The following is a 138,009-nucleotide window of genomic DNA, read 5'->3' as shown; positions in this document are numbered from 1 at the left end:
AGGATCCCCTTCTTTGCTTAGTACTGGCTTGTCATCCGAGTTCTTGGATACTCATACAGCTACTTCTCTTTTCTCGAGAGGCTGTTCAATTTCATAGTAGGCTGGGTCTATCTTTTCCTCAGTTATGCATGCTTCTACGACCTTGTATTTCTCGTCTGGCCATTTTGCAGTTCCTGTCAATCTTATTTTTCATACGTCTGTATTCTCTCTTGCTTGCTTCATTTGCTGCATTCTTATACTTTCTTCTTTCGTCAGTTACGTTCATTACCTCGTATATACTCCAAAAATTTCTTCTAACCCACGTATTTCCGCATAATTAATTCTCTGCGACCTTCAGTAGTTCGTCTCTGTAGATTTACCATTTACCTCCACCTGTATTCCTTTCCCCTGATGCAGTCGAGCGTTGCTTAATGCTCCCTTTGAAACTTTTATTCATTGCCTCCAGTCAGTGTTTGCGTACTATATTTTCTTCTCTTCCTTTTAATAAGATCAACTTCCAGTCCCCCTTAACGATATGAATAATTTCTTTTATCTCATTGCAAGTTTTTTCAACCTCTCCATCATTTGCGGGGCTAGTCGTCATATAACCTTGTACTATTCTGATGGGTGTTGTTTTAGTGTCCATCTTCACTGTGATAAAGCATTCGCTATGTTGTTCATAGAAGCTTATCCACACTCGTATTTTCTTACTCATTTTTAGAGCTTCTTCTGGATTACCTGGATTGTGTATTTATACCCCTGTACTAGTATGAACACAAGTATTACTTCACTAATTCTTACAACATCAAACTTCTACCTGTCCATTTCCCTTTCTAAATCTTTCTAGCCACACTACCACTGTCTGTGTGTCCCTGGCCCGGTAGCTCAACATGTTCGGTCAAATGGTTAGCTGCCCTCTGTAATAAAAAACTGTCTTAATGAGTCAACGACGAACTTGAACAAGCCTCATGGGACATCCGCCCCGAACACAAGTATTACTTCACTAATTCTTACAACATCAAACTTCTACCTGTCCATTTCCCTTTCTAAATCTTTCTAGCCACACTACCACTGTCTGTGTGTCCCTGGCCCGGTAGCTCAACATGTTCGGTCAAATGGTTAGCTGCCCTCTGTAATAAAAAACTGTCTTAATGAGTCAACGACGAACTTGAACAAGCCTCATGGGACATCCGCCCCGAACAAATACAGCGACCAATAACGAAAAAAATAAGATCAATAAAAAACGAGGGGTAGCGTCTATGAATAGCAATCAAAACGTCCTCGGTCCCGGGTTCTAAACCCGCCGCTGCTTTAATTTCGATTAATAATCACCACTTGCGGTGGAAAACATTCAGCATAAGAAGTCACCCCCATTCAGTCCATGGCGTTGTCAAACGGGGCGGAGGAGCAGACAGAGGTTCGGGGCACTCTCTTGTCCTTGGGGTGGGAAACTGGCGCTAAAGCCGGAATTTCAACGTCATAAAGATGCAGAAGGCAATGGAAACCACTGCATTAAAGACACATAACGTGTATCCACACGACATGTGACCTGTAACTGAAAACGCGTCATGATGATCTCTCCATTGGCAAAAGATTCCGTAGTAGTCCCCCAATCGGATCTCCGGGAGTTGACTTCCAAGGGGGAGACGACCACGAGAAAAAGCTTGAATAACCAGCGAAAGGACAGCGTTCTACGAGTCGCGGAGTGGAATGTAACGGGTTTGAAGGTGGCAGAGAAGCTAGAAAATCTGGAAAGGGAATTTCAAAGGCTCGATCTAGATATAGTATGGGCCAGTGAAGTGAAATGGAAAGAAGAAAAGGATTTCTGGTCAGATGAGTATAGGACGATATCGACGTCACCAGAAAATGGTGTTATGGGAGTAGGATTCGTTATGAATAGGAAGGTAGGGCAGAGGGTGTGTTACTGTGAACAGGGTTGTTCTTATTAGAATTGACAGCAAACCAACACCGACAACGATACTTCAGGTACACTATGTGATCTTCTGGGCAGCTCCCAGTTTAAAATCTTCCTGGGCCACCTACACTATGTGATCAAAAGTTACGAATACTTGGCTGGAGGTATCGATGTCGGTCGGTGAGGCCCACATCCCAAAGGTGTTCTATAGGATTCACGTCAGGACTGTGCAGGCCAGCTCGTTACAGGGATGTTATTGTCGTGTAATCAGTCTGCCGCAGGCCGAGCATTCGGGACAGATGGTCGATCGTGTTGAAAGATGCAATCAACATCCTCGAACTTATCTTCAACAGCAAGAAGGTGCTTAAAGCATCAATGTAGGCCTGTGCTGTGGTAGTGCCACGCCAAACAACAAGGGTTGCAAGCCCTCTCCATGAAAAACACGACCACACTATAACACCGCCGATTCCGAATTTTATTGTTGGCACTACACACGCTGGCAGATGACGTTTACCAGGCATGCGCAATACCCACACTCTGCCATCGGATCGTCACACTGTGCGCCGTCATTCGTCACTCCACACAATGTTTTTCCACTGTTCAATCGTTCAATGTTTACGCTCCTCGCACCAAGCGAGGCGTCGTTTGGTGTTTACGGGTGTGATGTGTGGCTTATCAGCAGCCGCTCGACCATGAAATTCAAGTTTTAACACCTCCCACCTAATTTTCATAGTTCTTGCAGTGATCCTGATGCAGTTTGGAATTCCTCTGTGATGGTCTGGATAGATAGATGTCTGCCTATTACACATTACGACCGTCTTCAACTGTCGGCGGTCTCTGTCAGTCAACAGACGAGGTCAGCCTGTACGCTTTTGTGCTGCACGTGTCCCTTCACGTTTCCACTTCACCATCACATCGGAGACAGTGGACCTAGGGATGTTTAGGAGTGCGGAAATATCGCGTACAGACGTTTGACCCAAGTGAAACCCAATCACCAGACTACATTCGAAGTCCGTGAGTTCCGCAGAGCGCCCAATTCTGCTCTCTCACTATGTATAATGACTACTGAGGTCGCTGATATGGATTACCTGGCAGTAGGTGGCAACACAATGCACCTAATACGAAAAACTTTTATTTTTGGGGTGTCTGGATACTTTTGATCACATAGTGTGTATATGCCGACGATACAAGCTGGAGATGAAGAATTAGAGAAAGTATATTACGATATTGAAAGGGTAATACAGTACGTAATCGGAGAAGAAATGTCATGGGGGACTGGAATACAGTTGTAGAGGAAGGGGTAGAAGAAAAGGTTACAGGAGAATATGGGCTTGGGGCAAGGAGTGAGAGAGGAGAAAGACTAGTTGAGTTCTGTAATAAATTTCAGCTAGTAATAGCGAATATTCTGTTCAAGAATCATTAAGAGGAGGTATACTTGGAAAAGATCAAACGACACGGGAAGATTTCAGTTAGATTACATGATGGTCAGACGGAGATTCCAAAATCAGATACTGGATTTTAAGGCTTATCCATGAGCAGATACAGACTCAGATTACAATGTCGTAGTGATGAAGGGTAGGCTAAAGTTTAAGAGATAAATCGGGAAGAATCAATATGCAAGGAATTGGGATACCGAAATACTAAGGAATAGCGAGATACGCTTGAAGTATTGTAAGGCTATAGATACAGCAATAAGGAACAGCTCAGCAGGTAGTACAGTTGAAGAGGAATGGACATCTCTAAAAAGGACAGTCACAGAAGTTGGAAAGAAAAACATAGGTACAAGGAAGGTAACTGCGAAGAAGCCATGGGTAACAGAAGAAGTACTTCAGCTGATCGATGAAAGAAGGAAGTACAAAAATGTTCTGAGATATTCAGGAATACAAAAATACAAGTGGCTTAGGAATAAAATAAATAGGAAGAGCAGGGAAGGTAATACAAAAAGGGTGCATGAAAAATGCGAAGAAATAGAAAAAGAAATGATAGTCGGTGAAATTAAAAAAAGCAACAGTGGGAACATTATGAGGGCAAAGGGAATTATGCTGTTAAATGCACAGGAGAGAGCTGCTAGGTGGAAAGATTACATTGAAGGCCTCTGTGAGGAGGAAGATTTGTCTGATGTGATAGAAGAAGAAACAGGAGTCGGTTTAGAAGAGATAGGGGATCTAGTATTAGAATCAGAATTTAAGAGAGCTTTGGAGGACTTGCAATCAAATAAGGCAGAAGGGATGGACAGCATTCCATCAGACTTTCTAAAATCTTCAGGAGAAGTGGCGCAAAAGGACTATTAACATCGATGAATAAAATGTATGTGTCCGGCGACGTATCATCTGACTTTCGGAAATATATCATCCATACAATTTCGAAGACTGCAGGAGCTGACAAGTGGGAGAATTATCGCACAATCTGCTTAACATCTCATGGATCCAAGTTACTGAGAAGAATAACATACAGAAGAATATATAAGAAAATTGAGGAAGTGGATGACGATTAGAGTGGCTTTAGAAAAGGTAAAGGCACCAGAGAGGCACTTCTGACGTTGTGGTTGATCCTGGAAGCAAACTAAAGAAAAATCAAGACACGTTCATAGGATTTGTAGACCTGGAAAAAGCGTTCGACTATGTAAAATGGTGCAAGATGTTAGAAATTTTCAAAATACGGGTAAGCTATTTTAATTATAAGAAGAAATTTTTCAGACTGTATGTCTGGAGCACAGTATTGTATGGTAGTGAAACATGGACCGTGGGAAAACGGGACCAGAAGAGAATCGAAGCATGTGAGACATGGCGTTATACCCAGCAAATAATTGAGGACGTACGTTCCAAGTGTCACTCTGAGGTGAAGAGGTTGGCACAGGAAAGGAAATAGTGGCACACCTCATCAAACTGGTCAGAAGGTTGATGACTCAACAAATAAATAAATAAAACTTTAATATTTAAAATATTTTAAACATAGCTGCAGAACAGCAACGGTTTCACTTAATAAAATTATAAGCAGCCGACCAGTTGCAATGGATTAAGAAATTCTTTACCTAGGTTTCGACAAATATAAATTTGTCTTCTTCAGAAGGTAACCTAAGGGCAATGAACATCATAGCTTACATTAGAAAAGTATGAAACTTGTAAACCAAGAATAAATTTTAAGACAAATTAGAGAACTGTTGCATTACAGAAGTATGAGAACGACGGCTGGTACTTACAAATTTTCCATTAGTAAGGACTAATGTACCATCGCCGTTTTTACAATTGTCGGCATAGATCCATGTGTAAAATGCGTAAAAAATAAAATATAGCCCTAGAATTAGGGTTTGTCACGTTAATATAAAATAGCTCATGGACCTTGCAGAGCTTACAACCGACTGAGTGTAATCGGCGAGCGTAGTTACGCTGAAAACAGGGCAGGTGGCGCTCGTGCCGAGAACTATGTGCCAATTGGCGTACAAAGGCGACGCGTAAATTATCAGTATTAATAACGTCCTTAGGAAAAGTAACAGTAAAAAAAGGAAGGAAATTAACACTCCCGTTATAACAGTATGGTACAAATAATGTAGTTATACATCAAAAAAGGCAGGTGGCGCTTACGCCGAGAAATTTACGCCCAGTGGCATATACAGCCAAAATATATAAAAAATTACATTACTACATTAATGAAGTCCACAAACGGTATGAATGTCAGAAATTTAAAATTGACAATAATGGCGCTTGTCAAGAAAGAATTTCGAACACTGGTACACGATCCTGTTAATACACATTCACAGGAAAAACAAAATTTTTAGAGCCAGGCAAAATCACATAAGGGCCGATGTAATAGCAAACATACATCGTGACAAAACCACCATTACATAACGAGTAGTGAGCTTAAAGCACTGAAGCTTCCTGAGCAAATAAAACACTAAGGTTACCAGCATTAATGTTATACCGTCAACAGTACGGGTTTAAAGCCTTTTATTAAATAAAAGCCGGACGGAGTGGCCGCGCGTTCTAGGCGCTACAATCTGGAACAGAGCGACCGCTACGGTCGCAGGTTCGTATCCTGCCTCGGGCATGGATGTGTGTGATGTCCTTAGGTTAGTTAGGTTTAATTAGTTCTAAGTTCTAGGCGACCGATGACCTCGCATAGTGATCAGAGCCATTTCAACCATTAAATAAAAGTCTAACTACCCGATTGATCGATGTAACATTCCACGCTCCGACCCGTTTTTCCTGATGACGACGTCCTTCTGAGCAGTTCTCGTCCAGAGATCTGAATGGTGGACTGTGTAACCTCCCAAGAGTATGCTATTCATTTAACACCCAGGTACTTAGTTGAATTGACAGCCTTGAGAATTGTACTATTTATCGAGTAATCGAATTCCAACGGATTTCTTTTGGAACTCATGTGGATCATCTCACACTTTTCGTTATTTAGCGTCAACTGCCACCTGACACACCATACAGCAATCTTTTCTAAATCGCTTTGCAACTGATACTGGTCTTCGGATGACCTTACTAGACGGTAAATTACAGCATCATCTGCAAACAGTCTAAGAGAACTGCTCAGATTGTCACCCAGGTCATTTATATAGATCAGGAACAGTAGAGGTCCCAGGACGCTTCCCTGGGGAACATTTTTCCAGGCAAGTGACTTATCATTCCACCCCATCCCGGGTCTGCTCCTTCTTGCCTCGTACATTCTCACCCGTGTCGTTTCTCGCTACTTACTGCGATGTGCACAGTATACAAATCTTGTATTTGGGCTCCAGGGAAGCCGGAATTGGCTCCTACAGACTGTGATAGTTCTATATAGAAATCTTACAGTCTTGGTCCCTCTGCCACCCCCTGTCTGCAGCTCGTTGTCTAGTGGCTAGCGTTGCTGCCTCTGGGTCAGGAGGTCCCGGATTCGATTCCCGGCCGGCTGGTGGATTTTATCCTCCCGGGGACTGGGTGTTTGTGTTGTCCTCATCATCATTCTGGTAGTGTCAAGAAATGGAAAGCTTGGAACTTGTACGGGCGCTGATGCCAACATCATCTTCATCACGTATGTCGCCCCTCTCAGGTTGGCGCCCCAAGCAGCGGCTTGTGTTGACTGTGCCTTAAGCTGGCCGGTCCCTTAGGAAAAATAACGACTGTAGTTTACCCCAGCATTCAGCCGCTCAAAGTACTGTGGGCTAATGATACAAAGATCAGATCGCTGTGTCCTCCACACTGTTGCCCCTGCAACGGCTGAAAAGCATTCTGCCCCTCTGCCTCTCTGGCTCTGTATCGCCGAGGCGCGCAAGTCATAAGCTTCGACGAGGTCGTTGCTCATGGGTGTCTTTTTTTCTTGTTAAAAGAGGTTAATCATACCCTAGTGTCCAGAAAGTAAGTGCAATCAAGAAATCAGTACGTATTTCCTCAACAGAATGTCGGGAGGGAACAGGTAAATATAAAGACTCCTGGGATACGACAGAGTGAAAAGGTAGAATTATAAGGATATCTGAGAATCCGAACACACACGAACTGAGCAACTTGATGTAGTGACTGAAACTGTGGCATTGCCTTAGGTAGCAACGGAACTGAAATAACTGTTGGGTTACCTAGATTTGGGTTTTCTGTGGTTTCTCTAAATCGCTTACATGGACGCGGCCTGCTTGTTACCCCTTCCCCCCCCCCCATCCCCATTGGACTGGCAAGTATCCAGGCAGGCTGAAGGACACGTCTTGCAGTAGGTAGGTTACTCAGCTGCAAGATTCTATCAAGAACAAGTTTGGTCTACGCCTATTCACTGGCGGCTACATATGGGGGGTTCGCCGGCATTGCCACACGCGCCGCCACCGCCAGTCAGCTCGCACGCTATTCGTTTGTTTCGTCAGTCGACTCGACAGTCGAGTTATCGAGCAGTTGTACTTTCCTATGTAGCACGCGCATCCGCGTTGTATTTTATACGTTTCTGTGTGGCACATAGATAGCTAACACATACCTAAGAGAAAAGTCGCGTCCATGCTTATGATCTCGATACGTCATTCTGTCTGGCATATGTTCGAGAAAAATTTCTATATTCTACTATTTTCTTGCACAGTGAACCATCGACATGTAGCGTTACAAATACAGACTATTAGCCGAATAGGAAGCTAGTTTACATTCAGAAGCATCAACGCCCTTAATGATCGTGACTCTGTTATGCGAGCATTGTCTGTTTGCCTTAGGTCTGACTATCCTACTTTGCACACGCTGTACAAAATATTTGCTAGTCTGCCTGCATCTATTTCTACAGCAGAAAGAAGTTTTTCAACTCTGCGGCGTACAAAGGCATGGCTGAGGTCGACAATGAAGGAGGATCGACTTAATGGCTTAGCTCTGTTGAACACTCACCCTGAAATTGATTGTCCTATTGACGATGTAATTAACCAATTTGCCAGGAGGACTAGGCGTATAGAATTCACAATTTAAGGAAGAGAACCAGAATTGTAACTTTTTTATATCATAAGATGGCATTGTCTTGTATATGTGTATAATCAGTTTAAATAAAACTTTCTTAAACTTTGCATGTGACTTGATTATTTTTTATTACGGTAAAAGTAAAGGTAGTTCAAGATATCTTTAGTGGCCCCTCCTTAAAGTTTTTTTTTGTATCCGGCACTGCGCCTACTTCGATACTCTCGACTCTTGTGAAGCGCATGACGAAGGGTACTTTCCATTGTTCCATTGTTTAGGCCTTCTTCCTGGCCGACCGTAGTGGATGTGCGGTTCTAGGCGCTTCAGTCCGGAACCGCGCTGCTGCGACTGTGGCAGGTTCGAATCCTGCCTCGGGCATGGATGTGTGTGATGTCCTTAGGTTAGTTAGGTTTAAGTAGTTCTAAGTCTAGGGGACTGATGACCTCAGATGTTAAGTCCCACAATGCTTAGAGCCATTTGAACCATTTTGAACCTTCTTCCTGCAATTAACGTAAATCTTTTTGCACATTGTTTATTGATTCTTGGACAACATTTTACGATTTTTTAAAGAAAATCAGTCACCATTAAGCCACCCATCGGAGGGGTTAAATTTGCCGTGCCCAAATTGAGGAGTGTCCATCACAGAAGTCCTCTAGTCTGCAAATCTTACCTGATATCAAAAAACTAATAGTTTTCTTAATCTATAGAATACTGCGCACGGAATAATATAACAGTTTTTTGAAATCTGAAAAAAAGATAAAATGGCTGATCTTTGAAACGAAGATGTAGATTTATCGTCTGTTTTTGTCACATCACCTACTTAGACTTGTTACGGAACGGTGGTGTACAGCGACGGTGTACCTACAATGGTACACCGTCGCTGGACACCACCGTTCCGTATGAAGTCTAAGTAGGAAGGGTAGAAATGCAGCAATCGTCGCAATCTCATTGTTTTTTTATCGTTCTTGCGTATCCAGATTTCAGCTCTGCACAGTCGTATGGTGACAAGAACGGCTGGGTGTTTGCTGGATTGTAACTCACTCGAATCCGCTGAAGATGTCTATTTATAGCTGAAACCTGTATATGCAAGAATAATAAAAAAGCATTGGGATTATGACTGATTGCTGTGTTCCTATCTTCCATTTTTGTCACGTTCTTTCAGACGTGCCCAAGAGTATTTGAAGCATACTTCAGAAATATATTTTTATTACTGTGCCCGCAATCCATTCCGTCAGCTTCAGATACACTGAAATACCTTCCTTTTTATCAAAACGTCAGAACGGGTGTTCATTTCCTAGTGCTGTGAGGTCTGAAACAAAATTTGAAATGGAAGTTATAATAAGTAGAACAGAGATAACAACACGACATGTAGATCAACATCCACGAAATCTTCCACTGATGATTCCCTGCAAACAATAAAGGCGAAATGCGCTTTTCACAAAAACTTTGTTTCATTCAGTTGTAATCTGAAGGTCCCAAAATCAAAATTATGAAAATACCGTAGTGTTACTTTCGTTTATGGACCCTCTCGTACGAAACACACTCCCCTAACAATGCCTACGCTTTTCGAGTCTCCTTTTAACACTTACGTTCGTTTCACAGCCGCACTGGACTAACCATTGCTACGTCGCGTTTCCACATTAATTGAGTAGGTTATCACTGATCGCGGAAGTCTTTGCATTCACGTTCTACTATTAATGTGTTTCTCTACGACAATTACTGATTCTCAGTTACGACACTGTATCCGCCATAAATCTCTTAATTAATCCAAGTGTCTTTCCATAATTTAGCTGAATTTGTGTAATATTTTTCTTCTACCAACCAACGGAACTCTTTCAGCTATTAATTCCAGTGTCTACCAAATTCTTCCTTTACTAATCTAGACGCGACTGCGTGAGGCCGATCCGAGCGGGAGTCTAACACCGACTTCTCTTCATCCATCAACAAAACGGCGCGTGACCACTAGCGCTGTAGCATTGTCGTCACAGAACAGAAAGACAATACTCTTTCACACAAAACGCGCGCTGTGCTTCGAAGGTTCTAGAAGACAGTGATAAGTAAGGAATACAATATCGATACCTTCCAACCCAAGGATAATAGCACTCGGTACAAAATTACGTTCGAAGGTAATGGTACGACAGTTTCGGTAAGCAGATACCGATACCATACAAATAAACTCAAATGGTTCAAATGCGTCTAAGCACTTTAGGACTTAACATCTGAGATCATCAGTCCCCTAGACTTAAAACTACTTAAACCTAATTAACCTAAGGATATCAACACATCCATTCCTGAGGCAGGATTCGAAACTGGCATCCATAGCAGCAGCGCGGTTCCGGACTGAAGCGCCCAGAGCCGCTCGGCCACAGCGGCCGGCAAATAAACTCTGTTCACACGGTTCACAGTCTGGAACATCCTTTCACCTGTAGCGAAAGAATTTTCATTTTTCCATAGCCAGAACTTTTAAGTCTGTGCGATCCGACTGACGTTTGCGGGCACACATTTCTCTGAAATACTCGAAAGTCACAGCAACTACTGACTGGGCCTTGGGAAATAGTACGTTTTAATTTGATTGTTACTTTGTTAAGCATATATTCACATCAACATAACTTGTAGATAACTGTTCTACACACACTGTCATTACTGAAGACATAGACAGAAGTTTATTTCTTAAAAGGAACACCAAATTGTGGATGCATTCCTGAAGACGTTGGAGTAAGCTCCTCATTACGTTCTCAACTATTTGTTGAGAAATGACTTCTGTCTCTTCGGGGATTGCGGTTTTCAACTCATCTGAACATTTAATAATAATTAAATGATCATGAATGATTTCAGGTTCGAATCCTGCCTCGGGCATGGATGTGTGTGATGTCCTTAGGTTAGTTAGGTTTAAGTAGTTCTAAGTTCTAGGGGCCTGATGACCTCAGATGTTAAGTCCCATAGTGCTCAGAGCCATTTGAAACATTTGAACTTACCACGTATCACCATAATTATTTCTACTATTAATGTCCACCCCTGGTAACTGAGTGGTCAGCGCGACAGACTGTCAATCCTAAGGGCCCGGGTTCGATTCCCGGTTGGGTAAGAGAATTTCTCCGCTCAGGGACTGGGTGTTGTGTTGTCCTAATCATCATCATTTCATCCCCATCGACGCGCAAGTCGCCGAAGTGGCGTCAAATCGAAAGACTTGCACCAGGCGAGCGGTCTACCCGACGGGAGGCCCTCGTCACACTCCATCATCATCATCATCTACTATTAATAATAACAATGAGCTGTTATTACCATAAATAAAACTACACCTACTACCAAACCCACGTCTATCGTTAGTCTAACATCAGTTCTTGTCTGGTACATTCCACAATGCTACATAGTACATCGTTCTATAGGCATGGCGCTCCAGTTCCTTGAACGCTGTGGTGGATATTGTGGTTGCATCTGCCTCTTCCACTGGTTATTAGTTCCCTGTTTGTGGGGGACGATTCCCCTTTCGAGAGAGCATCGTTGTTGCCGGCAAGGAGCGCAGCTACACGCCGCCCTAGCCACTACGGTTCTGGTTCCTTGGCTGGCGAGAAACGGCCCGTGGCTTCCTCCTCTCTGGTACTGGTACGATGGCTGTAAATGGAGCGTTACCACGTCTTCTGCTGCAACTGTTAACCCCAGCTGCCTTCATTGTGCTACTTCCCGATCTCCTGTCGCATCCTCTCGTAGTGAGGTAGACGTGCGTTGATTGATAAGATAATGCGCTATCCTATCTTTTCTTGAAATAACGTCGGCAGTGTGGTCGGAGATCTGCCACACTGTCTCGCAGCTTAGTAGTTCCTGGGCATCGAGTCTTCCTTGCTGATTCAGTTGGTTGGTTGGTTGATTTGGGGGAGGGAACCCAACAGCGAGGCCATCGGTCCCATCGTGTTACGGAAGGATGGGGAAGGAAATCAGCCGTGCCCTTTCAAAGGAACCATCCCAGTATTTGCCTGAAGCGATTTAGGGAAATAACGGAAAACCTAAATTAGGATGACTGGGCGCGGGTTTGAACCGTCGTCCTCTTGAATGCGAGTCCAGTTTGCTAAGCACTGCGCCACATCGCTCGGTGGTGATTCAGTTGCTACGACACTTTCAGGGCGTCTGTCTTCCACCAATTCGATGGCAGTAGTCAGCGTGGGGCCTATGACCAGTCAAGAAGTGTGTCAGGTCTCTTGAGGAATTCAGGTGCTTCATTTCCAGTTTCTGTTTTATATCTGGTAGGAAACTACTGGTTCACCTCGCTGTTCGGGCATCGTCCTACCGTTTCTACCATAGATGGAGGCTCTGATAGTGAATTTGCTGCTTGATGGTGGCCCGTATTCATATTAAATTCAGCACATCATGAAACTGATTGTAATGCGCCAAATCGACTTCAGCCCATCAAAAGCGTATTACTTGTTTGCTCCGCCTCAACTTATTATCGATTTTTATGGGCTTGAAAAATGAAGAGATTAATTCGTTCGTATAGTTTTCTCAAATTTTTAGGTAAAGATGTTGTAGATACACTTGATGGTCGAAGAAACCTGTGTCCTCACAAATCAGCGAGCTTGCAACGCCCAGCCGATTGCTGAATCGAAGCGTGTGGTAAAGTTATGACAACTACGATGCAGTTGGCCATTACGAACGTTTGCCGGCGACTGAAAGGAAGAAACACTTATTGTTAAAGAGAGAATTAGCGTGATATGTTTGTTCGCAGAGATTGGTTCTTGGGTTGTCCTTTGAAAATTTCAGTAATTGTATTCGATTAGTGTGCAAGTATCGTTCGAGTAGTGAACCTCGAGAGAGGTTGTCTCTAGAGTGTGAGGAGATCGGCTCGCACGTTCGACACATGAACTGGTCTGCAACGAGGATGGAATTCAAATGTGTTCAGTGCAGTTCTAAGTCGTTTAGAAAGGTATTTTGAGAAGATTATGGGCTTATGTAGGAAATGATTATTTAGATGATTTTTGGTAGAGTGTAGATTGGTTCAAATGGCTCTGACCACTATGCGACTTAACTGCTGAGGTCATCAGTCGCGTAGAACTTAGAACTACCTAAACCTAACCTAACCTAAGGACATCACACACATCCATGCCCGAGGCAGGATTCGAACCTGCGACCGTAGCGGTCGCTCGGTTCCAGACTGTAGAACCGCACAGCCACTCCGGCCGGCGTAGAGTGTAGACTCACCAGGTCTAGGAAAAGCTCCGATTCATTGAAGTATGAGATTAGTTTCTCCTAGTTGTGATTAATCATACATTATGCTGTTTAATGGCTACACGCGATGGTAGGCGAACCGTATTTCAATATTTTTGTGAGATTTTCCGTTGGACGGTGTATGTGAAAAGACGTGTTCACGCGAAGTCGTTCAGTTGTTTTGTAGTTGAGGATTATAGCACGCACTAAGGGATAGTAGCGTTGCATTGTATTATTGTGTTTTTGTTATTTTATTATTTTTTTTTATTTGGCCTTTGAGTGTGTATTCAATTTAGCCATCGGCAACACATAGTGAAATGTACACATAATTGTATAAACAAATACTGAAATGCATATTTACAAGAATAACAAGCTTAACTGTTACAGTTTTGTACATAGTGTTTCAAAAATTGAATTGAATTGGAAAATAATTAAAAGTGTCTTGGCTTACAGTTCACACCAATTCTTAAATATCTTCATCAGCAAGACATATTTATAATTTACGTACACCATTAAAACCTACAGATTGTAACCAGTACTCTTGATGAAGTTAACTATCACTTTATGTAGACGAACGTCTTTAGTACACAAAAGAGAAGTAGCTGATTGAGGAAAATGGTAGCCCATACTCAGCAGTGTCTTGTATAAGTGGACGTAAGCACTAGGAGTAGTGACTTAGCGATATTTGGGTTAGGACTTATTGCGTAACTTCGGCGTGAGGAAAATTCAGGAAATCTCGTTGGAGCTAAATGTGTAGTCTATATTAAAGAGAATGATCGTATTACGCAATAGTTATTTATTGAGAAACAATCGGAAGTTTGTTGAGAATGTGATAGTTTTTCCCTTTGGCCCTAAACGCCAAATAAGAATCAAATTCAAATCTTAGTGGGTCGCGGAAGTCAACGCCTGAAATGGTTGACTTTTGTGTGATTATTTGAAGTTCTGATAGCCGAAAAGTAGCAGTTTCTTTTTGTTTCTTTTTTTATTACGTTTCCGCTTAGTGGGGTTTTGCATCGATAACCAGCACTCGGAAAATAAAACGCTGACTTGTACCTGTAGTGGGTTTAATTTCAGGAAATAAAGAAAACATTTTTAAACTGACAAAGTCAGTACCTGGCTTTTCTTTTAGGCCCAAACTATTTCAAAAATAAAAAAAGAAATCAAGGGCTTATTCGAAAGCAGACTAGTATCTGGATATATCTTTTCGGCATAAAGGCAAAGGCCAATATAGCAAAAGACTGGAATACTGGTAAAAGCAAAGTTCAAAGAAATTAAAGAAAGGGAGAAAAGGAATAGCATTTTTGAGTGAGCGACTTGTAGCGGAAAGAAAGATAATTAATGTTTAGACAGTGAAAAGTGATTAATTATAAATAAAAAGTTAGTCCATTTAATTCTGAACGACTGAGCTTAAAGAAATAGTTTATGATAATAAAATTTCCATAAAGGATATTGTTGCAGCGAGGCGCTACTTATAGAGGTTATCGTTGATTGACAACGAGACATAAACAGATATAAAATTATATTTTTGCCCTTCGATCGTTTTCTCCAATATAGGTTGCCGTTATTGGCAAAGTAAATACTTAATTAGTACTCCCCGTAGACTCTCGCATTTAGTACTTTTCATTTGATTGATACTCGATTTGCTATTAATTTATCTTTCGAACCTGATAGTCAGATGCATTGGTGTAATTAATATCCAGATAGCTATCACTGACTCCATTATACCACGAAAAGTACAATTGTGGCCGTGGGAACAGCAGACCGACCAGTGAAGTTCATCGTTTGTTCTTTGGACGAGTAGCTGATTTCTATTGGTTTGATGTTTTTTTTAGTTGTACTTCCGACGTTATCCAAGTAAAATAAATGTCTCTAAGTATATGTGGGCAACCTTCTGATCTATAGTCAACTCGTTCCGGATGTCCCCTACATATTACGAGGATAATCCCAAAAGTAAGGTCTCCTATTTTTTTTATACGTACAGAACTCTGTTGGTGTGGCAGTTGTCACAAGTTATGAAGAGTGCTTCACGCGCTGTGTGTAAACATGCGCACGCCGCGCTGAGGTGCTGAGTCTTGGTTTGGCAGCCGTTGAGAATGGAGCTCCTGTTGGATGTTACCGCCAAGTGCGAATTGCGCGCAGTTATTCGGTTTTTGTACGCAAAGGGCACTGTGCCGATTGAAATCCATCGCCAATTGACGGAAGTGTATGGTGAGTCGTGCACGGATGTCAAAAATGTTCGTAAGTTGTGTAGAGAGTTTGCAGCTGGTCGGACCGAAATTCACCACGGATGAAGGAGCGGGAGACCGTCAGTTTCTAAGGAGACAGTGTTGAAGGTTGAGGAAAGCATGCGTGAAGATCGGCGGATCACCTTGGATGATCTCTGCAGGTTGGTTCCTGAGGTTTCTCGAACCACCGCTCACAGAAGTTTAACGGAAACATTGAACTATCAGAAGGTGTGCGCAAGATAGGTGCCACGCATGCTGACTGAGGACCACATGCGGCAACGAGTTGATGCTTCCCGCGCATTTCTTTACCGCCTTGTAGCAGAACAGGACAACTTTCTGGACTCACTTGTCACAGGTGACGAAACCTGGGCATCCACTTTACACCTGAGACCAAGCAACAATCACGCCAGTGGCGGCATCCTTCTTCGGCAAAGCCGCGGATATTCAAACAAACACAGTCTGCCGGTAAAGTCATGACAACCGTTTTTTGGGATCGGAAAGGGTTATTGTTGATCAGCGTTATACCCACTGGGACCACAATTAACGCTGACAGGTAGTGTGAGACTCTGAAACAACTCATACGGGCAATTCAGAACCGGAGAAGAGGAATGGTGAGCAAGAGCATACAGATTCTCCATGACAACGCTCGCGCACACATCGCTCGGCAAACCGTTGCTCTCCTGCTCAGTGGAACATAATCACCACCGACCCTATAGTCCTGACTTGGCACCCAGTGACTATCACCTGTTCCATAAGTTAAAAGATCATTTGGCCGGAAAGCGATTCAGCTTCGTCGACGAGGTGAAAGAAGAGGTTCGTAACTTTCTGAACAGCATGGCGGCAGGCTGGTATGACATGGGCATACATAAACTACCACAGAGTCTACAAAAATGCTTCGACAGAAATGGTGGTTATGTCGAAAAATAGCTTAATGTTCAAGCTGTAATCTGATGTAAACCATTGTAGAAATAGACAGGCCTATGAACTTATCAAAAATGTGAGACCTTACTTTTGGGATTACCCTCGTACAACAGACCGGGGTCGACAATTCGAGTCTAGTCTGTTCAATGAACTGGCTAGATTGTGTGGATTCCAGCGTCACCGCACGGCCAGTTATTAACCGGCAAGCAACGGGGTAGCGGAAAGGTGGCACAGAACACTGAAGGCCGCCCTCATGTGTCACCGACAGAGGCGCTACCAATAGTTCTTGTAGGTCTACGGACTGCATATCAGGCGGATATAGGCGCACTTGTGGCGGAGATGGTTTACGGAGAACCATTGAGAATTCCTGCAGACTATCTCACAACAGCACCACTACAACCACAAATGAAGCTACCACTGCTGGTACACCGCATTCGTCACCATGTGGCAAGGCTGAGAGGGCCACTGGCATCCCGGCATGGTGAAGACACAGTCTTCGTGCACAAAACGTTGGTAGACTGATCGCACGTCGTGTTGCCCTCATATGCTGTACGGGCTCCCCAACAATCTCCTTATACTGGACCGTACCAAGTAGAATTTCCGTAGAAATGTTGGAACACGTGAGGCAATACTGACCCTACGACTTATCTTAGAAGAAAGATTAAGGAAAGGCAAACCTACGATTCTAGCATTTGTAGACTTAGAGAAAGCTTTTGACAATGTTGACTGGAATACTCTCTTTCAAATTCTAAAGGTGGCAGGGGCAAAATACAGGGAGCGAAAGCTATTTACAATTTGTACAGAAACCAGATGGCAGTTATAAGAGTCGAGGGACATCAGAGGGAAGCAGGGAGTGAGGCAGGGTTGTAGCCTCTCCCTGTTGCTATCCAATCTACATATTGAGCAAGCAGTAAAGGAAACGAAATAAAAGTTCGGAGTAGGTATTAAAATCCATGGAGAAGAAATAAAAACTTTAAGGTTCGCCGATGACATTGTAATTCTGTCAGAGACAGCAACGGACTTGGAAGGGCAGTGGAACGGAATGGACAGTGTCTTGAAAGGAGGGTATAAGATGAACATCAACAAAAGCAAAACGAGGATAATGGAATGTAGTCGAATTAAGTCGGGTTATGCTGCGGGAATTAGATTAGGAAACGAGGCACTTAAAGTAGTAAGGGAGTTTTGCTATTTGGGGAGCAAAATAACTGATGATGGTCGAAGTTGAGAGGATATAAAATGTAGACTGGCAATGGCAACGAAAGCGTTTCTGAAGATGAGAAATTTATTAACATTCACTATTGATTTGTCAGGAAGTCGTTTCTGAAAGTATTTGTATGGAGTGTAGCCATGTATGAAATTGAAACATGGAAGATAAATAGTTTAGACAAGAAGAGAATAGCTACAGAAGAATGCTGAAGATTAGATGGGTAGATCACATAACTAATGAGGAGGTATTGAATAGAATTGGGGAGAAGAGGAGTTTGTAGCACAACTTGACTAGAAGAAGGGATCGGTTGGTAGGACATGTTGTTGTAACCGCAGAAAAGCCAAGTCTAAATGCAGTTGTTCTCAGACGATACACCAGAAATCATACGGGGAGATAGAGTTAACAGGGGACGCCAGGCGTGTCAGAGGGGTCACAAAAGATAACGACGCAGCCAGATAGCCGAGGCGGCGGTCCAAGCGGCCAGGCAGCTGCGCGTGATAAGCAAGGAAGCAGACTCAGCTATTAAGATAAAAAGGGCGCTCTGGGCAGGTCCCTTAATAAGCAATAACTTACAGTATCAACACTCTTGGCTAGAGGGAGAAGTCTGGGAGCGGAGAGAGAAAGAAAGAGGGCCCTAGGTGGGGACCGCACTACGTCATGAGGAGCCAATGAAGGGCTCAGGACGCAGTGCGTGACCATATAGGGAGAGGCCCCTCTACCCCTCCACCCAGCTTCTGAAGAAAAGTACTGAAGTTAATACTAAAACAATCCCTAATAAGGAAAAGTTGCACTCGACGCTACGTCATGCCAAGCGCTGGCGGGGTCGAAGGGGAAGAGCTAACAAAACTCGGAGGCACGCCGCTCCGGGGACCTCTCTCTCTCGGGTTTAGGCAGCGACGGTAGTCAGCGTGAGTAGCAGCCGACTTGGGCTGAGGGCGGGCTGCAGGCAGACAGTTGGAGATAGTCGCCGATGAGCGTTTAGGCAGCGACCGCGGGACTCTGACGTAGGGTGCTAGTGTGGGCAGCAAAGTGCTGGAAAGTTCTATCAGGCAGCCAGAACGGTGGAAGTCAGTCACCGTCTCTGTAATGGGCTTGGCTATTCTGTAGGTACAATCACTACGCAGTTAGGGTGATCTGTATTCTTTATGAATAAATTAGAACTTTTATAACGTCCATACGAGTTTACTTCTACCAACATCCTAGCCTTGTACCTTCACACCAGGGAATTTAACATCTTAGCCAGATCAAAAGTCTCCCTCTCAATTAGGTCAACCGGCTAATTCCCGTTTACGAACCGTGTCGCTCAATCCCTCGCAAAACCCACGCTTGGGACGCGACAATGTTCTGAGGCATCGAGGGATCACCAATTTAGTACTGGAGGACAGCGTGGAGGGTAAAAATCGTAGAGGGAGTCCAGGAGATGAATACATTAAGCAGATTCAGAAGGATGTAGGCTGCAGTAGGTACTGGGATATGAAGAAGCTTGCACAGGATAGAGTAGCATGGAGAGCTGCATCAAACCAGTCTCAGAACTGAAGACCACAACAACAACAACCAAGTACTGTGACGTAATGTCCATACAAGAGACATATCGCAAAATGGAAAAACTGTCAGCGTGTCCATTGAAAGAGTGAAAGCAGCAAGAACCTTACCATCGCCGAAGCATGAAAGCACTCCTCCAGATCATAATGATCGAGCCTACATCCACTCGAACTGAAGAGACAATGCCAAGATGCCAGAGGTATAGAACAACCAGACACACCTGCGCTCGCACCGACACGTCAACCGGTCGTCCGTACAAAAGCTGTACGACAAGTCAAATCCAAGTACCCGTACATAGCGATGTCGTAGCGAGTGGTAGTGCAATTCATAGAGTGAGAAGCTGGACATAAAATCTTACTACGTGACGTCGTTGTATTTGTACATGCGATTATTTTAAGTCACACAGATTACATCGTTGAGTCTCGGCAATATCTTGTCAGGACAACTAATTGCAATATTACGAGAGTGAGCTACATTGGCCGACGTTGCTTTTCACCTACGTATAAGAGCTTGTTCATACAGTGTACCTCCTACGATTGAAACATAGTACAAGAATGCCGTTATTGGTACCTAAGGGTGGCGCAGTTCATGATCTTTCTTCAGCCAGCTCGTCGCCGATTTGTTACGTACTTGGAGATCGAGTGGCCATATTCCAAGTACTATTACTTGTAATGCCTCACCTGACACAGATCCTAAATCTCCCGTAAATCACCGGCCTCTGTGGCCGTGCGGTTCTAGGTGCTTCAGTCTGGAACCGCGCGACAGCTACGGTCGCAGGTTCGTTCCTGCCTCGGGCATGGATGTGTGTGATGTCCTTAGGTTAGTTAAGTTTAAGTAGTTCTAAGTTCTAGGGGACTGATGACCTCAGAAGTCAAGTCCCATAGTGCTCAGAGCCATTTGAACCATCCCGTCAATCGAGGAAGTATTCCATGCTGTATTTTGTTAACTATCCATGCAGCAAAAGTTTGTGCATCCAAGTATTCACACAGTATCCCAGTTTGTTCGTCCAAGTACCCGCACAGTATCCCATGATCACAGATAATATAACGTTATGATACGTTCTTATTGTTCGCATTGGTGGCTTATAATCGCAAAGGGCGAGAGTGATAATTTTGCCCATCATGTTCCTGGCTCTCTCACTCATCCACACGGACACTGTGACAACTTGTGGAGGACCACGAACTGTCTCGTACTGCTGCCGGGAAACTAAAGACGACAGTTATAACTAAAGACTATGCAGCTTCTCCTTGTGTAACAGAAATAAAATAACAATTGCAACTTCAAAAGGCGAACTTAAAAGAAACCCCAGTAACAAGCTAAATAACACATTTTTGCCATGTAGAAGAGTGACAAGATATCAAGGCTTACACATTGACGAGAAAATGAAATTCACTAAACATATCAGACTTCCAGCCAACAAAGCAATGAAAATACTGCATAAATTAGCAAGACTAAATACTGAAAAATACAGGCTACCCATAAAGACAAAATGTACAGTCATGGACAAAACGAGCGAGACCCTTCGCCTTTTCGTAATGCTGATCCGCACAGCTTTTAAGTCTGCTACACAGCATAACAGGCAAGGCGACGAAGTGCTACCAACATACTATGCACACGCGTGAAATTGAAAAACTATCAGAAATTTGTCAGACTGTTTTCAATCGTGTGTAAGACTATATCAGTGCTGATTAGTGTCTTAACCACAACACCTAAATACAAGATATAAATGAAAGAAGAAATGCTAATTAGTATGAACTGTACTAATAAAAATGAATTTCAGCTTATCGAGATAACATAACTGTTTTAGGAAGACAAAGTATCCCAGATCGTTACGAATTAACAAAATATTATGCGCATTCGGCCGCGAAATGGTCTGTGTCAACGTTCAGACCAGTCATACTGGATTACCGTTGCTGACCTACCATGAACGTGTGCAAATTTAGCAATAGGTGAAGATTCATAACTGAATTCAGTTAAAAATCATTCAGTGCCACACTTAAGTCAATTCAGTTATTGACAGAAGCGGAAAAAGTAGGCAGTAACAACTATGAAATTCTACAAGGGTTTCATGTCGACATCCACGGGGCACCGGAACAGAATAAAGGTAGCAATAAAACGTATTGGGGGTGCGAGAATTTCTTAAATTCCTTTACTGATAGTCTATCTGCCTCCATCGAGATTAGAACCTAAAACAAACCAAATGCAGTAGCAAACACCTTTCATTACGCTAGCAGACAACACAGGCAAACAGCCCTCTATTATTACTCCAGACATGAATAAACCGGCAATTTCGCAATGAAAATGGCAAAATTATCTGCAGTTTCTGTTGCACAGAGCTTTCTGGATTCAAAAACATGAATTGTCTACCTTTATGTCACCGCTTATGTGATAATCATTCGGGATGTTGTAAGAGGTCCATAATTAAAGAATTTGTTGCTAGCGCAATCGAGCTGATGTAATTTCGATGTATTGCTCACGCGCTGCCTGCGATATGTAAGCTAGAAGAGAATCTGAGACCAAAGAGCAGTATTGACTACAGTAAAAACTGCGTAGCAGTAGGAGTAAGTTGTTGCTACCGAGCAGTGTGTTCTGGTGTATCGTATTGGCTGGGCCGGTCGTGTGCAGCGATGGCGGAGCCTGAGCGTTGTAGGATAAGGTAAAAGCAGCCTCGCGCATATATACTATTGTTACATCAAGTCCCATGTAAATGTTAAAAAAAAATCTGTTAATAATAATCTTTCTCATAAAAAGTAACTTTTGACATTTATCTCAATTTAAAGAATTCACTAGTTTCTCCAATCCTTGACAATCCCGATTATTGAAAAGCAAAGTCAGTTCTTTCCTTTTATATAAGACAAAACTATGGGCCAGCATTGCACTTAGCTGCGCCAGGAAAATTTCTTATAGGAGCAGATATATACGCGTTATCCGGCGATCTAATTAAGGTAAGATTTTTCAGTTTATTCAGAATGATGTATCAGGGCCATGACGCAGAATTGCTGACGTCCAAAATTTACCAGGTTAATTTGACTGTCAATTATTGAAAGCTTATAGGTTTGTCACATTGTATTATATTTTCACTGTTGGGTAGTTACGCTAAATGAGAGTATTATTCATATTATTTTATTTTCTGTGGGGAGATTACAATGTTTATCGAAATAAGAAAAAACTGTTATTAGCAAGTAAATTTAGTAGGATAATTCTGCACCACCCCAAGAAATAAACGGCGACGTAGCTGCCAAACGTATTCTACAGTGTTTCGAATTCTCCATTAGACGAGCCACAGCCACAAAACGTTCATTAGCCGAAGTGTTCCTGAAGGTAGATAGCAATGGGAATGCTCGCACATGAAAACGCGGTGGCATTAATAGTGGGATTTGAATTATCACATGTATAGGCAAATAGATTTTATTTGCATTCTTGTAAACGTGATTTGGATCGAAAGCGTAGCTACGATTAATATGCTGATGTATCGAGTACAACTGTAGCATTTCAAACAAAGAGTAAGGGAAATTATTATGCGGCCCTTACCTTCAGTAACTGTGCTAGCTATTTTCGTTCTTAGGATTTCGTCACTTAAATCGGTAAAAATGGAACCCTGCTACTCTCACTTTCTTGACCGTCCGTCTACCGAACCCTTAAAACCCGTTTACCTCGAGTACGGGTGGATATAATAAGCGGAAATGTATCGCACTTCCAAAAACAAACCAAATGCACTAGCAAACACCTTTCATTACGCTAGCAGACAACACAGGCAAACAGCCCTCTATTATTATGCCAGACATGAATAAACCGGCAATTTCGCAATGAAAATGGCAAAATTATCTGCAGTTTCTGTTGCACAGAGCTTTCTGGACTCGAAAACATGAATTGTGGTGTAAAAAAGTACAATCTAAAGATGAGCTCTAAATGCAATCTAAAGATACGGCCGTTTATGTAAAGAAAATTTACGCGAAAGGTCAAAAAATGACTCTAAGAAGTATGCCACCAAACTGCTTAGTCATCACTCCCCTAGACCTAGAACTGCTTCAACCTACCGAAGCTAACACACATCCATGCCCGGGGAAGGAGTAATCCGTCAAACTACAGACCTATATCATTAACGTCGGTTTGCAATAGGGTTTTGGAGCATATACTTCATTCAAACATTATGAATCACCTCGAAGGGAACGATCTATTGATACGTAATCAGCATGTTTTCAGAAAACATCGTTCTTGTGCAACGCAGCTAGCTCCTTATTCGCACGAAGTAATGGCCGCTATCGACAGGGGATCTCAAGTTGATTCCGTATTTCTAGATTTCCGGAAAGCTTTTGACACCGTTCCTCACAAGCGACTTCTAATCAAGCTGAGGGCCTATGGGGTATCGTCTCAGTTGTGCGACTGGATTCGTGATTTCCTGTCAGGAAGGTCGCAGTTCGTAGTAATAGACGGCAAATCATCGAGTAAAACTGAAGTGATATCAGGTGTTCCCCAGGGGAGCGTCCTGGAACCTCTGCTGTTCCTGATCTATATAAATGACCTGGGTGACAATCTGAGCAGGTCTCTTAGGTTGTTCGCAGATTATGCTGTAATTTGCCGTCTAGTAAGGTCACCCGAAGATCAGTATCAGTTGCAAAGCGATTTAGGAAAGATTTCTGTATGGTGTGACAGGTGGCAGTTGACGCTAAATATCGAAAAGTGTGAGGTGATCCACATGAGTTCCAAAAGAAACCCGTTGGAATTCGATTACTCGATAAATAGTACAATTCTCAAGGCTACCAATTCAACTAAGTACCTGGATGTTAAAATTACGAACAACTTCAGTTTAAAGGCCACATAGATAATATTGTGGGGAAGGTGAGCCAAAGGTTGCGTTTCATTGGCAGGACACTTAGAAGATGCAACAAGTCCACTAAAGAGACAGCTTACACTACACTCGTTCGCCCTCTGTTAAAATATTGCTGCGCGGTGTGGGATACTTACCAGGTGGGACTGACGAAGGACATCGAAAGGGTGCAAAAAAGGGCAGCTCGTTTTGTATTATCACGTTATAGGGGAGAGAGTGTGGCAGATGTGATACGCGAGTTGGGATGGAAGTCATTAAAGCAATGACGTTTATCGTCGCGGCGAGATCTGTTTACGAAATTTCAGTCACCAACTTTCTGTTCCGAATGCGAAAATATTTTGTTGAGACCAACCTACATAGGTAGGAATGATCATCAAAATAAAATAAGAGAAATCAGAGCTCGAACAGAAAGGTTTAGGTGTTCGTTTTTCCCGCGCTCTGTTCGGGAGTGGAATGGTAGCGAGATAGTATGATTGTGGTTCGATGAACCCTCTGCCAAGCACTTAAATGTGAATTGCAGAGTAATCATGTAGATGTAGATGTAGACGGCGCAAGCAGCCCCGCGGTCCATGATATGACGTTGTTGAACGCACGGCTAACCCGCGCCGGCAAGCTGTTAATATCATCTGGTGTTACTAAAAAGCTACTCACTTCTGGTGAATTATTTTCTGTGCAGTTCATTTAAGAAAGAGTATCTAAAATATATTTGACGTTACGGGAGGGGAAGGACGCCTAATTCATTTCCCCTTGTCTTTATTCATGATGTTTGATTCGCAATCTGAGCATACGTACTATCCATAACCACACTTTAGATCCAAGTCATAGTCACAGATATGCGAATACGACACATTGGCTTATACTTGAGGTATTTCGTTTTTCGCGAAGTGGTGGCAGACGATGCTGTGGCGTCTTCGAAGCGCGAGTTTCTCCAGAGCTAGCTATCTCAGCAAATCAGCTGAGCGAACTGGCATAGTATGTTGGTAGCACTTCGTCGCCTTGCCTGTTGTGGTGTGTAGCAGACTTTAAAGCTGTGCGGATCAGCATAACAAAAAGGCGAGGGGTCTCGTTTGTTTTGTCCACGACTGTACATACCGTACCGCACTATTTGAATCCATAGTACTGTTTGCAGATAGTGCCTGGGCTTGCGACACATAAAATCATTGTGTGACGTGGCCAAAGAAGTGTTCTGCTCAGGATGTCGGGTGTCTTCTGTTCGACATCGGCGGAGTCACTATGCATCGTGATGGGAGCGCGCCCCTTTGGCATCATCATCCGTCAAACAACAGCAGCGTCCTGGTTGATGAAAGGCAGGCATAACGAGACGTTTCAAATTATAGCAGAGGAGATCACAGAAAGGCGCCAACTAAACCGCTGGCGAAATGATGCCTGACAGAGAGAATCGGATTGGGCAGAAAAAAGTTATTGCCTCTAAACCTTTTTCCCAAACATCAAGGAACGAATGAGGCTAAAAGACATAGATCCCGCAGATGGCATGGTCCATTTCCTCATGGGCCATGGTCCATACCCAAGATACCTCCATCGGTTTGGTCTGAGCCGAACATCTATATGCACTTGTGGAGAATTAAGAACTCTGAACATGTCAATTTATACTGAGACAGCCAGACGATCTGAATGACAGAGCCAATAACGTGTCACATACCTTAAACGGATTATATAAACAAGAACAATCACATATACAAATATGAATAACCATACAAACACAGGAATGGTGCACTGAATGACAGCCGATAATGTGTCACATACCTTACACGGATTATACAAACAAGAACAATCACATACACAAATATGGACAAACAGTCAAACATAGGAATGGGTACTTTGAATGATACAGACACAAACACAGAGACAAACTCAGATGTTCAAACAGAGAGAAAGAGTGAGGTTAATATACAGGCCTACATCTAAGATGAGACCAAATAAGAAACAGAAATGAATCAACTGACATAAAATATATTAACGTATGTAGAAACGTCTTGAGTAATAAATAGGTGCAATTTACGTGATATAATAGTTTATTTAAGCTTAGGTAAAGTAACATCTGTAATGAAAATGATGCAGGTTATAAAGTTTTACCTTATAGACAACACAAACACCATGCACAAAAGAAGTACAAATAAGAAAGTCTAGGGTGCACAAATAAGGTACTAATTACGCCCTGTGCAAAGCACATATAGTCTGTAACAAATGTAATATAAGAGCAATATAAATACACGTCTTTAGACATAAATTTTTCGAATGAATATCAAAAACATATTTTGTACGCTACTTCGAATGTGAGAGGCTTGATGATTTGCCGAGCCCTCAAACTCGAGGTACTTAGGTAGTGGGATCTCAAACACGGATTTTTGTACTTTCCAACTAATTTTTATTTCTTCTTCTAAATGTCAGAATCATGTTATTTTACTTTTTCCGATTTTGTAATATGTTACAAAGTGATTTTTATTTAAATTTATTTAATGGTATGGCTAGGGCCCCCCGTTGGGCAGGTCGTTCGCCGGGTGCCGGTCTTTCATTTTGACGCCACTTTGGCAACCTGCAGTGGATGAGGATGATAGGATGATGATGATAATGACAGCACAACACCCAGTCCCTGGGCGGAGAAAATTCCCCGACACAGCCGGGAATCGAACCCGGGCCTAGAGGATTGACAATCTGTCAAGCTGACCATTGAGCTACTGGGGCGGACAGAAAGTAATAATATGTCATAACTCTGTTCTATCATCCTAAATTCCTATCCTCGATTTACAAATCGTTGATTTTAACATTTTAATGTCTTAACTACTTTTATGTCCAAGTATTCAAAGCTGCAATATTATTAATTGATACTAAAAATAAGAAAAGTTTCACTTTCAGTCATAAACAATTTCATATTGTGAAAATATGACCTGCCATAGAATGTAGGTGGCAGGTTATTTGTAATTGGCAGGATATAAAATTTAAGAAAAGAATAAAAAAATGTGAAACAATGTCACCAAAGTGACCATTCTTACAGCTTCTGTTGGTGGGGCAGCAGAGAGAGAGAATCAGCCAGTTGTGTGCCCAGTGGAAATACTTAACAATGGAGTAGCACCATTTCGTCTTTTGAGACGAGTTTTTGTTATTGGTCCAGCATCGCAATGGATTTATCCGCATGTAGAGGTTCCAAGAAGACTGAATGTTGCCAGTTTGACTTCGTCATTGTCACATGGGCACTGCACCTGGCAGGATGGTAAAGGGTGCCATTGGGTACACAATTTAGTCACTTCTGGTTCGCATAGCCACTAATCTGGACAGCCGATGTAACATTTCTGACGTGCTTAGGCTGGTGTCTGTGTGCTCTATCTTTAGGGTGAGTGTGATGTTATCTTTCAACAAGACAACACAAGACCGCTTGCTGCCTGCATTGTCCTGACCTACCTCGATACAGACAGTGTTCATCTGCTGCTGTGGACAGCATGTTCCTCACATCTTACACCCATATGCCAAGAGAGTGGAACACCACTAACCGCCAGGAACAAAGATAAATGAACTCTGGTACAGAGTTGAAGCAGCTTGGAATTATATACCCATATTTCTCATCCAAGCCCAGTTTGACTTGATACTTAACCGGATTAGAGTCGTTGTTACCTCTGTGCACTAAATTTCGCAATCTACATGCCCCCCCCCCCCCCCCAAAATCACCTACGAATTCCATCGTGTATCTTTCTATTACACTGCCTTCACACAGTTAGTAAAATTTCGTTATTTACTATCCTTGCTGATGTTTTAATTTCAATAACCAAGAGCGAATCTACAAGGAGGCTCGGGGTAAGCAGTACATTTTCAATTGGCCACCCCACTAACACGTAGATGTGCTCTCGCCATCTACCATATCTAATTGGACCCACATAGTATGCCATTCAGTTCAGTACGGAAAAATGGTACATCCAAAGATGGGAGTGCAATACCAAAGTCTACAACTCTCCTTGATACCACAGAAGTTAGTGAAGTCTCGCTGCAGTCTGCACCGACGAATCGCTGGTGCTGGTGGAGCTATATCGTCGCCCCCACTTTCACAGTGCCACTCTACAGCTGAGAAGAGAAACGCTCTGTCCCAGTTCGTGACTTTCGATCAAGCAGACGAAGTCAACTAGTTACGGCTCACGTCTTACTCATGTCTTAGCTAAGGTTGTACTTCTTAACATTGAGAACTTTGTACTTAGAGTAAATGTGTACAACAAGTGACGCTTTAAGATTCAAAGACAGTTATAAATATTTGTCACGTTCCTGTGGCTAAAGATTGTATAAAGTTAGGTACAACTTTTTATCATTCTGGCAGTAAAATGAACTAATATTTCTCACAATGATGGAAAAAGTCGCAAAACCAAAAAGTAACTAATGTAGAGTAATGAAATTTCGGGAATACTCTTGTCTAGGTAACATATTTAAGTGACTAACATTTCAAGATTACAGGTTAATGTAAGCTCAAGATAAGGTATTGCAAATGTGAAATGCTGGCACATTAACAACCCAGTGTAACTACCAGAATGTTGAGTACAAGCATACAAAAGTGCATGCATTGTGTTGTACAGGTGCCAGATGGTAGTTTGTGGTATAGAGTTCCATGCCTTTCGCACTTGGTTGGTCAATACAGGGACGGTTAATGCTGTTTGTGGGTGATGCTGAAGTTAACGTCCGATGTCGTCCCATGTGAGCTCGACTGGAGACAGATCTGATGATCGAGCAGCCAACACAAGATATCGACAGTCTGTAGAGCATGTTGGGTTACAACAGCGGTATGTGGTCAAATGTTATCCTGTTGGAAAACACGTCCTGGAATGCTGTTCATGAATGGCAGTACAACAGGTCATATCACCAGATTGATGAACAAGTTTCCAGTTGGGGTACCCGGAATGACCACGAGAGTGCACCTGCTCTCATACAAAATGGCACCCAAGACCACAACTCCACATGTACGTCCAGTGTGTCTAGCATGCAGACAGGCCGGTTGCCGGCCCTCAACTGACCTCCTTCTAGCACACGGCCATCATGGCACCTAGGCAGAACCAGCTTTCATCAGAAAACATAATAGATCTTATAATCACTCTTTTAATTGAGAACAATATTATCGGGCTTTTTCTCATATATGGGAGAGGTGATCGATAATATCGGAAATAATCAATAGCACTGAAAAAGTTTTGGTTAAAATCATTGATATTTAATCTCTCACTAGAATAACGCGCGCAACAAAGTAGCGCCTCAGGAAAATCAAAGAGGGTTAAATGCGGTTACTTTTGCTTCTAAATTCTACTATGTAAACCATGTGCAGGTATTGTTAGTTCTCTTGTCTTGTTTTCTGCACTCTGAGTAAGTCTACGTAACTTCGGCGTGCGATATAGCTGGCATTTCCGTGTGATACGCTACGGAAGGGATCAGGGCGCTTCTGTTAAGCTGCAAGAAAAGTGACTACAGTTAATTTATACAGGGCAGACTTATGTTGAAACTTATCCTCTGCAGACCCAGGGCCAAGTTTAATTAAAATTTTTGGGAAGGCCAGTAATTTTTTGTGTATTTGGTTGCATAGGCACTGGATTCTTGTTTTGCAATTTAGAAAATTTTCATTTTTTGGAAATTGATGGTACACATTTATGTCCCTCGTGTTTCAATCATAGACATATTTCTTAAATTTTCTTATGGGAACCTACTGTATTTCAAGGTAAAATTAATTACAGTATGTTGTATTTGTACAACCGCATATTTTATTTCAAATAAGGAATTTTACAATACATGTTTCACAGCTTTTCATTACTTTACAAAATACAAGAAGATGCCCTTCTTGATCATACCTTCCTTCACAAACTGGTAAACTTACAACTTTCCTGTATTTTGGTATTGGTGTAACCTGTTCCTCATTTGTGGAACTTTCATCATCAATGGCACTATGTGTTGCCAGTGACTGCTTGCTGGTATTGCATGGTTTCTGAGATTTTATAAGTGATTTGGCTAGATGTAGTCGAAAAGCAATCAAAGGCATCTGATCCTTTTTATTCAAATCTGCACTCGCACAAGCTCTTCTGTACATCAATCAACTGTTCACAACCACCACATCAGCAAAATGGTTAAATACACTTACTGGCCATTTTTTTGTTCGTATAAAACTTCTGCAATAAGCCAGCAGCCTGTCACACAAATCTATAACTCCCATCATTTGATTGTATGCTTATACTACAGCTGGGTGGGGGACGTCAATCTTCTGGCCATCTTTTTTGGAACATCTTTTACATGTGCCCACAGGATTGCTGCCAGTGCAAGAGGAAAGTAATGTCACACATTTATTGTCTTTTCATTTGACAACACATAGTTTGTCATCTTCCCTTACAATCTCATTCCATTCACCTCTTTTTAGACACTTATCATCGCGCACTTTTAAAGCAACTGAACCAATTCTATTCCTCACAACTGTTCCTGTCAGGAAAATGTTCTTCTCCAACAACATTTCTGCACATCTAACACTTGTAAAGAATCTATCTGTGTAACTTGCATGAGAGCCATCTTGATGGACAGTTACTGACAATAGTTTGACAACAGCTCCTCCCAAACCCAGGGTCTTTAGATCATCTTCTGGTACAGTACCCTTCCCAACATAAATACAGAAATCCAGGAGCAGTCAGTCATTAGAAGCAAGAACAAATTTTTTTAAACCCATTGGATTAGGCTTAGAAGGAACATACTGAGTGAAACCAGACCTCCCAGAAAATGCAATCATTTGTCCATCAATACTCAAATGTGAATTTCTGGGCAATGTTAAGCATTGTTTTCTCACTGCATCAACAAGTGGCTGAATTTTCCACAACTTATTATTAGGATCCCGAGCACCTAGGTTATCAACAAAATGCAGATTACTTGTACGTTTGTAATATCTATCCCTGGAGATAGCCTCAGTAATGAGAGGAAAGCGGAGAAGCCTTGACCAATACATTTTTGCTTGTGGTATCTTAAGAGCCCCATGATAATTTCAATCCCAACATAACGCAAACTTCCTGACGCTTTTGTTTTCAAACTAAGTGAACTAGTCTGAACAAATTTCAGGTTTGTCTGATCCGCCACAAGCTGCCAAAATTCAGCTGGAAAGTATTCCATGAAAGATTCCAGTACTCCTTTAGGTCCACTAGAATCACTTTCCCGTTTGTTCTCGAGAGATGGGCCCATCTCAGGCATGCTGAAATGGAAATGAACAAATTATGGGTTGGCACCAAACCAACACTTTTAAAAAAATGGTGTGATACACTAATATTTTTGTTGTAAATAAAGAAACAAACAAAAATACTGTTCTTCAAAATGAATAGCGATGCTAACCAAGCAGCTCTCCACCTTAAACGCCCTTACGGATTTTTTAACACCACCATTCGTTCCATCTTCAATGTTTTGAGACTGAATTTCGCCGTTAGCATCACATGCAGAGTCAGAAATCGTAGGCTGTTGATTCATTTCAGAAAGTAAGTCATCCTCAGAGTCAGAATATGAACATTCTGCATCACTTTCATTCAGCATGCGTGATATCACTTCATCAGTTAGCACATGAGCTAAAAAAAAAATATGTTATGAAGTAGAGATCTATCCTAAAAGTACACACCAAGAACTAAGGTACACAGAGGTGTACCATGAAAACATCGTCATTTACGGCACAGGAAGACTGAAATAACACACATCTGCTGCATTTCAGATAATCCTCCAGTCTTTCAACTCTTCACGTATCACTCACTACACCGGCCGGCCGTGGTGGTCTCGTGGTTCTAGGCGTGCAGTCCGGAACCGTGCGACTGCTACGGTCGCAGGTTCGAATACTGCCTCGGGCATGGATGTGTGTGATGTCCTTAGGTTAGTTAGGTTTAAGTAGTACTAAATTCTAGAGGACTAATGATCACAGCAGTTGAGTCCCATAGTGCTCAGAGCCATCTGAATCATCACTCACTACAACGAAGATAAACACATATAGCTGTATGTATTATTTACTTACTGTCATTGCGACGCTGTCGGGCCGCCATCTTCTTTCACAACAAACTTCTGATGCGTGTAACTCACGAAGTACTGCTACAAGTGCGCTCCAAGCGGCGTCATTTGAAAGCACAAAGGTGCACAACATTGACGTCGAAGTCTCAGAACACAAAATACGCAACAGACAGCCGCATAAGCTTACGAACAAAGGTGCACGTATGTGCACTTATAGACTGAAGAGGTTATACTGAGGTCTAGGCAAATCTTGGCTGTAAGGTCACGGACTAAGAATATCTGAGGAATTGTGTTCGCGAGAGATAGTAGCGCTCGGTATTAAACTCTTTTTACATGCCGAATAACCGATAATAGGATCTGTGGACTATACGAAGGGACGGTAAACTGAATATAAGAACGGAATTGGGCACTTAGCTTTGTGAAAGTAAAAAACATACGAAGTCTGAATGACTGTATCGAAGTATAATAATGAACCATTGTCCTTACTATGAAGTCTTTGAGTGACGAACTATAAAAATCACGGACATTTTAGTTGCTGTAATTTCAGAGAGTAATTGAAGGATCAACCCTCGTTTTCTCTATAAACAATCATATTTTCAGTTGCATTTTTCACTAAATGTTATCACTTGAATCAGAGTATTGTATTCAAATTTTGTGGGAGTTTCAAAGTACATACACTGAGTCTACTAATAAAATAAAAACACAATGCAAAGTATATTATTTTGGAGAAACTACAAAAAATTATACAAAAATTAAACTGTCTACTGGTTTCGCAAACCGGTGAATGAAATGCAAAGATTTTAGTAATGTACACTAAAAGCTAATTAGAATGTTTATCATTATCGTTATAGCCTAAAGGGCATTCCAACTCCCCTCAAATCAAGATGACAGGATCAAGATAAGACTGTGCTGCGTCTGCATACGATTACCTGCTTCAAGCGTGACACTGTTAGCCCAAGAACAGACCTGTAACGTGATTTTCAAAACTGGCATTGCCTAAAACACATCATACCGAACAAAATGTGTTATATTGAACAACTTCTTCTAATGTGTGCATGTAAACGTAAATTTGCTGACAAACAGGAACAGCAAAAAGCTTTTTTAAAAAATAATTAGATATATCACTTTCTTACCGCTGAAATTCATTTATCTTTTACGGTTTACGTCGTCTTGAAATAAACAACACAGCACATTCTGTCATGTGTGGATACGAGACTGTCGCCAATACTACACAATTCGCGTAGCGGGCAACAAAGCTGGGCTGTGAACTTCACCATGGCAGATAAATTCTGTTACGCTACACAGTAAAGTCATCGAATCATTTATTTGTCTCACGTAAATGCTCCTGCACGCAACAAGCCTTCATGCTTTTTACTGCTTCAACTCTGAATTAAAGAAGTTCCAATTCGCTCCCACCCCGCTTTACCCGATGAAACCCTGGTTTGTGGGATGTTTCTCTCGTTCGTTTCGTAAGTGAAAACCCTATTCAGTTTTTCCCTTTGGAGAACTCCTTTTTGCCATTCCAAGCTTGCTAACAGCTGGCAGGAAAGAATCGAATTCATTACGATACCAATTAGTAAGACAAGTCAGCAGTTTCCATTTGGACAGCCAATGAAAAACGCAAATAACAGGAATGACTATGAAACAACAGCACATACATGATTGGAGCCCTTTTGCAGTATATGCTGCGTATCATCTATTAAAACAATTTCACTGCGAGTGTAAATGATGTGTTAAACATCGTCAAACAATTTTTTGAGATTTTGAATAACATTGTTAAGTTCGTAACGTGTTATATGAAAGTATGTCTCACTGAATTTGGCGACTGTTGGTCACTTATTCGGACATAAGCCAAATTTTACAGTTTTTGCCCGTATCTCAACGACAATACGCTAACGCATTTACGGAACATTTTATGTCTGAAAAGCTGCTACGTGGCACTAATTTAAGGACGATAAAGAAACAGCTAGTTTGCACATCTTTGACTACATCAAACAAACAAACACGAACAAGCGAGCCATATCAACAAAAGTTATTTGAGTAAAGAACCTCTCTGTTCATTTCCTGAGATGTTCGTTTAGTTAAAAACGCCGAACGCTTAGCTGTGAAGTAAAATGTTTGTGATTCAAGGTGTGACTTAAGAAGGGAGCAGAAATTTCGCTATGTGTTTGGTAGATTCCTGCTGCTGTGGCCTTCTTTCCCTGCACATGGGGACTTTGTTGATCGGCTGGGCTTATCTGGTAAGCACGCAACAATGAAGTATTTTTAAAAATTACCAAGTGTATTTCGCACGCATACGCGATAATAAACAGTGTCAGTATTTAACTTTGTGAAAGTGATTGAGTACAAGCACATAATAATTTAAGACTGTGAAGTGGCATTTGTAAACTCTTAATGTCTTTTCGATGTATCATCAAGAACTCCAGTTTCAAAAATAAGTCGTGTTCGTTCATGCAAAATTTACTGGTACCATTTCTCGAGATATTTTGTTCACATTATATCGATAATTTATAAGTATATGTGATGTAAAGGTAATCGCAGAGGGAACATTTCTTTGACGCACGTTTTGGATTTATTTCTGGGTAATGGATCAGAATAATGTCTTGATGAACTAAAACGTACTGTCTTTTTTGACTGGTTCATAATTAGTATTGAAGTACTTATCGATTTATCCACCCCGTTATGATAAAGGTTATAAGGCACTCTGTCTAGCCAACCATTCTTAATGTTTTATCATTACATTTCTTATGACACTGATAGTATGGACTCAAACACTCAGAGCTTGCTATAAAAGAAATAGTGAAGACAGTAATAACCGCAGCCGACGAAGGTGTACAGTTTATATTTTCTTTAAGAAGAGTAGAATAATAGATATACTTTACAGGCAGGTGCATGTAGACTAAGTTGGCAACCATCGGTGTGAGGGAAAAGGGAGAGAAAGAGGAACGTGGGAAGGAACGCAAAATAAGCAAGAATTCGACGAAACTGATTGATGAACTAAATGAGAAACAAGCGAAACTGGAATAAGCCGCGAGTGTCTGCTTCGCCACATGTCAGATAGAAATGGCTATATATGTTAGTTTTTTAGAGAAAAATTATGAAGACGGCAGAAGGAAATGTTTTAGATATTTCTCAAATGAAAAGATCGTATGGCATTTATCGGCCGGTATATCCCCTTAGCGGCTCGGCCGCCCTATTGCAAGTCTTTTTAGTTGACGACACTTCGGTGATTTCTCAAATGAAACTAGTTGAAACATACTGAAATGCGTTGAAGACAGATTATCTTCTGAGGTGGACAGCTGCAGTGAAGAAGGAGTTTGCGAATGTTTTCCCCTTACAGTCTGATACAGCTACAATATTAGACGGCTGAAGCCTTATGTTGCGATTACGATAAGATGCAGGTACTTGATCTGCGATATGAGGTATTGAAGGCGTGTGCACACTGAGAAGCAGGTAATGTAGCTAGTGCGCAGTGGCCTATGGAAAATAGGAGGGTCCATCAAAAATTCGTTCTAGAAATTTCGTAGGTGGTTTTTCCGGAGATAACCGCAATTTTTCTTCAAGTATCTGAATTCAGATATTATATGCAATACACACACACACACACACACACACACACACGCACGCACACACACACACACACACACACACGCACGCGCGCGGCAGTTTTGCCTTCAGTTTACTTCGTAAGCAGATAACAATCGAGTGGTATCCTACACTTAACTGAATCTAATTCTACAACTGACAATATGTTTACGTTTTTCGCCGTATCGACAGTCATTGTCATTCCGTTTATCTAGATATCGCCACTGGTTTCCTGTTTTTCATTTGCTGGACATGTAACTTTATCAGAAGCCATGGTGAGATGGCAGTCTGTGCAACGGAGAAAAATCCTATAGAATTCTGGTCATCTACAACAACATATACACTTCTCAAGCCACAATACAGTACGTGGTGAAGGGTACTTCGTCCCAGTGAAAAGCAGATTTGTGTGCTACTTCATTCGGGTATTGAGTGAGGAAAGAATTACAGTCTACAAGGTACCTTAACATCTGTTATCTCGCTCTTGTAGTCACTATGCAAGACATACTGTGGTGGCAGTTGAATGACGGTACAGTCTTCCTCGGATACTGGTAGTATACTTTTACCCACTAGGGTTTCGAGAAAACTATGTCGCCTTTCTTCTAAATATACCCATTTAAGTTCGTTGATATTTTCTGTGACACTTTGTTAGAGACTGTAGCGATTATATCAGCTCGTGTCTGAATTCGTTGTGTCTGCTCCCATGCCTACTTGATAGGGAACCCAAACACTGGAACAGTATGCTAGAATTTGGCACAGTAGCGTCGTTCATGCCTTTTATTTTTATATATGTAATGCGCATTCCCAGAACCCTTCAAACAAATCCAAGTAGTCCATTCGCCTCCTATACTACTGCTGCTACTTTCATATCAGCTCTTCATGTTACTTCATGTTATTTCTACATATTAATATTTAGCCAAACTATGCCCGTAGGATAAAAGGTAATGCGGTCGATCTGTTCGGAGGAAGCTTTCCAAATAGATAGCCTCAGTCACATCATTCTGGCACACAAAAATTCCAGATAAGTCAAGGCAAGAAGGCTTATCCAAGAAACTTAGGAAACAAGACGTCCTGTTCTCCAGGATCTGTTTTGTTGCTTGGAAAGAATGACAGAGTTTACACAGTTTTACCTTCCTATTTGCCTCAGGCAAACGTTGTTTTGTAGACTAACACTTGATCTGAAGCTATTCATATCAGCCCATGCAAAACTGAGTGCACAGGACTTCCACTGATTGTCATTGTCAACGCAAAACCATGTTTCAACACATGTCTGTGTTATTGTAACCTATTAATATTGCATTCAACCAGTATTGTAATTTACGTTTACCATATCAGTTACTGTTAAAGAAGCTAAGCTGACTGTATAGCTTTACTGACTGAAGCCAGTAATTAAAGAAATGTATCAAACAGAGGAAAATCCGGTATGGAATGTAACAATATAATGAAAAGGATAGTTGCTACTCACCATATAATGTGCTGAGTCGCAGAATGGCACAACAGAAAGACTGTCAGCATTTGCCCAACAAGGCCTTTGTCAAAATTGGATAAAACACACACACACTCACTCTCAGCTGGAGTCAGACTGCGGGCAGTAGAGGATTTTGGGAAGGGATAAGGGGTGGGAGTGAGGAGGAGGGACATGGAGGGGGAGGGATGGCAGCTAGGTGCAGTCAGGAGGTTAGATGGAGGGCAGAGGAGAGAAGGGAGGTAGCTATCCCTGACTGCAGCTAGCTGCCCTACGCTCCACCTTGTCCTTGCATGCTTCCAGCAGCACTTTACCATCCCCCGCCTCTACCCTACTATCCCTCCCAACTACTTACCCGCACCTAGTTGCCTCTCCCATAATGCTCTGCTGCTTGCAGTCTGGCTCCAGCAGTCAGGGACTGTCTGTGTGTGTGTGTGTGTGTGTGTGTGTGTGTGATGCACAAACCTGTGTGCTATATAAGATGTAAGCTACACCTACTGAGTTTGCAAACGGTCGCAGGTTCGAATCCTGCCTCGGGCAGAGATGTGTGTGATGTCTTTAGGTTAGTTAGGCTTAAGTAGTTATAAGTTCTAGGGGACTGATGGCCTCAGAAGTTAAGTCCTGTAGTGCCCAGAGCCATTTGAACCATTTTGCAAACGATCATATTAACAGCTGCTGTCGGTCTGACTGATAATTTGGTAAATACACCTTCAAATTCAATAGTTTGTTACTAGATGGAGTAGCATATAAAAGAATCAGTCAAAACAGAACAAGATTGGCCACACACTGTCAAAGGAAATCTCATAAAATAAAGAAGGGGTTGAAAATGTAGCGTAGTGTGTATGTGTATGAAACCTTATGGGATTTAACTGCTAAGGTCATCAGTCCCTAAGCTTACACACTACTTAACCTAAATTATCCTAAGAACAAACACACACACACCTATGCCAGAGGGAGGACTCGAACCTCCGCCGGGACCAGCCGCAGAGTCTATGACTGCAGCGCCTGAGACCGCTCGGCTAATCCCGCGTGGCGTAACGTAGTGGATGTCACTTGCTACAATACTGACAATGTCAAGTAAAGAATATCTCTAACATGGAAATTATGTATTAATCCTGTGTTTATCTCTTCAGCAGTACTACCAAAAAAAAAATCTTTTCCTTCTTCCATGTTTTTGTGAAGTAGTGAAGATTTGGGAAGTTCTTGTAATTATGTTTCCCTCTCCTCTCTATTCTCTTAAATACTGAGCAACTGGAATATCTATCACTTTCTATAGATCTCTCAAGCATAGTTTTTAATGAGAGTTTTGCTTTTTTGTTTTCCTCTTCCGACAAAAACTTTATCTACACCTGTGTTACGCATAGACTGTGGTGCTACAACAATACAAATGCTGGAACAGTGCAGGTCGGCTGACGACCATCAACTGTAGCGCCCCCTCTGCTCCCCCCCCTCCCCCCCCCCCCTGAATCTTCGGAACAAGTGGCGGAATCAGCCACAGCTCACAGCGCACAGCGACAATGCGTTTTTGCGCCGGTGCAACATTATTTTGGGTAAGCCATACTGCGGCAGGGCCATACTTCAGTGGTGAGATGAAGTTACATATTGTTGTCCACAGAAATAGTTTGGAAGGACCAGCAACATAGATGGAATCTCCTCCCAAATTAATGAGCCACCGCGCCTAAGCAGATCTAACCCAGTCGATGCTTCCCTATCTGTCTCAGCATGAGGCGCCGCGCCTTGCGGTATGATGCACAACTAGTCCCATGGATTATTTTGCACAATAGATTGTAATGGTGTGGAACGAGACATTTTACATTCACATCACAAATTAATTTGTACATGTGGTTACATTCTGAGCATTTCTAAGTGGTTTTTTTTTTTTTTTTTTTTTTTTTTTTTTTTTTTTTTTTTTTTTGTCAGATACGAGTCACTAATTCATACGACCCCATTTTGACACATAACAGTAATACAAATTCTTTTTTTTTTAATACAGATTTGGGTTAGTAATTCTTACCAACCACCTTTATCAAATTACAGTAATAGAGATCCTTCTACGGAACAGAAGAAGTGTCAAAGAGAAACTTTCTGAATTTGTTTCAAAATTTTACTTCGCCATCTGTCATACTTTTATATTATGCGGTACACTGGCATGTCCACAATCTGTTGCGTAAAATGCCTGTGTAACACTTGTGAATAGCAGCCTTATGGACAAAAGTGGTCGTGGTGATAGATAAACGTACACAGCTGGAGCTGTGAATTGTACAAAGTATTAGTAACAGTTGTGAATATTCTGTGTCCAGTATGTATGAAATACTGGATTAAACAAAATAGAAAATCAGATTAAGTTTCTATGTCTACAAACATGATTTTTGAAGTGTCTCTGCTCGACTATTCTTGTTGCGAGACTAAAAAAAGTCGCAAGCGTGTCAATGTATGCTTCTCCATTTGCGGAGCTCCATTAGGGATATTGTATAATCTTTTGCATGAGAGGCTTACAGTCTCAAAACCTTCCTCAATATGACGGTCTTATATCTCAATAACAAATTTCTTATGTACCGTTTCTTCAAAAGGCCAAATATCAACGCCAGTTCCCATCAGATCGGTAAACTTAAGCACTACCGGGTTGGGCTAGCTCTTGGATGGGTGACCGTCTGGTCTGCCGAGTACTGTTGGCAAGCGAAATGCACTCAGCCCTTGTGGAACCAATTGAGGAGCTACTTGACTGAGAAGTAGCGGTTACAGTCACGAAAACTGACAACGACCGGGAGAATGGTGTTCTGCAACATACCCCCACCATATCTGCATCCAGTGACGCTTATATTCTGAGGATGGCACGGCGGTCAGTCGGTACCATTGGGCCTTCACGGCCTTTTCCGATTGAGTATTTCTTCAAAAGAGATGTGGATTATGTAATAAAATTCGCTAATCTGAAGTGTACGTGCAACTATGTTTAAATTATGATATTTATTGTATTTATTTAAAAAAATCTATCACGACGTTCTGCTTATCAATTTAAAATATTTTATCACGTATGATGTTCTGCTTATCAGTATGTAAGAAGCATGTAACACCTGTCACTCAAGACAGATGCTGATGTTGGCGCTCTTAGAAAGTTACAACAAATTTGCTACAAACACGAAGATCAAAAACTGCCAAATACACTCCTGGAAATGGAAAAAAGAACACATTGACACCGGTGTGTCAGACCCACCATACTTGCTCCGGACACTGCGAGAGGGCTGTACAAGCAATGATCACACGCACGGCACAGCGGACACACCAGGAACCGCGGTGTTGGCCGTCGAATGGCGCTAGCTGCGCAGCATTTGTGCACCGCCGCCGTCAGTGTCAGCCAGTTTGCCGTGGCATACGGAGCTCCATCGCAGTCTTTAACACTGGTAGCATGCCGCGACAGCGTGGACGTGAACCGTATGTGCAGTTGACGGACTTTGAGCGAGGGCGTATAGTGGGCATGCGGGAGGCCGGGTGGACGTACCGCCGAATTGCTCAACACGTGGGGCGTGAGGTCTCCACAGTACATCGATGTTGTCGCCATTGGTCGGCGGAAGGTGCACGTGCCTGTCGACCTGGGACCGGACCGCAGCGACGCACGGATGCACGCCAAGACCGTAGGATCCTACGCAGTGCAGTAGGGGACCGCACCGCCACTTCCCAGCAAATTAGGGACACTGTTGCTCCTGGGGTATCAGCGAGGACCATTCGCAACCGTCTCCATGAAGCTGGGCTACGGTCCCGCACATCGTTAGGCCGTCTTCCGCTCGCGCCCCAACATCGTGCAGCCCGCCTCCAGTGGCGTCGCGACAGGCGTGAATGGAGGGACGAATGGAGACGTGTCGTCGTCTTCAGCGATGAGAGTCGCTTCTGCCTTGGTGCCAATGATGGTCGTATGCGTGTTTGGCGCTGTGCAGGTGAGCTCCACAATCAGGACTGCATACGACCGAGGCACACAGGGCCAACACCCGGCATCATGGTGTGGGGAGCGATCTCCTACACTAGCCGTACACCTCTGAGATCGTCGAGGGGACACTGAATAGTGCACGGTACATCCAAACCGTCATCGAACCCATCGTTCTACCATTTCTAGTCCGGCAAGGGAACTTGCTGTTCCAACAGGACAATGCACGTCCGCATGTATCCCGTGCCACCCAACGTGCTCTAGAAGGTGTAAGTCAACTACCCTGGCCAACAAGATCTCCGGATCTGTCCCCCATTGAGCATGTTTGGGACTGGATGAAGCGTCGTCTCACGCGGTCTGCACTTCCAGCACGAACGCTGGTCCAACTGAGGCGCCAGGTGGAAATGGCATGGCAAGACGTTCCACAGGACTACATCCAGCATCTCTACGATCGTCTCCATGGGAGAATAGTAGCCTGCATTGCTGCGAAAGGTGGATATACACTGTACTAGTGCCGACATTGTGCATGCTCTGTTGCCTGTGTCTATGTGCCTGTGGTTCTGTCAGTGTGATCATGTGATGTATCTGACCCCAGGAATGTGTCAATAAAGTTTCCCCTTCCTGGGACAATGAATTCACGGTGTTCTTATTTCAATTTCCAGGAGTGTAGCTTAAAAAAGTTTCGCTAATTCGTAAAAATCTAGCAGATGTATCGTGTGACTCACGCGCTGCTTTGTAATTAACCTACAGAACTGATATATATCCTTATCTTCAGACAAGAAGATATGAAGATGAATTATGAGATATCAAATGCAATGCCTTATATATTGTTTTATTAAACGTGAAATTGCACATACTCTTACATGCAGATGTCCGATTGTGCTTTTGGTGTATTAGTTTACCATAAACGTGCTGCTATTCCTCTTGTAAGGTTTTTACATGCTTTGTTTTGCAGTCCTCATCCATCATCATATGTTTGACGGAGTTTACTAACCCATGGGTGCATCAGCTGTACTGCATCGATTATAACGTAGGTGAGTCCAATTTCTGCGTTTCGCTTTTAGATAGAGTTCTCTACTATGTGCTTTTAAACTGTGCATTTAGTGACATTTTGCTAGTGGATCTTCTTTCCAAAGCAAATTTTTAGATACCTGTAGCCTGCAGGCACCAAAACTTCTTTAAGACTGTGCCTCAGCACCGAATTACGATTTTGTTGCTTAGTTTGTAACATTTAAGACAATAGGTCATAATATGCACAGAAGTTGTATAAAGAAAACAAAAAATAATAATAAACCATTTTCTTATTGTGGTCTTCAGTCCAGAGATTGGCTTGATGCAGCTCTCCATGCTACTCTATCCTGTGCAAGCTTCTTCATCTCCAAGTAACTACTACAACCAACATCCTTCTGAATCTGCTTAGTGTATTCATCCCTCGGTCTCCCTCTACAATTTTTACCCTCCACGCTTCCCTCCAGTACTAAATTGGTGATCCCTTGATTCCTCAGAATGTGTCCTACCAACCGATCCCTTCTCTGAGTTAAGTTGTGCCCCAAGTTCCTTTTCTCCCCAATTCTATTCAGTACCTCCTCATTAGGTACGTCATCTACCCATCTAATCTTCAGCATTCTTCTGTAGCACCACATTTCGAGTGCTTCTTGTCTAAACTATTTATCGTTTCACTTCCAAACATGGCTACACTCCATACAAATACTTTCAGAAAAGACTTCCTGACTCTTAAATCTATACTCGATGTTAACAAATTTCTCTTCTTCAGAAACGCTTTCCTTGCCATTGCCAGTCTACATTTTATATCTTCTCTACTTCGACCATCATCAGTTATTTTGCTCCCCAAATAGCAAAAGTCCTTTACTACTTTAAGAGTCTCATTTCCTAATCTAATACCCTCAACATCATTCGATTTAATTCGACTACATTCCATTATCCTCGTTTTACTTTTGTTGATGTTCATCTTATATCCTCCTTTCAAGACACAGTCCATTCCATTCAACTGCTCTTCTAAGTCCTTTGCTGTCTCTGACAGAATTACAATGTCATCGTCGAACCTTAAAGTTTTTATTTGTTCCCCATGGATTTTAATTCCTACTCCAAATTTTTCTTTTGTTTCCTTTACTGCTTCTTTAATATACTGATTGAATAACATCGTGGATAGGTTGCAGCCCTGTCACATTCCCTTCCCAACCACCGCATCCCTTTCATGCCCATAAATCTTTATAAGTCTTGTTCCTCCTGCCACCGAACTTCACTAATTCGCACTATATCTAAGTTTAACCTTTCCATTTGCCTTTTTAAATTTTCTAACTTACTGCCCGATTAAGAGGTGTGACATTCCACGCTCTGATACGTAGAACGCCAGTTTTCTTTCTCCTGGTAACGACGTCCTCCTGAGTAGTCCTCTCCCAAAGATCTGAATGGGGGCGTATTTTACCTCCGGAATATTTTACCCAGGAGGGTACCATACAGTAAAGCTGCATGCCCTCGGGAAAAATTACGGCTGTACTTTCTCCTTGCTTTCAGCCGTCCACAGTACCAGCATGGCAAGGCCGTTTTGGTTAATGTTACAAGTCCAGATCAGTCAATAAACCATAAAAATATGAAATACCAGAATAAAAATAACACTGAAAAGTAATGACAAACACGATGTTTAACAATTTTTTTTCGATTTTTGATAATGAAAAGAGAAGGTATTTCACGTTAACCACCAGTAAGAACCATCCTAGCATGTCTGAAACTATTTGAAAAGAAAAGAGAGAGAAAGTGGAAAACTAAAACCAAGATGGCTGAACATGGGAAACAAGCTTACATCCTTTTTATACCGGCGGTGTTCTTACTTCCCTAAGCATATCTCTTCTTTAAAACTAATTAAAAAATCAAGCAAGGCAAATGTTCCCATACCTGATATTGTCTACTATATTACCTCCCCATGTCGCAGTTAGGCGCACATAAAATATTATTGCGCGGAATATGAGTTGAAAATATATTAACTGTGAAAAACTTTCTTCAAATTCTGTAAAAATTTATGAGTATGTATGCGGAGTGCTGACTTAATTTATTTATTTTTTGGTCACTGTGCCTTTTAAATTTTATGGAACTGATGGTTTTATGCACAGCTAGTTTGAGCCATACTTAACAAACAGAATGCAAAACGTTGTGCTACATAGTTCAGAAAATGTTGAAGAGTAGAAAATTTTAATGACTGTGGTGGAATCACAATGGGAGCTCAACAGGGTTCGATTTTGCAAGCACTCCTTTTCCTTATACTGTATACGAGCGTTCAAAAATTCGGTGCCCAAACTAACAGAATAATGACAGAGGCAGAAACTAACGTATTTTGTAGAGCAGCCACGTGTTGTAAGCGTATGATGTTGTAGTAATGTGTATGCAGGAGATTATTGTGTGTGACTAAGAACAAAATGGTGTTAAATGCTTTTTGTTGCTTTATCGTCATGATCACTATTCCATTAGAATAAGTGTTCAAAATGAACATCGTTCACTTCGATACAGAGCTGGTTTCGATGTAGCTGGGAGTGTGTATTCGCTGGAAAATGTGTGGTGTGTTATGTATTTGCGTGGCTGCTGCAAGAATTCTTCAACCAATTACGCCTCAAAAGTCAACGGGAGTAGACTACACCTCGACGTTCATGTAGCCTCATAGAAATAAGTGTAATGGCGTGAGGTCCGGGAATCTTGCAGTCGCATCGCACAGGTGCTTGTCCGCCGATCCACCGTTTGCCAAAAGTGCTATTTATTACTGGTCATACTAGTTCTGCAATGTGCGCTGGGGCCCCATCATGCTGAAACCACATCTTCCTACTGCCTTGTGCCACACAGTAAACAGTGTCTGTCCCACAGTTCGCTCTCAAAAATAGGTTGAAATGGCTATGAGCACTATGGGACTTAACATCTATGGTCATCAGTCCCCTAGAACTTAGAACTACGTAAACCTAACTAACCTAAGGACAACATACAACACCCAGCCATCACGAGGCAGAGAAAATCTCTGACCCCGCGGGAAGCGAGAACGCTACCGCACGACCACGAGATGCGGGCACAGTTCTCCTCATATTAACAGTTATTCCAGATATATAGACGGAAATACTTTTTTTTTACTACTACAACTAAATTCCACAGTCCCAGTAGCATACGGTGAACAGTAATTCTGATGGGCTGTGTGTACTTAGAAACCAATCAGTCTTGGACAGCTAGCGGCAGGTGACACTTAAAACTATTCTGTTCACATGACGCAAGCACGTTACAACACAGAAACTAATTACAGTACGAGTATGAAATATGCTAGCATTAATGTCAAGGACATACGGTAGAGAAATAATGCAGAATCAATTCAGTTCAAAATGGCTCTGAGCACTATGGGACTTAACTTCTAAGGTCATCAGTCCCCTAGCACTTAGAATTAATTAAACATAATTAACCTAAATACATCACAAACATCCATGCCCGAGGCAGGATTCGAACCTGCAAACGTAGCAATCAATTCAGTTGAAACACTTTTAATGTGCTGCTACGGTACATCGTACCATTACATACCGGTACCATTAATGCTACAAACGGGCACAATATGGTGCCCCTCAGTGTCCAGAAGTGTCTGAAAGCGCTGGATTGCATTTTGCACAGCAGAACAAAGCATGTCCGTAGTCATGCTGCCTACCTCTCTTGACATGCTGCGCTTCAGATCAGTACATGTGTGAATGTTCCCCTGGTACACCCTGTCTACATCTACGTCTACATCCATACTCCTCAAGCCACCTGACGGTGTGTGGCGGAGGGTACCCTGAGTACCTCTATCTGTTCTCCCTACTATTCCAGTCTCGTATTGTTCGCGGAAAGAAGGATTGTCGGTATGGTTCTGTGTGGGCTCTAATCTCTCTGATTTTATCCTCATGGTCTCTTCGCGAGATATACGTAGGAGGGAGCAATATACTGCTTGACTCTTCGGTGAAGGTATGTTCTCGAAACTTTAATAAAAGCCCGTACCGAGCTACTGAGCGTCTCTCCTGCAGAGTCTTCCACTGGAGTTTATCTATCATCTCCGTAACGCTTTCGCGATTACTAAATGATCCTGTAACGAAGCGCGCTGCTCTCCGTTGGATCTTCTCTATCTCTTGTATCAACCCTATCTGGTACGGATCCCACACTGCTGAGCAGTATTCAAGCAGTGGACGAACAAGCGTACTGTAACCCACTTCCTTTGTTTTCGGATTGCATTTCCTTAGGACTCTTCCAATGAATCTCAGTCTGGCATCTGCTTTACCGACGATCAACTTTATATGATAATTCCATTTTAAGTCACTCCTAATGCGTACTCCCAGATAATTTATGGAATTAACTGCTTCCAGTTGCTGACCTACTATTTTGTAGCTAAATGATAAGGGATCTATCTTTATATGTATTCGCAGCACATTACAGTTGTCTACATTGAGATTCAATTGCCATTCCCTGCACCATGCGTCAATTCGCTGCAGTCCTATGACACTCCCCTGCGGCACACCTGAAATCACTCTTACTTCGGAAGACTTCTCTCCATTGAGAATGACATGCTGCGTTCTGTTATCTAGGAGCTGCTCAATCCAATCACACAACTGGTCTGATAGTCCATATGCTCTTACTTTGTTCATTAAACGACTGTCGGAAACTGTATCGAACGCCTTGCGGAAGTCAAGAAACACGGCATCTGCCTGTGAACCTGTGTCTCTGGCCCTCTGAGTCTCGTGGACGAATAGCGCGAGCTGGGTTTCGCACGACCATCTTTTTCTAAACCCATGCTGATTCCTACAAAGTAGATTTCTAGTCTCCAGAAAAGTCATTATACTCGAACATAATACGTGTTCCAAAATTCTGCAACTGATCGACGTTAGAGATATAGATCTATAGTTCTGGACATCTGTTCGACGTCGCTTGTTGAAAACGTGGATGACCTGTGCCCTTTTCCAATCCTTTGGAACACTACGCTCTTCTAGAGACCTACGGTACACCGCTGCAAGAAGGGGGGCAAGTTCCTTCGCGTACTCTATGTAAAATCGAACTGGTATCCCGTCAGGACCAGCGGCCTTCCCTCTTTTGAGCGATTTTAATTGTTTCTCTGACCCTCTGTCGTCTATTTCGATATCTACCATTTTGTCAACTGTGCGACAATCTAGAGAAGGAAGTACAGTGCAGTCTTCCTCTGTGAAACAGCTTTGGAAGAAGACATTTAGTATTTCGGCCTTTAGTCTGTCATCCTCTGTTTCAGTACCATATTGGTCACAGAGTGTCTGGACATTTTGTTTTGATCCACCTACCGCTTTGACATAAGACCAAAATTTCTTAGGATTTTCGGCCAAGTCAGTACATAGAACTGTCCTTCAGGTAGTCCAACAACCAGAAATCACAGGGAGTGAGATCAGGTGATCGTGCCGGGCAAGCATTTGGAAACGATCGGCAGATAATTCGATCGTTTCCAAATGTCTTTTGGAGAAGCGGGTGAACTTCATGAGCAATGTGCAGTGGGGCCTCATCTTGCATGAAAACTGTTTTGTTCAATGCATCTCTCTCCTGTAGGGCTGTTATGACGTGGTGGCGAAGCATATCGCAGTAATGCTGGCCACTCACACTGCACGTCTTTGGTCCTTGGGTGCCAACCTGTTCAAAAAAGAATGGGCCACGGATGAATGTAGACATGAAGTCACACCATATGGTGACAAGTTCACCATTCAGAGGAACTTCATGGACAGTGACTGGAGGTCAAGATCCCCACACTTGGCAATTCCGTGTGTTAACCTCATCCGTAAGAGAAAAATGAGCTTTGTCTGTCCGTAGGATGGCGCAGAGTCAGCCCTCATCACCTTCAATCCTTGCGAGAAGGTGGAGAGTGAAGTCAACACGTCGTTGTGCATCCTGCGGTGCAAACTCCTGCACCTGGATCTTGTACAGGTGCCATTTGAGAATGGTTCGAAGCACTTTCCGTACAGTGGACCACGAACTGTTCTACTGTCGTTACACGGCACGCGCACTGCCTGACGATCGGGAATTGCGTGCAGCGTTGTCTGCCATAGCAACAGCGATTTCATTAACCACCTGTGGTGCAACCGGTCCTCGGACCCCTCCCAGAGCAACGCCCTAGATTCAGACTTCTTCATCATGCTCCGCACAGCAGGTGGAGACAGAGCCTTCCGTAATCCTTTCAGCCGGCGATATTCTCGAAGTGTAGCTACAGCATTACTTTTATTTTGATAATAGAGCTTCGCCAATAATGGCATCCTCCTTTTGCCTAAGCACATGATTTTACTCCATTCCGAAATCAGCCAAGTGCTCAACAAGAAAGTGAGCGTCATACGCGCTTAAATTGTGGAAGAAAATGGGTATGTACCTATAACTAGTACTTCAGATTGTACATATTGTGAGCTGTGCCATGGAACTTCCCCGTAAGATGACAGTGGACCCTATGAGGAGTTTCTGCTTTTCTCTCTAACGGCAGTCCACAAATTTGGAAATTTTTGGTAAGGTCGTATGGGGCCAAACTGCTGACGTCAACGGTCCCTAAGATTGCGCACTACTTAATCTAACTTAAACTAACTTATGCTAAGGACAAGACACACACCCATGCCTGGGGGAGTACTCGAACCTCCGACGGGAGGAGCAGTGCGGCAGCCCACAAATATGACAGTCAGACACGTTAGCGTATAAATTTTCATTCTCCTTCGATTTGGTCATGGGAACATTGTCACTGTAAAGTGTATTAACCTCCCATGAAAGTAAGTTTTTCGAACCCAGTGGTCAGGCAAACCGCAGAATTATCCCTGACATACGATTTTTAGTGGTTAAGGCTTGAATCATAGGATGACACAATTTGGTACACTGCTACATGTGGTACGTGTTTTGCTGTAAAGGTAGTATGTGTGGCTATAGGGTCACCTCTACAGCGTGTCACAGGAGAGTGGAGGCATTCAAAGTCGGCGTACACCACAAATGTGCATCACTCCTGATAGTGAGCATTTTCAAGCTTTTTGAATTTGTTTCCTCAGTAGGCATGATAACAAGTATTGGGTCCTTGGAACCGCAGTTTACTAGATGCTTTGCTAATGACTTGTTTGAGGAGGAGGCATTGAGGCACCTTACGCTAATATGCTCTTTGCCCTTATGTTTACTAATCTGGGAGGCGAGAAGACGGGGCATGTCTTTGATCCAAGCATAATGATAATTGCCTTTCTCCTTTTTTTTTCGTCGGAGAATAAAAGCATGTTTACTTGCATCTTACGCTCATTGGCAAATTTTGGGAAAGGGCGGTGGCCGACGACTATACCTGTATGCTGTTCTGCTCATCTGACTGCCTTTTTTCAGTCCATAAACATTAATCGATATTCCAGGATTTGGAGCCTCAGATTTAGGTATGCCCAGGATCTTCATAGGAAATTAGATACCATCAAATTTATAGCATTTACGAATGTCGAGGTATCTACCATATAAGGATGTGTGCTCTGGATTCTGTTTCATATTTCTTTTAAAACCAGGATTCACCAAGCAAAACAAGCCTGATTCTTTTCATTTTACACATTAATGCATGCTCTCTTATTAGCTATATCTTTAGGCAGCTCGATATAGCTGGACCCTCCATTTAGTGGATCATAGGCACGTATATGGATGCCCATGTCTAGTATTTGGCTGATTGCTTTAGCTGACAGCCTAACTTCCATCTCGGAAAACCAGGCCAGTGTAACACTAAAGGTGGACCCACGAAACCACTTGGTGATTGATATGCTCCATGTTATCAAGCCATTATCCCCCCAAAGATAATTAACACTTGTGTCTTCAAACTATGAGGCTTCTTTGGGAGGGGGGAGGGGGGGAGGAGAGTGTGACAGTTCGATGCACAGCATCGCACTGCGTTTACTGGCGGGATACCGTCAATTATTGACTACCTTGAGGAGCTACATTTTTATGACAGTAAAGCATGCTCTTAGAAATACAGTAGGGTCACGGTATTCTCCTGCTGAGTTCTCGATCCTTGTGAACGAGATTCACTTCTCAAAGACGCCTGCAAACGCCACGTATTCTAACTGAAATATGGTGTCACTGATCTGATGTCCTTCACAAAAGGACGGGAGAGAGAACTGTCGCTTTTCACATGATCTGTAATGGTGTCACTGATCTGATCTCCTTCACTGAAGGATTGGAGAGGGAACTGTAGCTAGTCAAGCTAGTCAGCCTCCATAGCTGAGTGGTGAGCATGGCAGAATGCCATGCAAGGGGCCAGGGTTCGATTCCTGGCAGGGTCAGAGATTTTCTCCGCTCGAGGACTGGGTGTTGTGTTGTCTTCATCATCATTTCATCCTCATCGGCACGCAAGTCGCTGAAGTGGCGTCAACTACAAAGATTTGCACCAGGCGACTGGTCTACTCAGCGGGAGGCCCTAGTCACACGATATTTCATTTCATCTCTATTATTAATAATACTACTGCTAACGGATAATGCTCTCCATCCTGTTGATGATGGAGTCCGTGAGGTATTGTGGGGTATGGTCCGTACCTTGCGAGATCGACGAGGACCAGAAGGTGGAGAGGAGGAGCCTGGCTGCTGCTGCTGCTGCCCTGATACACTTGGTGGGGGGAGGGTGGCCTATGTACTGAGGCATACCTCACCAGGCCTCGCTTCGGCAAAGCAGGCTTCACCACCCTGGTACCATCACCACGTCGTATTGCATGGGTGGTGGTGCTGGAGAGAAAGAATAACGAAAATTCAGTACTATGTTCTTGACATCGTCAGATGCTGCTGCTACAAGAAAAGTTAGAATACTGATAATTATTATTATTGTCTTCCAACAGAATGAGTACATGTATATAAATTACTTATTTCGCTCTGGTCCCATGACATCTTCCTCAGGTCATTCAACACAACTTCACACTGATGAAGGTCTCGCTCTGTCTCCTCCACCCACTGTAGTGTTTCATCCTCACCTGAATTGGAGAAGAACCATCTGCCCATCTCACTGATATCACCTACAACCATATATTATTTTTTAAATAATAAATGCATATACACGCAAGAAAAAGTAAGAGAAATTTTTTTTTAGAATATCCACATACAGGAGATCTGCGATGGCCCCTGCTTATTCTCAGCACATACGCCTCCCTGTTCGTCTCCATCTTCCAGGAAATGGTCTACAACAAAGAATACGCACCATATTACATATATGATGAAGTTTTTGTCAAACAGTAACATATTATGTATCACAGTAGTGCGAAGGACGAAAATGTACATACTACTTACGAAGTTCATACTTCTGCTATTGCTGGCTTTCAGCGGCCAGCTCACCAATTATATGTTGGTCATATACTGAAACAATAAGACGACGTGTATTCAATACTATGAAATTCTTGATAAAAAAGTTACAGTTATTTATATTGGTTTTCGAAAACATATACAACAGCAAAGACTGACTGACCACTGAATAACAGCAGAATATTATGTGTACAAAAAAAACGTATATACTACTTATGATGCGGTTGTTGTTGTTGCTGCTGCTGCTGCTGCTGCTGTTGATGCATCTCAGCATACATTTCATCCACAACTTGACGGATATATGCTGAAACAATATGACCAAATGTATTTAATACCACGAAATTCTTAGTGGAAGTGAAAGTTGCAGTTTTTGATGTGAATATCTGCTTATCACGTAATTCTCACTGCCTCGGGGATTTGCCATAAATGGCATTGCCACAGCTGCTATTACCATGCTTCATTTTTTCAAATAAAAACTAGTATCATGCACACAAGCAAGAAGGCGATCTGAGACACCGGCAAACTATGTCAGAATAAGGTTGGAGATGAAAGAGGTAGGGTTTATATAGACTCAAGCTCTGCCCATTAATTTGGCAGGTACCAAACATTCGGGGAGACCGTGGTCGAAATATCTGGACAGGTTGATTCATGCATGCACAAACAGAATGTAACCACTAGAGAGAGAGTGGAAGTGTTTTCCCACGTATCAGATATAGGAAGGATGCCGACTTTTGCTCTGGGGTCACTGGACTGTCCAGACGGCGATACATGAGGTGCTCTCTAGGTGGGTGAATAGTGAACTACTGCTCAGTATGTGTTTGGCTGCCTTTGCGTCCGTGCAGGTTACAGGCAACACGTGGAGGAGTGTGCTTGTGTTCTCATATGTCTCTGCATACAAAACTTCAGATATATGGCGAGTTTTATTGGAATTTAATTACTTGATTTGCTTGTGTCTGTCTGTACACATGGGAATAGATCATGTCACTCTTTGTCATGTGATCACCAGTCAGTAGCTCCCACCGATGTCGCTGGGGGGGGGGGGGGGAGCCTTGGGATCGGCCACTAGTTGTCTGTGAGTTTTGGCACAACACTTTGGACACTGGGAAGCAGATGTGTTGCCGCCATGGTCCCAGCAGAGTGTGGTAAGGTATTTTTTTTTTCTAGCGTCATGCATTTACTTGGAGCTGTTAGTGGGTGTGTGTTTTATAGAGTCTGTGGCATTCTTGTTAGGCTGCGGTTTATTCGCTATATGTTATTCCCACCACCAATCTGTAGCACTATAATCAGGGCAGAACATCATGTCTGATGTTTGTAGCACTGGAAAGCCAGTGTTTCCTCCCACCGCTTACCTGTTGGCACAGCCATGCAAAGGGTTGCTGTGACCAGACGCTTCTTTTGAGGATTAGCACGACCTCTGGTCTGTGCAGTGCACGAGCTGGCGCCGTGTGCATGGTAATACTGAGGCAGCTGGTGCGTGGGCGCCCAATGTACTGGTCGGCACATCTGCTCTGCGATCAGTGTGAAGAAGGGATTGAAAGATTTTGAACAGTGTAGTTAGTTTCAGTGAGTTATGTTGACATCGATTTTGTGACGGTATTCGTTACATGAGCAGAAAAAAAGCAATCTATTTAATTACTTCTTCTCAGTGTACTTTATAAGAGCTGCATCTTCCCAAATAGCAGAGAATGATGAGCTTTTTCCACCAAATAAAAGAGAGATCCAACCCCTGCAAATTGAATTTTATAAACAACTAATGTATCCTCTTCTATGTAATTGACTTTGATTTGAATTTCCTGTGATGAGATCCTTCTTCTCCTGCACAGACTGAGTCCTTTTCCTGCCAGTTACCATATGGGGGAGGGAAGTGTGAGTGGGGGATTTACCACAGGGGAGACGATAATTAATTGATTAATTTAATGAATTAGTATAAAAAATGTGCTTGTATCGGCGAGGGGGAAGTGAGATGGAGGGGGAGGGAGAGGGGGAGGGGCTTTGTTGCAAGGATGAACTATCCACAAGAGAAGAGGGAGGGGGGTCGTAAATCAATCAAGTATGCCCTTGAATGTATGCAACCTGGTATAACAAAATGCACTTATCCCTCCTTTGCCCCACTACTCTTCTGTCGATCTTGCCTGGTACATAGCTTATTACTCTGTAACTGATTAAAGTTTCTAATCAAAATATTAACATGTTAATTTCCAAAGCAGGTTAATCAAAGTATAAGGCCTATTACAACTTTAAAGTGATATACTTATGAAGATAACCACTTTAGAGCCTGCAGTGGTGTTTTTATGTGTTTATTTAGTGACCAGTTTTCACTGTGCAATACAGCAGGTCAAGCTGATGGAATAGAGTCAGAACATGACGAATTCAACGCACTGGATCCATTTCATCAAGGTCTTAGGCAGAGAGAAACCAGCCGTATAGGAAAACATTGCGTAGTTTCGTTGCCGGGATACCTTCTGAAAAAGACAAGTTGACCATGTGTCCTGAAATAGTGCCATCTACTTCACCTTATTATGGTATAATCGCCATGGAAAGTTAACTGTAGGTTAAGTTGCAAAAAACCGCTTCAACATGTTGAAAACTTTCAACACACTATTAAATTTATGAGAACACGGAATAGAAAGGAACGAAAACGAGACAAAGGGTTAGGTAGGAAAGCTTTACAAGCCGCCACTCTGAGAGAGGAGTACCTTGCCGAGTACTGGAGACAGGACGCACCCGCATTCTGTCTTCACTGACTGCCTTACCGAGCCCTCTACCTATAGCTGGAGGGAGCGCAGCGAATCTCTGGGAGTCTCTCTGTAGCAGCTAGAAACTTCACTAGTTATGAGTGACGATCTGTTCTAGTACTCGTTTTCCATGGCGACTGTGTGTGGGGCAGCGGGTGGAGATAATTGTTATAAAATGTTTTGTTTTTACCGGCCGATGCACCATATGTGGGGCATCGGGTGGAAATAATTGTTTTAAAATGTTTTGTTTTTCCCGGCTGATTAGCAACATATGTGGGGCGGCGGGTGGAATAATTGTAGAATATAATGTTCCTATTATTTATTTAATGCTGTTGTTGTTTGCCGCTCTCAACACTGGCTCTCTAAATACAATATTGGCAACCAGAAACTGATTAGCAAAACGTGAAGCATGTAATTATAATTCCTAGTGCCCGCTTCATCTGAGGAATACATTTATAGTTACAGCTTATAGCTCTGAGGAATTAGGGGATTGTCTGGGATTCATAACCAAAAACGATTCACTCTGAAAGGTTCACTATATTCTGAAAGTCACAGACCAAAAGGAATCCACACAATCCAACTACCAGAGCAGTTCAGAGTCTAATGCGCTGATGCAACTATAACTGTTCAAATTAAATGTTCAAGTGAATGCTCGCCATAATTTGATGATAATGTTCATCAAACGCCACGCTAAATAATGGTAGAATGTCTGTCCCGCGGCGGCACGTGAAAATACGACATACGCAAACTGAAGATAGATCAAAAAGTCATCCCAGAATTAACACTTCACTCGAAAATGATTTCATGGTTATGCGTATCTCGAGTAACTTATTACGGCATCCGAGGCTGTTTATTGCAATGATACCGACGCGACGCGACTCCCGGCACAGGTGGTGCGCTAATCAGCGTCTGGAGAGAACTGGGGCCTTTCTGTCTCGCGCAGTGACTTATATATAAAGCCGCGGTGCGGACGGCTAAGGGAACGCCTTATCAAATCCTCTCTCCCGACTAGCCGCTCGGCTAGTAATGCACCACTTTAAGTTATCGAATAAACCATTGCTTCCTTTGCTGATGGCCGATGAAGCTCTCAGTTTAAATGTGGAATCAGCACACAGGTAAGTAATCATAATAAAAGTCTGACGTGGCTCAGTCAAATATTTTGGGCGAGAGAATTAGTTTAATTACACTACACGCAGCAAACGAGCTCTGAACTTACTCTTTGGAGATACGCTATCGCTATAGTTTTTTAGTTATGCAGTTGAAACTTCTCACATCTTTATGATTATAGCGGATCTCCCTTCTACTTAAATTTAAACATCCTAGCTTTTTTTTTTCTCCTACTTAATCTTTCTTGCTTCCTTAATTTTTAAGACAAATACCAGAAAATCATGAATTTCAACTAAAATTTTAATTTGTGAGATCCAGAATACTGTTTCTACTAAATTATTATGCAAAAGGAATCTAAATATAAATTTTTAAGTTTCTAGCTCTTTTCTGTTGAGCCAATGATTTTTACAGAAAAACGTCCAAATTTCGAAAATGGTTTAAGTTATTGAACTGATATCCAACTCATATTGATTTTGTATTACTCCTGACGTGCTAGAAACGTTTCAGGTTATTTACTTGATTTTTAAAGTATTGCGCAACATTTATGACGTCAGAGCTAGTTACAGCGGACTGGGCTGGCACACAATGGAGAGACTGATGTGCATTTTATAGGGCGTGAGTAGGCTTCTTCCCTACATGTGCTTTTCTGAATGTATTTGACCAACAAATAGCAAGGACCAAGGGGCCAGAATTGCATAAGTGGAGGCTCTCTCACCAAGCTGCATTCCATATGTTTTGGATTTTTCAGTTCTGACGATGGAGCCGAAAGCTTTCTTTTCGATTATCTTTATAGCTGTTACTGAATTCAAGACATGCATTTACAAAATGACTACCATTCAGCTGTAAACAATAGCTGAACCCATATAAACATACACTACTGGCCATTAAAATTGCTACACCAGGAAGAAATGCAGTTGATAAACGGCTATTCATGGGACAAATATATTACATTAGAACTGACATGTAATCATATTTTCACGTAATTTGGGTGCATGGATCCTGAGAAATCAGTAGCCTGAACATCCACCTCTGGCCGTAATAACGGCCGTGATACGCCCGAGAATTGAGTCAAACAGAGTTTGGATGGCGTGTACAGGTACAGATGCCCATGCAGCTTCAACATGATACCACAGTTCATCAAGAGTGGTGACTGGCGTATTGTGACGAGCCAGTTACTCGGCCACCATTGACCAGACGTTTTCAGTTGGTGAGAGATCTGGAGAATGTGCTGGCCAGGGCAGCAGTCAAACATTTTCTGTATCCAAAAGGCCCGTACCGGACCTGCATTATCCTGCTGAAATGTAGGGTTTCGCAGGGATCGAATCAAGGGTAGAGCAACGGCTCGTAACACATCTGAAATGTAACGTCCACTGTTCAAAGTGCCGTCATTGCGAACAAGAGGTGACCGAGACGTGTAACCAATGGCACCCCATACCATCACGCCGGGTGATACGCCAGTATGGCGATGACGAATACACGCATCCAATATGCGTTCACCGCGATGTCGCCAAACACGGATGCGACCATCACGATGCTGTAAACAGAACCTGGATTCATACGAAAAAATGACGTTTTGCCATTCGTGCACCCAGGTTCGACATTGAGTATACCATCGCAGGCGCATCTGTCTGATGCAGAGTCAAGGATAACCACAGCCATGGCGTCCGAGCTGATAGTCCATGCGGCTGCAAACGTCGTCGAACTGTTCGTGCAGATGGGTGTTGTCTTTCAAACGTCCCCATCTGTTGACTCAGGGATCGAGACGTGGCTGCACGATCCGTTACAGCCGTGCGGATAAGATGCCTGTCATCTCGTCTGCTAGTGATACGAGGCCGTTGGGATCCAGCACGACGTTCCGTATTACCCGCCCGAACCCAGCGATTCCATATTCTGCTAACATTCATTGGATCTCGACCAACGGGAGCAGCAATGTCGCGATACGATAAACAGCAATCGCGATATGCTACAATCCGACTTTTATTAAAGTCGGAAACGTGATGGTACGCATTTCTCCTCCTTACACGAGGCATCACAACAACGTTTCACCAGGCAACGCCGGTGTATGTGTATGAGAAACCGGTTGTAAACTTTCCTCATGTCAGCACGTTGTAGGTGTCGCCACCGGCGCCAACCTTGTGAGAATGCTCTCAAAAGCTAATCATTTGCATATCACAGCATCTTCTTCCTGTCGGTGAAATTACGCCTCTGTAACACGTCAACTTGGTGGTGTAGCAATTTTAATGGCCAGTAGTGTATGGTTTCAATTCTACATGAGGCGGGCATGCCTTTCCTCATGAGTTCTGGATGGTTCAGCAGGCATCAGTTGCTAGGATGGCACCCGGTTGTGGGGCGGCGTATGGAAATTTGTATATTGAATAATAAATGTGGAATTATCTTTCCCGGCACATGCACCATATGTGGGGCGGCGGGAGGAAATATTATTAAAATGTTGAATGTCATGTAGAAAAGATGCATTTCCCGGCCGAGTACCAACATATGTGGCGCGGCGGGTGGAAATGATTGTTAATGAAATGTTCCTATGATTTATTTAATGCTGTTGTTTGCCGTTCTTAACACTGGCTCACTAACTACAATATTGGCAACCAGAAAGTGATTAGCAAAACGTGAAGCCTGTAATTAGAATTCCTAGTGCCCACTTCAACTGAGAAATACATTTATAGTTACAGCTTAGGCTCTGTGGAATCAGGAGATTGTCTGGGATTCATAATCAAAAACGATTCACTCTGAAAGGTTCACTATATTCTGAAAGTCACAGACCAAAAGGAATCCACACAATCCAACTACCAGAGCAGTTCAGAGTCTAATGCGCTGATGCAACTATAACTGTTCCTATTAAATGTTTAAGTGAATGCTCGCCATAATTTGATGGTAATGTTCATCAAACGCCACGCTAAATAATGGTAGAATGTCTGTCCCGCGGCGGCACGTGAAAATACGACATACGTAAACTGAATATAGATAATTAAAGTCGTCCACAAATTAACACTTCACTCTAAAATGATTTCATGGTTACGCGTATCTCGAGTAACTTATTACGGCGTCCGAGGCTGTTTATAGCAATGATACCGACGCAACGCGACTCCCGGCACAGATTGTGCGCTGATGAGCGTCTGGAGAGAACTGGGGCCTTTCTTTCTCGCACAGCGTTCTTATATATAAAGCCGCGGTGCGGACGGCTAAGGGAACGCTTGATTAAATTCGCTGTCCCGACTAGCCGCTGGGTTAGTAATGCACCACTTTAAGTTATTGGCCGGCCGAGGTGACCGAGCGGTTCTAGGCGCTACAGTCGCAGGTTCGAATCCTGCCTCGGGCATGGATGTGTGTGATGTCCTTAGGTTAGTTAGGTTTAAGTAGTTCTAAGTTCTAGGGGACTGATGAACTTCGAAGTTAAGTCCCATAGTGCTCAGAGCCATTTGACCCATTTTTTTAAGTTATTAAATAAATCATTGCTTCCTTTGCTTATGGCCGATGAAGCTCTCAATTTAAATGTGCAATCAGCACACAGGTTAGTAATCATAATAAAATTCTGACGTGGCTAAGTCCAATATTTTGGCCGAGAGAATTAATTTAATTACACTACACGCAGTAGGCGAGCTCTGAACTTGCCCTTTGGAAATACGCTGTCGCTATGGTTTTATAGTTATTCAGTTGAAACTTTTCATATCTTTATGATTGTAGCGTATCTCCCTTCTACTTAAATTTAAACATCCTAGGTTTATTTATTCACCTACTTAATCCATCTTGCTTCCTTACTTTTTAAGACAAAAACCAGAAAATCATGAATTTCAACTAAAATTTTAATTTGTGAGATCCAGGATACTGTTTCTACTAAATTATTATGCAAAAGGAATCTAAATATAAATTTTTAAGTTTCTAGCTCCTTTCTGTTGCGCCAATTATTTTTACAGAAAATCATCCAAATTTCGAAAATGGTTAATGTTATTGAACTGATATTCAACACATACTGATTTAATATTATTCCTGACATGTTAGAAACGTTTCAGGTTATTTACTTGATTTTTAAAGTATTGCGCAACATTTATGACGTCAGAGCTAGTTACAGCGGACTGGGCTGGCACACAATGGACAGACATGTAAATTTTATACGGCGTGAGTAGGCTGCTTCCCTACACGGTGATGCTTTATCAGGACTGTGTCCTGGCAATGAAGATGAAGCCAAGTCAGTTGTGACACAGCGTTTCCTGGTGGAGCGACACGCCAGACTGTGGCCCTGCTGCCCTTTGCTCCATGACGGCAGAGGCAGCTGTGTACAGGTCTCGATACACACCCATGGGTCAGGCAGCAGACGGTGGCTGGCGTAGTGATGCCGATTCCGTCCTCGGACTCAGTGTCAGTGGCAGCAGGCACGGACAACAGGCTGGTGGGCCTGTGGCACCGTGTCCCTCGAAGGACCCATTGTTGTCTCGAACCGGAGGATGCTGCTGGTGTTGCCCAGTCGTCTCGTGTTCCAGCAGTGCTCTGGCATCGTGGTGCGGCTGCTCGGCGATGAAATCAAACGACGTCCTGCCCTCAAATTCGGCCTCATTTTTGCTCCCTTACTATCTATTTCGTTCTCTAAAACCTGGTGTCTAGTCACATCGCCCATAACAAAGACTCTCTCGAGCGTGTTGGCAGCAGCCCTCTTACTGCATCATTCTTTGCTGTGCGAGGCATTTTACTGCTCTGCTCAGCAGTTATCACTTCGCAACCCACTTACACATATCAGTTATTGTGCCCTATATGTCGAGATAGCATGGCCGATGGCCAGTTCTGTTACCACAATTCTCCGTGGCAGCCTCCATGCTACTTTCAGTCACCTACAAAAAAGATTTAATAGTTTTACCTAAAATACTGTTTAGTGTGACTACATCATAAAATATTTGTACCTTATTTCGAGACGCATGAATGCCTTGCCACATCCAGCTGTGTAATGTAAGTTAAAAACTACAACTAGATCTTAAATCACCAGACTGTCATTGGTTAAATTTATATTTATATTTATTGGATAAGGGTCTGGGGCACTCATGCTGAATTCATACTACCTTCGTACGTGGAGAAATGGTAGTTATGTCGTAATTTACATATAAATAAAATAAAATATTTATAATTGTTTGTGCTTTTTGACGGTTCTGAAACTAACATGTTCTCATGATTTTTGACATCATCAGCCTTCATATGATGTATCGTATTTGTGTGTTTGGTTCATTTGTTATAAATTTTGTAATTTGTGATAATGAAGAACATCAGTTATTTTTAAATTGTTATGCTTAGAAACGAGCGGTTCTAGGCGCTACAGTTTGGAACCGCGCGACCGCTACGGCTGCAGGTTCGAATCCTGCGTCGGGAATGGATGTGTGTGATGTCCTCAGGTTAGTTAGGTTTAAGTAGTTCTAAGTTCTAGTGCACAGAGCCATTTGAAACAAAGTTAAACTTCCACCGACCTCGACTCATCGTCGTGCCTCATTTGGTGTATCTAGTTTTCACGTGGCTTGTCTGTAAGGTGAGTTATGTATTTGTCATAGAATATTACAATTTGTTAACTCCGCCTGCTTAGCTGAGTGGTACCTTGCAGCGGCCTGGGCTCGATTCCCGGTTTTCTCCACCTGTGGACTGGTTGTTGTGTCATTCTCATCATCATCATCACCGACAAGCAAGCTGGCCAATGTGGCATCACCTGAAATAAGACCTGCAACCCGGCGACCGAACTTTCCCGGATGGGGCTTCCCTGCCAACAATGTCACATATCCATTTCATTTACGATTTGCCATCTCTATTTCACTTTATTTGTGTCTCCTTCCTTCCACTCCCCTAACAGTTGACTAGAGTATACGTTAAAGGCAGAATTATGCTAATTCTGTCAGAGACTACCCCTTATCGGTACAATTATTAACTTAATGCGGAAACTTAGTGTTGATCATGGCGTATTTTGCTGTTTTGTATTATAATTCGCCATTTTAAGGCCACGGCGGTTTGAAGATTCGTCACAAACACGTCAATTACAATTGAATGTCATTTAACGACTCATCAACAATAGAAGCCATCAAGAGATACTATGATTCCTGACCAAAAAGCCGAAATTCCGAACTCTTCTGGATAACGTAGTGGATTAAGATAGGGACTGCAGATTCGAAGGAAGTAAATTTGCATCCCACTAAAAGCTAACTTTTCTTTTTCTTCTTACCGTGCTCAGCACATTCTGGGGCGTTCTTATGAATGTAATACAAGTATGTTTTGCTATATTCAGTGTTATTAACATTCCTGTCTGATTAGAAAACGAAGGATTGAATAAATATTTGGCTATTTATTTCCGAATATCTGGCAATTTTCGAGTGTGTAGTTAGGCAGAAACCTAAGACGACAGCTTAAATTGCTGTAAGTGGAACGGGCAACAATAAAATTTATATTGTTCCTTGTCACAAATATTCGACTGCTTATTTCCTAGTGTACACAAAGACCGTGAAGAAACATATACTTCATTTTACAACCAGTGGCACTTCCGGTTGGTATAATTCTGTCACAAACACCGTGTGCGGAACAAACGCGTTCAGGCTGGATCGGAAAAGTCCCAATCCGCTGCTCATGGGCACTGGCTGCCTGCATCTTCGCACCCTGTGCTGCCTCGGACCACATGCTCTACGTCAGCAGCCTGGTCGCTCATCGACGGCTACTGATCACATCCCTATGCGTCGCGGGACAGCTGCTCGTAATTGTTACAGATCTCCTTTGGCTAGTTTTAAACATTATGCTACGTGATCACTGCTACAGTCTTCAGCCAGTGCCTGGCTAGTCCTGAAGAGTAAGCTGAGAGAAAAGTCGATATGTAGCACAGTTAATTTTGCATTTCCCCCCCCAGCAGCTGACCTACTGAGCTATCAGAGCTCAACAAGCAGTCAGCACGTTACACTGTGTACCAATAGACCAGAAGACGACCGGCAAGCGTAGTGTAAGCAGTTTATCCAGTGGACTTGTTGCAGCCTTAATGGCCGAGCGGTTCTAGGCGTTTCAGTCTGGAACCGCGCGACCGCTACGGTCGCAGGTTCGAATCCTGCCTCGGACATGGATGTGTGTGGTGTCCTTAGGTTACATAGGTTTAAGTAGTTCTAAGTCCTAGGGGACTGATGACCTCAGCTGTTAAGTCCCATAGTGCTCAGAGCCATTGGAACCATTTTTGCAGCCTTAAGGGAGGTAGGACGTCAAACGGGCCGACTTGGAGCAGGAGAGGCATCACAGGACATTTTAATTTCCACTGTTTATACTTTTAAAAATAAATTCATAAAACTTTGTCAGCATGAGCAGGAAGGATTCCGAATTTACACTCGCAGCAGTGGAAGCTCGAAAACACAAAAAATAAATTTTTTTACATGTGAAAATTCATTATTTTTTTACTTACTAATGGCAGCATTTGTTGCTATAGGTACACTTTTCTTCATAAGTAAGAGATATTCTTCGATGAATTTTGCACAGCATACAAACCATACTGAAAGGTTTGTGAAACTCTAGAATTTTACAAATCTATTAAACACTGTGGTAAAAATCGAGGTAATCAACTAGAATATTTGTGTTTTTTTCTAAATATGAAGTTTAAAATATAACAGCTCATTCGTTTTTTCATAAATTAAATAAATTCTAGAGTTTGATACACCTGTAAGTATGGTTTGTATGCTGTGCAAAATTCATCGAAGAATCTCTCGAACTTATGAAGAAAAGTGTACCTATAGCAACAAATGCAGCCAGTAGTAAGTGAAAAAATGATGAAATTTCGCACGTAAAAAAATTTATTTTGTTATGGTTTCGAACTTCCAATGCAATGGGTGTGAATCATGAATCCTTCCTGGTGATTCTGACAAAGTTTTATGAATTTATTTGTAAAAGTATAGATACTGTAAATTAAAATGTCCTGAGATGCCTCTCCTGCTCCAAGTCGGCCCGTTTGACCTCCTACCCCACTTAAGTCTTTTACCAATAAAACACAGTCTTTAGTTTACCTTTCCTAAACCCTTTTTTTTATTGCCACTTAAGAAATCTCCCCCAAATCACTTGTACAGATGAAGAATAGTAAAAGGCCTATCATACTTCGTAAGGGAACGCCACATGTAGCTTTGGATTCACTAGATGCTTTCAAGGGGAGGTCCCCAGGTGGGGGATCGTCTTTTTAAAACCAAATGTACGATGACGTGGGTTAGGATCCCAACTCACACCCTGCAGCTGTTCGGTAGATCCTCATTTGCGAGTAACTGACGAAAAAAAAAAAAATCGGAGTTTTATGTGATACTCAATAACGTTTAGAGGCTAAGTCCGTGTTCTGGTTGAATGGAATAATGGATAGGATAATAGTTTCCCATGCGAGAAGTAATAAGTACGAATCTCATCTAGGTCAAAGTTTTTTTTATTTTTAAACCTTTACCGAAGTGACTTTGATCATTATTTTTATTTAGTTAATTTGTTTAAGTTTTATCTCTATTCCTCTGTCACATTATTTTAATCATCGCATTAAATTTCTTTCATTTGTTTAATTTTTCTTTATATCATTACTTTTCCAACCAGAATTTTTATGAATATGAATTTAATTATATTTATCTGTTAAGTTGTAAGACATTTCCAGGGGCAGATGTGGACTCTGACCACAATCTATTGGTTATGACCTGTAGATTAAAACTGAAGAAACTGCAAAAATGTGGGAAATTAAGGAGATGGGACCTGGATAAACTGAAAGAACCAGAGGTTGTACAGAGTTTCAAAGAGAGCATAAGGGAACAATTGACAGGAATAGGGGAAAGAAATACAGTAGAAGAAGAATGGATAGCTCTGAGGGATGTAGTAGTGAAGGCAGCAGAGGATAAAGTAGGTACAAAGACGAGGGCTGCTAGAAATCCTTGGGTAACAGAAGAAATATTGAATTTAATTGATGAAAGGAGAAAATATAAAAATGCAGTAAATGAAGCAGGCAAAAAGGAATACAAACGTCTCAAAAATGAGATCGACAGGAAGTGCAAAATGGCTAAACAGGGATGGCTAGAGGACAAATGTAAGGATGTAGAAGCTTATCTCACTAGGGGTAAGATAGATACTGCCTACAGGAAAATTAAAGAGACCTTTGGAGAGAAGAGAACCACGTGTATGAATATCAAGAGCTCAGATGGCAGCCCAGTTCTAAGCAAAGAAGGGAAGGCAGAAAGGTGGAAGGAGTATATAGAAGGTTTATACAAGGGCGATGTACTTGAGGACAATATTATGGAAATAGAAGAGGATGTAGATGAAGACGAAATGGGAGATACGATACTGCGTGAAGAGTTTGACAGAGCACTGAAAGACCTGAGTCGAAACAAGGCCCCCGGAGTAGACAACATTCCATTAGAACTACTGACGGCCTTGGGAGAGCCAGTCATGACAAAACTCTACCAGCTGGTGAGCAAGATGTATGAGACAGGCGAAATACCCTCAGACTTCAAGAAGAATATAATAATTCCAATCCCAAAGAAAGCAGGTGCTGACAGATGTGAAAATTACCGAACTATCAGTTTAATAAGCCACGGCTGCAAAATACTAACGCGAATTCTTTACAGACGAATGGAAAAACTGGTAGATGCAGACCTCGGGGAGGATCATTTTGGATTCCGTCGAAATGTTGGAACACGTGAGGCAATACTGACCTTACGACTTATCTTAGAAGAAAGATTAAGAAAAGGCAAACCTACGTTTCTAGCATTTGTAGACTTAGAGAAAGCTTTTGCCAATGTTGACTGGAATGCTCTCTTCCAAATTCTAAAGGTGGCAGGGGTAAAATACAGGGAGCGAAAGGCTATTTATAATTTGTACAGAAACCAGATGGCAGTAATAAGAGTCGAGGGGCATGAAAGGGAAGCAGTGGTTGGGAAAGGAGTGAGACATGGTTGTAGCCTCTCCCTGATGTTATTCAATCTGTATATTGAGCAAGCAGTAAAGGAAACAAAAGAAAAATTTGGAGTAGGTATTAAAATTCATGGAGACGAAGTAAAAACTTTGTGGTTCGCCGATGACATTGTAATTCTGTCAGAGACGGCAAAGGACTTGGAAGAGCAGTTGAACGGAATGGACAGTGTCTTGAAAGGAGGATATAAGATGAACATTAACAAAAGCAAAACGAGGATAATGGTATGTAGTCAAATTAAATCGGGTGATGCTGAGGGAATTAGATTAGGAAATGAGACACTTAAAGTAGTAAAGGAGTTTTGCTATTTAGGAAGTAAAATAACTGATGATGGTCGAAGTAGAGAGGATATAAAATGTAGACTGGCAATGGCAAGGAAAGCGTTTCTGAAGAAGAGAAATTTGTTAACATCGAATATAGATTTATGTATCAGGAAGTCGTTTCTGAAAGTATTTGTTTGGAGTGTAGCCATGTATGGAAGTGAAACATGGATGATAACTAGTTTGGACAAGAAGAGAATAGAAGCTTTCGAAATGTGGTGCTACAGAAGAATACTGAAGATAAGGTGGATAGATCACGTAACTAATGAGGAGGTATTGAATAGGATTGGGGAGAAGAGAAGTTTGTGGCACAACTTGACTAGAAGAAGGGATCGGTTGGTAGGACATGTTTTGAGACATTAAGGGATCACAAATTTAGCATTGGAGGGCAGCGTGGAGGGTAAAAATCGTAGAGGGAGACCGAGAGATGAGTACACTAAGCAGATTCAGAAGGATGTAGGTTGCAGTAGGTACTGGGAGATGAAGCAGCTTGCACAGGATAGAGTAGCATGGAGAGCTGCATCAAACCAGTCTCAGGACTGAAGACAACAACATCTGTTATAGTATTCAATTATATGAAAATTCCTATCCGTCAGTTATAAAACCAAAGACCAAACAGTCTATTAATATTGACTGTACAGTGGTGTGAAAATAATGCTTACGAAATAACCGGGCGATAAACAGAAGAAATTAAATCGAAATTAATGTATAAAATTAATTAAAAATACATAACATGGGTTTCAACTGGAAAAAGAATGATGGGGAGAAAATGAGAGCAAATGAAGAGGTTATAAAAAATACATTTAAATCAATGAATCGAATAAAAATGATTACGAATGTCATTTCCATAAAGATTTTAAAATAAAATAAATTACTGCACGTGGCGGGATTCGAACCCACAACCTTCTGCATGTGAAGCTACTATCCTATTCATTACACCACGCAACCAGACTACGTGAAGCAACTTTTTTAACACTATTGTGTGACATACAATATACCGAAAATTTTTTTCGTCAGTTACTCACAAATGAGGACCCATCAGAGTGAATGGCTGTAGTGTGTGGTACTTGGGATGTGAAGCTACTATCCTATTCATTACACCACGCAACCAGACTACGTGAAGCAACTTTTTTAACACTATTGTGTCATACAATATACCGAAAATTTTTTTCGTCAGTTACTCACAAATGAGGACCCATCAGAGTGAATGGCTGTAGTGTGTGGTACTTGGGATCTTAACCTACAGTAGTGTACAGATGGTTACAAAAAGGCGATCCCACTGTTGGGGGCCTCCCCTTGTTAGATGCCCTTATTAGAACACAGTGGAGGCCTCAGGCCGCACTGAATTCTCAACATCAGATATCACATGCAGTCTTGCTTTCCCAGGTATTTGTGCACTGTCGTGTACCTGATGTGTGAGTAAGGCTCATTTTAGAAATATCGCTCTTGTCGTTGTTGCAGAATGGTCCCGCGCCGTGATGATCCTGTGCGCCCTCATGGTGCTCGCATGCGTGCTGCTGCTGATCGCAGTCTATGAGGTAACGCAGACTAAGCCAATGCTCAACATCGCACACCCACAGCTCCGAGTGTTCGTCTGTGGCCCACTTCTAACACTGTGGCATAATTCTCTGTAAATGGTTGCTCGGCATCTTTTTATATCCTTATATGGATACTTAATATGGATATGGTGTAGACACCATTGACGCCTGCTGCCGTCTAGAACGAAATTAGAATTATATATTAATACCTTCAGCTGCTGATGGACGTTGATATATATCAACGGGGACGGGTGAAAATGTGTGCCCTGACCGGGACTCGAACACGGGGTCTCCTGCTTACATGCCAGACGCTCGGTCCATCTGAGCCACCGAGGGCACAGAGGATAGAGCGACTGCAGGGACTATCTCGCGCACTCCTCCTGCAAGACCCACATTCTCACCTTATATGTCCAGACACTACCTCCGTAGTGTCCCTACCCAACACACTCATTACTCGTGGAATACGTTCTTACCAAGTCCCGTAAGAGTGCGCGGATGTACACATATTACCCGAACTCTTACAGGACTTGGTAAGAATGTCTTCCACGAGTAATGAGTGTGTTGGGTAGGGACACTAAAAAGGTAGTTTGTGGATATATAAGGTGAGAACGTGGGTCTCGCGGGAGGCGTGCGCCAGCTAGTATTATGTTCGAGTGTAATGACTTTTCTGGAGACTAGAAATCTACTCTGTAGGAATCAGCATGGGTTTCGAAAAAGGCGGTCGTGTGAAACCCAGCTCGCGCTATTCGTCCACGAGACTCAGAGGGCCATAGACCCGGATTCACAGGTACATGCCGTGTTTCTTGACTTCCGCAAGGCGTTCGATACAGTTCCCCACAGTCGTTTAATGAACAAAGTAAGAGCATATGGACTATCAGACCAATTGTGTGATTGGATTGAGGAGTTCCTAGATAACAGAACGCAGCATGTCATTCTCAATGGAGAGAAGTCTTCCGAAGTAAGAGTGATTTCAGGTGTGCCGCAGGGGAGTGTCATAGGACCGTTGCTATTCACAATATACATAAATGACCTGGTGGATGACATCGGAAGTTCACTGAGGCTTTTTGCAGATGATGCTGTGGTGTATCGAGAGGTTGTAACAATGGAAAATTGTACTGAAATGCAGGAGGATCTGTAGCGAATTGACGCATGGTGCAGGGAATGGCAACTGAATCTCAATGTAGACAAGTGTACTGTGCTGCGAATGCATAGAAAGATAGATCCCTTATCATTTAGCTACAAAATAGCGCGTCAGCAACTGGAAGCAGTTAATTCCATAAATTATCTGGGAGTACGCATTAGGTGTGATTTAAAATGGAATGATCATATAAAGTTGATCGTCGGTAAAGCAGATGCCAGACTGAGATTCATTGGAAGAATCCTAAGGAAATGCAATCCGAAAACAAAGGAAGTAAGTTACAGTACGCTTGTTCGCCCACTGCTTGAATACTGCTCAGCAGTGTGGGATCCGTACCAGATAGGGTTGATAGAAGAGATGGAGAAGATACAACGAAGAGCAGCGCGCTTCGTTACAGGATCATTTAGTGATCGCGAAAGCGTTACGGAAATGATAGATAAACTCCAGTGGAAGACTTTGCAGGAGAGACGCTCAGTAGCTCGGTACGGGTTTTGTTGAAGTTTCGAGAACATACCTTCACCGAAGAGTCAAGCAGTATATTGCTCCCTCCTACGTATATCTCGCGAAGAGACCATGAGGATAAAATCAGAGAGATTAGAGCCCACACAGAAGCATACCGACAATCCTTTCCACGAACAATACGAGATTGGAATAGAAGGGAGAACCGATAGAGGTACTCAGGGTTCCCTCCGCCACACACCGTCAGGTAGCTTGCGGAGTATGGATGTAGATGTAGTCACTATAGTCGCCCTCTCCTCGGTGGCTCAGGTGGATAGAGCGTATGCCATGTAAGCACTAGATCCCGGGTTCAAGTCCCAGTCGGGACACATTTTCACCTGTCCCCGTTGATATATATCAACGCCTGTCAGCAGCTGAAGGTATTATTATATAATTCTAATTTCTTTTTATATGTGTTACACTAGTTTGAATATGCACCCTACTGATATACTTTCAGACCTTCCTCGGGGGCTTTTAATGAGCGAAAGACATTCGAGTATACGGCTCTCAATGGGCTTTTTTCGAGTGAATTCATGCAGTTTCATCGTAAATGTACAGGTTCATAGTTTCATTGAAATGCAGAAAATTAATAGGTGAAAGACATTAACATAGTTTTCGAAACTAATAAAAGTAACAGCTATTCCTCACCACTACATAATTTTCAAAAGAATTTCTTCAGGGAAAACGAAAGTGGGTGGAGCTGAAGTGCCCCAAATCAGTAGATGGTAAAGGGTTATAAACCACACTGCCTGACAAACAAAGTAAAGCACCCAATAGACATGATTGGATGTCAGCGTAATTTTGTACATGTATGCCCAATGGCAGATGTGGATGGTTAGAGTTGCAATTCTCTGTGACAGGTAGAACGGCCACCAGAGGGTCTTAGTCTTGTTCATGTTTAGGGGCATGAACAGACCAAACGTGTTCAGTCTAGACCACAGTGAAGGACATGGACATGCTGCATACTCGTGTGAGACAGCGTTATTAGCACCTGGCGGAATTTGAAAAGGGCCTCATTGTGAGTCTCAATTTGGCCAGCTGGTCGCATTGTGCAACGTCCAGCTTTGTGGGGCATTTAGATGCAGTGTCGGACTGCATGTCGAACGTCATCAAGGTTCTGATCAACCACATCTGACCACTACAAGGGAGGAACGCCATATTGTACAGCAAGCAAACTGTAACCTCTTCACATATGCACCTGCCATCCTAGAACAAATAACAGACTCCCTGCAGCATCCTCTGTCGTTTCCACACCATTGGTCAGAGACTGGCAGCAGCCAGATTAGGGAATTAGAAATTACCATGCCATGTGTAGTCCCATCAGATCACTGAAGTTAAGCACTGTCTGGCTGGGCTAGCACTTGGATGGGTGACCGTCTGGTCTGCCGAGCGCTGTTGGCGAGCGAGGTGCACTCACCCCTTGTGAGGCAAACTGAGCAACTACTTGATTGAGAAGTAGCAGCTCCGGTCTCGAGATCTGACATACGACCAGGAGAGCGGTGTGCTGACCACATGCCCCTCCATATCCACATCCAGTGACGTCTGTGGGCTAGGGATGGCACGGCGGGCTGTCGGTACCGTTGGGCCTTCATGGCCTGTTCGGGAGGAGTATAGTTTTATGCCATATGTAGGCTACTTTTGACACTAAGAAACAAATGGCTACACTAGGAGTGGTGCCGGGACCAGAGAGTGTGGACAGCTGATGAATGGTGTCGCATTGCATTTAGCAATGAATCAAAGTTCTGCAGTACCCAATATGGCCATCGTCTCCGCGTTTGTTGGGGACTTCGGGAGAAGTCGCATTTTTCCAAGGTTTTAGCTAGCCACTGCAGTAGCATCATGGTGTTGGAAGCGATTGGGTATGACTTCAGGTATGTCACTTAGCATCTTCATCTGTCATGGGCTGATAGTGAGACTGGGCAGCCCCTAGCCCAAACTCGAACACGCAACACTCTTGGGAAATAGTCACCAGCACAAGACAGCCATCCAGCTGGTGACCAAGCGGTGCAATGGCACCGAGTTTTCTGTGTTTGGTCTCCACTTTGGCAGCCATCTGCAGCTACTGGAGGTGGTCCTAACCCAGGTGGGCATTGAGGTGAACAGAGCGTTTATGACAGAACACGACAGAACGTGTAACCCTATGCCAGTGGTCTTCAATCGTAGTGGATGACGAGTAGATGCACATCAGTCTCTCAGTAACACAGGACAAGGGTTTACAGTGGGTGAGAGATCTAGAGAACATGCTGAACGGGATAATACTTGAACACACTGTATATCGAGGCAGATCAGGGCAACACGCAGTCTTGCGTGACCTTGTTGAAACGTAACGTCGTGGAGACCTGGGGAACAGAGCACAGGCGTCGGTTTTAACACATAAGAAATGTAACGGCTGCTGTCTGTATTTCCTGCTAAGTGAACCGAAGGTTATCATGTTGTTTACTCAGTGGTAAGACACACTATTACGCCAGCTGTCGGGCGTGTATAACATTTACGAATTTTGGGCGTGTGTGACAATGACGAAGCGGGCTTATCAAGGACGTTAATTAACGAGAGGACACAATCAGCAGGTCCTAATGGAAGGACTGGTTAACAACTGGAACATCGTTTGTTCCTTTAAAATATCTTCACAAATTCATTACCACAGTACAGCAGATCAATACATTACAAATTTCCGTAGTCTCCTTCTTCTGACAATAAACATTTTTTAGTTGCAGGAATTAATTTTCTCTGTTAAAACAGTGCAATATTATGTATGATTAATCCATAGCAACAATCCAAATTTTGCATTATTCCAAAAGTATTGCAAGTAGTAGTTTACTATTTTCAGGCATTAAGAAACCAAATTTGTATTAAGTTCGAAAGGATTAAAAAAGCAGTTTACTTACTTTAGGCATTAATTTTTTTATTAAACAGTGCAATTATATTTTTATTCTATTTACACATCCAAAATTTCAAGCAAAACAATTCACTCAAAAAGTTCTTTAGACCACAGTGATTATGAGGAACTGGCCCAGCATGAGATTAGGATGCAAACCTACGGACAGCACATCACACTGCGTGGTAGACCTCGGGCACCTGACCTGCTGTGACAAGAAGTTTAACATTAAAAAGATAGCGGCACATCCAGAGCGCTATCTCTTACCCTGCTTGGTATCGAAATGTCTGCTCAAACTACTCATCAAATTGCTGGCTCGCTGCAATAACCGCTACAGAGCTCTATACCAACAGGGCAAGCTCACGGGGCCGCTGCTGGAATGTGCACACGCCGGGAAAGCTGGTCATGCCTATCCAAAAAAAGTACTCTCTACCTCGCGTGCCATCCTGTCTGAGACACCACGCGATCCTCTGACGCTCCACTCCTTCCTCCTCCAGAGAGCGCTAGCTCCTAGACACCCAAAGATGGGTTTGCTGGATATGAGGTATCGACCTCACCACGTGACTGAGAAGGCAATCTGGAAATGTTCGTTCTCCTCAAAACCTCTACACCCAGATATGTTCATTGTGATCCAGTACACAGAACCCGGACTCGTCTGAAAAGTGGTGCCGCTCCTGTGTCCAGGGCTGTTGGCGCACCTCTCTCTGCTGCTGTGTCAAGGGGAGCAGCAAAACTGATCGTTGTGCTGACAGTTGTTGCACGGTCTGTGTGCAAACTCACCATTTCATAACTCGAGGAATGGAACTGGACTGTACGACGCCACAAGACGAAGCAAACTGTGTCTGTCCTCTCTGGCGCAAGTTGCGCGGAGTCGTTGAGATCCTGCATGGCGAAATGACGAAAGAAGGCCGCAGCGCACTCGGTGTGACGTCACCCAGAGCGGGCCAGGCTTAGCAAAGACGCTGTGGTGACATAATGTTTCTCAAACGACTTTACAGAATCTGTTCGATAAAAAAAACTTGATTTGTACTTTACTTTCGGCTTTGTATGTCAGCACCATGGTGAAATGCCCATCATTTCGTTAACGGTCATAGCTGTGGTATTTCCTATATAAATAACAAGTTCGAAATCGTTACAATGAAAAGTAGGGGCCGCAATGACTTTGCATTTCGTGCATATTTCATCATATGTTGCTGCAAAAGAAATTGAGCTAAGGTTTTGAATTTTTCTTTAGACTTGGGAGGTCTCTGTCTGTCTCCAGTCTCGAGAAAATGGATTTTAAGTATATTTTAATTTCCGATCGCACGAGCGCAGGAATGAAACATCCATAACATCCCCTCATATGGGGCCAGCGGAAGCTGATATTAAGCTTTGCAGCAATCCAGAACACTGAACAGCTCCACACCACTAAGCAGCTGTGCAAAGTCTTTTATGTGCAGGATCCTACAGTTGTCTGTAATGGTGCAAGCGTTAAGAGCCCTATAATCACCAAATCGTCTTTCTTTTGCACGAGGTGTGTTGGAGAAAACCAGTAGCTATCGGACTGGCGAACAATGTCCCAACTGAAGAGCTCACTAAAGATGGGTTTTGCCTGGCGAAGTTTTTTGGATTGGGCCGACGGACTTTGTGACGGACAGGAGATCCCTCAGTGGTACTGATTTAATGATAAGTACCGTTAGTAATGCCTGATAGGCGAGAGCATATGGCACTACGAGGGGAACTTAATGGTCGACTTACACAGTGTGGAAACACTGTAAGTTGGTACCAGAAGGCGTAATGTTACTGACATGGGTAGTTAAGGCAGCTGTTGTGGACTCCACACCCGTCACTGGAGCAATGCAGTCGTGACAGCGTTGTGTAGACGATAGTTGTTGCTGCAGCTGAGGGCCTGTGTTAATTCCTCAGATGTCACGCCAATATGTTGCCAGAGGACATAGTTGTCAGTATTGGAACAACCTGTGTTCTAGGGCAAAGTACCGTTATCCAAGATGGCGGCCATGACGTCACAAACACATCCCCAATGACGTCAATCAAGATGGCGAATTTTGGCAGGAGGTTTGAATTTTGGTGGGAAGAAGGTCAATTGGGCTACCTCCACTAACCTGACCCCCCACCCCCCAGGAAATGACGGGAAGTTCAAATTCCAACATGATAATGCGTCACACATAGGAAAAGGGCGGGAAAATGGACTTGTCCTTATTATGTAACCAATTTCAAGCATGTGTGTTCGCCTCTGGGTCTGGATTCCAACTGGCTTAGTTAATATCGTTACCAGCAGAGAGCGCCACTGTGACGTCATTCAAGTTGGTTGATTTTGTCTGGAAGAAAGGACACTTGAACTACCTCCACTAACCTAACCTCCTCCCCAATAAAAATGGCGGAAAGTTCGAATTCCAGCATGATAATGTGTCACACCCCCTATCTCTACTAAGCAAAGAAAATGGTGGGAATAAAGGACTTGTCTTTATTATGTAAGCAATTTCATATAGGTAGGAAAATGGAGTTATTATACTTTCAACTTCCTAGTTTCAACTACTTTTCAAGGTCATCCGACTACCAGTTTCCATATCCGAAATACGTGCCCTTGGGTCAATGCATATAGGAAATGTCTGTGTTATTATGGAGGATGCTCGTATGATGTTCTAACAAAAAACATTTGCATAATGAGTAGAATATAAATACATAGTAAATGAATAAATAAAATATATACAGATACATGGCTTTCAGGGATGATATTTATTGTGCAAAGCTATCATCTGAGACTCTGTTTACTGAAGTTGCATGAAGTGTTTAAAAGTTGTAAGTTCTAACGTTCATTGTGAAAGTATTTAGTCACTAAACATATTAACTTTTGTAGTTTTTAAGATACTGAAAATATTGTTGTTTCATTGGATCCGCAGCATACTTCTGAGATCACACATATTTTCAGATTTCGTTTATTATTTCATTGTGATTTATTGTAGAATTTCAAAGAGTTGTGAGAAGCCATATTTCAGACTGTCTTACACTCCATCATTTCTGGTGCAGAGTTTGTCCTCTGGCTAAGTGAGTGACACTGTCCACATGCTCTGAGGTTTACCCATTACTGTACCTCGAGTGACCCTCTAAATCATCCGAATTTAATCCCATAGAAAATACCTGGGACTATTTAGAACAGTGGGAGAAGTGTAGCTGTCGACACCTCCTCAGTTAGGTATCATTACATGATCTAACCATCACCCAGTGGTGTCAGCTGGAGATGGCATATCTGAAGACGTGTGGATTCCCTTACTCACCATTATCAAGGCTAGAGGGGACGTTTGGGGCAGTGGAGGTTGACTAGTTCTTTTTACCCCACTTAATTAGTATATTTTTAAACTCGTTTGAGTCACCTGTGGACCACGGTGCTTTTGTTTTTGTTGTGAAGTTGTCGTCTGTCATGTCTGGTCTTCCTGGTAAAGTTTAGTAACTGTTTTCTTTTTAGTACTTTGAGCTTTTCAGTGAATCCAGTATTCCTTCATTTTGCTGGTGAACACTATCTTACATTTCTCACTGTGGTTAACTTCTGTAAGGGATATTAGGAAGGGTCTGATTTCAATAGTTACATGGTAGTCACTCCTGTTAGTTATTATGTCTATCCTAATATGAAATTCTGCAAGGTATATATTTCTCTATTTGCTTGATCCCTGGGCTTCCAGTGCCTTTACCCTTGCAGGTTTCTTTGAAGATATTGTAGGACAGCCTGTCAGGGTTCATTCTGTACTTGTGACCATAGAAAGCTTGTTTTCTTGTTCTGATGCCATCACTGAGGTTCTACTGTTGCAAGCAGAGTTCATCATTACGTTTGTACCATCGCCTCCTGTCTGATAGATGCTTGGTCCCACTATCTTTCGCAGGAATGTCCTTTCTTGTAATTCACCGTTTTGTATTCTGGTCATCTTGGTTAGGGATAGGCACTATGTCACGTAGAGTACTGACAATCAGACTACTGCGTTGTAGTGTTTGTAGTGTCTGAGTTTGGTATTCATTGACATGTGTTTTGAAGCATACATTTTTCTACAACCATACTATGCCCCACCTAGTTTGTGTTTTCTTTCTTTGAGAGCTGCCGTTTCAGTGATATACACTGACATCCATTCTCCAAAGTACTTCACAGTTTTTGGATTTTGGGATATGTTTGTGAGCGCTGACTCTCATCATTATAGGGGCGTCTTTAACACTGGTAATGAATTCGGTCTTTCTGATGTTTTCCCTGCTATTAAATGCTGTACTTTTAGATTCATAGAAGTCTCTTGCATCTCGACCGCCAGTAAGTTCAAGTCATCAGCAAAAGCCAGACATGGGATACTTAGATATTCTATTTTGATCCCCATCCTCAATCCGGTGTTTGCTGGTAGATACACGGTCCATTCCCTGAATATTTCCAGGATTCAATTAAATAATGTTTAAGAACTACCGTCTCCTTGCATCACACCTGTATTGGTTGGGAAATTTTCTGAGAGTTGTCCTCTAAACTTCTCTTTGAATTTGGCGTTGTCCGTATTGTTTTTCATTGAATCATGTTTTTCTCATTACTCCAAAGGGAGTTCTACCCCTTTTGGAACCTTAAGAATGCAGCTACCCACTATCTGGTTCTTTTCTAGCTATGTTGATGATGATTTTGAGGTTTTGTGTCTGTTTAGTGCAGGACTTCGATGCTTTGAAACCTGTTTGATATTCCCATAACTATATGTCAAGCTCTCCGTTATGTGTCGTCCAAGGATCTCGGAAAAAAAAATTATTTCACTAGCAGGAGCGATATTCCTCTATAGTTATCAAGTTCTGTTACGCTTCCACTTTTTGTAGAATGGAATGGTAGCGGCTGTGGTCCAGTTTCTGGGAGTTTTTCAGGAGCCTGTATATCCAGGATTACTTTATTTATATGTCCATGCGTGTTTCCTTCAGCTAGGTTAGTATTTCTGCCACTATCCCATCTTCCACAGATGCTTTGTTGTTTTTGGAGAGACTTTTATGACCTTTTTGACTTCCTCATGTGTGGGAATAGGGATGTGCTCAGTGTTTGGATTACTGGATTCTCAAACTGGGAGGCGTTTAGTATGTCCTTCGACATTTAGAAATGGAGCTTTGTGCATCTGCTATCATTGAGATTAAGTTTGTATGATTTACGTCCCTCTGTTAATGATTACTCTGCCGGACACGGTGGCCGAGCGGTTGTAGGCGCTTCATCCGGAACCGCGCGACTGCTGCGGTCGCAGGTTCGAATCCCGCCTCGGGCATGGATGTGTGTGAAGTCCTTAAGTTAGTTAGGTTTAAGTAGTTCTAAGTTCTAGGGGACTGATGATGACCTCAGGTGTTAAGTCCCTTAGTGCTCAGAGCCATTTGAACCAATGATTACACTGAAGGTCCCTCTTGTCGATGGGGTCGCTCGAAACATTGTGAAGGAATGGATGGATGAAGTGGTGTGGTTGTTGTTGCGGTGTTGCAGCATCGGCCCTCACTGGCGACGGCTTTTCTGGTGGCAGCTGTCACCAAGGCGGCGGCGAACGTGCTGCTGTGGTCCAGGCAACATCCGTCGCGGCCGCACGAGGCCATCCTACACGCGGAGGTTGTCCTCATCAACTGCAGTACGTACCACACATTCACATAAGTACACTTGTATCACTAAAAACTCTGCCATATCTTCTGCCTCTTACCCCTACACAACTCAAGGTGGTTGTAGATGCAGTTAAGATAACCAGCCAGCCTCGACAAGGGGTTACAGCACTGGCGGGCGTCGAGTGGAAGGCAGCTGCAGGATGGAACCGCAGGGCGGTGGCATATGGAGACACTTTTCCAGAAAAGACCTGATAAAAATTGACTAGTAGTGGTGGCTGTGCTTCATGTGCCAGAGTGTAAATCAGCTTCCAACCACGTCGTGACTCAATGATGCTAATTGTCGATTGACTGCGCTGAGTGTGAAGTTGTACGAGGTGCGTTTGAAAAGTCCGTGCAAAAATAAAAACTACTTACGTGTTTGGGATAAACCTTTTTTATTTTTCGACAAAGTCTCCTTTTAGACTTTACACTTCATCCAATGCTGTTCTAATTTGTTGATCCGTTCCGAATAATAGGCATTGTCCAAGTCTGAAAAATAGCTATTAGTTGCTGCAATCACCTCCTCGTCTGAATAAAATCGTTGTCCCACCAGCCATTTCCTCAAATTGGGGAACAAATAGTAGTCCGAGGGTGCCAAGTCTGGAGAAAAGGGGGGGATGTGAAACGAGTTGGAACCCTATTTCCATTAATTTTGGACCACAACTGCTGAGGTGTGTGCTGGTGCATTGTCGTGATGGAAAAGGACTTTTTTGCGGTCCAATCGCCGACGTTTTTCTTGCAGCTCGGTTTTCAAACGGTCCAATAACGATGAATAATGTGCACCTGTAATAGTTTTACCCTTTTCCAGATAGTCGATTAGGATTATCCCTTGTTGTTGTTGTTGTGGTCTTCAGTCCTGAGACTGGTTTGATGCAGCTCTCCATGCTACTCTATCCTGTGCAAGCTTCTTCATCTCCCAGTACTTACTGCAACCTACATCCTTCTGAATCTGCTTAGTGTATTCATCTCTTGGTCTCCCTCTACGATTTTTACCCTCCACGCTGCCCTCCAATGCTAAATTTGTGATCCCTTGGTGCCTCAAAACATGTCCTACCAACCGGTCCCTTCTTTTTGTCAAGTTGTGCCACAAACTCCTCTTCTCCCCAATTCTATTCAATACCTCCTCATTAGTTATGTGGTCTACCCATATAATCTTCAGCATTCTTCTGTAGCACCACATTTCGAAAGCTTCTATTCTCTTCTTGTCCAAACTAGTTATCGTCCATGTTTCACTTCCATACAAGGCTACACTCCATACAAATACTTTCAGAAATGACTTCCTGACTCTTAAATCTATACTCGACGTTAACAAATTTCTAAATAGCAAAACTCCTTTACAACTTTAAGTGTCTCATTTCCTAATCTAATTCCTTCAGCATCACCCGATTTAATTTGACTGCATTCCATTATCCTCGTTTTGCTTTTGTTGATGTTCATCTTATATCCTCCTTTCAAGACACTGTCCATTCCGTTCAACTGCTCTTCCAAGTCCTTTGCTGTCTCTGACAGAATTACGATGTCATCGGCGAACCTCAAAGTTTTTATTTCTTCTCCATGAATTTTAATACCTACTCCGAATTTTTCTTTCGTTTCCTTTACTGCTTGTTCAACATACAGATTGAATAACATCGGGGAGAGGCTACAACCCAGTCTCACTCCCTTCCCAACCACTGCTTCCCTTTCATGCCCCTCGACTATTATAACTGCCATCTGGTTTCTGTACAAATTGTAAATAGCCTTACGCTCCTTGTATTTTACCCCTGCCACCTCCAGAATTTGAAAGAGAGTATTCCAGTTAACATTGTCAAAAGCTTTCTCTAAGTTTACAAATGCTAGAAACGTAGGTTTGCCTTTTCTTAACCTTTCTTCTAAGATAAGTCGTAAGGTTAGTATTGCCTCACGTGTTCCAACATTTCTACGGAATCCAAACTGATCTTCCCCGAGGTCCGCTTCTACCAGTTTTTCCATTCGTCTGTAAAGAATTCGCGTTAGTATTTTGCAGCTGTGACTTATTAAACTGATAGTTCGGTAATTTTCACATCTGTCAACACCTGCTTTCTTTGGGATTGAATTATTATATTCTTCCTGAAGTGTGAGGGTATTTCGCCTGTCTCATACATCTTACTCACCAGATGGTAGAGTTTTGTCATGACTGGCTCTCCCAAGGCCGTCAGTAGTTCTAATGGAATGTTGTCTACTCCCGGGGCCTTGTTTCGACTCAGGTCTTTCAGTGCCCGGTCAAACTCTTCACGCAGTATCTTATCTCCCATTTCGTCTTCATCTACATCCTCTTCCATTTCCATAATATTGTCCTCAAGTACTTCGCCCATGTATAAACCCTCTAAATACTGCTTCCACCTTTCCGCCTTCCCTTCTTTGCTTACCTTAACTCTTCTGTCATCCATCACCGTATCATGGATTTTATCAATGATTTCACGAGGCATAACCTCCACACGGCGTCCAGAACGTTCAGCATCACTTGTGCCTATTTGTCCACTCTGAAAATTTTGAAACTACTTATAAACTGTTCTAAACCAAGGTGGAGAGTCACCGTGATGTTTATTAAGCTTCTCTTTAGTCTCCTGAGGCGTTTTGCCTTTCATGCACCACACTAAATTCTTTTTCGTCCATTTTTCGACAATCACTCGACTTCCTTGGTTCACACGAATGCCAAACACAAATAAATAGACGAATATGACGGAAAATTGGTGCGCGTTCTTTCCAAAGATGCTACTAACTAAACATGACCTCGATACATGCCATCTCTCAGACATTGCACGGACTTCTCAGACACCCCTCGTAAAATTCCGAGTGCGCTGAAGTCAGCGCATGCCCAGAAACGAGGACTCTGTTATCATCGTACATTAACCGATTCTCACCGAGCTCGCTCCTGTTACGATACTTTGATTCGCTATTTCTATGTCTTCTTAATCTTTATTTCATTGCTTGCTTTTTCCGCGAGACACTGCGAAGGCAACATGAGAACTTGATATTTTTCCTGGCTGTATTCTGCCACAAGAAAGACCGCGGAAAATTTAGGTCCATTAAATCAGAATAATTTGTACCTACTGTTGGTGATTTTCTTTTATTTGGATTGTGGAACTGAATGAAATTCAATATATTAATCCTTTGGTTTATCACCCCAAAAATTCACAATTTTGATAAAAATGCTTAATTCTTAATAATATTTCATGAAGGCATCCTGTGGCAACATCTTAATAAACAGTTACTTTTGGCAACCTTTGCGAACCCAAATCTGTTAATCTGGCACGAGGGTCAGGGGAAAACTGAGAATAAGTCATATAAGTACCGAGTAATAGTAGCAAAATGGGTTAATAAAGAATAGAACTGTTGAAGGCAACACACAGAATTATGTAACATAGTACATCACACCGCTTGTGGAATTTGGAAGCAAACGTTTAATGACTTGCAACATAACTCGTTAGAGTGAAACTCTATCATGTGAAATTTGTAAACTGATTTGACTTTCCCTGCATCTCACGCAGCGGCGCCTCGGTCTCACACATTGCAGCTGTTGCTGGGAGAAGTATTGCGACCTCATTCTCCTCTCTACAGAAGGAGAGAAGAGTCAGGTGAATTGCAGATTTACTGTGCGACTGCGTCCGTCGAGGAAGCCTAGCTTTACAGCGTTTTTCGTTACAAGTTAGACCTGATTGCCTGGATTCTGTCTCTTGCGATCTGCAGTCGCTAAAAATGCGTCTCTGAGAGCGCAAATTCCATTCCCTGGGCTATGTTTAACTTGGTTAACCAGTGAAATTCTTCCTATCAGTTTCCTCGGGAAAAAGTCGTTCCTTTCCGTACGAGCTCTGATTTCCCTTATTTTATCTTGGTGATCGTTCCTCCCTGTGTAGATCGGTGTCAACAAAATATTTTCGCATTCGGAGGAGAAGGTTGATAATTGGAATTTCGTGAGAAGATTCCGTCTCAACGAAAAACGCCTTTCTTTTAGTGATGTCCAGCCCAAATCCTGTATCATTACTGTGACACTCTCTCCCATATTTCGCGATAATACAAAACGAGCTGCCTTTCTTTGAACTTTTTCCATGTACTCCGTCAGTCCTATTTGGTAAGGATCCCACACCGCGCAGCAGTATTCTAAAAGAGGACGGTCAAGCGTAGTGTAGGCAGTCTCCTTAATAGGTCTGTTACATTTTCTAAGTGTCCTGCCAATAAAACGCAGTTTTTGGTTAGCTTTCCCCACAACATTTTCTATGTGTTCCTTCCAATTTAAGTTGTACGTAATTGTAATACCTAGGTATTTAGTTCAATTTACGGCTTTTAGGTTAGACTGATTGTAACAGAAGATTAACGGATTCCTTTTAGCACTCACGTGATGACCTTACACTTTTCGTTATTTAGGGTCAACTGCCACTTTTCGCACCGTTCCGAAATTTCTTCTAAATCGTTTTGCAGTTTGTTTTGGTCTTCTGATAACTTTATTAGTCGAAAAACGACAGCGTCATCTGCAAACAACCGAAGCCGGCTGCTCAGATTGTCTCTCCAATCGTTTATATAGATAAGGAGCAGCAAAGAGCCTATAACACTACCTTGGGGAACGCCAGAAATCACTTCTCTTTTACTCGATGACTTTCTGTCAGTTACTACGAACTGTGACCTCTCTGACAGGAAATCGCAAATCCAGTCACATAACTGAGATGATATTCCATAAGCACGCAATTTCACTACGAGCCGCTTGTGTGGTACAGTGTCAAAAGCCTTCCGGAAATCCAGAAATACGGAATCGATCTGAAATCCCTTGTCAATAGCACTCAAGACTTTATGTGAATAAAGAGCTAGTTGTGTTTCACAGGGACGATGTTTTCTAAATCCATGTTGACTGTGTGTCAATATACCGTTTTCTTCGAGGTAATCCATTATGTTCGAACACAATATACGTTCTAAACTCCTACTGCATATCGACGTTAACGATGTGGTCATGTAGTTTAGTGGATTACTCCTATTACCTTTCTTGAATATTGGTGTGACCTGTGCAGTTTCCAGTCTTTCGGTGCGGATCTGTCGTCCATCTTCCGTATGTTATTAAACAAAGCTTTTTGTGTAAGTGCAGCATATTTAATGGTGTTCCATAGTTTTACTGGTGGCTCTCTTTTCACCTGCCCGATAGGGATCTTCAGTGTCTGTTCCAAAAGTAGATTCTACGTTCGGCAGTGCTTTCTGCTGACGTCCCTCCTTGCTCCATCTCATAAAACATTCTCACGAGTGTTCACTGCAGGAAGCACTTCCTGTTGTGGAATTCCTGCGGCAGCTTCAGTAATGACTTGTCGTACATTTAGATCATGCATGTCGAGAGTGGGCCTCTAATTTGAATCTTGTGAATTTGCATATGTTCCAGGTCTATTCCGAAAAATGGTCCTATAACATTACAAGCAAAACAAGATACAAAGTATAAAGTAAAACGACACTGTTTACTGCCTTCTGAGTATTACACTACTGGCCATTAAAATTGCTACACCATGAAGATGACGTGCTACAGACGCGAAATTTAACCGAAAGGAAGAAGATGCTGTGATATGCAAATGATTAGCTTTTCAGAGCATTCACACCTACAATGTGTTGACCTGAGGAAAGTTTCCAACCGATTTCTCATACACAAACAGCAGTTAACCAGCGTTGCCTGGTGAAATGTTGTTGTAATGCCTCGTGTAAGGGGGAGAAATGCGTACCATCACGTTTCCGACTTTGATAAAGGTCGGATTGTAGCCTATCACCATTACGGTTTATCGTATCGCAACATTGCAGCTCGCGTTGGTCGAGATCTAATGACTGTTAGCAGAATATAGAATCGGTGGGTTCAGGAGGGTAATACGGAACGTCGTGGTGGCACCCAACGGCCTCGTATCAGTCGAGATGACAGGCATCTTATCCGCATGGCTGTAACAGATCGTGCAGCCACGTCTCGATCCCTGAGTCAACAGATGGGACGTTTGCAAGGCAACAACCATCTGTATGAACAGTTCGATGACGTTTGCAGCAGCATGGACTATCAGCTCGGAAACCATGGCTGTGGTTACCTTTGATGCTGCATCACAGACAAGAGCGCCAGCGATGGTCTACTCGACGACGAACCTGGGTGCACGAATGGCAGAACGTCATTTTTTTTCGGATGAATTCAGGTTCTGTTTAGAGCATCATGATGGTCGCATCCGTGTTTGGCGACATCGCGGTGAACTCACATTGGAAGCGTGTATTCGTCATCGCCATACTGGCGTATCACCCGGCTTGATGGTATGGAGTGCCATTGGTTACACGTCTCGGTCAGCTCCGTTCACATTGACGACACTTTGAACAGTGGACGTTACATTTCAGATTTGCTACGACCTGTGGCTCTATCCTTCATTCTATCCCTGCGAAACCCTACATTTCAGCAGGATAATGCACGACCGCATGTTGCAGGTCCTGTACGGGCCTTTCTGGATACAGAAAATGTTCGGCTGCTGCCCTGGCCAGCACATTTTGCAGATCTCTCACCAATTGAAAACATCTAGTCAATGGTGGCCGAGCAACTGGATCGTCACAATACGCCAGTCACTACTCTTGATGAACTGTGGTATCGTGTTGAAGCTGCATGGGCAGCTGTACCTGTACACGCCATCAGAGCTCTGTTTGACTCAATGCCCAGACGTATCAAGGTCGTTATTACGGCCATAGGTGGTTGTTCTGGGTACTGATTTCACAGGGCGTATGCACCTAAATTGCATGAAAATGTAATCACATGTCAGTTCTAGTATGATATAATTGTCCAAAGAATACCCGTTTATCATCTGCATTTCTTCTTGGTGTAGCAATTTTAATAGCCAGTCGTGTGTTTGATGTGTCTTTGTGTTTATATCTACTCGAGCAAATCAACGTCGACGTTTTGAAGTGTTTGGAGAACATTTTTCCTGTTCTTTAATTTCTTAGCAGTACATTTACTTTGGTCGTTGTTGTTATTCTTGTTGTTGTTGATGTCATCAGTCGGAATACTGGATTGAAGCACCTCTCCTCGCTAGTCTAGTATATGCAAGCCTCTTCGTCTGTGCCTAGATACTCCCACCGACATCCACCTGAAACAGTGTGCTATATTCGAACATTGGCCCCCTCTACAATTCTTATACCCCACATTTCCCTCGACAGTCAAACTGACAGTTCCCTGATGCTTCGTGGTATGTCCTATGAATTAATCCTATCTTTTAGACAAGCTGTGTTATAAATTTCTTTTTTCCCAGTTGGATTCATTACCTCATCACTAGTTATTTGATCTACCCGTCTAATCTTCAAGATCTGTAGAGTCAAATTTCATAGTTACTGTTCTCTTCTTGTCTGAGCTTTTGATTATCCACATTTTATTTCCGTGTAAGGCTACACGCCAGAAAATAGGTCCATAAAAATACCTTAACTCTTCAATTTAGACACGCTTTTCATGCTACAGCTTGTGTGCATTTCATATCCCCTCGAGTGCAGCCGCCATCAATTATTTTGCTGCCTGAATAGAACAATTCATCTACTATGTGTAGTGTTTAATTTCCCATCGTAATTCCCTCGGCATCGCCTGGTTTATTTAAACTATTTTGGTCATTAATTATTATTATTGCTATTGCAAATTACTTAATTCTATTAGTATATTTCAGGTGTGAAGAAGGATGTTCCTCCATAGCTTCACTTTCACCAGTTAGATGTCAGACTACACAGCAGACAGCTCTCGTAACATACAGAATTTAGGCGTCGACGTGTAAACGAGAACGAAACTCGTGATAGGCGCGACTCGGTACATAAATAATACGTCAGGGGCACTGCAGCAGACTTCCGGTCAACTGTCAACTACAGCTGGGGAACTGCGGCCATCCCTGTTTTGTTGCCGCCGTGTGCAGAGTGTGATTGCCTGAAGTTGCATATCACGATATTTCCAGCCATCCTGTGTCTTCCCATTACGTGTGTTGCATAGGATCTATGTGTACTTTCGCAAGTTTCGAGTTTCGTAATGCCTTAGGAGATACTGCACCTTCCGACACTGGCTGAGGGGGGAGGGGGGGAGGGAGGGGAGCTGGAGGCGGGGGGGGGGAGGGGGGAGGGAGGGGACATCTATTTGGGACTCCTGCTGAAGAGAGAAAGAGTTGCAGACGACTGTTTGAAACACTCGACAAAACAACACTTGTTAACAAAATTGACCTTTTTTTCTGAATCTGGTTTGTAAATGGGTGGATTTACCTAATTTTGGGGTGCTGAATACACTGATAAAATCAGTTTCTCTCTATGACGTCACATTTCCTAGATGCATCAGAATGAAAAATGGTAAAAGCGAAAATTGACACAATTAAGTCAAACAAAAATATACATTTAGAACGTTTGAAATCAATACTATTTTGCATGTGTATATGAGCATGATGCCAATAAAAGGTCCAAATTAATTAAGAAGATATTTTCACCTTTAATCGTCTTTGTTTTTGAAAAATGCGACGACGGAGCTCTTCTTTTGTGTACCGTTTCGTCACTCTCCCTAACAAGACCCCAGCAATAGTCACCCATCATCGAAGGGCTACAATGGCCTTGGTAACGGTGTTCCGCTGTAAGAATGTCTTGGTGAAAGCGTTCATCATGCTCATCGCTTACGGCTCTCAAATTTTCAGGGAATACATTAAGGTGAGAATGTAAAAAGTGAATTTTAAGTGACATTCTACACCCCATATTCTTATACTTGTCCGACAAATCATTCACAGTGGTAATATAGTTTTTGTCTGTTTTGTTACCCAAAAAGCCCTTCACAATTTCTTTAAAAGAAGACCAAGCAGCTAATTGGATATATGTGAATTTGGTATCAAAGATTGTATCTTTCAGTGATTTTCTTATTTGTGGTCCAACAAATATACCCTCCTTCAGCTTTGCCTGACGTAATTTGGGAAATTTTTGTTTTAACTGATTGAAGGCCTCATTTCCTTTATCCAGAGCTTTTAGAAAGTTATTGATAAGGCCCAACTCGATATGAAGGGGAGGCAAAATGGTTTTATCGGGCTCAGCCAATGGGGTATTGCCCGCATTTATATTTCCAGGAACATATGACTTCCTTATAGGCCATTCCTTGACTGTATAGTGGTTCTTGTTGTCATGGCTGCCCCAAATGCACAAAAAGAAGAAGTATTTCGTGACTCCAGCCCGTAAACCTGTAAGAAGTGCAACAACTTCTAAATCACAGCAAAGCTGCCATTCATGATGCTTCTATTTGATTATCTCTAGCAGTAGCACAGTTATGGTTTTATAAGTTTCTTTCATGTCTACTGCGTAAGCCAAAGGTACAGATGGAAATGCATTGCCATTATGCAGTGGTACTGCTTTCAAGTTGGTTTTACTGGAGTCAATAAATAGTCGCCACTGTTGTGGATAGCACCATAGCACTATCTGGTTTTCCCTCTTCAAGCTAGACGAGTTTCGTTCTTTGTAGTTTTTTCGTTTGATGCTTATTTCGTGAGATATTTGGCCCGGTCACTATCAATGGACCACCCTGTAGATTCTTTGCTCGTCTCTTTTTACGTCTGAACTTCAACTGTTCACATTATTGCAGGTTAGTTGGACCGCTCGCCAGCGCTGTCCCAGTTTAATGCGCCGGTAAAGCTGTTGTCCCGCATTATCGCGCAGTCTATATCCATGTAACACAGTATACAACGATCCTTATGATCGTACGTAACTATACTGATCACAGCTTGGCTTCCGCTCCACGTGAAACGAAATCCAATGAAATTCAAACAAACGCGGAACAATACATGGAGAAATGTTTACATCAGGTTTATTCTTATGATGAACAGAATACAGCCCTATGCTGCACACAAAAATACAAAAAAATGGCTCTGAGCACTATGCGACTTAACTTCGGAGGTCATCAGTCGCCTAGAACTTAGAACTACTTAAACCTAACTAACCTAAGGACATCACACACATCCATGCCCAACGCAGGATTCGAAACTGCCACCGTAGCGGTCGCGCGGTTCCAGACTGTAGCGCCTAGAACCGCCCGGCCACTTCGGCCGGCACAAAAATACAGTTTTCACTGAAAAATATTCATGACTGCCGATTGTTTCGAAAAAAAATTTAATCAAAGTTGTATAATTTTAAAAAAAACGACAAATTAAACTGGTCCAGTCACAAATTTCGTTTGACATCTCAAATGATTGTACTTTCACCAATGCATTTCTCTGTGGTGCCGAGTCAAATGAGTTTCGGAATAAAGAAATACGGCATCTGCTTGACAGCCTCATCTATGGCTTTCTGGAAGTCGTATGAGAAAAGCTTGGGTTTTGCTTGAGCGACGTTTGCGCATCCGTACTACTTGGTTGGATGAGATTATTCTGTTCGAGATGCCTCAGTATGTTAGAGTGCAGAATGCCTTGTATGATTCTGAAACAGGTGGATGTCAAAGTTATTGGGCGCCAGAATGAAATTTTCATTCTGCAGCGGAGTATGCGTCGATATGAAACTTCCTGGGAGAGTGAAACTGTGTGCCGGATCGAGACTCGAACTCGGGAAAACTGAGAAGTTTGGGAGGTAGGAGACGAGGTACTGGCGAAAGGAAAACTGTGAGGAGGAGCCCTGAGTCGTGCTTGTGTAGTTCATTCGGTAGAGGCACTTGCCGAGAAAAGGGAAAGGTCCCGAGTTCGTGTCTCGTCCCGGTACAGAGTTTTAATCTGTAATGAAGATTCAGGCATTCAGACCATTTATGTAAGTTAAAGTGGTACGTGGGTCACTCCAAAAGAAATCCACACTATCTGTTTTAAATCTATCTTTTATTCTACATGTTTGAAAGTTTTACAGCGTGTAGATACATCCTTTAGGAACAATATTTTCATTTCTCCACATAATTTCCATCCCTCTCAACTGCCTTACGCCATTTTTGGGACCAGCGCCTGTATACCCGCACGGTAAAATTCTGGACCAACCTGTTGGAGCCACTGTTTGGGAGCATGCACAATGGAATCATCATCTTCAAACCTTGTTCCACGAAGAGAGTCATTCAGTTTCCCAAAGAGATGATAGTCTCATGGAGTCAGGTCAGGACTGTAAGGTGGGTGTTTCACTGTTGTCCATCCGAGTTTTCTGATCGCTTCCATGGTTTTTGACTGACATGTGGCCGTGCATTGTCGTGCAAAAGCAAAACATCCTTCTTTAGCCGATGTGGTCGAACATGACTCAGTCAGTGTCGTCACATACGCATCAGAATTTATGGTGGTTCCACTTGGCATGATGTCCACAAGCAAGAGTCCCTCGGAATCGAAAAACACCATAGCCATAACTTTTCCAGCAGAAGGTGTGGTGTTGAATTTTTTTTTTTCCTTGGCTAAATTTTTATGATGCCACTCCACTGGTTGCTTCTTTATCTCTGGTGAAAAATGATGGAACCATGTTTGATAACCTGTCACAATTCTTCCAAGGAATTCATCTCCATCATTCTCGTACTGTTCCAAAATTTCGCTGCATATCGTTTTTCTTGTTTCTTTGTAAGCGACTGTCAACATACTGGGAACCCACCTGGCACAAACCTTATTTAATGGAAACACTTTCAGTATTCTGCAAACAATTCCTTTCCCTATCCCAACGTTGCGTGACAATTCGTTTCATTGTGATGTGTCTGTGAGTAGTCACCAATTCGTTAACTCTCTGCACATTGTCTGGAGCGTGTGCAGTACGAGGCCTGCCGCTGCGAGGACAATCCTCAATATTGCCGTGCCCACTTTCATCACGTAACCCGTTTGCCCACCGACTAACTGTACTGCGATCGACAGCATCATCTTCATACACCTTTTTCAACCTCTTGTGGATGTTTCCCACTGTCTCGTTTTCACAGCACAGGAATTCTATGACAGCACGTTGCTTCTGACGAACGTCAAGTGTAGCAGCCATCTTGAAGACGTGCTGTGACGGCGCCAGTCACGGGAACAGGTTGAACTAACTTTGAAAACAAGCGGGAAGGATGTATCTGCACACTGTAAAACTTTCACACATGCAGTATGAAAACTGTAATTTTACAAAAATAGTGTGCTTTTCTTTTGGAGTGACCCTCGTATTTGTTGTATGATAACGAATAGACTTGTTAGTATTGTAATTAGTACCGCTAAAGTTTTTCATAACGTGTGTAAATGATTGGTGGACGTGCTCAGCTGGTGCAATTAGAATCACCAGTCCTGGTGTGCTGTTCGCAGCGGTGCTGCTGTACTCCTTCTGCGTGGTGCTCAGCTACTATATGGACGTGACGCAGGAGCAGCTGTACTACTACGACTGATCGTCGGGGCGACGCCCGCTCTGTCTGCTACGCTGGACATATGGCCTGTGTCCCACGTGTCTCCACTGTTCTGTGTCACTACAGTATTTCTACACTGAGCGTGTGTCGATAAACAGTAGCGTTTTTGTCAGTAGACCGTGATTCCGTTTTATTGTACTATGTGAGAGAAGTTTTGTTTATGTGCAGAATGAAATACAGGCATGAGTATGAGTAAATAATGGAGAAAATTACTGGTAAGAACCTACAACATACCACAGCGTGCAAGAAATGCAGGAGCACTTACTGTTTTCTTTAATACTATTTTATAGCAGAGTGTTATTATTATTATTATTATTGTTATTGTTAATTATTATTACTATTATTATTATTATTTCTTTCCTTTCACAGACGTTATGTCTGGTTATAAATGGAAAGTGACACACACCTTGATCAAGCGTGACTTCCTTTTAACTGTATGGTATACGTTGCATTGCATTTAGAAACTTTCGGGTAATTGAACATGTATCAACAATTACAGATTTCTGTAGTTGTATATATACGTTTGGATGTAACTGTATTGCGTTGATGTACTGGTGGATATTGTGTGGTATGACTCCTGTAGTTGGTAGTATAATTGGTATAATGTCAAATTTATCCTGATGCCACATGTCCTTGACTTCCTCAGCCAGTTGGATGTATTTTTCAATTTTTTCTCCTGTTTTCTTCTGTAAATTTGTTGTGTTGGGTATGGATATTTCGATTAGTTGTCTTAATTTCTTCTTTTTATTGACGAGTATGATGTCAGGTTTCTTATGTGGTGTTGTTTTATCTGTTATAATGGTTCTGTTCCAGTATAATTTGTATTCATCATTCTCCAGTACATTTTGTGGTATGTGGGAACGTGTTGTTTTATTAGTTTATGTTGTATGGCAAGTTTTTGATGTATTATTTTTGCTACATTGTCATGTCTTCTGGGGTATTTTGTATTTGCTAGTGTTGTACATCCACTTGTGATGTGATCTACTGTTTCTATTTGTAGTTTGCAAAGTCTGCATTTATCTGTTGTGGTATTGGGATCTTTAATAATATGCTTGCTGTAATATCTGGTGTTTATTGTTTGATCCTGTATTGCAATCATGAATCCTTCCGTCTCACTGTATATATTGCCTTTACTTAGCCATGTGTTGGATGTTTCTTGATCGATGTGTGGCTGTGTTAGATGATATGGGTGCTTGCCAAGTAGTGTTTTCTTTTTCCAATTTACTTTCTTCGTATCTGTTGATGTTATGTGATCTAAAGGGTTGTAGAAGTGGTTATGATATTGCAATGGTGTAACTGATGTATTTATATGAGTGATTGCTTTTTGTATTTTGCTAGTTTCTGCTCGTTCTATAAAGAATTTTCTTAAATTGTCTACCTGTCCATAATGTAGGTTTTTTTATGTCTATAAATCCTCTTCCTCCTTCCTTTCTGCTTATTGTGAATCTTTCTGTTGCTGAATGTATGTGATGTATTCTATATTTGTGGCATTGTGATCGTGTAAGTGTATTGAGTGCTTCTAGGTCTGTGTTACTCCGTTTCACTACTCCAAATGACTAGGTCCATATTGGTATAGCATAAGTATTTATAGATTTTGTCTTGTTTCTTGCTGTCAATTCGGTTTTCGGTATTTTTTTTAGTCTTTGTCTATATTTTTCTTTTAGTTCTTCTTTAACATTTGTATTATCTATTCCTATTTTTTGTCTGTATCCTAGATATTTATAGGCATATATTTTTTCCATCGCTTCTTCGCAGTCGCTATGGTTATCCAATATGTAATCTGCTTGTTTAGTGTGTTTTCCCTTGACTATGCTATTTTTCTTACATTTGTGTGTTCTAAAAGCCATATTTATATCATTGCTGAATACTTCTGTTATCTTTAGTAATTGGTTGAGTTGTTGATTTGTTGCTGCCAGTAGTTTTAGATCATCCATGTATAACAAATGTGTGATTTTGTGTTGGTATGTTCCAGTAATATTGTATTGAGCAAGACAGAACCAGAACGCACTTAATGAGTCTCCTTGGTATATTCCACACTTAATCTGTATTGGCTGTGATGTGATATTACTTGAATTTGTTTGGATATTAAGTGTGGTTTTCCAATTTTTCATTACTATGTTTAGGAACTGTATCAATTGAGGATCTACTTTGTATATTTCCAATATTTGTAGTAACCATGAGTGGAGTACACTATCAAAAGCTTTTTGGTAATCAATGTATGCGTAGTGTAGTGACGTTTGTTTAGTTTTAGCTTGATATGTCACCTATTCATCTATTATCAGTTGCTCTTTATATCCTCATGCTCCTTTGCAACAGCCTCTTTGTTCTTCATTTATAATTTTGTTCTGTGTTGTATGTGTCATTAATTTCTGTGTAATGACTGAAGTTAATATTTCGTATATTGTTGGTAGGCATGTTATGGTGCGATATTTAGCTGGGTTTGCTGTGTCTGCTTCATCTTTAGGTTTCAGATAATTTATTCCATGTGTAAGTGTATCAGGGAATGTGTAGGTGTCTGCAATGTAACTGTTAAATAGTTTAGTTAGATGTGAATGTGTTGAGGTGAACTTCTTCAGCCAGAAATTTGCTGTTTTATCTTTTCCAGGGGCTTTCCAATTGTGAGTAGAATTAATTGATCGGGTGACTTCATGTTGCAAAATTATCACTTCAGGCATTTGTGGTATCATCTTGTATGTGTCTGTTTCTGCTTGTATCCACTGTGCATACCTGTTATGTTGTACCGGGTTTGACCATATGTTGCTCCAGAAGTGTTTGATGTCTGTTATGTTTGGTGGATTATCTATTTTAATGTGTGTGTTATCTATTGTCTGGTAAAATTTCTTTTGGTTTGTGTTGAGTGTTTGGTTTTGTTTCCTTCTATTTCCACTTTTTTTGTATCTTCGAAGTCGTTTGCCCAATGCTTGTTTAGCTGCTTCTTTTCATCTAATTGCTCTATCGCTTCTTATTGTGAGATTTTACCTAACCTTTTTCGTTTTTTGTCTGATATTTCATTTCTTATAAATTGTTTTAGCTGTCCGATGTCTTTTCTCAGTTTTTCTGTTCTGATCTGTAGCCTGTGTTGCCATGCTGGTTTTGTGGGTTTTTTCTGTGTGTTGGTTTGTTCTGATCTCTGCCTAGTGTGTATATTTAGTGTAGTGAGTGCTCCTATATAAATCAGTAGTTGTAACTCTTCCGTAGTTGTATTTTCATTTATTTTGTTGTGTATGATTGCGTTGATAGTTGTTATTGTTGTTTCGACTTGTGGGCTATTTGGTGGTCTATGCAAGAATGGTCTAATGTGTGTATTTGTGTCTTTGTATTCTATATATGTCAGGAGTCCATTACTATATTTTCTTCTTCTTCTGGTTGCACATTATTTTGTTCCAGTATTTGTTGTACTTGTTGTTTGATGTTTTCTAATTCTGACTGGGGTATCCTGTTATTTTTTATTATTATATGTATATTTATTTTATTTTATTGTATGATTATATGATAGCGGAACAAACACTGGTAGCAGTTACTGCTGTAAAATATCTGGGAGTATGCGTGTGAAACGATTTGAAGAGGAATGATCATATAAAATTAATTGTTGGTAACGCGGGTACCAGGTTGAGATTCATTGGGAGAGTCCTTAGAAAATGTAGTCCATCAACAAAGGAGGTGGCTTACAAAAAACTCGTTCGACCCATATTTGAGTATTGCTTATCAGTGTGGGATCCGTACCAGGTCGGGTTGACGGAGGAGACAGACAAGATCCAAAGAAGACCGGCGCGTTTCGTCACAGGGTTATTTGGAAACCGTGATAGCGTTATGGAGATGGCAGATGGCAGACTCTGCAAGAGAGGCGCTCTGCATCGCGCTGTAGCTTGCCCGCCAGGTTTAGAGAGGGTGTGTTTCTGGATGAGGTATCGAATATATTGCATCCCCCTACTTATACCTCCCGAGGAGATCACGAATGTAAAATTAGAGAGATTAGAGTGCGCATGGAGGCTTTCAGACAGTCGTTCGTCCCGCAAACCATACGCGATTGGAACAGGAAAGGGAGGTAATGACAGTGGCACGTAAAGTGCCCTCCGCCACACACCGTTGGGTGGCTTGCGGAGTATAAATGTAGATGTAGATCTGATCAGTTGGTCGTTGTTCTGTTATTATTTTTATTATTATTACTATTATTATTATTATTACAGAACATACACAATACACAGGGTTGCGTAGATAAAAGTAGTCCCTGTAAGTAAAGGGTGTTTCATAAAGGACTTACAACTTTGAAAATTCATTGAAATTAATTCATAGCGCCTACAGAGATGATTGCAGCGCGTAGCGAAATACATCCAGTTTTGCCTGGCGTAGTTCGCCAGTGCCGAATCGCACCGTAAGGAGCGCTAGCGGCAGTTGAATTTAAGATGGCCGCCTTCACTGAACCTGAGCATGCTAGCTGTGTGCTTTGGTTTGAAGCATCGAAGTCGGTGACAGCAATTCAGCTTAATTTCCGTACCAAGTACGATAAAGATCCTCCTAGTAGGCCTGCAATGTATGAGTGGTGTAAATGTCTTGTAGAAAAAGGGTGCTCGGTAAGATATGGGAAATCATCAGGTCATCCAAGCACATCTGACGACGTCTTTGTGCGAGTGAGACAACGTTTTGTCAACAACGCTATGAAATCGACCAAGCATGCGTCTCGCAAACTGCAAATCCGACATATGACTGTATGGCGTGTGTTGAGAAACCGTTTGCATTTGAGACCGTACAGATTGACGATAGCACAAGCAATAAAAGACACCAATAAAATTGCTCGCAAGAGCTTTTGTGTGTATATGTGCACTCGATTACATGAGGATGAACATTTCTTAGACAAACTCATGTTGTCTGATGAGTCGACTTTTCACTTAAGTGGCAAGGTTAACACACACAACTGCAGGATTTGGGGCAGTGTAAATCCACATCAAACATTCCAACATGTTCGTGATAGCCCTGAACTGAACGTTTTTTGTGCCTGAAGCAAGAACAAAGTGTACGGCCACCTTCTTTCCTATGAGAGAACCATCGATGAGATAGTGTACCTGGATGTGTTACAACAATTTTTAATACCACACATCGGTGAGGATGACCAAGAACGAAATCTTTCAAGATGGTGCTTACGTCTGGTTTTTTTCCCTTCACTAACCGCTTTCCAGGTCAAATGGATTGATCATGTTCTGCCAACTGCATGGCCCCCACTTTCCCCAGACCTGACGCCACTAGATTTTTTAAATGGAGATTCATAAAGGTTAATGTGTTTGTACCTCCTGTGCCAACTTTTCTACCTCAGCTTAGGACAAGGATTTATGCCACCACTGCGCAAGTTGCACCTGCAATTCTACAGCGAATTTTGCAAGCAACTGACTTCCAATGGTATGTGTGCAAGATAACCAATGGCAGCCACGTACAACATCTTTAGTTTAAGGTAAAAAAATTTTATGTGTTGAAACACCCTTGTATAAAGGAAATACAGTGAAATAACGTAAACAAAGAGCATAAATGATCTTACCATTTATTTTCGATGATAAATAGACTTATAGAATACGTTGATGGTGACAGTAGTAGAGCTAGGTTCGTGTCACTTCACTCTGCATTGTTGCCAAATTTATTCAAGATGCCGATGCTGATGTCATCCAAGATGACGGCGTGTAGACTTGGCAACAGCGCATGACGTCATCCAAGATAGCGGCATTTGGCTGAAAGATAGGTCAATTGGGCCACATCCTCTAACCTAAGTCCACCAAGTTTGAATTTTCGTGGTCACTTATGCTTCCGCCGCTATATTATTAAAATCTCATCATTTGTCCTACCTTAAGTCACAAGGTGGGAAAAGAACACTTTATTTCTGGCATTACAGCCATGCAGGTATGTCCCAAAAAACTTAGTAAACGTCCTCAAGATGCTCTCACCACGAACTGCAGAGCGCAGCTAACGTACGCACGGCCGTCTGAGGCCCTCTGCTTTCTTCGAGGCCCCGCGCGCCAGGTAGGCAGCGACCAGCCCCCGGCTACCGGCGTCGCAGAGACCGCCACACCAGTCGCCTTAAGTAAACATGTTTTGGTGAGCACTTAACGCTGGAAAGGATGGAACCAGTCCATGGCTACGTCACAACGGTCGGCCATTCGATCCAGCACGTGTTGGACAGAGAACGCACTCTCGCACTTCTGGCGGCAAAGTTGTTCTTCTGGACAGGTTCGAACAGGTCCATATTCACGTCAGACACCCGCCAATCGGTCCACGTTCCACCACGTGTCTCAGTCGCGGACAAAAGAACACCTTTCGCGCCAAAGTTGGTTTTTGGAACACTGGGATCTTCCCTGACCTCACACAATGGTCCGCGATGTTTGCTACGAGATCTAAAGTTCTGTCACGTGACCGGCTAGAAGCTATTTCGGTCCTAAAGTTTGCAATTTCCCCACTGACAGACAGGAACTGACACGCTTGCTTTGTCCAAACCACCCTCACGCCATATACCGCGACACCACGGCGCCATCCGCCACGCCTCTTTGTACGATCAAGAATGCCCTCTCACACGTTTCGTGCCAAACTTTGCTCGAGAGTTGAAACCGCCATGACTGTACATGAACACGTTTAGTAGCCACGAGACCGCACGCTAAGTTAATTGACTCTCTCTGTCGGTGCGTTATAACCAGACGCGCGCCACGCCTCGCCTCGCCCCCGCGGACTTCCGATTCGCTTACGTCACACATCCTCGATCGTCGTCTCCATACATGCGATGGACCTAGTCTTCTGTAAATATGCTAACACCCACATCGCGCAACTAACCTATCAATTACCTAATTACTTAATTCCACTTCAATTTTAATCATATTAAATAATTCAATTTACAATTTCATATACGTATGCAAAGGTGTTCAACTACCTACTTTCAACTACTGTTCCATGACCAGACCGCCACCTCCTCCTAGGAACACTCGCTGAGTTTGAATTCTGTCAGTACAGAAAGGTCACTTGTGCTTTCGCTACCAACCTAAGAAATTGCGTGTAAGGAAAGGGCACTTGTACTAACCTCAGCCACCCGACCGCCACTTCCTCCTAGGAACCCTCGCCGAGTTTGAATTCTGGCAGTAAAGACAGGTCGCTTGCGCTTTTGCTACCGACCTAAGAAATTGCGCATAAAGAAAGGACACTTGTACTAACCTCATCCACCCGACCACCACTTCCTCCTACGATCATGCACCAAGTTTGAAATCTGCCAGTAAACAAAGCTCACCAACGTAAGAAAATTGCTGAAAACGAAGCGTATCGCCACCACCACGTCCTAGGGGGCGGGTGGTAAAAGGATTCAGCCCACACGAGGCTGATGGAGGGAGGAAAGAGTGTACTTTATTTATTTGGGAGCAATTTATTTAGGGAACGATTATATGTATCACAGAACACACGCTCTGACATGCCCCCACAGCATACAAACCTGCAAACTATTCCTACATAACTCATGTATAAGTCTTTACACTCACGCTAGCTAATTGTAAACCGTCAAACAAGTCACTGCACAGCTTGCAGACATGTGAAGCACACCTAAATAATTCAAAACATTTTTGCCCATAGAAGCGAACAACTCTTATTATTCTCTAAATAATAATCCATCTAAAATACCCTGCTCACTAAACGTCAACTTTTCAAAATGATGCACCTGTCTTTATTTAAACAACTAGAGATAGACAGCACCGCCACCCTCTGTATTCGCCACTCAGTACACAGTCCAGCTAGTCCAGCTGACTTAGTACAAAGAACCATCAACACAGGACACCCCCCCCCCCCCCTCCCTGACATCAAGCACAGTTAACCATGATGTCAGCAAACAGCGTGTTCCCCACTAGGTCTCAGTTCCACCACCACACTACTCTTTCATCGTTTTCTAGACTTAAACCAAGATGCTCTCCTTTACAATAGCGCAAAAGCCACTCAGACTACACTGTGCTGCTCGAGGAAGTAAGGAAGGACTGCACTTCATTTATTTCGAGTTCTTTTATTTACGTATGGAGTATATTCGTCACACAGCCACAAAACACCCGCACTGATCTGCACGTGGGCATGTGACACAGCCTACAAGCACGTAAACAACTCCTAATTTCACCACACAATAGCAAACTGCTCTTAAATAATGCAGTACACAATATCCGCAGACGAGCTCTGTAGTCTTAAACTCTCCAAATAACGCACAGCGCAGTGCACAGGCCTGCTTGCAAAATAGTGCAACAGACGCGCCCAAACACCCTCATCCAATACCCTGCTCCCAGCTGCCAAACCGACCAAAAGTCTCAACTCGGCCTCCCCCAAACATAACCTCGACACAGTCCCATTCGCGCCTAATGACCGAGGCTTCCCTCGAATACATTACATGACAGAACGGTATTCGATAGTGGAAATATCATTTTTCATGTTTGTTTCTAATTAGTCGGTGGTTTACAGCCTGCTGCACATAGACAAAGTATGGCGTTTGTAGAGAATTAATTGGAAGTCTATATCTTGGGAGTTACGATGAATTAGTGATCGGTAGGGTGTAGCCTAGTGCATGATATTGAGAAGTACAGCTAAAATGGTGTAATATTGTGGAGAAAGTACATGTGTTTTTGCAGTCTCTGAGTCTGACAATGTTTGTAGGAAAGTGAACAGACGAGGAAGGGGAGACAGTAAGGGGTTTGTGCCGGCGGGGGGATACCGAATTTGTAAAAAGAGTTCTGAGGTTTACCTAGTCCCGCTAATGTAAGAGGGAAGATTAGCTCTGAGTGTCGGGTCTGTAGAGAGAAAGAGCAGGTTGACGGTGCTTTTCTAGGATTGGAGAGCATTGCGGTATATAGATGGTGTAGGAATAGGATATTTTTTTCGCATGCTGTAGAGATATACTGGATGAGTGCACTGTTTTGTGTCAAATGTGTGTATAATGAATTGTAAAGTTAGTGTGGTTTACATTGTATAGCGTTTGTAAATATTGCATTATAAAGTAACTATTGTATATGTTATGTGATGAGTAGAGATGATGACTGTGTGTGTTCTATCGTGTTAGAGGTATAGATTGAGGGGACTGTAGGTGCAATTTAGCGATCTCTGTAGAATAACAACAGAAAGTGCCAGAAAGAAAAGAAAAAGATGGATTGTACTTCGATACGGGAGTGATCACTAGTTCAGCGGTTAAATTAGATAAGAGAAAATAAGTATTCTTGATTGACTGTGTGGTGGGATATAGGAGGGGTCATGTACATAGGTTGAGAGCATTAGGGCTGAAACGTTAGGTGGGTGAGGCGTTATATTGATAACAGGCTTTTGCACACTGCCAAACATTTCGTCATTCTGTATGACTTTGAAGTCCGTGTCGGATTCTAAACAGACATTAACATAGACTGATGCACGGCATCTCACACGAAACAATACCTTGCACTTTGTAAATCATATTCTTACAGTCGATAGCATAACACTGAATGATTCCATTTCTAGTGTTTGTTCATTTTGCACACAAGTACGGGATCACCGTTTTCGGTGCTAGTAACCCCAGAAGTTGCGGTCCATCAACAAATTTCTTCCCCAACTCAAACAAACATTGTCACTCAACCATTATGTGGTACCCAGTGCAGTAATAAAAGAAAAATAAACAAGAACGTAACGAACGGTTGCCACAAAGCAGGTGATAGCAGTACATAAATAAAATAAGTTTTCCGGTTTTCTTGCTGTAAACAATAAAAGCTAATTAAATTGTAAAAAGTACTGTACGTAAATGAAACAAATATGAATCAACTTCTGGAGATAGCTTTTCGGTACAGGTTCTCATTTTCCTTTATAAATTAAAAACAACTATTCCTTCACTATTGTATATACCTGTCATTCTACTCTGAGGAAAGTTAGTGGCCCACAAAACTGATTTACTTCACATCTTATATTTTCATGTCACATATCGATGGTGAAGTGTTTATATTTTCTGATAGTAATCGTAGTTACTATGATACTGAAATTTCTACTAGTGCAGAGCATAAAATTTGAAGCTTTAGTCGTGCTTTCCAAGTGGTGCAGCGGATAAGTTTTGGGTAGCATGCAGGAGGTCGACGGTTCGATCATGGGTTGGGGCGCATTTTTTATTTGTTTTTATTTGCTAATTTCATTGTGACATTTCATACTGTAATATACTTAGTTTCTTAGGTCATACTTATGCTAAATTGACAACATTTTGTAACGTTGAACATAACAAATACGTAGTTAGACAAATAAGAAATAGACAGTTGAAACAAATGACCTGTCATAGGACAGAATAACTACAAAAATAATATCAGTTTCGAGATGCTAAAGCTGGCCGCTGTGGTCGAGCGGTTCTAGGCGTTTTACTCTGGAATCGCGCGCCTGATATGGTCGCAGGTTCGAACCTGTCTCGGGCATTAATTGGGTGATGTCCTTAGTTTAGTTAGGTGTGTTCTAAATCTAGGGGACTGGTGACATCAGATTTTAAGTCCCATAGTGCTTAGAGCCATTTTCGAGATGCTAAAGATGATAGCACAGTAAAATAACACAACATCAACTTGTCATTTATAATACATGTAACCAGTGACAATAATAAACGTTCATATTTATGACCGCATGACCTTCACAACGGAATACGTTGTTCTCAGAACAACAGATGCTCAATGAGCCTCCCTGCACGTCCAAACATTGCGCCACCTGCCAGATCATACAGCTCTGCACCCTTCACGGCAACACTGCGTCTATAGTAACAAGAGCAGCACGAAAACGCGTTACCGATTCTTCCACATTCGTCGGCGGAGTAGAGTGCATGTGTTCCTTCAGTGGTTCCCACAGGAGAAAGTCCAGGGGATTTGGGTCAGGTGAACGCGGTGGCCATACAACTGTACCTCCACGTCCGAGCCATTTCCCTGGAAATATTCTGTCCAAATACTGTCGCACATTAATTCCAAAGTGTGAAGGAGCACCATCATGGTGCAACCATATCCTCCGTCGAACACGTAGTGGAACATCTTCTAGGGTATGAGGCAGATAGAGAGGGATGCATGATACCCTCGTGCAGTCAACCGCTCAGGCAGCATGTAATACCAAAGCGCACTTGATATCCACGTTCGCGGGCGACGTGCGGGTTACTCTTACACCAATGGTGGGCATTGTGCATATTGAATACAGCCTCACGAGTGAATGCTGCTTCATGCGACCATATTATGGTATTCACGAAGTCATCGTTGACTATCTGTTGTTGCTGGAACCATTCCCAGAATTACATCCGCAGATGGCGATCTGCAAGATGCAGGTGTTGCAAGAAAGCACAATGAGAGGAGTGCAGCACGTTAACGACCGTGCGTTGCGAGACACGCAGCTGTCTTGCTATGCTACGCATACTGCGCTGAGGTTCTTGGTGTTTGACCTCCAGAATAGCTTCCTCAGTAGCTGGAGTACGGCGAGTCCGTGGACGACCTCTGTCACGCGATGGTGGAAGGAGAGAACCTGACTCCCGAAGTCGCAGCTCCAGACAACAAAACAAATGTTTATCTGGATGGCGTCGAGGAGGAAATCTAGCAACATATTCACGAGCGGCAACACCAGCTCGGTTATCAGATGCACCAAGGACCAGTAGCATATCCACATATTCATCGTTTGTGTATGCCATACGTCTGCCGCACTGATTTAGAGGTTTACAATGAGAAAATTCGATACGTATACGCATGTACATTTGAGTCTATCACGGCGCGTTACTTCGCTGGCAGCTAGTCCCTGTCTGGTGGACAGCGCATACAGTATAAACACGCCGTTAGTCCTCCGTGCTGTTCCACCTAACACGCATTACCCCTCTGTGCACGATTCATCCCAATATGTCTAATTGTGAAATGTTCGATTTCGAATTACCCTGTTTCCCTAACGGTAATAGACGTGATGTTTCCACAATCCTATCGATAGAATAATAATAATAATAATGCATTGATATATATAGTAAAGAGCATGCGGTTACCAGACTCAATGTTGAAAGGCATAATTCGTATAACACATACAAATACTAACCGAGTTTGGACCTGAACGAGCCAATAATAATAGTTGGTACTAATCTATGGGACCATAGGAGGAGGGTACAAGGAAAACGGGTTTCGCATCTAGAAAATGAAATGGTGTGAATAAATTCACGCCCACGACGTGGAAAGGGCTTCTTTCAAGGCCGACCAATCTTTCATTTCTATGACTGTAGTATGTAAGTCCAAAGGTTTTCTAGAGGGCCCGCTGCAATCGCTGTTGACGATTAAGATGCCAGATACCGCACCACCTAGACTACATTTACCAAATAAAAAAAACATATGCTTCAACCCAGGATCGGACCTTTGATCTCCTGCATGCTAACTCAAAACTCTATCCATTGCACCAACAGTACAGCACGACTAATATCTGCTGACAAAGCTAGTTACCATACATGTAGTTGCAGTGTTACCAGATTGCCATTCTTTAACATTCTTTTTCTGCCGAGTGTATTCGTACCACGAAATTTTGTGACAGACATTTTTTTTATCACTGGCATGTGAGGAGCCTCACTGCAAAGCCCGAGTACATGAATTTCCCTTCATCTTGCATACAGGATGATTTTTTTTCCACTATGTACAGCCTCCAGAGATTGATCGATGAGAGGATATGGACTGTTGAACTTATGTCCGGAAACGCATGGCTTCCATGCTAGAGACCATTTATTCAATCATACTTTGTTACAGAGACTGAGGTCTAATATGCACTGTACCATGCAGCCACAGATGCAGTAAGCATGGTTTCTTCTTAGAGGGTGGTACTGTTCCTCATGCGTCATGCCCTAGCGCCCTCTCGTGCAATAGTGATTGCGGATGGTATGTCCCATTCACGTCTCTTGCAGACTCACCTTATTGTGGATGTAATACAGCGTTGTACTCCATAATTCCACATTCAAATTGACAGCTTGCCGACATAGTGTTTACTTACGGAAAGGCAAATGTCAATGGGCGGAGGGTAGCAAGGTTGTATCAAGAAACCTATTCCCGCAGAGAAAAATCACAGCATTCCATGTTCGTGACAGTGTTTCGCTGTTTGTCTGAGACAGGGTCGTTTCAGAAAGCAAAAAATCATGAAGGGCATACCCAAAATGTTCGGATACCAGACTTGGAGGAAATCGTATTAACTCTGTGGAAGGCGACCACCGTGTCAGTTCCAGGCATTTGGCCTGCCAGTAAAGAGTAAGCCAGACGACCATGTGGAACATTCCCCATGACAGTTATTTCTATCCTTATCCCTTTGCAGCGTGTGCAGGATTTACTAGTGACAGACTTTTCACATCAGGAGCAGTTTCGTCACTGGTTTCTTCATCAGGCAATTAAAATTTTGGCATTTGTGTCATCCATTATATTCATAGATGATGCCACCTTTACATGGAGTGTTAGCTTCAACTTTCATAACAGTTATCTGTGGGATAGTATGCACAACTCCCATGATATGGTGACAGCGGGTCATACGCAGCGTGTGCAGGATTTACTAGTGAGACTTTTCACATCAGGAGCAGTGTCGTCACTGGTTTCTTCATCAGGCAATTACAATGTTGGGATTTGTGTCATCCATTATATTCACAGATGATGCCACCGTTACATGGAGTGCTAGCTTAAACTTTCATAACAGTTATCTGTGGGATAGTATGCAGAACTCCCATGATATGGTGACAGCGGGTCATACGCTGCGTGTGCAGGATTTACTAGTGAGACTTTTCACATCAGGAGCAGTTTCGTCACTGGTTTCTTCATCAGGCAATTACAATGTTGGGATTTGTGTCATCCATTATATTCACAGATGATGCCACCTTTACATGGAGTGCTAGCTTCAACTTTCACAACAGTTATCTGTGGGATAGTATGCAGAACTCCCATGATATGGTGACAGCGGGTCATACGCAGCGTGTGCAGGATTTACTAGTGAGACTTTTCACATCAGGAGCAGTTTCGTCACTGGTTTCTTCATCAGGCAATTACAATGTTGGGATTTGTGTCATCCATTATATTCACAGATGATGCCACCTTTACATGGAGTGCTAGCTTCAACTTTCACAACAGTTATCTGTGGGATAGTATGCAGAACTCCCATGATATGGTGACAGCGGGTCATACGCAGCGTGTGCAGAATTTACTAGTGAGACTTTTCACATCAGGAGCAGTTTCGTCACTGGTTTCTTCATCAGGCAATTACAATTTTGGGATTTGTGTCATCCATTATATTCACAGATGATGCCACCTTTACATAGAGTGCTAGCTTCAACTTTCATAACAGTTATCTGTGGGATAGTATGCACAACTCCCACGATATGGTGACAGCGGGTCATACGCAGCGTGTGCAGGATTTACTAGTGAGACTTTTCACATCAGGAGCAGTTTCGTCACTGGTTTCATCAGGCAATTACAATGTTGGGATTTGTGTCATCCATTATATTCACAGATGATGCCACCTTTACATGGAGTGCTAGCTTCAACTTTCATAACAGTTATCTGTGGGATAGTATGCACAACTCCCACGATATGGTGACAGCGGGTCATACGCAGCGTGTGCAGGATTTACTAGTGAGACTTTTCACATCAGGAGCAGTTTCGTCACTGGTTTCTTCATCAGGCAATTACAATTTTGGGATTTGTGTCATCCATTATATTCACAGATGATGCCACCGTTACATGGAGTGCTAGCTTCAACTTTCATAACAGTTATCTGTGGGATAGTATGCACAACTCCCATGATATGGTGACAGCAGTTCATACGCAGCGTGTGCAGTATTTACTAGTGAGACTTTTCAAATCAGGAGCAGTTTCGTCACTGGTTTCTTCATCAGGCAATTACAATTTTGGGATTTGTGTCATCCATTATATTCACAGATGATGCCACCTTTACATGGAGTGCTAGCTTCAACTTTCATAACAGTTATCTGTGGGATAGTATGCACAACTTCCATGATATGGTGACAGCGGGTCATACTCAGCGTGTGCAGGATTTACTAGTGAGACTTTTCACATCAGGAGCAGTTTCGTCACTGGTTTCTTCATCAGGCAATTACAATTTTGGGATTTGTGTCATCTATTATATTCACAGATGATGCCACCTTTACATGGAGTGCTAGCTTAAACTTTCATAACAGTTATCTGTGGGATAGTATGCACAACTCCCATGATATGGTGACAGCGGGTCATACGCAGCGTGTGCAGGATTTACTAGTGAGACTTTTCACATCAGGAGCAGTTTCGTCACTGGTTTCTTCATCAGGCAATTACAATGTTGGGATTTGTGTCATCCATTATATTCACAGATGATGCCACCTTTACATGGAGTGCTAGCTTCAACTTTCATAGCTTTTATCTGTGGGATAGTATGCACAACTCCCATGATATGGTGACAGCGGGTCATACTCAGCGTGTGCAGGATTTACTAGTGATACTGTTCAAATCAGGAGCAGTTTCGTCACTGGTTTCTTCATCAGGCAATTACAATTTTGGGATTTGTGTCATCCATTATATTCACAGATGATGCCACCTTTACATGGAGTGCTAGCTTCAACTTTCATAACAGTTATCTGTGGGATAGTATGCAGAACTCCCATGATAAGGTGACAGTGGGTCATATGCATCAGTGCAGCCTGAATGTGTGGGCCAGGATAATTGGCCACCATATTTTGGGATTAGTCTTCCTTCCAGTCACCTAGCAGGCCAGAACTATTGGCGTTTGTTGCGGGTAACTTTGCCTCTCCTGCTGGAAGATGTGCCACATTGATGATTCGAACTGCTATTGAACTGGGCCGTCACCAGTCGGTCGTGGTGCTTATGTCTTCTTCACACAGTGGCCGCTGCTGTTGCGTTGTCGTCCTGGAGAGACTCATTAATACGACTTGGTCGATTGTTTGTCTAGCGAACCGAGTATGCAGGTTTGCGCAGATCAGATGGAGGCTCGAGTTCTCCATTGGGCATGTGTGTGTGTTGTCCGTTAGCGTAAATTAGTTTAAGTTAGATTTAGTACTGTGTAAGCTTAGGGACCGATGACCTAAGCAGTTTGGTCCCATAAGAACATACTACAAATTAATTAAATCATGTAGGCTTCCTAGACGCTACATTCACCATATGGAGCCTTACTGTAGTGAATCAGAATGTTTACCATCCTTTGAAAAGGACAAAAACAATTTAACTGTAAACAACAGTGTTTCTGAGAACTGATTAAGTTTCCTTTCCGTTGCTTATTAATGAGTGGCACTGTAAAACAAGTGACTTACTCGGTCACGCTTAATAAATTTTTTGCAAAGTGGTCGCGTTACCAACATGTTACCATCAGCGTGCGATTGGCTGACTTCTTCCCACAGCCTCCTCTTCTCTTGGCCGGCCGGGTGGACGAGCGGTTCTAGGCGCTTCAGTCTGGAACCGCGCGACCGCTATGGTCGCAGTTTCGAATCCTGCCTCGGGCATGGATGTGTTTGATGTCCTTAGGTTAGTTAGGTTTAAGTAGTTCTAAGTCTAGGGGACTGATGACCTCAGAAATTAAGCCCAATAGTGCTCAGATCCATTGGAGCCATTTTTGAACCTCTTCTCGATCGTTCCGACTGGTGTGCCGGCGCTTGGCTTTACGCCGTAACAATGACCACCACGTCCGGTGCACACATTGTACCTACGAATGACTTTGTGGTGCTCATGCTGTCTGGTGTCTCTGCAATCTCTCCCGCGGCGACCAGAACATATGCCACCCGATCTTCTTCTGTGAAGCCGGCCGGAGTGGCCGTGCGGTTCTAGGCACTGCAGTCTGGAGCCGAGAGACGGCTACGGTCGCAGGTTCGAATCCTGCCTCGGGCATGGATGTGTGCGATGTCCTTAGGTTAGTTAGATTTAATTAGTTCTAAGTTCTAGGTGACTGATGACCTCAGAAGTTAAGTCGCATAGTGCTCAGAGCCATTTCTTCTGTGAACGTGTGCTCAACCCTGTTGCTCTAACACTCACAGACACGTGAATGAGGTTCGAACCAGCCAGAGAGGTAGGACAGACCTCAAATCACATCAGCCGATGCAACATAAGCACCCCCCACCATGACTCCCGCGCTGCATATCTAACTAGCAAACATGTTTTCGGACGACTGTAGCATGGGTTCCAGTTCAAAATATTGTCTACTCACTCCCCTCTACAAGTCCTAGAAATTTGTAAGGTAATTGTTATGGGAGGTGGAAAAGTTATGCAATCCATGTTGTGCATGACTGTGTGACAGCAGTAATATAATAGTGAATTGTTTCAGTCTTGTGATGTTTTGCTGCGTGTAATTGTTCTAAATGAGCAACAAAGCCGGCTGCATGATATGCACGTAAACACTTGTGAGCAAACGTCGATGTCTCTCCAACTATACACTTCTTTTGAGCAAGGCTCGCGGTGACTCAAAGCGTCGCAAAATTTCCCAGCAACACAGCACCGAACAACGGCACAGCTATCGGCTGCCGCGGCTGTCGTCAATACATTCCGTTCAGATTAAGCGGATAAGATGTGCAGATAAGGCGCGCCACCTCCGTGTGTCACCTCGTTGGCATGGACGTGAGCTTCCGCTCGCTCAACAGGCAGTACTAACAAGAGCATCGACGGCTATGCAGGTGTGCAACACGTGGTTCACAATTTCATTCGCGAGCCACCCTAAGGTGCCTGGTGTAGGGTACATGGCACGGGTACTAGACGCTCTCTTTTCCAACTCCATTCGCAGATGGAGCGACAGAAAAGCAATTGTTTATATACCACCGTACGACGCCTGTTTTATTTTATCTTGTCTTTGCCATCCTCCCGTGAAACGTAGTTTGTCGCAGTAGAATCGTTCTGCAATCAGCTGCAAACTGCGTTTGTCTAAACTTTCTGGATAGTGCTGCACGAAAAGGGTATTCTCTTCCGTCTAGGTATTCCCATTTCAGTACACGAAGCATCTCTGTAAAGCCGCGTACACACTGCCACGGGAAACATGTTTCTGTTGGAAACATTTGTTTCTGCAATGTTTCGCAAATGGTTCCGACTTTCTTTCTGGTCTCTGTTTCCGTCCACACTGGCGGCAAACATTTATCGTTGTGTATTCACGCCGCCGGCAGTGTTCCTTGCGTTATTGAGTTCGTTTCGTCTACTGCTGCAAAGCCAATGTTTTTGCCCTTTGTAACTCTGGCAAGCCCGCATCTCGTGGTCGTGAGGTAGCGTTCTCGCATCCCACGCCCGGGTTCCCGGTTTCGATTCCCGGCGGGGTTAGGGATTTTCTCTGCCTCGCGATGGCTAGGTGTTGTGTGATGTCCTTAGGTTAGTTAGGTTTAAGTAGTTCTAAGTTCTAGGGAACTGATGACCTAAGATGTTAAGTCCCATAGTGCTCAGATCCATTTGAACCATTTTTGAACTCTGGCAATTTCCGTAACACTGATGTCCCATACTGCCCATATCTACTACATTCACCGTTCTTGTTATCTTCTTGCTCTTGCAGCACTTTAGTTAATAACTGAGACGCAATCTTGTGCTGTTGTTGTATATCTTTTTCTCGCCCACTCTTCTGATTTTTCGTGGTGATGGAAGGTCCAGCCAAAACCTCTTCATCTTCATTTATGCCCTCCGGCGAATGTGCGAAAACCTGAAATAAAATTTATTTATTTCAGATACCTGCGACTGGAAACGACTGGCATGAAACAGCATGTTTGTTCTCGCAGATTCTTCAGTGATACAGTGTCCTGTTGGTAGTGGAAGTGACTTCCCGTCAGTTACTACGAACTGGGACCTCTCTGACAGGAGATCACGAATACAGTCACATAACTGAGACGATATTCCATAAGCAAGCAATTTCACTACTAGCCGCTTGTGTGGTATAGTGTTAAAACCTGTTGGAAATCTAGAAATACGGAATCAATTTGAAATACCCTGTCACTAGCACTCAGCAGTTTTTGTGCGCTAAGAGTTAGTTGTGTTTTGCAAGAACAATGTTTTCTAAATCTGTGTTGCCTGCGTGTCAATAGACCGTTCTCTTCGAAGCAATTCATAATGTTCGAACACAATATATGTTCCAAAATCCTGCTGCATATTGACGTTAATGATATGGGCCTGTAATTTGGTGGATTACTCCCACTACCTTTCTTGAATATTGGTGTGACCTGGGCAACTTTCCAGTCTTTAGGTACGGATCTTTTGTCGAGCGAGCGCTTGTATATGATTAAATATGCAGCTATTGCATCAGCATACGATGAACGGAACCTAATTAGTATGCAGTCTGGACCAGAAGACTTCCTCTTATTAAGGGATTTAAGTTGCTTCACTACTCCGAGGATATCTACTTCTAATTACTCATGTCGACAGCTGTTCTTGACCCGAATTCTGGAATATTTACTTCGTCTTCTTTGCTGGAGAAATTTCGAACGGCTATGTTCAATGGCTCTGCTTTCGCACCACTGTCGTTGATAGTATTTCTACTGCTGTCGTGCTGAGAAGGCATTAAATATGTGTTGCCTCTAGCTTACTTCACACACGACCAGATTCTCTTGCTCCTTGGAGCACCATAGTCACGCCTGCTGACAGTAAAGGACCCTATCTAAAAGCAGTTGCGTAACTGTGGCGAAAAGGGTATGCGATGGAGTCGTACGTTGTGGATACCGTTAGCTTGTCGGTGAATTTTGCGAGTACTCAGCCATGTTGCTCTAACACTCACAAGTGCGTGAATGAGGCTCGAACTAGATGACAGAGGTAGGATAGACGTCAAGTGACATCACCTTTCACCATGGCTACCCTGTTGCAAACACAGCTAGCAAGTATGTTTTCAAACGACTTTAACAAGTAAATGGTACATTTACGGATGTGGGTTTCTGTTGAAAATATTATGTACTCACTTCCCCCTACAAGTTTTAGGAAGTTTGTAATAGTAATTTCCGAAGAAAGCGTAGATATTATGGGTAAGTGATCATGTTATATATACACTATGTGATCAAAAGTATCCGGACACCCCCAAAACATACGTTTTTCATATTAAGTGCATTGTGCTGCCACTTACTCCCAGGTACTTCATATCAGCGACATCAGCAGTCATTAGACATCGTGAGAGGGCAGAATGGGGCGCTCCTTGAAACTCACGGACTTCGAACCTAGTCAGGTGATTGTGTGTCACTTGGGTCATACGTCTGTACGTCTGCTTGCTGACAGAGATCGCTGACGGCTGAAGAGGGTCGTAATGTGTAATAGGTAGACATCTATCCACAACATCACACAGGAATTCCAAACTTCATCAGGATCCACTGCAAGTACTATGACAGTTAGTCGAGAGGTGAGAAAACTTGGATTTCATGGTCGAGCGGATGGTCATAAGCCACACATCATGCCGGTAAATGCCAAAATACTCCTCGCTTGATGTAAGGAGCGTAAACATTGGATGATTAAACAGTGGAGAAACGTTGTGTGGAGTAGCGAATCACGGTACACAATGTGGCGGTCCGATGGCAGGGTGTGGGTATGGCGAATGCTCGGTGAACGTCTTCTGCCAACGTGTGTAGTGCCAACAATAAAATTCGGAGGTGGTGGTGTCATGGTGTGGTCGTGTTTTTCATGTAGGGGGCTTGCACCCTTGTTGTTTTGCGTGGCACTATCACATCATAGGCCTACATTGATGTTTTAAGCACCTTCTTCCTAACCGCTGTTGAAGAGCAATTCGGGGATGGCGATTGCTTCTTTCATCACGATCGAGCAGCTGTTCATAATGCACGGCCTGTGGAGGAGTGGTTACACGACAATATCATCCCTATAATGGACTGGCCTGCACAGAGTCCTGAGCTGAATCCTATAGATCACCTTTGTGATGTTTTGGAACGCCGATTTCGTCCAGGCCTCGCCGACCGACATCGAACCTCTCCTGAGTGCAGCACTCCGTGGAGAATTGGCTGCCATTCCCCAAGAAACCTTCCAGCACCTGACTGAACTTAAGCCTGCGAGAGTAGAAGCTGTCGTCAAGGCTAAGGGTGGGCCAACACCATACTGAACTCCAGTGATACCGATGGAGGGCGCCGCGAACTTGTAAATCGTTTTCAGCCAGGTGTCCGGATACTTTTGATCAAATCGCATCCCCATGGGATGCTCCTGATATAATCAACACTCACCGTGGAGGACAACATACTGCTTTTTATAATTAAGGAAGTCTTCGAGCCACTCAAGTATCTGAGGACATCTTCCGTTTTCTCGTACCTTTGCTTACAGATTGCAGTAAGGCACTGTGTAAAACTCTTTCTGCAAACCTTTTCTTGGACCAATATACAGGGTGGTTATAAATAAAGTTAAACTTTCAAACCGACGTAGAAATAACACCACTCGTCAATATGACATCAAATTGCAGCGGAATATTGTCGGAGAAGGGGGAAAACGTATGGCAGAAGAAAAATAAATAGTTACAAAATGTTGCAATAGGTGGCTCTGTAAGCACCATAATTTAATAGTGATCTACTACAAATGGCAAATGAATCATACAACAATGCCTAAGACATATGTCTGATGTTAAACAAACTGTACTACTCAGTGTGCATGGGTGTACAGGTGTGATACTGTTAGTTACGTAAGCCCATGCAACATGGCAAGGTCATATCACATCGGATGGGAATAATTGGTTTTTAATTATCCTAAGGCCAAAAACCGCATAAAAAGCATCAATCAAAAATTAATTTTCACATACGTCGTTTACCTCATACGGCAGCCATTCAAGCCCATTGAAAACACACTCGCCGGCAAGCGAGACCTTGCTTGGACCTCACAAATTCATTCATTCTAGGGTACAACCTAGCCCTACTGACGAGTAGGCTTACATACTCTTGTTGTTGCCCGCAGCTCGTCTAGTGGCTAGCGTTGCTCCCTCTGGATGACGGGGTCCTGAGGTCGATTCCGGCCGTGTTGGGGGTTTTGTCTGCCAAGTGACTGGGTGTTTGTGTTGTCCTCATCATTGCATCATTATCTTCAATGGTGACAGTGGCTAGATTGGACTGTGAAAAAAAAATTGGACTGCGTAAAAATTTGGACTTTGTATGGGCTCTGACAACCTCGCAGTTGAGCGCTCCACAAACCAAACACCAACATCAAATATCAAGCTAGAGCGGGTTCTTGGTTAACTTTATAGGAAGTACCAGAAATTAGTTTATGTGGTGACTTCAGTATTAAATTCGTATATTATTGTGCAAGAAAAAGGATGGTGGTGGATCTCCTAAATTCATATAGCGTGATGCAGATTGTGTTTTTTCCAACTAGATTGCAGGGGAACAGTAGCACAGCCATAGACAATATTTTTGTTCATTCCTCATTACTAGATGGGCGTTCTGTTAGTAAAACGGTGAATGGTCTTTCAGACCTTGATGCACAAATTTTAACACGAAAAGCCCTTTGTACTCAAACAGATGTCACATATAATTACAAACTATGTAGGAAAAATAATCCATTGGCAGACAAAGAGTTTTTTTAAACCTTCATAAGCAACAACAGTGGCAGGATCTTTATAGTGTCGATAACATAGATGACAAATATAATGCTTTTCTTAACACATTTTTCATGCTCTTTGAGAGTTGCTATCCATTAGAACGTTCTAAACGGGATACCAGCAGTAAAAGGCACCCTGGAGGGCTGACTAGTGGGATAAGAATATCACGTAGAACAAAGCGGGAATTATATCAAAATGTTGGAAGTAACCAGAATCAAGCTTCATTAGCCCATTACAAGTACGCAAACAGAATAGCTAATTCACAGGATAAAATTAAAACCATATGGTCAGGCGTGAAGGAAGTGTCTGGCCAGCAGCACAAGGACAACGATTTATTTATTTAGTTATTTATTTATTTACACGTCAAGTTCCATAGGACCAAATTGAGGAGCAGATCTCCAAGGCCATGAAACATGACAGTACATGAAATTACAACGTAAAAGTAATAACAGGTAAAAATAAAATGTTTATGAAGCCGAAAAAAATCACTGCATAAGTTTAAGTAAATGCAATCAACAATACAAAAAGAATGAGCTTACTTTTTCAAGGAACTCCTCGACAGTATAGAAGGAGTGACCCATGAGCAAACTCTTCAGTTTCGATTTAAGAGTGCGTGGATTACTGCTAAGACTTTTGAATTAGAGCGGTAGCTTATTGAAAATAGATGCAGCAGTATACTGCACACCTTTCTGCACAAGGGTTGAGGAAGTCCGATCCAAATACAGGATTGATTTCTGCTGAGTATTAAATGAGTGAAAGCTGCTTATTCTTGGGAATAAGCTAATATTATTAACAAGAAATAACAGTAATGAATATATATGTTGAGAGGCCAATGTCAAAATAGCCAGACTCATGAAGAGGGGTAGACAAGAGGTCCGTGAACTTACATCACTTATTGCCCGAACCGCCCGTTTCTGAGTCACAAATATCCTTTTAGAATGGGCAGAGTTACCCCAAAATATAATATCAATTGACATGTTGTTGTTGTTGTTGTCTTCAGTCCTGAGACTGGTTTGATGCAGCTCTCCATGCTACTCTATCCTGTGCAAGCTTCTTCATCTCCCAGTACCTACTGCAACCTACATCCTTCTGAATCTGCTTAGTGTACTCATCTCTCGGTCTCCCTCTACGATTTTTACCCTCCACGCTGCCCTCCAATGCTAAATTTGTGATCCCTTGATGCCTCAAAACATGTCCTACCAACCGATCCCTTCTTCTAGTCAAGTTGTGCCACAAACTTCTCTTCTCCCCAATCCTATTCAATACCTCCTCATTAGTTACGTGCTCTATCCACCTTATCTTCAGTATTCTTCTGTAGCACCACATTTCGAAAGCTTCTATTCTCTTCTTGTCCAAACTAGTTATCGTCCATGTTTCACTTCCATACATGGCTACACTCCAAACAAATACTTTCAGAAACGACTTCCTGATACATAAATCGATATTCGATGTTAACAAATTTCTCTTCTTCAGAAACGCTTTCCTTGCCATTGCCAGTCTACATTTTATATCCTCTCTACTTCGACCATCATCAGTTATTTTACTTCCTAAATAGCAAAACTCGTTTACTACTTTAAGTGTCTCATTTCCTAATCTAATTCCCTCAGCATCACCCGATTTAATTTGACTACATTCCATTATTCTCGTTTTGCTTTTGTTAATGTTCATCTTATATCCTCCTTTCAAGACACTGTCCATTCCATTCAACTGCTCTTCCAAGTCCTTTGCCGTCTCTGACAGAATTACAATGTCATCGGCGAACCTCAAAGTTTTTACTTCGTCTCCATGAATTTTAATACCTACTCCAAATTTTTCTTTTGTTTCCTTTACTGCTTGCTCAATATACAGATTGAATAACATCGGGGAGAGGCTACAACCCTGTCTCACTCCTTTCCCAACCACTGCTTCCCTTTCATGCCCCTCGACTCTTATTACTGCCAACTGGTTTCTGTACAAATTATAAATAGCCTTTCGCTCCCTGTATTTTACCCCTGCCACCTTTAGAATTTGAAAAAGAGTATTCCAGTCAACATTGTCAAAAGCTTTCTCTAAGTCTACAAATGCTAGAAACGTAGGTTTACCTTTTCTTAATCTTTCTTCTAAGATAAGTCGTAAGGTCAGTATTGCCTCACGTGTTCCAACATTTCGACGGAATCCAAACTGATCCTCCCCGAGGTCTGCATCTACCAGTTTTTCCATTCGTCTGTAAAGAATTCGCGTTAGTATTTTGCAGCCGTGGCTTATTAAACTGATAGTTCGGCAATTTTCACATCTGTCAGCACCTGCTTTCTTTGGGATTGGAATTATTATATTCTTCTTGAAGTCTGAGGGTATTTCGCCTGTCTCATACATCTTGCTCACCAGCTGATAGAGTTTTGTCAGGACTGGTTGTTCCAAGGCCGTCAGTAGTTCTAATGGAATGTTGTCTACTCCGGGGGCCTTGTTTCGACTCAGGTCTTTCAGTGCTCTGTCAAACTCTTCACGCAGTATCGTATCTCCCATTTCGTCTTCATCTACATCCTCTTCCATTTCCATAATATTGTCCTCAATTGACATATGCGAATGAAAATAAGCAAAGTAGACTAATTTTCATGTCGAACGATCACCCAATTCAGATGCCTTTCGAATAGAAAAAATGGCAGGACAAGATCCTGAACGTGGGCTTTCCACAACAGTCTACTATCTATCTAAACACCTAGAAATTCGAACTATTCTGTTTGACTAATCATATGTCCATTCTGTGAAAATGAAACGTCAGGTTTTGTTGAGTTGTCTGTTAGAAAGTATAATGACTAAGTCTTACTGTGATTTAGCGTTAGTTTATTTTCTAACTTAGGTCAAGACCTGCACTATTTGAAACTGGGCCAATGTTGCACACATCATCCTTTACTACACAGCTAGTGTCATCAGCAAACAGAAATACAGTGTGGAGCAGAGGAAACGCATGTTTTTCACTATTGAATGACTTGGACACAGTTTAATAAAAATAGAGAAAACAAGCATTAAATGATAGATTTTTTAATGCAATTTTGAAATGCAAATCCTTTAATTAGGTTCGAAAAATAATGTCTTGGAGATGACGTTCTTCTTGCTGAATACAAATTTGAATCCTCTCCCAAAATTTATGCATGGCCCTCTCCAAGATTTCATTTGGCGTGGCTTCAGTGTCCTGAGGAATGAAATTCTTCAGGTCATCAATTGCGCGAGGCTTGTTCATATAGACTTCTGATTTTAAATATCCCCAACAAAGAAGTCGCATACCGACAAATCGGGTGAGTGAAGGGGCCAGGAAACACCGCCATATCTCGAAATAACATGTCCTGGGAACATTTGTCGAACCACTTCATGAATGCTCTCACTGTGTGAGCTGTGGCACCGTCCTGCTGAAACCATATTTCTCTCATTTTCACTTGGCGCCTTTCAAGCTTTGGACGAAGAAAGTTATTTAACACAGTGCGCTGATGTCACAGTAACTGCAGTTCTTTCTTCTTCAAAAAAATAGGGTCCAACAATCAACATCTTGGGAATGCAGAACCACACTGTTAGTTTTAAACTGTGGAGGGTCTTTGGTGTAATTCATGTGGGCACTCCGGCGCCCAATACCGACAATTTTGAACACTAACGTAAACGTCTACATGAAAATGTGCATCATCACTCATGAAGACGGTAGCATCTGCATTTGCTGTAAAACAAATTCGTCCATTTCGCGACAAAACTCTCTGTGCTGCACAAAATCCCCTTCATTAAGCCGTTGGACAATCATTATCTTGTACTGGTGAAACTTAATATCGCCGTGTAATATGCGGTGAAGGGAATGAGGAGACATACCCAGCACTGCAGTCTGTCGTGTAGCCGATCGTTTCGGACTAGCAAGAACTGCCGTTCTCACTCGGTACATTTTCCGGAGTACGAACTGAACGGGAAAGACGAGGTGATTTCTTTTTCATCACACATCCAAGATTTCTAGACTCTGAAACCCAACGGAGTACAGTATTTTGATCGGGCACTGCACCGCGACGTTCAGCTCTAAACTTTTGACGGACTGTTTCTAAAGTACTGCTCGTTAACGAACACACGATGCTCTAGGCTCCAATGCTCCATAGCAACTGAAACTGCATTGAATGGGCAGTCTGCCAACATTCATTCAAGGTCAAAAGCCCCTCTCGACCCCGCGTACTAGCAGTTAAACAAACATGAGTTTCCTCTATTCCACCCTGTATTTTAGAGTTACCCGTAATACTAGAGGGCATATCATTTACATAAATAAGGAACAGGAGTGGCCAAAACACTGATCACTGGGGCACCCCTCACTTGACTGTACTCCACTCAGACCCCACATCACAGGCATTCTCAACATTGTGAATAATAACTTTTTGCTGTCTGTTGCTAAAGTAAGAGGTGAACCAACTGTGAGCAACTCCCCATATTCCGTAATGGTCCAGCTTCTGGAGCAATATTTGGGGATCAACGCAACCAAAACCCATAATTAAATCGAAAAATATGCCTAGCGTTCGAAACCTTTTGTTTAACACATTCAGTACCACACAGAGAAAAGAGAATATAGCATTTTCAGTTGTTAAACGACTTCTAAAGCCAAACTGTACATTTGATAACAAATCGTGTGATATAAAATGGTCAATTATCCTTACATACACAGCCTTTTCAATCACTTTAGCAAACAATGATGGCATACAATTAGGTCTAAAATTGCCCACATTATCCTTTTCTCCTTTTCTATAAAGTGGCTTTACTACTGAGTACTTGAATCATTCAGGAAACTGACCACTCCTAAAGGAAAAATTACAAATATAGCTAAATACAGGGCATGCGCAGCACAGCACTTTAATATTCTGCTAGGCACTCCATCATATCCATCAGAGTCTTTAGTCTTCAGTGATTTAATTATTGACTTAATCTCCACCTTGTCTGTATCACAGAGGAGTATATTAAAAACAAAGATTCCAAGACTTACCAAGCGGGAAAGCGCCGGCAGACAGGCACATGAACAAAACACACAAACACACACACAGAATTGCTAGCTTTCGCAACCGATGGTTGCTTCTTCAGGAAGGAGAGGGAAAGACGAAAGGATGTGGGTTGTGAAAGCTAGCAATTCTGTGTGTGTGTTTGTGTGTTTTGTTCATGTGCCTGTCTGCTGGCGCTTTTCCGCTTGGTAAGTCTTGGAATCTTTGTTTTTAATATATTTTTCCCATGTGGAAGTTTCTTTCTATTTTATTTACATCACAGAGGAGTATTTCAGAGATCAATCTCGGAAAGGCATTTGCCAAGAAAGTTATGCGATTCCCTGTAAAAACTAAATTTTTATTTAATTCACCAGCAATGCTCAGAAAAGATTGTTAAATACTGTACATGTATCTAATTTATCAGTAACAGAAATATTTTTACTACAAACTGACTTTATATCGTCGCCCTTGTGCTGCTGACCACACACTTCCTTCACAACTGACCATATGGTTTTAATTTTATCCTGTGAATTATCTATTCTATTTGCATACTACATACCCTTTGCTTTCCTAGAAACATTTTTAAGCACCTTGCAATACTGTTTGTAATGGGCTACTTTAGCTTGATTGTGACTGCTTCTAACATTTTAATATAGTTCCTGCTTTGTTCCACATGATATCCTTATCCCACTAGTCAGCCACCCAGACTACCTATTACTGCTAGTAGTCCGTTTAGGCCGTTCTAATGGAAAGCAACTCTCAAAGAGCATGAGTAATGTGTTAAGGAAAGCATTATATTTACCATCTATGTTATTGGCAGTATAAACATCCTGCCACTCTTGTTCCTAGACAAGGTTTAAAAAGCTCTCTATTGCTGTTGGGTTAACTTTCCTACATAGTTTGTAATTACATGTGACATTTGTTTGAGTACAAAAACGTTTTTGTGTTAAAATTTATGCATCAGGGTCTTAAAGGCCATTCATCCTTTTACTAACTGAATGCCCATCTAACATTATCTAAGACTGTGCTACTGTTCAACTGCACCCTAGTTGGAAAAACACAGTCCGCATCAGATCATTTAATTTTAGGAGATCTGCCAGCATCCTTTTCCTTGCACCGTCATACACCGTCATACACAAAATTTATATTTAAGTCACCACGTAGAACTAATTTCTGGTACTTGCTACAAAGTGGATCAAGAACCCTCTCTAACTTGAACAGAAATACTCTGAAGTCAGCTGCCCCTGCACAACATTCAAATATCTGTTCAGTGCAGTGCTGTGATACGTCTATGGACTGAAATGGACTACTGCTGTTTATAAACATAGCCACACCCCCACCCCACAATTAACTCGTTGAAAAACAGCCAGCTAATCTGTATCCTGGTAAAGGAAGCCTTTGAACTGTCAAGTTATTTAAGTGGTGCTCTGGTATAACAATAATTGCAGAGTCATCATCTATAAGCAGTTCACTAACTTTATTTCTAGTAACTATTGTATTTTGATGAAATATGCTAATTACTTTCATACCTGGAAACATGACTGAACATGAGTCCTTAGTCAGAGGGACTTCCTTTAAGCAGGTATACCTATTGGCTGACTTAAATCTAAAAAAGGTGCAACTCTAACACCAAAGTCAGTTCGTAGTAAAAATATATCTGTTAGTGATAGATTAGATATATGTACTGTATTTAACAACTTTTGTCAGCACTGCTGGTGCATTAAATAAAAATTTAGTTTCTCCAGGGAATCATATAACTCTCTTGGCAAATGTCTTTACGAGATTGATGTCTGAAATACTCCTCTGTGATACAGACAATGGGAAGATTGAGTCAATAATTAAATCACTGAAGTCTAAGGACTCTCATGGATATGATGGAGTGCCTAGCAGAATATTAAAGTACATGTTAGCCCTGTATTTAGCCATATTTGTAATTTTTCCTTCGGGAATGGTCAGTTTCCTGAACAATTAAAGTACTCAGTAGTAAAGCTGCTTTATAAAATGAAAGAAGGTATGGTGAATTGCTGGCACAGAACATTAAAAGTTGCACTGATTTCCCATACTGAGAGTTGGACTGTGGCACTGCCATTAGTGTCACTGGTACTGAGGACCACTTGTAAAACAGATTTAGTGGCGTCCACAGCAGTGTTTGTTTATGAGGAGGCCTTGCATGTGATAGCAGATTTCTTCATGTCGCCAACAGAGTGTGAGATGGAGTAAATGCCATACATCCCAGAACCGGTGCAAATACATATAGCAAAGCTCTGCCCAGCATCAGGCTTACGTCATGGTGAAGGCAACCCATTCATACACAAATAATTTAGTTCCTGCCGCTGCGTGTGGTTAAGGACAGACACTGGGTGACCACTGCTTTAATCACTGCTCTCCGGACCTTGTTAGGTGTTTAAAAGAGGCGAGCATATGAGGAGATAGAGTGCAATGGAAAACGAAAAACTGACACATTAGAAGGAAGAAATAGTATCTGCACTGCAGGAGGTGTAGGAAGAGGAAAAAACTCAGGAAAGAAGCACGCCACTGGTCACACATTTAGACAAACCCAAAAGGTTAAGTCACAGACACCTGTAAGTTGTTCCAAATCGGGATGACACATAACATCAAATACCCTTACGTCCTTGGAGCTTTGTTTTACTGTGGGAGGGGGAGGGGGGGCGTGGAGGAGTGAAAATGGATTGTGTAAGACCAGTCACTACCAAAGTGAAGCACATACAGTGCAAGTCTTTTATTCACTGGGATAAACCCAGTTGGCAGTTCTGTTATTCCTAGCATTTTAGTGTTATTCCTTGTTTGTTTGGCAACAATTGTCAATCAAATTTGTAGCAATCCTGATGCATGGAAATTATTTTAGACATGACATATGAGTAGTCAGGATACCTATACTCAGGGTAACTATAAGTTTCTGGTTATAAGATCCGAAAAGGAAAAACTGGAAACCGATCAAATGTGTCGAAATATGTTCTAAGAATTTTTTTGGAAAATGATATAGATTGAAGATAATTTTCGTCAGTTTGCATGAAGGAAAACGCTGGATTACAGAAGCAGCAATGTCGCTTTATATACTCCTCGTCTTGTTTATTCGAAATCTATAATAAAAACTAGGTCACTTTAGTGAGACTAAATGTCATAGTGTTGGCTCAAAATGTCTTCCTACCATTGTGTTACTTACGAAATACCTATAAAATTACTAATTGAAACAACTGTTGCTTTCACACGACAAAAATTAAGAACAAGAAACAGTCGTAAACAATAGTCTGCTAATGTTTCAGGGCATCTAACATGCTGGCACCGGCTTCAAACCGCCATACAGCGTAACGCCGAGTTCACACACGCATCTAATATGGCGCCATAGCTTGTGGCTTGTTGTAGTGACATCGTGAGCTACTGCTCACACAGAATGCCACAAATTCTACATAGTTGCGCAGTTTTCAATATGGAGTTAATTGAAATCATATGGACGTTATAGTAAAGGTTATAGTCTTCGAGCTGTGACAAGAGTTAAATACAAGGAAGAAACTCAAATGTTGGATCTCAAAATATATTTTGTACAGGGATAAATCAGGGAAAACAAACACATTTATTAAAAGAAAAAGAACAGAACTCTAAGAGACGAAAACACTGTCTGCAATGGCAAACTAACCAACAACTGGCATGTAAATATCATATACAGACACACTGCTCTTTCAAAATTTTGGAATCTTATTGTATTTTTAGATATAGGCATTTCGAATAACTAATTTTTAGTTTAACAGTTGCCACATCACACTCTGGAGCTATGTCCTGCATATAATCCACAATTTATACAATGATTGTTCTAATAAATCACGAAGCTTATGCGACTCACTTTCTTGGTTACATACATTAAGTTTATTTATTTATTCAGTAAAAATCTTTTAAGAATGTGGGATATGTCACTGGTCTGCAAATTTTGCCCACCCACCCACCCACACACACACACACACACACACAAACACACACACACACACACACACACACACACACACTGTTCTTGTAGTCTTGTAGTCCTAGAAGTTGCAAAATTGTACCTGCAGACAACTGTTTTCACTTTTTCGAGAAATAAAGAAAAACATACTGAAATGGAATGGAATACAGCAGCTATTACTCCACGATAGCTGCGGTAGAATGGTCGTGTTTTGAAATAAAGCCACCAAGGAGCAGTGGTGGTAGGAAATTGGCGCAACAAAGTACAACCAAGCTGAGGAGTTTCTGTGGCGTGACAAAAGTCGTGTCTCTTAAATTGTGCCACCAAAAACTGGGAGTTCACCCATGCAACTGTGCAATCGCAATATGCCACAAGCTGTTGTGACACTTTTGTTGCATGTGGGAACTTGGCTTAAGTCTGTAGCGCCATCTCTCCTTATTTCAAGGGTTGGTTCTTAAATAGTGGACAACTCACAAGGCAGTCAGAAAGTTATCAATGTGAAACAATGGTACACACACGAGCTCAATAAATTGAAGTGTATTGTAACAATGTGCAAGGACTGAATGAAATCAGCTTTAGACATTCCAGCTAAAGAATTCATCACCACAACTACCTAAAAGCCAAAAAAGCTTATAGGAAGGCAGCAGAGGAAGCAAAAAAGAAATACACTCCTGGAAATGGAAAAAAGAACACATTGACACCGGTGTGTCAGACCCACCATACTTGCTCCGGACATTGCGAGAGGGCTGTACAAGCAATGATCACACGCACGGCACAGCGGACACACCAGGAACCGCGGTGTTGGCCGTCGAATGGCGCTAGCTGCGCAGCATTTGTGCACCGCCGCCGTCAGTGTCAGCCAGTTTGCCGTGGCATACGGAGCTCCATCGCAGTCTTTAACACTGGTAGCATGCCGCGACAGCGTGGACGTGAACCGTATGTGCAGTTGACGGACTTTGAGCGAGGGCGTATAGTGGGCATGCGGGAGGCCGGGTGGACGTACCGCCGAATTGCTCAACACGTGGGGCGTGAGGTCTCCACAGTACATCGATGTTGTCGCCAGTGGTCGGCGGAAGGTGCACGTGCCCGTCGACCTGGGACCGGACCGCAGCGACGCACGGATGCACGCCAAGACCGTAGGATCCTACGCAGTGCCGTAGGGGACCGCACCGCTACTTCCCAGCAAATTAGGGACACTGTTGCTCCTGGGGTATCGGCGAGGACCATTCGCAACCGTCTCCATGAAGCTGGGCTACGGTCCCGCACTCCGTTAGGCCGTCTTCCGCTCACGCCCCAACATCGTGCAGTCCGCCTCCAGTGGTGTCGCGACAGGCGTGAATGGAGGGACGAATGGAGACGTGTCGTCTTCAGCGATGAGGGTCGCTTCTGCCTTGGTGCCAATGATGGTCGTATGCGTGTTTGGAGCCGTGCAGGTGAGCGCCACAATCAGGACTGCATACGACCGAGGCACACAGGGCCAACACCCGGCATCATGGTGTGGGGAGCGATCTCCTACACTGGCCGTACACATCTGGTGATCGTCGAGGGGACACTGAATAGTGCACGGTACATCCAAACCGTCATCGAACCCATCGTTCTACCATTCCTAGACCGGCAAGGGAACTTGCTGTTCCAACAGGACAATGCACGTCCGCATGTATCCCGTGCCACCCAACGTGCTCTAGAAGGTGTGAGGCAACTACCCTGGCCAGCAAGATCTCTGGATCTGTCCCCCATTGAGCATGTTTGGGACTGGATGAAGCGTCGTCTCACGCGGTCTGCACGTCCAGCATGAACGCTGGTCCAACTGAGGCGCCAGGTGGAAATGGCATGGCAAGCCGTTCCACAGGACTACATCCAGCATCTCTACGATCGTCTCCATGGGAGAATAGCAGCCTGCATTGGTGCGAAAGGTGGATATACACTGTACTAGTGCCGACATTGTGCATGCTCTGTTGCCTGTGTCTATGTGCCTGTGGTTCTGTCAGTGTGATCATGTGATGTATCTGACCCCAGGAATGTGTCAATAAAGTTTCTCCTTCCTGGGACAATGAATTCATGGTGTTCTTATTTCAATTTCCAGGAGTGTATAATGATACATACATTGAAGAGGCCCAAAATCCTTGTAAAGCTGCCTGGAATCTTCTAAATGAAAACGGAAAGAATACTACCTTCTGCTTAAATTCATATAGGCCTGAGGACTTCAATGAATATTTTGTCAGAATAGTGGAAAAGACAGTAAGTGAAATACCACCTCTGACCTAGATTCGACTGTAAACATAAGAAATGCAGACAGTTGCAGTATTCAAAACTGGAAGGAAGTACACCCTGAAGACATGATAAAAATGGTGAACTCCTACAAACACTCTGAAAGTGTAGGTATCTATGGCCTGTCGTGCACACTGCTAAAGAAAATTATTGCAGAATTAGCTCAGCCACTAGCCATAGTAATAAACAAATGTCTATCTTCTGGTGTCTCCGGACTTCCTTAAACTGGCGCGCACAGTACCAATGTATAAGAAGGGGGATCCATGCAAGGTGACCAGCTTCAGCCCAATCTCAGTGGTACCAGTATTAGCCAAAGTTACTGAGTCTGTGATGCACTGCCAGGTACGGAATTACTTTGAGGAAAACAACTTATTCCAAAACACAGAGCACGGATTTCGCAAATGGAGATCAACAGTGACAACCACACTGGACTTATTAAAAATGATTCGACAGAGTTTTGAAGAGAGAGACACTCTGTGACCTCAGCAAAGCCTTTGACTGCATCTCAAACACAACACTAATAGCCAAGTTAAGATGCTATGGTGTTGGAGGTGTTGTTCTATCAACACTAAAATCTTATTTGGGAAGCCAAAAGCAAGTAGATCAGTGCACAGAAAACTTTTCTTGCACAAAAACTGGAACATGGAGTGCCCCAAGGATCAGTCTTAGGACCTCTCATATTCCTCATATATGTCAATGATATGAGCTCTGACAGTCAAATGTTGCAGTTTGTAGATGACACTACACTTATTGTCAAAGGACATATAGCTGCAGAAGCTCTTGGTGTATCAAATTTGAAGAAATAAAAGAATGGTTCATCATAAATAAAATGAAGATTAATGAAGATAAAACCCAACATTTGATATGTAGTCTAACCAACATTGAAGAGCAAGAAAACATGGAGACTGTCAGACTACTGGGCTTCAAGATTGACAGCAAACTCTCCATGAATGATCACACTGCATAAGTATGCACCAAACTTTCTCGTGTGATATACCTCCTGAGGAAGCTGATGAGGGTAATAACTGACCAGTTTCTCACAATAGTCTACCATGCACTCTTCCACAGCCACATTAGCTGTGGACTGTTGTTGTGGGGACACTTTTAGGGCTGCAAAGATGTCTTGCTATTACAAGAAAAAGCTATCAGGATCATACCCTCTAGCTAGAGACTGGACAACTGTAAGCCTATTTTCACCAGGCTGGGCATAATGACTGTTTTTAGCCAGTATGTGTTTTTCTGCCTCATTTATACAAGAGAAAATCAAAGGAATTTTAGCATAAGACAAGAAATACATAATCATGACACCTGCAGTAAGAGGAACATTGAAGTGCCAAGGTGTCGCCTATCAAGTACACAAGACAGCTTTCCAACAGTCGCCCTAAAATGTACAATCAACTGCCTCCAGGAGTGAAATCTCTGCCACCTGAATTATTTCAGAAAAAAATTGCTGAGGACTTGAAATAACATCCACTATATTGCTTGGAAGAGTTTTTCAACAGTGGTTCTAGTGAATGGACAAAATAATAAATGTTTTTATGTTTTATATATAGTTTTGCGTAAATTTAATATTCTTTTTATGTTCTCAGTTAACTGCAATTTAATTTTGTGTTTTACTTAAAGTACATATTTTGCCAAAACAAAACTTTATGTGTGTGATCTACATGGTTTTGTAAACATTTTGCTTTATGGTATTTTCATTAGTTGCTATGAAGCTTTACTTCCCTGTTTAGTTATATTTCATTTTCTCTATGTTCTATGTGTTTTTATGCACTGCATAAATATTTTCTTTTATTTGTAATATAAATTTTGTATATGGTATTGTATAAATGTTAGTTGATAAACATTGTATTTGTGACGCAGTCTGTCCAGCCATGGCTGGTAAACGATGAAGACATAGTAATAAAGTAATTACTGTTTACTCACAACCGATACAAAAGAGTTACATGTTTGCACCTGTTACTGTTCCTTGAAGAACTTAAGTCATTTTACTGTTACTTTTCGTTTTTGGAGCATCACCTGCGACCAGCTTTGCAAAAGAAGTGGTGACACTTTCTGTGCAACCCACCCGTCATTTTGCACGATAATACGTGGGCGCATACAGCGCAAGCTATGGCTGCTCTGTTTGGTCGATGGGACTGGGAAGTACTGTACCATCCACCATACTTCTCGGACATAAGTTGTTATAACTGATTTGATTCCTAAGATGAAGGAACAACTTCATTCGCTCCAGAACTGTTCCATAAATTCAATAGGCAGTAGACCACTCCAGGCGCTTCATCAACAGAACAGGCTCTGCTAACAGTATACTACGCCTTCCACATAGCTGGCAACAGGTTCTACACAACACTGGTGACTATTTTAAAGGACAGTAACAGGCACAAACATGTAATTCTTTCGTATTGGTTGTGAATAAATAGTTGCCACTATTTAAGTTCCAACCCTCATATACCGGTATGAGTCAAACTGAAAATGGTTTTGCAATACGTTGCTGTGAGTGATTTCTGATGAACCATGTCTAGGAAATCTTTTGTAGTCTGTTTGAAATAGGTCTAAATAATATTAAGAGGTTATGAGCCCGGCCGTGCGTGAAAAGCCGCAAAGTATTTGTTTTCACTTGTGAATACATTTTTGTCACATGTTGTGGATTTTCCCATTATTTTTGTGTTCAACAAAAGTGGCAACCAGCTTTGGTGGCCACAAAATACAAGTGGATGTGCTCGAAGCATCTGAAGACTGGGCAAAATGGAAATGGCTTGTGTTGATGCTATTGTGAGAGACAGCTTGAAGACAGCTAGCGGTACGTGCAAGTTTCTTGAATTGGCGGAAGATGTGACAACGGAAAAAATGCGGCACAGTAGCAGTGGGTAAAAGATGATGTGAAAGCTTTTAGTTTATTATGCTCGGTTTACACTAGCAAGTCATCGCAGCAATTTACTTGCCGCGCGATTTGCGAGTGTAAACATATTGCTAAGTCGACTTGGGACTGTAGCAATTTATTGAGGAAGTGACTTGCTGCATGTTTTCCGCTTCCAGCGTGAACACCATGCAAGAAGTATCTGCAAGTAACTTGCAGCTTTTAGGATTTATTTCTATTTCCTGCAAGTAGGAAGCGCAAGTTATAGTAAGTATGTCGTCTGCGTAACATTCATATTTAACATTTTACTTAATGTGGAGACTTAATTTTATGCAACCATCTTACATATTATATGCAAACAAATTTCAGAAGTGGAGGAGAAACGGGAATGGATGAAGCAGGATACAGAACATTTTACTGAATCCGTGGAGAGCTACCCCAAAATACGGAACATGCATAACCGAGACTTTAAGAATAGAGTGAAGAAGATGAGCGCTTTAAATGAAATCTCGTCGATATTTGACACATCTATAAAAGAAGTACATATAAAGTAGCATAACTTGAAGACACAACCCCTTTGCCACCTGCATCCACTCGCTTGTTGTTTAGGAGTCTAGAAAAAGACGATGTGTAATTATTACATGTTCTATTTACTTAGCTTTTCACTTTCCATTTTATGAGCATTAGAAAAAACATTTTTATAAGCATATCATTCTGTAAAATGCAGTTTATCTCAATAAAAATTTAATTTCATTGTCGTGTTTTCACATGCCTTCAAATAATTTTCCTTTTTCAAGACGTTAAAAAAGGCTCTACATACATCGGGAACGATCAGAGAAATCGTGCAGACGGGAATATGAAACAAGTACATTAGGGACTTGTATGAGTCTCCTACAAAGAAAAGATTTCAAAATTCAAACTTTTTTTGGTTGTATGTATCACATAAATAAATGAAATGCCTATTTTATTCGAAGCTCACCGGTAGCTATAAATCATAGAGCGACTAGCAAATGTTCCTTTGCTAGAATAGCAGTACCGAAGTTTGTGTCACGTTTTGATATGACGGGCGCTATTAACATCAACAAATACTCAGGATCATTTGAGGACATTCTGCAAAAGTATCCATGCTCTCAATACTAAGTTCTTGAAAAAGGTTATTACAGGCACCATTTTGCGATCTTCTCATTATCTACTATCTAATCAAAATACTTCTCTTTTCTTTTTCACGTCTTGCATTACAATTACAAGAGCTGCAGCATATCTCACCCGCCTACTGGTCATTTTACACTTCGGCTGACACTCGTAGTGGTACGGAAAGCATACGTAAACAGTATCAGCAAGTTGTTGACACAAGTTTCTTGCCAAAGAACTTGCGGAAGAGTCTTGCTTAATTCTTGCGCTGCTGTGTAAACACAGCTGAAAGCGGCTAGCAATAACTTGCAGCAGTAACTTTTGCAAGCGACTTGCTAGTGTAAACACAGCTTTAGGACCAGCATGTGCAACAAATGCAGCTGAGTCAACTGTACTTTAATCAAACAGTTCAGCTCACATTTTGATTTTCGGACGGAATCGTGCCTCACAATTTTTTGTTTTTGCCTATTGTGGATAAAATTCCGCCATTTAAAATTATTTCAGACAAAACAAATTCCTTGTGCTTCCTGTAATTCATCTTTCAAATTCACGAAAAGCTTTTGCAGCTTCGCGATATGAGTGCTAACTTCCTCTTTGTTTTCACGTTTAAGGTGAAAAGATGCTTTGATCAACATGTTCTGGCTTTACAAACTGCCATGTTCTAATCACGCACGTAAATTGTCCAAAATTTCACTTGTGTGGGTTCATATCAACATCAGCTTGGCTACAGATTTTCCTAGTTCAGAGACTATTCAGCGAAATAAAACTGCTGATAGTGAAAACTCGAAAAAAAAACGTGAAAACCAAAAATTTCTTTGCTATAAATATGTGCAGTTAGGCCACTAGGTAGCAGAATGCCCAATAAAAGGCAGATAACAGCATTCACATCAATTAGTCTGAAAAGAATGTTGCATTTTTGTCACATGTCTTCGATGCTCCAGTCAGTAAATGTGTTGATGTCGCCAGTTGGTACTGAAAAGTGGTGCCACAAATCACATCACTGTGAACAAAGAGTGTTTTTTATCTTATACAAAATTCACTGTTCCTGAGAAGGTTTCAATTGGGAAAAGAGATGTAAGCAGACGGAACTGTGAATATCCTAATGCAGTTGAATAATGCAGGTGCAACTATATTCAGTGTGACTGACTGAAAAAAAAAAAGACTTACCTACAAATCCACAGGCGCAAAGACAGTATCACAAAAACACCTATTGTCACTCTGTTTGGTCTCTCTGAATATTTTTTCATGCTGTTCAAGTTGTAGAACACAGCCCAGATGTGGCAAAGCTTTATTGATGGCATACTCCTTTGGTTCAATTTCTGCTAGGACTATTTGGACGACATCCTCATTTTTCTTTGGACGATGTCCTCTTTTTTTTTTTTTTGCCATCTCAGAATACCACAACTAACGCCTCGAATAAATTCTCACTATCCTAAATAATGGTATTGTGGTGATCAACAAGGACAAATCTCAGATACACAAAGCAGAAGTTATCATCCTATAGCACATAGGTAGTACCACATGGATTAGACCAACCCTGGGCTGATAACAGATTAGATTAGATTAATACTTGTTCCATAGATCATGAATACGACACTTCGTAATGATGTGGAACGTGTCAGGTTAATAAAAGATGTCTGTACAAGATATTACATTACACGAAATATTGCATGATACTAATGTTTAAGTTAGTTTTTTCCCCTCCCTTAATTTATATCCAAAAATTCAGGCAGTGAGTAGAAGGAGTTGGCATCTAGAAATTCTTTTAATTTATTTTTAAATGTTGGTTGACTGTCAGGCTTTTGTTGCTGTTTGGTAGGTGACCAAAGACTTGTGGCAGCATAATTTACCCCTTTCTGTCATATTTAACCCTGCATAGTGAAGATTATTTCTCCTGATGTTATAGCTATGCACACTGCTATTACTTTTGAACTGGGTTGGATTATTAACAACAAATTTCATAGGTGAATATATATATACTGTGAGGATTCCTAGATCCTTAAATAGATGTCTGCTCAACGATGAATTGCCCCAGAATATGATGCTATACGAAAGCAGTGAATGAAAGTAGGCATAGTAAGCTAATTTACTGAGATTCTTATCACCAAAATTTGCAATAACCCTAATAGCATACGTAGCTGAACTCAGACGTTTCAGCAGATCATTAATGTGTTGCTTCCAGTTTAACCTCTCATCAATGGACACACCTAAAAATTTTGAAAATTCTACCTTAGCTACAGACTTCTGTTAAAGTCTATATTTATTACTGGAGTTGTGTCATTTACTGTACGGAACTGTATATACTGTGTTTTATCAAAATTTAAAGAGAGTTCATTTGCTGAGAACCACTTAATAATTTTGTGAAAAACATCATTTACAATTACATCACTTAGTTCTTGGTTTTTGGATGTTATTACTATACTTGTATCATCAGCAAAAACAACTAACTTTGCATCTTCGTCAATGTGGAATGGTAAGTCATTAATGTATATCAAGAACAGTAAAGGACCTAAGACCGAACCCTGTGGGACCCCGTACTTGATAGCCCCCCCAGTTTGAGGAATCAGCTGTTGTTTTAACATTACATGAACCACTTATTTCAACTTTCTGCATTCTTCCAGTTAAGTATGAATTAAACCACTTGTGCACTGCTCCCCTTAAACCATAATGATTTAGCTTATCTAAAAGAATTCCATAATTTACACAATCAAAGGACTTAGAGAGATCACAAAAAATTCCAATGGCTGATGTCCGGTTACTCAGAGCATTTAATATTTGATCAGTGAAAGCGTATACAGCATTTTCTGTTGAAAAGCCTTTCTGAAAACCAAACTGACATTTTGTTAGTACTTTATTTTTAGAAATATGAGAGGCTACTCTTGAATACATTACTTTCTCAAAATTTTTTGATAGAGCTGTCAGAAGAGAGACTGGGCGATAGTTGACATCCGATGTATCCCCCTTTTTATGCAATTGTTTTACAATGGCATATTTCAGTCTATCGGGGAAAACGACCCTGCTCCAAAGAGCTATTACATACGTGGCTGAGAATCCTACTTATCTGTGGGGAACAAGCTTTAAGTATCTTGCTGGAAACGCCATCAATTCCGTAAGAGATTTTACTTTTCAATGAGTTTATTTTTTTACTGATTTCATAGGGAAAGGTTGGTGGAAATACAGTTGTACCAAACTGCACAGGTATGGCCTCTTCTACTAGAAGCCTTGCCTCTTCTAGTGAAGATCTAGATCCTATTTTGTCCACAACACTTAAAAATGATTATTGAAAATATTTTCAATTTCTGATTGCTTGTTAGTACACATGTCATTCAGTTTTATGGCACTAAAGTCTTCCTGTGCTCTTGGTTGCCCCGTTTCCCTTTCAATAATATTCCAAATTGCTTTAATTTTATTATCAAAGTTACTGATCTCAGACATGATACACATGCTTCTGGACTTTTTAATAAATTTTCTTAGTACCGCACAATAGTTTTCATAATATTGAACAATTTCGGGGTCAGTACTCCCTCCTGCTGTTAGATACAGTTCTGTTTTATGGTTGCAAGATATTCTTATTCCTTTAGTTAGCCAAGGTTTTTTATATGTTTTCTTGGAATTATGTTTAACTATTTTCTTGGGAAAACAATTTTCAAATACCCTTAAAAATGTGTCGTGAAATAAGTTATATTTCAAGTTTGCATTGGGTTCTATTTACACTTCATCCCAGTCTAGCTGCTTTAGGCTTTCCCTAAAGTTTGCAATATTTATATTGTTAATTGAATGCACTGCTTTGAAATTCTGATTTGATATACTGCATGGAGCTATGTCATGTACTGTAACTAGCTGTGCACCATGATCTGAAAGACCATTCTCAACAGGATAAGCATTTATGTCCTTAAACTTATCTTGGTCTATAAAAAAGTTATTTATCAATGTACCGCTGTTCTTTGTTATCCGAGTAGGAAAATCAATGACGGAGCTCAAATTGAAAGAACTGAGTAATACTACAAGGTCATTCTTCCTATTACACTCTTTCAGGGAATCAACATTGAAATCCCCACAAATGATAATTTGCTTCCCCCTGTCTGACAGATAGCGCAACAAAGCATCCAAGTTTTCTAGAAATAGCTGGAAATTCCCTGAGGGGGATCTATACACTGTTACAATTATGAAAGTGCCATCATTTAGTTTTAGTTCAGTGGCACATGCTTCCATATGTTGCTCTACACAAAAATTTTTAGTTTCTAAATATTTTACACTGTGAAAGCTTTTGACATATAGGGCAACTCCTCCTCTCATCATATTATCTCTACTTACATGTGCAGCTAATTTGTACCCATTGATGCTAACCTTTTGCATATCAGTGACAATGTAATGCTCAGACAGGCATAGTACATCTATTGCATTCTCAGTTTCTATATCTTCTAAACAAAGCAGAAGCTCATCAATTTTATTCTTCAATCCCCCAATATTTTGATGAAATATACTAACATTATTTTTCACTTTACTTTTGTGAGTATCTTGAACTTTTTTAACATCTTTAGTACTTGCCTGGATGAATTTCCACATGTGTGGATTTCTGAATTACGAAAAGGACACAATATCTGTAAGTAACTAACCAAAAAATACTACCCCATAACAACAATACGAAATATCTGGATAGTTACTCACCAAAAAGAGAAGATGATGAGTAGCACAGAGGTAATTAAAAAAAAAGACTTGTACATACTTGTGTGCTGAAAAGCAATGTCTCTGGATTTCTGATGTAAAAACTCTTAAACATTTTTAAATAAAACATACTTATTAACATTCTACATCTTTGAAACTTCCTGGCAGATTAAAACTGTGTGCCGGACCGAGTCTCGCTGCCAGGAAGTTTCATATCAGCACACACTCCGCTGCAGAGTGAAAATCTCATTACGGAATTCTACATCTTTATTCTTGATGTTGGTATATTTATTTCTCAACATAATCACCCTGGAAACAAACAAATTTCTCACAGCAATAGACCTGTTCATTGATACCGTCGCTGTAGAATGTTTGACTTTAGTGACGGAGTCACATCATCATTTCTGCTTGCATCGCTTCATTACTGTCAGAGTGAAGACCTGGAAAGTGTTCTTTAAGTTTCAGAAAAAGATGAAAATCAGATGGGGGCCAAGCCATGACTGCATGGAGGATGATCAATGACAGACATCGGATTGCTACAAAAGTCACAGCCATTGTATGTGGTCTGGCATTATGCTGAAGGAAAGGGTGTCCCACATATGGACAAACTAATTGAATTCAAAACTCAATTATAGCATGCTTTTTCTCATGCACAGACATAGTTACATTACAAACTGCTGTGTTACACAAAACAATTCAGAGCCTTCTAGCAGCAGAGGGCTTTAAACGTATAAACATGAAGAATAAGGATGCACTATGTTAATAACATTTCTTTTATTTAAAAAGATTTAATAGTTATCACATAAAAAATTCAGTGGCATCACTTTTCAGCGAGCCCTCATATTATCAATGATCAGACTACTTGTAAGTCCTTTATCAGTTGTGTTCAAAACACACACACACATACATACATAAATAACATACATGTGCATGGCTGCTGTTATCTCTGGGTGTTAAGGCACAGACTTAGGCTTACTCTAAGACTTATCACCCAGAGATGGCAGTGGCCAAGCATGAGTGAGTTACGCATGAGTAATTGTGTGTGTTTTTTGTTTCCAATGGTTAATCAAAGGTCTTCTACCAGAAGGTAGCAAAATTTTCCTTCTGTCTGTATGTGCCTTTCAATGACATTACACTTCTGTTTAGGCAATTGATCTTCTTCAGTAATTTACATTTTATACTGTTATTATTCCATCCCAGATTATCTACATCTATATTAAATACATATTTCACAAGTTGGGATACAGTGCACAGCAAAGGGTAACTTGTACCATTACTATTCATTTGTCATCTTTCCTATGCCACTTGTAAATAGAACACGACAAAAATGGCTGTCTGTATATCTTCATATGAGCCCTAGTTTATGTTATCTTCATGGTCCTTACATGAAATGTATGTTTGTGGCAGTAGAATTGTTCTACAGTCAGCTTCAAATGTTGGTTCTCTAAATTTTCTCAGAACTGTTTCATGAAAAGAATGTCATATTTCCTCCAGGGATTCTGATTTGAGTTCCTGAAGCTTCTCTGTAATACCTGCACATTGATTGAACCTACCAGTAACAAATCTAAAAGCTCACCTCTGAATTGCTTCTTTTAATCTGACCTGATGGGAATCCCAACACTTGAGCAGGACTCAAGAATGGGTCACACAACTGTTCTGTACAACCTCTCCATTATAGGTGAGCTACACTTTCCTGAAATGTTCCCAATAAACTGAAGTCAACCATTCCTTATCTGCTCATTCTATTTAATATAACTTTGCAACATAATCCACAGAATTTAATTCGCATGACTTTGTCACACAACACACTACTAATGTTTTGTTCAAATACCGCAGGATTGTTTTTCCTGCTCTTGTGCATTAACTGAGATTTTTATACATTTAGTAAAAATTGCCATTCATCACATCAAATAGAAATCTATGTATGCCATCTTGTTTATTATCACAGTTATTCAAGGACGACACCTTCTCTTACACCACAATGTCATCAGGAAACACCTACAGACTGCTGTCCACCCCGTATGTCCGATCATGTATGTGTGTAGAGAACAAGAGTGGTTCAGTCATACTTCCTGTGGGGCACTACCACATCTACATTTACACTATGAAAACTACTGTGAGATGCACGGTAGAGGGTACACCCCATTTTACTGGTTTCTTCCTGTTCCATTCATGTATGGAGTGGGGGAAAAATGATTGTTTGAATGCCTCTGTGCATGCAGTAATTATTCTAATCTTATCCTGATGATCCCTATGTGAGTGAGGGAATATAGAATAGTTGTAGGTAAACATCTAGAATTCTCTCATATACAAATTTATTCACACTTAGCTAATTAGCTTCTACACAGATACAAGTCCGGAGGCTAAGTGCCGTGAGCGTCCAACATCCTGCCCAAAGCCCTCTCCTCAAAGATAGCACACTTACGCACTGAACAAATATTGATATTTATGGCGCTCTATGCCACGTCCAGAATGCAATGCACAGAGCTCACGTTGCCTGGCGGAGTATGCTCTGTCGGCAGCGTGTAAGCGTTCATTTACTGGCCTATCTTCATACGCAGAGATTGCAGTCTGGACAGGCAAAGGCAGCTTTTTGGTCCAGATTTCTGTGAGTGTGTCATCAAGCATAACTTGCTCATCGACGAGAAGACGGATGCACCACCACAGCTGGGACAGAGACCTGTCACTGAAACGCTCTTCGTAGACACGCTCCAGTATCGTCTGTTTCGCCACAGCATACTTCCCTGCTAGGGGGGGTGCTTTGACCAGATTGTAAATTAAATCGACGCGGTCATGAAGATGGTTCATGAGGCAGGCGAAGCGTGCGTCGTCGTCCAAAGCACAGACATTGAATGTTTGCTCAACCAGGTTAAACCAGAACTCCGGGTGAGCGGGTTTGAAGTCTAGTAGTTTCGGCAGATTCAGCACTGCAGTCACTGTGGAGGTGCGCCTATTACTCCAGACAGAAGTAGAGCATGCAGAAGATAGCGAGTGCGAATTATTGGCATAATGCGGGAATCGCGAAATTCACTTGATGCCGGGGAGGGGGGGGGGGGGGGGGGTGCGGTCAGCTGAGAAGCGGACACTCGAACGGTGTCAGGATCATAGTCAAAATGTCCATTCTCATTGACATGGTAGCTCGAAGAGAAGCCACAAGTACTTAAGTACGCCAGAGAATGTCCGTTATGCACACAGTATTCACTCGACTGTGACTGGTGGGGCTGGTTGTAGATGTCGGAGTAATTACTGTCCAGCGCAGAATTGTTGACTTGATTAGAAGCAACACAAGGATCCTACACACGTCCACTAGGATGCACACTCGGTGTGATATTTGCTGTTTGGCGAGCATTGAACACCTGTTGACTAGCCGGCACGGAAGGATACACACGTGGCGGGAACTGATTCGAGTTTGAATTTACTACTGGATTTTCCAAAGTAGCAAAACCTCACTCAATGTATTGAATTGTGTGTTCGACACAGGAGTAGGAATGTTCCAACCAACACTCTGTGGAGAACACGTGGGAAGGTCTAGGCTAACAAAGCCAGAGTCCACAACCATTAGCGGTTGGAAGGAACTGGCGGCACTCGATGAATTCCACTGCATGTTCTGGCTGAAGGATTCCGAAGATTCTTGCGGCATGTCCACTACAATGGCAGGAGTGATGGAGAGATGTTGCTGAAATCTGGGCGGCGGTGAGTGCTGAAAGGCCATTGTCTGGAGCTGAACAAAGGCCCTCGCGATCGCTGTAGAAACCCGATGCGGTAGGCCCGTAAATAACCTTCGGGCGGTAACTCGGACGCATATTACGCAAAAAATGGGGCCACCAGTGAGGGAATATAGAATAATTGTAGGTAAACAACTAGAATTCTCTCAGATGCAGATTTACTCACACTTAGCTAATTAGCTTCTACACAGATACAAGTCCGGAGGCTAACTGCCGTGAGCGTTCAACATCCTGCCCAAAGCCCTCTCCTCAAAGATAGCACACTTATGCACTGAACAAATATCAATATTTATGGCGCTCTACGCCACATGAACAATACATAGGGGGTTGTAGTATATCCATAGAGCAATCATTTACAACTGGTTCTTAAAACTTTGTTAAAAGTGTTTCTTGGGATGGTTTATGTCTGGCTTCAAGAGTCTGCCAGCTCAGTTCCTTCATATATCTGTGACAGTCTCCCATGGATTAAACCATAACCATTCATGCTGCTCTTCTCTGCATACAGTCAATATTCCCTGTTAGTCGCCCGCATCTCGTGGTCATGCGGTAGTGTTCTCGCTTCCCACGCCGGGTTAGGGATTTTCTCTGCCTCGTGATGGCTGGGTGTTGTGTGATGTCCTTAGGTTAGTTAGGTTTAAGTAGTTCTAAGTTCTAGGGGACTGATGACCATAGCTGTTAAGTCCCATAGTGCTCAGAGCCATTTTTAAACCCTGTTAGTCCAATGTGGTATGGGTCCTACACACACGAGCAGTGTTCTAAAACTGCTCGTGCGAGCCATTTGTGAGCATTCTCTTTTGCAGACTGACTGTGCTTGCCCAGTATTCTACCAATAAACTGCAGTCTACCAACTACTTTATCCACGACTGAACCTATGCAATCATTCCATTTCATATCCTACAAAGTGTTCAACTCAGGCATTTGTATGAGTTGGCCGATTCCAGCAGTGACTCACTGAAATTACAGTCACAAGATACTACATTTTTTCATTTTGTGACGTACAAGATTTTACATTTCTGAGCATTTAGAGCAAGTTGCCAATCTCTGCACCACATTGAAACCTTATCAAGATCTGACCGAATATTTATGCAGTTTCTCTCAGATAGTACTTCATTAATGATTTTACTGTTAATATTGTCTGCAAGGTCATTAGTATACAACATGAACAGCGAGGGTCCCAACACACTTCTTTGGGGCACACCCGAAGTTTCTTCTACATCTGATGATGACTCTCCATCCAAGATAACATGCTATCTCTTCCCTACCAAAAACTCCTCAGTCTAGTCACAAATTTCACTTAACAGCCCACAAGATCATACTTTTGACAATAAGCATAGGTGCAGCACCGAGTCAAATGCTTTTCTGAAATCAAGATATACTGCTTGTACCTGGTTGCCTTGATTCAAAGCTTTCAGTACCTCACGTGAGAAAAGTGCGAGTTGCGTTTTTCATGATTGATGTTTTTGAAATCCACACTGGTCGGCATCGAGGATGTCATTCTGTTCAAGTTATTTCATTATGTTTCAGCTCAGAATATGCTCTAAAATTCTACAACATATTGATGTCAAAGGATATTGGACAGTAGCTTCGAGGATCACTTCCACTACCTTTCTTGTAGGTGGTGTGATCTGGGGCTTTTTACAAGAACTGGGCATCATTTTTTATTGAGGGACCTATGACAGATTATAGTTAGAAGAGCGGCTAAATCAGCCACAAATTCAGTATAAGATCTCACGGGACTCCATTGGGCCCTGGAGCTCTGCTCAATTTCAACGTTTTCAGCTGTTTCTCAACACCGCCAACACTAATACGTATTTCATTAATATTTTCAGTGGTAAAAGGATTAAATTTGGGCAATTCTCATGTGTTTTTCTTTGTAAAGAAATATTTGAAAATGGAGTTAAACATTTCAGCTTTTGCTTTGCTTCCCTCAATTTCATTTCCTATCTCATTTGCTAGAGGCTGGACACAAACTTTGGTGCCACTAACAGCCTTTACAAATGACCAGAATTCCTCTGGTTTATATGAAGGACCACTTGGCAATATTCTACTATGGTAGTCATTGAAGTTATCATGCATTGCTCTCTTGACAAGCAAACAGTGTTCATTTAAGAACTCTCTACTTACATCCCTATTCTTCGTTTTACACCTATTATGCAGTAATCTCTGTTTCTTTAGAAGTTTGTTTATGTTGACTATATACCTTGGAGGTTCCCTCCCATTATGAACTGTTCTACTGGGTGGTCAACTACTTTTTTAAACTTGAGCCAGAGTTCCTCTACTTGCTCCTGACCTGTACTGAAAGTTTCAAGTTCCTCATTGAGGTATGACACTGCTGATGTTTTTTCTAGTTTATGTAACATATATACCTTTCTGCTTGTTTTACTTGTCCTTTGTACTTTGGTAATCATTGTTGCCACAACTGTGCCATGGTCACTGATACCAGTTTTGATGTGGACATTCTAAAAGAT

At 42.1% G+C, this 138,009-nt stretch overlaps 1 protein-coding gene across 1 annotated transcript; it reads left to right on the top strand.

The window, feature by feature from the left end:
* The first annotated feature begins 34,215 nt into the window (after positions 1 to 34,215).
* On the top strand, positions 34,216 to 89,709 carry LOC126354801 (uncharacterized). The gene is made up of 5 exons (XM_050004717.1): positions 34,216 to 34,434; positions 42,113 to 42,191; positions 66,999 to 67,075; positions 77,051 to 77,189; positions 89,403 to 89,709. Exons 1-5 carry the CDS (start codon positions 34,357 to 34,359, stop codon positions 89,480 to 89,482), a joined length of 453 nt encoding a protein of 150 aa, XP_049860674.1. The 5' UTR covers positions 34,216 to 34,356; the 3' UTR covers positions 89,483 to 89,709.
* The last annotated feature ends 48,300 nt before the right edge of the window (positions 89,710 to 138,009 follow it).

The sequence above is a fragment of the Schistocerca gregaria genome, chromosome 3 (genome assembly GCF_023897955.1).
Source record: "Schistocerca gregaria isolate iqSchGreg1 chromosome 3, iqSchGreg1.2, whole genome shotgun sequence".
In the NCBI taxonomy this organism is placed as follows: Eukaryota; Metazoa; Arthropoda; class Insecta; order Orthoptera; family Acrididae; genus Schistocerca; species Schistocerca gregaria.
This window is presented reverse-complemented; position numbering and strand designations above follow the sequence as displayed.

What these genes read in the sequence shown, in the direction of transcription:
- LOC126354801 (XM_050004717.1), top strand. Translation starts at nt 34,357, where the DNA reads ATGTGTTTGGTAGATTCCTGCTGCTGTGGCCTTCTTTCCCTGCACATG. An exon ending in CTGCATCGATTATAACGTAG is followed by an intron (nt 42,192 to 66,998) that starts GTGAGTCCAATT and finishes TCGTTGTTGCAG; the next exon opens with AATGGTCCCGCGCCGTGATG. An exon ending in GGTTGTCCTCATCAACTGCA is followed by an intron (nt 77,190 to 89,402) that starts GTACGTACCACA and finishes TGCTGTTCGCAG; the next exon opens with CGGTGCTGCTGTACTCCTTC.